Below are 144,179 nucleotides of genomic sequence, written 5' to 3' on the forward strand. Positions count from 1 at the left end.
GCCCAACTTTAGGCAAGATGACCAGGAATTTGGCAGCTGTAAGGTCTCTAGCCTTTGGGTAGTCCATAGGACAGGACTGACCTGGAAACAGAAAACTGCAGCTGACAAATTAGTCTGACGTTTGGGCACAAGCAGATGTAGTTTTTCATGCAAACTCTGAAGTTGGCCAAGAGGAGACAAGGTCATGTCAAGGATGAGGACAATATGGCTGGCAGCAAAGTGCAGTGCTTGTTTGTGAGTCTGGCTCTGCAAAAGGCAAAAAGTCATGAGCAACATATAAGGAATTTGAAGCGGAAAAAAAAACAACCTACAGAAGAAATAGATTGTGTTAAGGACAAATTTTAAAGAAAAAATACTGTAGTGTTGCTGCGGCTGGCAAAGCAAACTCAGATTTAGCACACGTATCTGCAAATTTGCAAGGAATTCCAGGAACTGCGTGATTTTTAATGTGCAATATCCAGTGGAGTGGCAGTACTTCAGACACTGTAGACGATGCTCCAGTTATGGTTCTTTTGCTGTTCTGAGCAGCCGTAGCTGGAAAATCTGGGTGTCACTCAGCCGTGAGCAGGCGAGAGTCATGCAGGGAAGTTCTTCACTGAAAATGCAATAAATCTCTGAACTCCTTGCTTCAGGTTGCTGAGGATAACAACAGTTCATGTGGGTTCAAAGAGACAATTTCATGGAATGAAAACTAGAGGATTCCTAACTACACAGAAACCACATCAGTTTAAGGAGGTCCCTGGAGCTGAAAACAGTTGGAAGCTTGGAGTGTATTAGGAAGAAATATTGTATATGCATGTCTTGTTCTCATCGTATGTTCAGGTACCTGCTCAAAATCCTATTTGAACACATAGTTGTTTGCAACATGTTCCCTGTATTGCTTATCTCTTTCATGCAGCAGCTGATGTCCTAACAGCAGGGGATTTTGCCATCTTTAAGAAAGTTTGTGATAATTTGTCAAATACAATAAAATTCACAACAAAACAGTGGGTTTTCCCACCTGCTGTCGGAATCCTAGAACTCACTGCACTTGGGTACTTATTTCTAAACAAAGGGATATTGCTTAAATGGTGGTTCAAAGTAATGGCAATCAAATTAAAATCTATGCAGGTCTTCAGTTTTTACTTTTAGCTCTCAAAAATATTACTATTATTCACAAGGAAAATTAGGGCAATCACACTCTTGAGTGATCAGATGACATAATTGCAAACAAGAGAGTTACGGTGCAAATAGCTGGTCCCCTCATATTGGTGAAAACTTCAGATGATGCAGTCTAAAAGTGTAATATGTTACAGGAAGTGGTGAGTATCTTCCATGCACTTTTAAAAACAATTTCAGATGTTGAAAGCCTTAGAGTCGAGATGGTAAAAGGAAGGTATTTACATCTGTCAGAAAAGTAAAAGCAAGTTTAATCTAAAAATGGCAAAAATGTCACGGCAAGCAGAGATAATAATAGGACATTATCAGGAGGGAGAACAGCAGCAATTTAATAAACTCAATGCCCTGGTTTTGTGTGTAGTGTATGTGTCTGCTGCATCTTTGAATTCACTCAGTTTATTTCAAAAAATCCAGAACAAAAGATGAATTCTTCTCTCTAGCTAGCACATCAGACAGCTGAATATGCCTCAGTTTTACAAAGACTTTCCAGATGACTTTGAACATTACAGGAAAATGTTTCTGGTGGTCCTGGGGAACGTAAAGCACCCAATTCTGACAATGAGTTATAAACAGAATATATAATTTTGCAGCCATTTAGTCAACTTCCAGCTTGAAATGTTGAAATCTACATGAAGTGATAATGAAAATTTTATTTTACTTCTTTGTCAGACTTCAAACTGAAGTTATAAATTACCAGACATCAAGGTGTTACGTTTCAAAAGTGTGAGTATCTAATTACTGTTTAAAAACTAATCTCAGTATGATATGCTTAAATATAGCTTTAACATATGAACTACTGTAGACTAACATCAAGTGAAATAAGTTGTCCTCCAACACTGCCTCTGATTACCGAGGCTTTCTGAATTTATGTTTGTTGCTTTAATATCAAATTGATCAAAAATTGTAATGCATTTTAAACATTCATAAATATACATAGATTCCGGCTTTTGAATTTTGTTAGGGGTTGCAAGATCCAGTAAACCTGAGGACCCAGAGGCTTTCTCCTGAAGCTGCCGGCTGACTCTGCCTGCCGTGGCTCTGCATCCCCAGGACTTGCCAGCAGTGATTCTGAGCAGGTATTCCCTGTGGTCACACACGTGCGCACACCCCCTCCCCATGTGTGTCCCCAAATAGCTGTCCTTTGACCCTGGGTCTATCCAGCCTCAGTCTTCCACTGCCTGGTCACCTCATATTTTTGACACTGAGGGGCCCCTCAGACCTGCAATCCCTCCCTAGTGACTGGCACTTGGACCTCTTGCCCCGCTCTCCAGCTACTCCGACTTGCAGTTTGCTAGTGAATCAAGCACACATGCGCATACAGGCACACACAGAGGACAGAGAGCACATACATACAGAATATAGGAATAGTTTAATAAGAAAACTGACCGGCTGCCTAGCTAGAGAGACATCCAGACCAGCAGCCTTGTTTACATGTGACCAGCAAACTTTATCTCCTTTACCCCTCTATTTTCTCATGTATTTCTCCCTTGTCCGCTTTGGTCCCTCCCTTTCCCCACCTCTGGTCCTTCGCCTAATCATAACTTTCACAAATTCTCACAGTTCCCTTTAAATACCCTATAATGACTTTTACACCCTCCCTGAATTCTCTTGCCCCTGCATCCAATAGCAAGTCCCATTCCCCTCTAGGCAATAACCCCTCTATTTTGCATGGCTTTCGGAGTGCAGAGATTCTTTGCTTGACTCCTGTTGGCAGTTTCCCACCAGGGACATTGGCTGAATCATTGCCCTGGGGTGGCCTCAGGGAGCAGCTGGGGTGGTGGGCTCCATCTCTGCTTGGTAGGTTGTGGGGGTTTCCACTTATCAGTCATCCTGTAATCCTCGCTGGGCCTTTGGGATTATAGTGTTTAGCCTTTAATCAGATAACCTAACAAATTTACATAAAAGATAATTCTGACTCCTTCTAAGCCTATCTCGACAAACTTACGGCCCAAGTTCAAGTAACATAACTCTGTACATACTGGACTGTGAATGTGCCAGGGAGATCAGTAAGTGTCCTAGGAAGGCTGAATGCCTTGGATGCAATGTCTCTCTTAAATCCCCTGTGGCTTTCAGGCCGTGGAACAGGTCTCAGGATGCAAAGGAAGACCAAAGTTTCAGCTCTACCTACCAAGAAGACATGTGGGGTCAGGGAGGTGAAACCTGCAAAACTGCATGTTTCCGAGTATGAAATGTTTTTTGCTGTTGGCAAAAGCCAACAGTTGCTCCTGTCTTCCCAATTACTATTTCCAGTTTGCTTTTATTATGGATTTGGAGCAACTTTTTGATTAAATTTTCATTGCATTTTGTTTTCACTTCTAGCATTTTAATCAGCTTGCAAATGAAATGTGCAGAATATGAGAAAAAGTAAATCTGCCATTTTTCTTTAGTTTCCCAATGCACACACTTTCCAGAGCTGCTGTAATCTGACATCATTATAATAATGACTTATTGCACAAAAGAAGGAGGAAAGGAAAACAACTATGGGAACATCACGCTCTATTAAAGGAAGTCTTAGTAGTTGTTGAATGAATGAGTATAAAATAGGAAAAGTGGGAATGTTTTATTTTAATGCATTAAGAATGCATATAAGACATGCATTTTTCACTAATACTATGTAAAGTTTCTGGGATGCTGGATCCTTTGGGACACCTAATAGGTGACAACAATTTTAAAAAGTTGCAGAACAAATACCAAATCAGTCCCAGGTTCTGTATATGTATTGACAGATCAGGAATGTTAAGTCATGCATTTTGCTTAGGACCAGTGAATCCACCCTCTTGTGCATTCATGTTTCCATGCCTAAATTCTATTGATGAACTGTCAGGAGCTCTGCAGACCTTCAAATAATTATAAAGCATATGTAAATCATTAAGTGACCAAGGAGTTCCTCCAAACCCCAAGAACTCTGGAATGAGCACACAAGACCGGGCCCTCATTTTGAGTCCCTTTATAGCATATCTCAGAACAGGACAGTGACCAAAGCCACAGACCAGCTGAGGGAAGGCAGAGGTTTGCTTTGATGTCTGTAGAACTGGTGGCTGGAGAAGGCATCTTTGGGAGTTCTCTGTCCCACCGTCATCTAAATTTGTTACTGACTTTGTGCCAGTAACACAGCTACAGCCGGTAACACCTGTGTAACCAGACTCTTGAACACCAGCATGCAGGTTCACAGCAGGTTTCTCTCAGAGGCATTTCCAGGGAAACCACAGATGCCTGGTGTGAGCACCATGTCACCAATAGGGCCAAAGCAAAAAGTGGTCTACAAGAAAGACTCAAAAGCACCCTCAACAAGTTTGCTGATGTCACCAAACTGGGTGGTGTGGTGGACATGTCAGAAAGGAGAGCCATCTTACAGAGACCTGGACAGGCTGGAAGAGTAGGCTAGCAAGAGCTGTATGAAGTTTAATGAAGACAAGTGCAAAGTCCTGCACCTGGGGCAAAACAACCAAAGGGCCCAGTAGAGGCTAGGATCTGTGTGGCTGGGGAGCACCTTGCTGAAAGCAACCTGGAGGTCCTGGTGGACAGCAAGCTGAGCAGGAGCCAGCAGTGCACCGCTGTAGCAGTGAAGGCAAATTGGCTCCTGGACTGCATCTGCAGGGGCTTTATTACTAGCGGGACAGAGATGTAATCATCCCACTTTACTCAGTCCTTGTCAGCCTGCACCAGGAGAACCGTGTTTAGTTCCTGTCCCCACAATTCAAGAGAAACACAGACTGGAGAGAGTCCAAAGGAGAGCCCTGAAGATGATCAGAGGGCTGGAGAACCTGCTTTATGAGAAAAGACTGAAGGATAAGAGAAGGCTCAGGAGGGAACCACATCGCAGTATTCCAGTGCTTAAAGGGCAGCTGCAAAGGGGACAGAGTCTCTCTCTTCACGAGGAGCCATATGGAGAAGACAAGGGGCAACAGGCACAAGTTGTACCAGGGGAGCTTTCATCCCAATAGAAGAAAGAAATTTTTTACAATGAGAAAAATCAACCACTGAAACAACCTCCCCAGGGATGTGGAGTCCCCATCACTGGAGGTTTTCAAGATGTGAATGGACAGGGTGCTAGATAATCTCATATAGGTTCCCTTTCACCACAAAAGGCTGGAGCAGATGATCGTTCATGGTCCTTTCCAGCCTGGGCTGTTCCATGATTCTATGAGTCTATGATCTGTACATATCAGGTAGGGCTGTAAATCCTACAAATAGTTACTGAAGCTATCACCACTGAAACTTGGATGGGTGTGAATCGATTAGTCCTCAAGTGACAACAGTAAGAAATGAACAGAGAAAGCTTAAAAAACTAATTGGAATAAGCTGTAAAGTATAGACAAATGCAGAAATAAAAATTAGATAATGAAAAAGTGAGAAAAAGGTTAATTGTTATCTTAGATTTTGCTAACCAGTATGGTAAACTGCTAGATTGTTGGGAAAGCAGAATTTGTAGTTCTGAGATGACACAAATGACAGGTGGGAGTATAACGAAAATTACCGTCATTCCTGAACACACACGCATGCACACTCATGAGGAATAGCTTCAGCTGATAAAGCAGAGATCAGCATCAGTCAAGGATAATTTAGTCTTTACTGCGACAAATACCATTTTCCTGACTGCAGATACCCACGGTGTTCACAGAAACAGTGGGACTAGCAAGCAGTAACCAAGCAGAATAAAAACCATTATCAATCAGATGATTAACTTCATCACATCATTAGATGATATGGTAGCCTTTCAGAAAAGGAAGAAAGTATGAATAACCTTTTTTCCAAGCAGAGAATTTGAGAAATCTCAATTATATTTTCCAAGCTCACTTTGTGGGGACTGTTAATGTCTTTGATGTCACTCTTCCCATTAGAGCTTCTCTCAAGCTTCAGAAATATTTAATGCATGAATATCACAGAATCTTTTCAGGAAATGTTTTCACTAAATAAATGTGCTTTGACTAAGTTCACAGTCATTTTCTGTTCACTTTCTGTAGGTATACTTATATAACACTTCACTTGAACGTCAGTTCAAAATGTCTACAGAAAACACCTGTTTTAAACTATAAGAGTTTGCTCAGGAAATTTGTTCTAAATCATTCTATTCACCCAATAAAGCAACAGAAACCCCCTGTATTATTTACCATATAGTGCACAGACCTATCTTCACATGGATACTCACACCACTTCATCACTTCACCAGTCCACTCACACCTTGTAAAAGCACTGGGGCAGAAAGTCCTATATTCGTATCCAGCCAGAGGAGGGGAATGACTGTCTCCAAAGGTTACCTCCACTGCTCATGTCCCATACGAGCATCCATGACCAATGATTGCAGCAAGTTGTACACTCTCTCACAGCATGCCTTGGATTTGCAGTCCAAGAATTACTTAGTTGTATTTGACAGAAAGCCTTGATGTATCTAAAGCAGCGTGGTCCACTGGGCAGCCCGAGATGCTGCTGGGTGAGCCAAGAAGGTTGTCCACCAGCAGGGCTTGTCAGGTGTGGATATGGTCCTTGCTGCTGTCAAGATTCAGCCACCACCAGGTATCCATTCTCCACAAAGTCCCTGAAATCCTAGATCATGGTGGGCAAAGGGTAGGTAAGTAAGAAGTTGCCCGCTTCAAGTGCAAATCTACATACAGACAGGCACTCAAAGGCATATTGTGTGGCAGAGAAAGTGATTTTACTAGGAATGTTTTTCCTTTCATATAAAATGGTGCAAATCCACAGTGAAGGTGGAAATATCCATTTGGAGACATTACTGTAAAAGTGGTGAAGATCAGACTTAGCATGATCAAGACTCATCCTAGTGAGAAAACACACTGTAGAGCCATTATCAGACAAAGAGCACCAAATGAGAAGGTGGCTGAGGAATCTGTAACTGCATTTGAGAAAATACCCGTTCCCCGTGGTTTCTACTGAAACTAAACCTAAGCTAGATCCCCTTGTGATGGCCAGTCCTTGCATGGGTGACTCTAGCACAGATTGAGCCAGATGTGCTATTCATACTTCTTCCTCCAGCTGAACTAGCGGTTCAGTTACTTCCCGTTTCACTCCCATGATTTGAAACCAATTTGTAGCAGTTCCAAATGATTATGGCCAATTTCCCAGCTGGCAATTTCAATAATTAACAGAAGTAGCTATTTTATTTACTTCACTCAGGTTTAGATTTTCCATAGGTACTTAAATCTTATTTTGACAGCTGTTTTACACATGCCTGAATTGAAAGAATGAAAGTTGACAGGTGGCAATAGCAGTAATTCCCACAACTCTAAGTAGTTTTGATTAATTGCCTGTGCTTATCGCTCTCTATCCAAGATCACTCATATATCAGAGCTTTCTGACTGTTAGGATGAGTAAACAACTGTTCCCTTCCCCATCTAGTTCATGAGTAGACATCTCTAATTATCTGGAATAGCTAAAGTCATTTTATGGACAAGGACATTGGGTCCTTAGCGAGTTGTATGTACGCTGCCAGTCCCAACACTTAGTGTTTAGTCTTCACCATGGGCAACTCCTAGAAGTAAGATCTTCAGAAAAGGATATTCTGTAATTAAAGTTCTGAGAACAAACTCATTTCCCTCTCCTCCCCTCATCATGGAGGGTACCACTGGTAAAATTAGTCTGTCTTCTGCAATGGCTGCTGTAATTGGAAGCAGGCTGTATGGCCCTTAAGTACCATGCTGAATTAGTTCAGTCCAGCATTAAAAAGCACGTTATTATATGGCAAGCTCAGGAAGAGACAGGAAAACCTACCAAAATTCAGTGGATAACTCTTTGGACCTATTAATTTTAAAACTAGTCTTTTTAGCAAAGAATACAGTTTTCCTCAGCTGTACACTTCATGTCCTCTGTTTCTCAGATTTAATTATCATAAGACTTTGACAAGGTGTTGGGAGACTCTAATGCATTAAGAATTCCTCAATGGAAAGATTTCATAGCTAGAAAACTTTCTACCAGTCAGTAATCCCTATTACGTTCTGAAGGTTCCCGCTGTTTGGTCCAGCATCTGCCTCCGGAAATAACAGTCATCTGGCAATCCATGCAGTCTACCACATGCAGTGGAGATAACTGGTACCCATTTAGAGGGGACTCACAGCTTGTTAACTAAGTTCCCTCTGCAGTCCATTGATTCAGTCCATGCATCTGTAACGCTGATTTTTCTACAATGGGATTAGCAGCTCTCTGGAGATGCTAATTTCTCTCTCTCTTTCCCTTCCCCCATTGAGTAGAGGTAGCCCTAATGACTGGTTTAAACCCCTCTTTTATATAGTTAAGGCTAGACAAGGTACGTATGTACAAAGTTTCACTTTTCTTACTTATCCTTCAAAAAACCTACTTCCATAACCTGAGACCATCCCTTGGCTGTACCACCTTTTACTGCCAATCTTAGACCAAGATGGAAGCTCACTGATACTCCTGCCTTTCCCTAAACCTCTTGGTCTGCAACTCAGCTGTAGTCTAAACGACTGAATTTTTTGTGTCTCTGCAGAGGGATTACATGTGACCAGGGAACCTACACTGCATTCATAGTGAGGGGAGATGTAGTTGGTGCTGTTGGTGGAGTTGGGAGAGAGACTCTTTCCTCAGAAACACGCTCCAAGGATGGTGACAACACATGGTAGCAATTTTGTTAACTGACTAAAACGTTTATTACTGTTTTCACCCTACTAATTGTTTTCAATTTAGCAAAGAGAAACAAACAAAAAGTTGGAGAAAAGAAATCTAGAAAATAGCTGGACTCTTAAAGGTACTTTAATGGCAAAACATCACAAAGATCTGGGGAAATTTTTAAAGAGGTTCAAAAGAGCCATGTGCTATTGCAGTAGATGTAATGCATTTAATTCACATGTCTTTTAACACATTTCTATAGTGCAGAAAGTACATAAAACTCAATGAAAATAGAGACATATCTTCTAGGGAGAAAGAGAGGTGGTTGGATAAGATCTACTACTACAGCTACACCCAGATGAGATACACCCATAAATACCTGTCTGCCAGTGGAGAGCCACTGAAAACGGCTGTCATAGCACAGAATGTAATATCAAACCAACAGACTTTTGGTCTTTAGTATCAGGCAGGCACCAATCCCTGCTGACACCACCATAGTCTCAACCCCACTGTACGGCTGCCTCAGCCTGGCCTCCTCTTCTATTCGAGATGTGGCTGCCCCGTACAGGCAGAGAGGTGTGATTTGTTTTCCTCTCAATCTGTAGGGCTCTCTGCGTACCAGCAAAGGAAAGTTTTGCAACAAAACAGGAGAAAATCCGTTTGAGACGGCACAAATTCATCTATTTGTCTCTGCCATGAAGCAAGTGCAGCAGGTGACACAGTAATTGTCTATTGATGGTCAAACACACAACTGAGGTGAGAGTAAAATCCTTAGAGAAAATTATTTCTCTGGTGGCTGAGACACAAAAGCTCCAGGTTTTATATGTCTGGATTAAAACTGAATGTTTTTCAGGAGCTACTGTGACTGCTGCTGAAAACCCACCTCTAATTTCAGAGAGATGCAATCAGCCTGACATAACTGACACCAAGATGCCTCCCTGCCATGTCCCTGCCCTCCCCTGAAGCCAATTTTAGCCCTGATACCTGAGTGAAATTCTTAATATATGTGGCATAAATACACAGTGCAATGCCCCATCCAGGGAAGGATACAGGAAGCTTGCGCAGCAAGTAATTTCAATAATAAATTCAGTAATAAGTTAGTAAGCCATTGTGTCTGTTTCTCTTCTGAATTTTATGTCTAAAATCTCTTTAGAGATTCAGGAGAACTTCCTGGCTCCTTCCAGGTCACCATTTTATGACTGCTCCAAGGTCTAGTCCTTGCCCATCTTCCTCTCTGACACTTGTCAGCTCTATTCAGTGCTTAGATCTGGTGTCCTCAAAGCTTCATGCACACACAAACCAGCTTCTCCTTCCTACTGAGTCCATTCCTACAGTCAGGTAAAGGTCAGTTTGTGTTTATAAACCTTTACACCTGATTTTAAATATTCACTGGGGTACACATCAAACGGCTTTACTTGAACAAAGGTTGGCAGGAATTGTGCGTTGGCAGCAATGAAAGGGAAAAAATTCCTGTGCTGGAAGTAGAGAGATCCTGCTGACTGCCTTACATACTTCAAAGTTCATACGTGATGTTTTCTGGATCTGGTCCAGCATATAGTAACTTACAATTATCTTTAATTGATAAAAAAATTAGGAAAACTTCAGGGAAGGAATGATGGAACATACCAGCTAGGGACTTAACTCCTGGAAAGCTACAACTCTTTTCACTGAAATTAAGAGGAAAAAGTCAGCCATGGAATGATTAATGGCCCATCAATACTTTACCCAGGGAACTATGAAGAGCAGCAAGATCAATAGTGGGTGTAGCCAACAACTTTCATTTCGGCAATATCTCTTGTTTAGCAAGAAACATCCTAAATTAGTACATTATTACAAAAATAAAGGATTTGACTGTCATGGCGCTAAGACTGCAAATGTAGCTCACAGTGGCTCTACTGGTATAGTTTGAACCTGAGATCAAAGTTTTATATTATTCGTCTTGGCTGACATCAATTCCTTTTTCTTGTATAGAGCGCAACTTTCTGTCTCAAAGAAAATGCATTTAGCGAAGGTAGCTATCTTTGTCAAATTCTACCCATGATCCTCTAAAGAAAGCTTCTTTGTAAAAGTAGTTTTATGAGCTGCTCATGAAATTTTCTTCTCTTCGTTAATGCATGTAGTTAGGCAGCGGGACATGCTCATTGTGTCTTTATCTTTTATCTTCAAGAGATCGTTTCAATATTCTGGTCCTAAAGGCTTTGTGCATGAATGAATTTGAAGGTCTCATCCACTGGCTGAATATCCTAAATTTCTGATGCAAATTTTTTTGCAAGAGCAAAGATGGGAGAAGACGCTCCTCAGAGAGTGATAGCAAGTGGCAGTCAAAATGGAAGGATCAGGGTAATTAGCGCTGCTGGGACAATCTCTGCAGCTATCCTGCTGGTGGCATAGCTGAAAAATGCAGACTTTTTCAGACTCCATCATAGAATCATAGAATTTTTAGGTTGAAAAAAGCCTTTAAGATCATCGAGTCCAACCATTAACTTAGCACTGCCAAGTTCACCAGTAAACCATGTCCCTAAGCACTACATCTACCCATCTTTTAAATACCTCCAGGGATGATGATTCAACCACTTCCCTGGGCAGCCTGTTCCAATGCTTGATAACCCTTTCTATGAATAAATTTTTCTTAATATCCATCTGAAACCTCCCCTGGCACAACTTGGGGCTGCAATTTGTCCTATTGCTTGTTACTTGGGAGAAGAGACTGAATCCCACCTTGCTACAGCCTCCTTTCAGGTAGTTGTAGAGAGCGATAAGGTCTCCCCTGAACTTCCTTTTCTCCAGGCTGAACAACCCCAGTTCCCTCAGCCATTCCTCATAAGACTTGTGCTTGAGACCATTCACCAGCTTTGCTGCTCTTTGGGCACACTCCAGCACCTCACTGTCTTTCTCGTTTTAAGTGGCCCAAAACTGGACACAGTACTCGAGGTGTGGCCTCACCAGTGCTGAGTACAGGGGGAACATTCCTTCCCTAGTCCTGCTGGCCACGCTATTTCTGATACAAGCCAAGATGATATTGGCCTTCTTGGCCACCTGGGCACACTGCTGGCTCATATTCAGCCAGCTGTGGACGACCACCCTAAGGTCTTTTTCCGCTGAGCAGCTCTCCAGCCACTCTTCCCCAAGACTGTAGCACTGCATGGGATTGTTGTGACCCAAGCGCAGGACCCAGCACTTGGTCTTGTTGAACCTTGTACCATTGGCCTTGGCCCATTGTTACAGCCTGTCCAGGTGCCTCTGTAGAGCCTTCTTACCCTCAAACAGATAAACACTCCCACCCAACTTGATGTCATCTGCAAGCTTACTGAGGATGCACTAGATCACCTCGTCCAGATCATTGATAAAGATATTAAACAGAACTGGATGCGATATTGAGCCCTGGGGAACACCACTTGTGGCTGTCCACCAACTGGATTTAACTTCATTCACCACAACCCTTTGGGCCCGGCATTCCAGCCATTTTTTTTACACAGCGAAGCATACGTCCATCAAAGCCATGAGCAGGCAGTTTCTCCAGAAGAATGCTGTGGGAAAACGTGTCAAAGCTTTACCAAAGTCTAGGTAGACGACATCCGCAGGCTTTCCCTCATCCGTCAAGCAGGTCACTGTCATAGAAGGAGATCAGGTTTGCCAAGCAGGACCTGCCTTTCAATAACCCATGCTGGTTGTCCTGTATGTGCTGCATGATGGCACTCAAGAAGATCTGCTCCATAACCTTCCCTGGCACTGAGGTCAGACTGACAGGCCTGTAGTTCCCCCAGATCCTCCTTGTGGCCTTTCTTGTAGATGGTCATCACATTTGCTAACTTCTAGTCAACTGGGACCTCCCTGGTTAGCCATGACTGCATTTATCAAGTGATGGAAAGTGGCTTCGTGAGCACGTCCACCAGCTCCCTCAGTACCCTTGGATTCCATCTGGCCCCATAGACTTGTGTGTGTTTATATGGTGTAGCAGGTCACTACTTCCTCTTGGATTATGGGGGCTTCATTCTGCTCCCTGTCCCTGTTGTCCAGCTCATGGGGCTGGGTACCCAGAGAACAACTGGTCTTGCTATTAAAGACTGAGGCAAAGAAGGCATTAAGCCTTTTCCTCATCCTTTGTCACCATGTTTCCCCCCTCATCCAATAAAGGATGGAGATTCTCATCTTGTGGAAGCTTACTAGGACTAATTAGAAATCAGGTATCCACTCGCACATAAAATTCCAGTTTTCTTGCTTGTTTTTAGCCAAGCTGAAATTTATATGTTTCCATGGAAAGAAAATTAAAAATATTTTTTTATTTGAACTTAGCTTTTGTTTTTATGAACTGAAATCTTACACTTTCAGAAAGCTGGATCAAAACAGTATCATCTTACATTATATAATATTAATCATGATGTAATTAAATAATATGTATAAAGATATTACATAATATATACAGATAAATTAACACCAATGGCCCCCAAACTGTTATTGTATTTTGAAGCAAAGCAGGGCAGTTAAAATACTATGTTTCAAATTTTGACATCTTTTTTTAAATTAAGTTGTTTCAGCAGAAATGCTTCCCCTGTACCAAAACTACATTTTTCTGAAGCATATTTTTCTGAAGCATATTTTTCCATTAGAACTTTTTAAGTGGATGTGCTTATTGTATCGGCAATAGAAGAGCAGGTTGTACTGGAGAAAAGCCTACAAATCACTGATTTCCGTATGTGGGTCCTCTTAACACATCTAATTTGCAAGCAGATGTTTTGAAGACACTTGATGACAGTCAACAGTCTTCCACTTGTTTTTATACTTTCTTAAAGGCGACATTTTACCTGGGATTTGTGAAGTCCCTTTGTTTTGTTGCTGTCAAAAGCAGATTTGGCATTCAAGAGTAAGGTTTTTTTGCATTTAAACAAGTTTGTGGGAGCATTTTGTAATACAACTTTGACACCTATTTTTGTGACAGTCTATTGACTGCATCTAATGTTCAAAGCCTCATGCGTAATCCTCTCAAATGTTGGGGGAAAAAAAAGAAACCAAGTTTCAACTTAGTAGAGCAAAAATATTGCTAAAGGTAAATGCATACTATTGAGAAAACAATTACTTCATTGCATATTTTTATTTCCATCTCCCCCTTCGCAGACTTGCATGCACAGGGAGCAGGAGTGGGCACAGCCCAAATCTGGCTGTGATGGAGCAGAACGTGGGCTGTTGCATGGCAGATGATACGGAAGTGCATGGCACACCAGGAAGGGCTATGGAGAGTGAGAAAGTGGACTGGCTCATCACCTGGGTTACCACAGAAACCTCATATTTTCCACTGACAGTCACATCTGAATCTGTGCCCCAAGATTAAAAGGTTGCATGGACTGCCACCAAACACCTGCTCCCTCAACATTACTCCTTCTGCCACCTTTTTCTTTGAGCCAACATCATCAGGGGAGGACAGAAAAGTACTCCAAACAATGAATTTCAGTAGTCTGGGTGACATGGCAGGTGGACGAGGGATTCTGAGAGAGCTCTCTGAGCAGAGGCCAGACTATAGCAGTTTGCAGTTCTGGCATTTCATAAAAAAAGAATAAAAGATGTTGGCAACACGAGCCCTGAGGCAGTCCAGAGGAATGGACAGACCTGGCAACGGTAAACATGGCAGGTCTGTAAAACTGGTGAAAATAAAGAAGCCTGGAAACAAGCAATGTCTGAAGTACAAGTAAGACAAGATTGAATAGGAGCCCTGAGTATCCTGGTCTGACCTCGCAGCTTGTCCTGCTTGAAGCGGGAGGTTGGACCAGCTGAGGTACCTTCCAGCCTGATTTTTCCTATGAGCCTGTGACACCAAGTGCTAGAAGTTAAAAGGAATGGTCAGTGCTGGGTGAAGATTTGTGCAATGTAGCCTTGTATTTGAGACCTTCTACTCCTGGGGCCATGTCACAATATCAGATTCTAGACCTTCACCTTACATCTGCCACTCACTCATAAGTGACAAATTTAAAAAGGACGCCTGCAGGATTTTGTTACAGAGGCCTAAAAGGAGAAATCACAGTTCCCCACATGGCAGGAAGGAGTTTATGCGAAAGACTTTGCACCAGAAGAGTTTTACTGCAGGGACAAGGGGAACCACTATAAGGGCTCAGGTTGGGAGTCCTGGGCCAGTACCTGTTTGGAAAGACTGTAGTCCCTTAGTATGCATGGAACAGTTTTTCTCCCAGCTCTCCTCCTGCAGCAAGCAAGGCTGGCTGAGGTGCCTGCTTCTCCCCACATCTTCCAGTTTAGCTCTGCTCACAGGTCGAGTCTCAGGAAAGGTGTCTCAGGAAGGTCTTATGCTCTCAGGAAGCACAGGCGCCCTGGCTGACTGGGAGATGGGAAACCTGGCTCCGGGCTTCCTGCCCAAATCATGGAATTGTAGAATAATCTAGGTTGGAAGGGACCTTTAAGATAATCAAGTCCAACCCTCAACCTAACTCTGACAAAACCACCACTAAACCATCTCCATAAGCACTACATCTACCCATCTTTTAAATACTTCCAAGGATGGTGATTCAACCACTTTCCTGGGCAGCCTGTTCCAATGCTTGATAGCCCTTTCTGTGAATAAATTTTTCCTAATGTCTATTCTAAACCTGCCTTGGCGCAACTTGAGTCTGCAACTTGTCCTGTCGCCTGTTAAGTGGGAGAAGAGACCTCCCCCCACCTCACTACAGCCTCCTTTCAGGTAGCTGTAGAGAGTGATAAGGTCTCCCCTCAGCCTCCTTTTCTCCAGGCTGAACAACCCCAGCTTCCTCAGCTGCTCCTCATAAGACTCATTCTCCAGAGCCCTCCCCAGCTTTGTTGCCCTTCTCTTGACTCACTCCAGAATCTCAATGTCTTTCTTGTAGTGAGGGGTCCAAAACTGGACACAGTACTCATGGTGGGGCCTCACCAGTGCTGAGTACAGGGGGACGAAGCTGCGTTCCTAAGAGGCTTTGGCACATGCTCCAGCTGTCTGCTCTGCGGCTCCGCTCCCACCATGGGTCCTCACTGATGCTTGTCACAGATTTCTTGATGTTTTTGCAAATAACTTTGGCATCAAGGAAGGCTTTGTTTCAATTAGTGATTACTTCCTTATTTTTCATCATGTGGATTATTCCGTAAGTACTAAGCTTGCATTGAAATATTATAGACAGTGTGGAAAACAGTATTTTTAAATTAGTATTTGAATATAACGTAGCTAAATCAAGAACAAGATAAAAAATGGACATTTTTCCATTAACAAAATTTGAAATGGAAAATTTTGACTTTTAAAATGCCATTGAGACGTATATTGGTAAAAGAGTAAAAACAATTTTTTGTGAAAAATAAAGTTTTAAAGGAAAACTGTTATAGCCATTTCTTAAATCTCTTTCTCCAACTACAAAGCACATTTTAATTGCTCTGAGCTATTGGAAAAAAACCAACATATGTGTTTATACCTATATATATAACATATATATACATACATATACATAACATATGTGTGCATGTATATATATATATGCGCACATGCATATCAGCTGGAATAAGCGACTAAACACAACTCTCCTCTGGGAATGGGATGAGTGAAACCAAACTTTGTGATAGATACAAGTGATTACCTGAAAAATACAAGCGAAATACTTCTTTTCGTTTATAGCTAAAGGATCACATCACAGGTTTCCTGAAACCTCCTTAAATTGGATTTTGGTGCCTCAGTCCCACGCCCAGACTCAGCAGTGATCAGTCTTCTGTCATCCTGAAATCAATAGTTACTCCTATGAATAGCACGAATGGTCCCATGACAGCTGGAGTCAGGCTGCAGGGGCACTCATCACCATGAAAAACTGAGCAGAAAGAAGAAAGAGAAAGGAGATGGGGAGTGGTTTGTGTGGTCTGCATCTTGCTCTAGTAATTAATTCCTTATGGTCAAATAGATTGTACTATTATTCCTATTTTCTCACATGTCATAATAATGTCAGTTAAACAAAGCATTACTAGGGTAATGTTCGTCTCTCTGTACTATAAAATATGGTCATAAATTCAAAACACAGTACTGGTCCCTGACAATCACAAGAAGTGGGATTCTTGAGTCCAGCTGAGCAGCTGAAAAGATGACATTTTAATATTGATGGTAGAACCAATTTAGAATTGAATGTGGAAATAAACACAGAGCTGCAAATGGAAAATGTAATTAGAACATGCCCTAAGTTAGGAATCAAAGTTGCACATTGTCATAAATAGAGTTCTCTTTCATCGCACAGTTATAAACTCCCACCATCTGTTCCTTGATGGGGATGGGAATGCTCTGCCATTAGCAAGGGAGTTATTCATGGGAGCAAATGGGCTGAAACAGGGTCTGAGGAGAGAAGGAAGGTTTCCACTGGGGTTATGGATTACTAAAAAGAGCTTGCAGAGGACACGTGCGTGTAATGCAAAGAGAAGGGATGAGCACACTTACAAAAGCGCAAACTGAACATTTATCATTTTTCACCTTTAGGGCAAGGATGTGCAAACCAGAAAATTCCCTTTGCAACCGAGAAGACAATTTACAGATTTGAAAAAGAATAAGGAGGAGGAGGCGGGGGGAGCATCTCATGTTTGGGGGAATAACTGGCACAATCCAATGCAGAAATAGGATTTTTCTGAGCTACTTCTGAGTCAGTCAGGCAGGCATCAGACTGGGTTTATGAGTGCAGATAAGATGATGTAGACGTGCAAGGGGTTCTTCCTACTTCGAGACATCCTACAGACCGGGCTGAGGATCTGGCAGGGAACCTTTCTATCATCAGTTACCTGCCGGCATGGAGAGAGCTTGCAGACTGCAGCGTGCTAAGCCTCAGCTGCTCAGTAAATATATGATGTACCTCAGTGAGTGCATTATACAAATAAATTGATATTTGATGTTTTTGCAACAGAACTGTAAAAGCTTATAGAGTGGAACATTATTAACAGCGTAAAAAGCATTTGTTGGTGTGTTTTTCTGTGCTGGATCCAGTAAGCAGATTCAGCCACTGTCCTCATTTCCTCCTCATTGCTTTCTTCTCTAGTGGCAGAGTCAATACCTGCTCCGTGGGACCACAGTTGCCATATGCTCCACAGCCTATCACTTTGTGCCAGCCTGTCCTTTGAGATAACGGCGGGGGGACACCTGGTGCCCCTGGCAGCTTTTTGCTGAGCCTGTGCAAAGGCAGGGACATGTGTGACGGGCGCAAACTGGCAGTTTGCAAATAAATAATGTCTACAGCCGCTAAAAAACCAACATGAGTAACAAGCTGTGCTTTCAATTGCCTCTCTCACTTTCTCAATCACCTCTCCCAGCTCAAGAGGTTTATTTGAAATTGTTGCTATCAGACCCACCGTTTCTGATGCCAGTTCATTCCATGAGCTGGAATTATGCCCCTCCTCATCAAGCTGATTTTCATTCCTTCCTCAGGTTTCTCTTTCCATAGCCTGCTTCTGAACGTCCATCCTGCTTTTGTCATCTCACCCCAAAACTGTCCCACTAAAAGTCAGCTTAAGCATTTAGTTGGGGACTGTACCTAGGATGTTTTTAAATGGCTCCCTCCTCCCCTTACTGTTCACCCTGTATCTTTTATTTTTCTCTTTCAATTCATATGACTTAAGAAGGGTTTTCTATTCATTGCAACATAAAGAAAATGTAAGGTAATTGCAGGGTATAATTTAGCTTGCCTTTTGGCAGTTTTCACTTTATCCCAATGCTTCCTGACCTCTGAGGCCGAAGACCATTTGAGTTAATTTATGGTTACTTTGCTGTGAAGCAGCCTGGAGTGCTCACACAATCAGTTTTGATGTTTTCAGCGCTGGAGGAAATGGCCTCCAGGTGACAATAACCATTTGAACCACTTCTGGTAGAGCTGTATGAGCATGATTGTTAACACCAGCTAGCATCTCGCAGCATTTAATGACTTGGTAAATCAAAGAGAAGTACCATCAGACTGGCACCCTGCAAAAATAGATGGGAAGCAGTACTTTACCTGAATGAAGTGACCACCGTAAAAAGATCTAAAAATCTAAGCAGATAAAATTAAAACTCAAACTACCTTGCAAGATTGGTATTTGCATTTCTGAAGTGTAATGAAAACTGTAAAAAGCACAAAGCAAACTGATATCTTCTGGTAACAGTCCTATATTTCTACCACAGAATTATTTTTCTTCCTCTAATAACATACAGTGAATGCTGGAGGAAGTTACAACAATAAAGAACAGGGAAAGGCATATTCTGCTGATTTAATTGAAAATTATAAAAAAAATAAATTGGTTTTATCAATGTCAATCCAAACATAATAGCTCCTGGAGGAAAAATCCTTTATTTGTCATTTATGAAGAAAGAGAGACACAGGGAAAAAACGTGTATTAAATTAGAGCCAAGAATATTAAAAGCAGGTAGCTGGTCTTCCTCCAAATTAAAAAGTGATGTTAAATAATTTCTATTTTTATTTATAACACTCTCTAAGGAGCTGAATTATTTATGTGCTGTACTACTGCAGAGTATTACTCAGTCATTTTGCACAGATGAAAATAAAACTCATGCTACAGTGTCATCCAAAATCCAAACACTATGACAGCTGTCTAACAGTGACAGTAAATTTTGTGGCATGTTCATGCAATAAAGAACATCTCTGGTAACTACAGCTAGAAAAATATCTGCTCCCATAAGAAAATATTCTCCCAACCTAGAGACCCCTCATCTGTGTTTCTTTTCAATGCTTCTTCAGCCAAGAAGTTTTATGTTTGTGCTGTTTCAGTTGCATTATTATTCCCCAGGTTGTGAATCGTGATAAAACGGTGTTACTCACCCAGCCCTAGGGGATGCAATGAAGGAGCAGAGAGTGCCTGCCACCACCTCTCACCATGGGAGAAAAATCAGTACCTGGAAAAACATCTGTAAATTTACAGCTGTGAGCTTTTAGTACAGCCTGTGGTAGCAAGATGGGGTACAATTCTCTGCTGAGGTATACAGGGCATACCAGCCTCCACTCCAAAGAATCACCCAGAATCTGTAAATAAACCTCCATTCTCAGTATCCCTGGAAGGAATAAAGCAGACACACATGGACCTGGCTGCTGTCCCCTGGCCTCCCAGCAGGACGCACAGGCATTTGAACCTGGGGCTAGCTCCTGTTCTTCTCCCTCCCCTCTCGAAGGGTATTCTTAAGATCATGATAGAAACAGAAGTCCCTTACCTATAACTGTAGCTCTACGAAGTACCTGTTGATGCATATTTTCAGAGAGGTGGATATATTCCCCATGAATTTTCATAGGGACTGGGATGGAGACCACATCTGTGGCAGCACATCTGTGAGTATGCCATGGGGAAATGACCTACCAGGAGCTCCTGGACACTGGCTGGGGGCTGGACCTGGCTCTGCTGGAATACTTGGCACTCACAGCCTCTTCCATTAGCTGAGCAGAAGGCCTTTTCTCAGCATGACAGTTATGAGCCCCATAACTTCTATCCCACTCCCTACTTCTGTCAGTGGTCTAAGTAACGCATCCATCATGGTCTTGTTGAAGGAGTCACCTGAGTTTTTCTTCTGAATGAGGAAAGGACCCAACTGTGGAACTGAGCATTCGTAGTATAGATAACTGCCACCTATGGCACAGTAACACAAGGTGCACTATGCATGGGTCATCGCGTCTTTTGGAATGTTCTGCTGACAACGCCAACCTCTTCTCATCTGCCCAAGGAGTTTCAGACTCATAAGATTTCTTGTTTTGCCAGCCTTGAAGATGTGAAGTTGGGGACAGATTTTGCACACCCTATTTTGGGGCTACTGGGCATCACATCCTGAGATTGCCTTATGGAAAGAAAATTCTTCTGCATAGTTTATTTTTTTACTTTCTGGGATTACTGTGTTCTGCACTACTTTGGAAGAAAGCTGGGTTTGTGCTTCAGAAGGTGCTAACGCCAGTGAAGCTTCACAGGCATGTCTGCACATTTTCCACAGGTCTGAGTTATTTCAATCTGATGTTTTCTCCTTTTAAGCACATATGAACAGAGCCTGAGCAGGCAGCTGCATTGGACTATTTTCCCCTGTTTGCCAGTCTGACTGCACCTTAAGTCATTATTATCTAGTTTAGGATAAAGCTAAAGCAGCAGAGTAACCCACATGGGAGGGAAACAAGGGCCCACCCAGTCACTCAAATCTTTCCTTGCTTAGAGGAGGCATCTTAGCAACATCATGCCCATTAGTGGTGTATTGTGGGGCAGTAACATTCATGTAAGTGCCTCTCAGCTGGCTGGACACGTCCTCTCCTGCTTTGCAGTTCTTTACCCTGCTCTGCAGACAAGTCTGGGAACTGGCTGTGCACATAAGAAAGGTACCTATGAAGAAACTTTTTGGCTAACACATATACTCACCTGAAAGAAACGGTGTGAAAAAATATTCTTTCCACCCTCAGCAGTAAAAGTTAAGGCCCCCCCGCCCCAGTCTCCTAATTTCCTTTGGTTTATCATAGGTATTATCTTGAAAATAAGTGATATATGAAAGCTGCAATGAGGAAAAAAAAAAGCAGTTGATCTTATCCAGACAATGTCAAATTTATTTGAGCCAACATAAAAGCTTTCTTTGAAAGGAGAGCTTGAGTTTGATGACATCAGTCTTACTATATGCTAGATGATGTTTAATTAGATGAAAATTGCAATTTTTTTCTGGTTCATTCAAAATAGAAGAAGACTCAAATAGGTGTCTGTGAATAAATGTTACAGTATCTGTAGAGGTAAATCCTAAAGAGGCTTGAAGTCACTGGATGTAATGGACAAAACCGATCTAGCAGGCAGTTGGACAGGCAGACTTGGCATGGTTCAAATGACATGCTTTGAAATTATTTTTAGCAGCAACATTCTTTGTAGCTATGAAAATGGCAAAATGGATTTGTCAAGGTCTGAGGAAGAGCAGTGCAAGGCAGCATCACAGGCACCCACTCAGTTTCAACCCCAGCAAAAGTCGAGATGGTGCTCTTACCTGAAGTGGCTGAGAGAGGAGATCAGAGGAGAGAGTCTGAGCTGAGCACTGAACCTCTGTGAGTTGTGCCACAAAGTAGGACCAGAGTTTTATTTTGAACAGGCATCTGGAAAAGACTTTTAACTGTGCAAGTAATCACTGAAATCACTGTTACTAATGAGGTTCCTTAGAATGGGTGTGCCACCAGCAGAAGGACCCACCAGCCGTCAAAGAAGGTTGCATCTCCAAATGACACCCTGGGAGGTGACCAGCAGGCCAAGAGGATGGCAGGGGAATAACATCATTGCAGACAGTGGGGAAACCACCATTTCAAGGTGAGCACAAAACTAGTTTTATGATATGGTTGAGAGGAGCCGTATCAGAGGTGCACAGTGAGAACACCTGGTGGCTTTGGGCAAAATTGTCCAGAGTTTGAGGACAGCCTCAACTATAGATCTCCCAATTCATTGCATTTCCAGCTGTCCTCGAAGCCTGAGTTTATTTATCATATCTATTCTGTTACCCACAGAGACTACTGTGTTAACAAGTTTTGATGATCTACTTGGCCAACCCGGGCATGACTCTGACACTTCCTCACTTCCAACTATCGCTTATATTTTGCTCTAGGTGAAATAGTCTAAGCCATGGAGACCAAGCAGCAAAGAGGCAAAGAGACAACGAACAACTCCTATGCCTCAGTTCTTCCCTACTGTCCTCCTTTGCTACTCAGTTATTCAGAGGCAGACTGAATACTGAGCTCTTTCATGTCTGTAATTCAGTAACTTGACATGTTGTAAATGCCTCTAGTTCTCCAAGACCAGACCACAAGAAAATGTCCTTAGAAACGGAAAGAAAATATTCTGACAAATGAAAGGACCTGCACAGTTCAGCAAAGTGTGCAAATGGGCTCAAGGTCTTGAATGTGAAAAAACCTTAATATTCTTTAAGTCAAAAGTACAATTAACATTTGGAATATGCATCTCAAGCAAGGGATAAATGCTTGTAAGAACAGAGCTGCAGTTGTTGACTGCAGGTGAATACTGGAGAATCAGGTGAATGTTCACCTCCAAAAGAACAGAATATGGAGTGAGTGTATGGAAAACAAGAAATATACCTTGGAGTCCAGCAAGTACCAACATAAAGTAAAAAGTGATAAAAATTGAGTTAAATCAGGTCTTGCATGGGAATTTAAATAAAATGTGAGAGCTTTTTGATCATGTAAATGAAAGAAGAAAATCATGGGCTGCTCTGAAGTGAGGTAGGGTTTATGGAAAATCTTGGACTATCCCAAAGCCAAGGAGTTGCTTTGTCCCACTGGGAACTCTCAGGAAGCCAAAGCAGCCACTCCATGAAATGGATTCTTCCAGCTTCATAGCTCCTACGGATGTCTGGTTCACAACTAAGTGTATTTCATTTCAGAAACTGTGTCTGTCTTCAAGCAAAAAATTAAATGTCAGTGTTTTATGTTTCAACCTTATTTGGATCCATACCCTTTCTAAGATGGCATGAAGCAGGTATGAGGGACAACTCATTGAACCATATTCCTGTGGGACAGCTGGCTGGGGAGGTGTCTGCTCTAGACTGGGGGAGATGGTGCCTTTCCTTGGAGCCATGTCCCTCCTGCTCCAGGAGAGATGGTTTCAGAGCAGATTGCAGCATGAAGCTGAGGATCCCCGTCTCATGCAGAGAGGGCAAAAGATTACACTGAGGATCAGGTACAGGAAGGCTTCCCAGGGAAAGAGGACTTGCCTAAGGACCAGAGGGGACCACACTGTTGCCTTTCAGACACTGAGTTAGCTGGAAACAGGGACTGGCCCTTGAGCGTACCTTCGAGGATGGGCAGGGTGAAGTTACATATTAGGTACATATACACACATATATAGAAAAAAATAGAAATAATTTTATTTCTGTCTACCTGGCCTAGCTACTCATTTTTATTTTAAAAGATTCAAATTTTAATTTGAACTTTACTTGTGTTTTTTGAGTTTAAAAGCTTTCACTCTTTTGAGGGGACCTTACTGTATGAGGCAGCCTGGACAATACCATCATGGAGTGCACATGTAGGGTGAGGCACAAATGAATCTGTAATACGCAGTACTGTTGTAGACCTCACTATCTAGGAGATTAAGGGAGCCAAATTTTTGTAGGAAGGGATAATTGCCTTTCAGGAGACCAGCTGGTAGAATTGGGAGACTAAGATTTTGAGCACACTAAGATTTTGAGCACAGAAACCCTTGTTGAGGTTCTGAAGTGACTCTTTTTCCTGTCCCTTCATGGTTTCAGGAACTAGTTGTACCTGAAGCTTGTTTGATTTTTGCAGTTTTACCTGTTGGGCTAATACAAATGCACTGGTACCTCACCCAAATAAGAAAGGCTTTGCTCCGTGCCTCAGAATTATATCTTAGGCAAGACAAAAACACGAGCTTGAATGAAGTGATGTGGCTTTTTTATGCAGTAGCCACACGCGTACAAATGAGATGCTGCCGGTTCGGTTAACCCCGTCTAACACAAGGATGTGGCAGGGATCGTGGGGGAGAGCCGTCCTGGCCAGCAGCCACACTAAGCTCTTTTTCCAGCTCAAGTTTTCATCAGCTCACTGAGTCCACAAAGCTGCTGAAAGACCCTGTTGAAATGACAGGGATTCGATTAAAGCTGTGACATATACCTACTGAAAGGGCTTTTTTTTTTTGATCCGAGTGCTCGGTTGCCCAGCTTTGAGATAAAAGGTTTGTGCTTCCCGAGGACAGATGCAGAACAGCTCTTAGCAGAAGTGAAATCCTGTATGAGCTGAACCTTTGCCTCGAGCCTGCTAATGGGAAGGAAAAAAAGGAAGAAAGGAAGGAGAGGAATGTGCTGAGCCTCTTTGTGTCTGACAAACCCAGCTGGGAGCAGCAAAGCATGAAAGGTGAAGATTAGGCTGGCAGCACAGGCGCTGAGCACCCGGGGAGGAGCACGGTGACTGTGTGCATCACCACCAAACTCTTCCACAGCTCCCCTGGGGTGGTGGCCCCCGCGTTTTGCAATGGTGGCAATGGCAGCACCAACACAGACGAGAGTGCGGAGAGAGAGGCAGCCTGCAACCAGTGGGGGAACAGACGCTTTCTAGAGAATAAAAAAAAGCTAATGGGAAAGAGCACTGACATCATTCCTTGAAAGTATATTATATTTATTACAGTGCTTAACAAGCACAGTCCCATTAATAGAATGAATTTAATTGACTGTTTCACTAAAAAAGAATAATGGACATTAATTGTGAATGTTAAGTGGCAGGGAGTTTATCTGGGGCTTCAAGTAATTCCTAAGAGCTGGGCTCAGGTTTATGTTTGTTTTGGCTTACGTATGGAAATAGGGATCAACTTCAACACTGGCGTATGTCACCGTGCGGCTGAAACGGCACATTATCGCGCATTATCGTACTCCAAGGATTACACAGGTCACAAAACAGAGAATAATTTAGACTCAAGTTAACTCAAACAAAGGGCTTTACACACTTTGACAGGATCAGAAAATTTAATTGGATTAACAGATTATAAACAATCCCTTAGCAATGCTATGCTTCAACTTTTCTGACTGTTTACATAATACAGGAGACGCACCAATTAACAGAGGATGAGTGAGCTTCTCCTCCCAGTTAATGGAGTATGCTGGGGCACAGAAGGGTTGGGAGAATAATTAATTCTGTTTCTACAATGTATTTTAAGATGTCTACCAGAAAACATTGCTAAATAGAATTAGTGATTTTAAAAGGAAAGAGAGCGGTGAAAATGGAGGGAGGGAAAGATCCCAAATGCCTAAATTACACTATGAAAAGTTTAAGAAATCAAGTTCAGAGGGTCTGATCTGATCAACACCTATAAATACTTAAAGGGTGAGTGTCAAGAGGAAGGGGCCAGTCTTTTTTCAGTCGTGCCCAGTGACAGGACAAGAGGAAATGGGCACAAACTCAAACATAGAAAGTTCCATCTAAACATGAGGAGGAACTTTACTTTGAGGGTGGCAGAGCACTGGAACAGGCTGCCCGGAGAGGTGGTGGAGTCTCCATCTCTGGAGACATTCAAAACCCACCTGGACACGTTCCTGTGCAACCTGCTCTAGGTGGACCTGCTTTGGCAGGGGGGTTGGACCAGATGATCTCCAGAGGTCCCTTCCAACCCCATATCATTCCGTGATTCTGAGAGTGCTTTCCTTGCAGTGGCTGGGACTGTGCTGGTGGGGACCTGTGCTGGGTGACTTCCCCAGGCTTCAGGGAGCTGGATATTCACAGCTCTGTGGGACATGCACAGACGAGCCAGCATGAGCATGATTAACGAGATTGTTAGCAAATCTCTATACTAAATTTATTTTCATATAATTGTCATTATTATCTTTATGTGAAATTGGGCAACTGGGCTACTGGGAAACAATTTGGAGGTGTCCTAGGCTTGAGCTGAGCTTTTGATTCAGCCAAGATTCAAAATGAATGTAAGGGATGATCATGCCCTGCCAGTTTTTACACTCAGTAATAAAGGCAGGGAAAGGTCATGTGCTAACAGCCCAAATAGAACACTGGTTATGTTTAACTGTAAGAATTTTGTGTAGTCCTGTGACAGAATTATCAGAGGCTTTTCTGGTGGGTTATGATTGTGTGGAACTTAGTTGAGCTCAACTGTTAGAACAACTTTCAGACAGTTTGCGCCAGACATTTTGAAAGGTCTTATACAAAGCCATAAATAGTTGGAGAACATAACCCAACTATTTTAGCAGTTCTCCTATATATTCTTCTTCTGAAGTAAAATAACTCTTTGCAGCAATTTTAGCAAAATAGAGTCAAGTGCAAGCGATGCAAAATTGATTAGAAGAGGAGGTAACTAGTGATTTGTAAGATTTGGATCTGTAGGATACTTTCTATAACTCTTGGGTCTGATTTACCTGATACCTCTATAGTGTAACTGCTGGAAGTGTTAACTGAGACTGCTTGAAAAGGGCATGTTCTTCATAACATGTCAGTTACCTCTTTTTTTGCTAATTAGCAGTGCGTGTTAACTCTTTTGGGAGTGCACAGCCACGCCACTCTGGGAAAGTGAGCTGATTTCAGTCCTACTTCATATCAAACATTATTCTTCATTTGAACTCTAGCTGAAGAACCCCAGACCAAGTTCTCATTGATGGCAGTTTACAAAGCAAAACAAAACCAAAACAAAACAGTGAAGAACCAATTATATAGACTTGTGGGAAAATTTTTGATCTGGTATTGTTAAAGATGTGATCTTCAAAGATGCTAAGCATGTGCAGCTCCCACCAACATCCTGAAAGCTGCAAGTGATCATTTTGCCACGGGACCATTGGAGCTGGCAAGACTTAACGTGGGCATAGGCCTGCTCTTTCTCGCAGGAAATAGGTCTTTTTCTTTCTAGAGCCTTTCTCACATTGAGACTCTCATTTTCAAGCACTGAGTCATGATTTCACTTACCTACAGATAAATTTCTTGTGAGATTGTATTCCTGTGGTCGAAGCCCTATAGGGTTCACACTTACTAAAAAATCTCTGCAGTAAGTGATCTCATACATTTAGGTAAAGGGAAAAAAAAATAGAAAAATGACAAGGCTAGAAACCTGGATTAGACTATTGCGTTTTGGAAGGGAGAGGAAGGTATTATTCTCATCTCATTCATACTGTTCAACATCTTTGTTGGAGACATGGACAGTGGGACAGAGTGCACCCTCAGCAAGTTTGCTGACGACACCAAGCTCGGTGGCTTGGTCAACACGCTGGAGGGAAGGGATGCCATCCAGAGGGACCTGGACAGGCTTGAGAGATGGGCTCGTGCAAATCGCATGAAGTTCAACCAGGCCAAGTGCAGGGTCCTGCACCTGGGACGTGGCGATCCCAGGCACAAATAGAGGTTGGGCAGAGAATGGCTGGAGAGCAGCCCTGAGGAGAAGGACTTGGGGGTGTTGGTGGATGAGAAGCTCAACATGAGCTGGCAATGTGCACTGGCAGCCCAGAAAGCCAACCACATCCTGGGCTGCATCAAGAGAAGCGTGGCCAGCAGGTCACGGGAGGTGATTCTACCCCTCTACTCTGCGCTCGTGAGACCCCACCTGGAGTACTGTGTCCAGCTTTGGAGTCCTCAACACAGGAAGGACATGGACCTGTTGGAGCGGGTCCAGCGGAGGGCCACAAAGATGATCAGAGGGATGGAGCACCTCTCCTATGAAGACGGGCTGAGAGAGCTGGGGTTGTTCAGCCTGGAGAAGAGAAGGCTCCGGGGAGACCTCATAGCAGCCTTCCAATATCTGAAGGGAGCCTACAGGAGAGCCGGAGAGGGACTCTTTGTCAGGAAATGTAGTGACAGGACAAGGGGTAATGGTTTTAAATTGGAAGAGGGGAGATTTAGATTAGATATTAGGAGGAAATTCTTTACTGTGAGGGTGGCGAAGCAGTGGAACAGGTTGCCCAGGGAAGTTGTGGATGCCCCATCCCTGGAAGTGTTCAAGGCCAGGCTGGATGGGGCTTTGAGCAACCTGCTATAGTGGGAGGTGTCCCTGCCCGTGGCAGGGGGGTTGGAACTCGATGATCTTTAAGGTCCCTTCCAACTCTAACCATTCTGTGATTCTATGATTCTATGATTATTTCTTCCTCTTTTCCTCTCCTGTCTTGTCTCAGCACATCTCTATATTTTGTGTTGCTGAGGAAACTCTGCCCTTTTCCTCAGACAATGGGAAAACACCTCCAGGGCTTTTTTCCCGATCTTTATCCCTTACATCACTCAACCTCTTTTCCCTTTCTCTGGGATGCGCTTTCAGGATTAGGGAAGAAAGGTCATAAATGAGATTGGGATGTGAGAAAAAGAAGTGAAGAAGAACACAAGACTTTCTCTGAGCAGCTAAAAGTGTCCCTCTCCCTTTTCCTGGTCAGGTCCTATGAAAATGGTACCTTTGCCATCTGCTGAGGTGGGAGATGGCCCCCAGCCCCACTGCCTTCATCAGAAGGCAGGAAAAGTGCTAGCTGATCTGAACTAGCAGCATGGACAGACTCATCCTGTCAAAGGCCAAACCCCTGCTATACGCTGTTATCTGCATGTGAGTGAGAGCATGGGTTTAGGCAAATAAACATCTTTTCCCTGATACAGCTTATCCAACTTTGATGAAGTCATAGGATCTTAATTTGAGTAACTAAGTACAAGGATAATTAGCAATCATGCCAGTGATAGTACATTTAATCAAATTAAGTCAAATGTGAGTAATCTGTGGAATTTATTTTTTTTTTGGCTAGCACAGATGAGAATCAATTAGCAGATGATTTTAGACTTCTCTGAAAGAGAAAAACAAATTCTAGAGGCTATTCCTGTTTTACATGTTAAGAAGGCCCCGAGTTTCCATGAGTAATGTTTTACCATGATTCAGAAAACTGATTTCCTCCTTTTGCTGCTCAGTTATGGAAGAAAAGGTTTTGATCTAATTGCTTTCCTACCTTCTTTTTCCCTCCACTCATCCTGTACCTTTTGGGTGGGAGGTCTGCCCTCCACACCAGGGTTAAGAGCAGTAGCACAGCCCGTTGCAGGAAATGGACACTGCTAAGTTTGCAGCCATTTGGTTTCATGGATGTGAAAGTTGCTGCTTGGGTTGCTTTATAGACCTGAGTGAGAATTTTTTGGGCAATGCTACAGATGTTGACTAGTGAAATCCCTGCACATGAACTCCTGTGAGACTCTTCCAAGTAATTTTACTCCATGTATTTTACCACTCCTCTGGCAAAGGGGTACGGGGAATGTAGACACAGAGCTACAGCAGTTGGACACTGACACCAATCGATGTATGATATGAACACCAGGTAGGATCCTTTCCAAATAGGGTTTCAGTTTGCAACAGGACCATGCGATGGTGATCTTCCTCTTCTCAAATGAGACTTTTGTACCTGATTTTTGTGCTGGCCACTTCCCTCTGGGTGTATCGCCCCTGTGCCCTGGGTTTACTGTACTGTGCTGACCCATGGTGCCCACAGGGACCAACAGCCTTGTACTGGGGGCTGCATAGTGTGGTTTGGAGGGGTCTTTGAGAGCAGCACCTGACACTTTCCAGGCCCCACACATGTCAAGAAAGCCTGGTCCCTGGGTGACCAAGCTGACCTTGCACACTAGTCTGCTCTTTCCTGAAGGTTTCCCTTCTGCTTTCTTGATACCTTCCCTTGTCAGACACATCTCGGAGGGACAGGGCTTCCCAAGGCTCTGGGCAGGCTGTGTCTGCTGTCTGCATGCCCGGGATGGCCAGGGTGCCAGGCCGAACTGCTTTGTGCCACTCGAGAGCAGAAGGGACTAAAGACACATTTTTACCCTCCTGTTGACTTCTTGACTCGGATCTCTCTGCCCTGAAGGCCACCCTCCTGCTCCACAGGGATCCTTCATGAGGCACCAGGAAGAAGCTGGGTCTGGGGTGGACTGCCCTGAAGCTGCACCCTGCTTTGAGGCAGAAACAGGACTGGCATCTCCTTCACTTAGAATAACCGGTTGTTTCACGCACGTGCCAAGGCACGCTCCAGGAATCAAACCAAATAACGCGTTAGTTAAATTGAAAGATCCTAGAGCAAGTATGTTAGAGTTTAGTGAGTCCTGTCCATTTATTCCTTTATAATATGAAGATATAATATTATAATATTATGAAGTTAACACATTAAAACAATCCTTTTTAGGCAATGTTTCCAGTAAGAGATTTTTCAGAAAATTCTCCCCACCCAATCCTCGATGAAAACCCATGTGTGCCAATGGTGGTGGCAGCAGGAAAGTGGAGACGTAAGCAAGCTGAGGACAGTGTTCAGTACTGCTCTGATTCAGATATGAAGGACAGCACACTTCTGCATCAGGTCCTCCCTCTGCCTGGTGTGTCCTTGCTGTGCTCAGTTCACCTCGAGGGAGCAGACACTGGCTCAAAGACATTTAGGGCTTTTCCCTTGATTTTTCTTAGAGGGAAACAGAGTCAAATTCTGAATACTGCTTTAAAAGAGATCCACATCTTCAAAAGCAATCCATAAAACATGTAAACAAACATACATTATTTAAAAACATGTTGTCATAATGGCTATGTACAAAGACTGAGAGCCACGAGTCCCAAGCCCCGCATCCTTGCAAAAAGGTCTGTGTGGATGTAACCCTAGGACCTCATTAGCCTCATGGGACTAAGTACAGCTAAGCATCATGCTGTCATAGGCAAATGGCTTTAACACTTTACAGTCCAAAACTCATTTTTTCCCCTTACTTTCATCTGTTTGGTCCAGCCCTGGGAATTTTGCCGCTGAGAGCCAGACTGGTTCATAATGGTTGGATCAGCTCAATTTTCTGGGTGCTCGAGAAAACTGTTAACACATGCACTGAGTCTCAGTCAGTAGACGATGACAATTTTGCATATACTTGGCCTAACGATGGGAAAATGCAGTGTCAGTGATGCTTGTACTAATTAAATCTAGCTCCCTAGAATTAGGCCATATGTGATATTGATTCATTCAGTCACGGGGTTTCCCACTGCGGATGTTATGCTCATGCAGAGAGAGGGGGCTGAGTGGCTCTCAGCCGTGTAGCAGAGCAAAATACACAGCAGACACACACCGCCAAGAGACAGAAAATAGTGAAAAAACACTAGGCAAAGCTCTACAAGCACCACTTACATGATCCTGCTGAAAGGTCCAGAAAGGAGCTTTTTGGGGTGCTGTTTTAAAAAAGCAAAGCTCAAATCTGTTCTGTTTTGCATGCCCGAGGCACCGGAATTTGGGTAACTGGAAAACGAGTAACTATTTCTGTTGCACTTTCTGGATGAGCACTGAGGCTAGTCAGTCACTCAAGAAAGTGAGAGTTGGTCCCTGTTGGGATCTTCTTCTTGGGGGATGATTTCTTGCATGGCCATTGTAGAAGGTGAAGTACAGAACCATTGTCCCCAGCCATAGATGTTTATCGCCCTGCCAGGCACAGGGCATCGTTAGCTCACTTCTCACCATGAAACCATGGTAGTTACAGGCTCTTCGACAACTGAAGCCTGAAGAAAAGCTCAAAGAGGTTTGGATTCGCTCCAGTCCGCACTGCAAAGGTGAGGGAAGATGTTGCAGCAACGTTCCCCCGTGCTCTGCTCCTCCAAGCTAAGCTGAGCCCAGAAGACCCAGATTGCAACAAATGCTGGCCTTAAACCTGTGCTTTTCATCCCATGCCAGGGCAAAAATTGAAAAGTATAATTTTGAAGGATATTAGAATAAATCACTTCAGCATTTGCAGAATCAGGGTACTTTATTTTGACACAATGAATTTGATCTTGTCACCAGGTTCATATGATGTTTTCTACTGTTTCATGGGAATTCCAGCTTAGGCTTGGTGGTTACCTGATTGACTTCTGTGAGCAAGAGTTTGGAACAGATTCAGGGTGGTGTGACCTCCACAGCACACTGTGTAACACGTCCAGAAGGAGGCATGTGTTGTCTGATGGGACATAACCATTTTCTAGAGACCCTGTCCCATGAGAGTAAAGGAGATGGAAAACAAGCCAGGACTCCTCAAACCCTGCAGACTCAAGACAATTCATGACAGTTCACAAAACAATGAGAAGCACTTCAAATCTATGCAAAAATATTTTTTTTCCCAGAAAAACACTGTTTTTTCAAAAACATTATTTTTCCCTTAAATACATTTCTGATCAAAGTTTTCTGCTCCATTCTAATTTTGAATTTAAAAAGTATAACAAGAAGCTTAAGCTTTTGAAGAGATCTTCGTAGACTTACCGGCCTGGACTTTTAAGTAAGGTAGGATAATTTTTCTGACAATAGAATTTCAGCAAAAATCTCTCGCTTTTGTTCAGGTTTATTGAAACTAGCAGAAAACCTGAGGAACTGTTTTGAGATCCACTTCATTGCCATGAAAGATTATCCCAGGCTGCATAACGCATGAGGGACCGCATAACACACTCCAGAGCGTGAACAGCATTCATAGAGAAAAAGGACTCTAAAAACCTACAGGTCATGCATAGCCTGCTCTCCATTACTTGATAAAAGGGTCGTTTGAAAATAACTCTGAGGAGTTTAAATAAATCTGGCTTGCAGGGGTACACACAGGCATGGAGGAGGTTTCAAGAGGGCTTCCTCAAGGGTTTCTGATCCCGTCGCTCGTTGCCGTTATCTCACTAAGTGTGAAAGGTGCTTATGTGACATTCATAGAAATTTCCATTTGGGAAAAAGATGGGTTTGAATGGCCTCTAAGAGGTGAACCGAAGAGACAGTACCTCTCTCTTTGATCCAAAATATGAGCCCCAGGGATGGGTTTGAGCTTGTTACGTTTGTGTACCACCTCCTCAACGCAAAGCCAGTCTCTGCATCTGATTTTAGTTTGCCATCGGCCGTGAGGCAGATGTAGTGCTTGCCGTGGCAAACGGCCTTACATTAATCACGTGAGATGGGACTGTCGGGCAGCCCTGCCTTCCACCCGGCTGATGCTGCAGCTTCCATCCATTTTCCTTTTTTCTTTGAAAGCAAACAATTCAACCTCAGCTTTGAATCTTGACTTTAAATCAAGAGAAATATCTGTCTTTTTCTTAGCCTTTAAAAATATTTTAATCTATTCCTTTCCAACAGCCTGATATAGCTAGAATTACCACTAATGGATTTCAATACATTAAATTTTATGACTTGATGGCTGACACTGTTTATTTCACATAGGCTTTCATTTACGTACGTTCCGTTTGTCTCGATTTCCAAACCTCAAATTTATTAGCAAAGAAGAGCTGGCAGAGCTGATGTAAGGAGCAGTACTTAAAATATATTTGTCAGCCAAAATGAATCTGTGATCTAAAGTGCCTCTCTGTGGGTTTCATTAAAAAAAGCCTTATTGAAAAGCTTTTTTTGCAGTTGTGTGATTACTCTGCTGATATATATGTACACAAACATGTATGTGTACCAAACAAACACTGAGGACTCATCTGTCATGTATAATACATGATTGGCAATAAAATTTACTTTAACCATACATACAGTTTTCCAAAGCTATGGATTATTCCAGTGGCCAGAAAATTATGGGAAATAAAATGGAGACCCACATTTCACTGAAGTTTTTTTGGTTTGCTGTGTCTAGTTTTAGATATCTGTGGCTTTGCAAATGTGCTGCAATCCACAAATTGCCACGGACTTACCTATATTTTAACAGTCATGAAACTGTGGTAACTGTTGGCACCTGAAGCTATCGCATCTCACCAGGCACACAGTAACTCGCCTGAGGTCATGCAGGGTTTTGCAAAAAACCACCAAAACTTATTTTTCCGGTCCTTTCCCGCCCATTTCAACCAATATGCACCCTGTACCTGTCATCTTGCTGGCAGACTGCTGCTGCTTCTGCAGCGCGGCTGCTCCAGCTTCTTCTTCGTGTACCCCACTGATGCCGCTCTTGATGGAGGAACATCTCAGGAGCTGGCAGAGGGAGGTGACTTTTCTAGCAGTCCCATAAAGGCTCCACACGTCTCCCATGGTGATCCTTGGGGGTGTTGGTTCATGTTCTCTCAGTCTCTGTGGGGTTTTATCACCTTTTCCAGGGCCGCAGCACAGAGCAGTGCTCTGGAAGGAGGAGGAGATTAAACATCCCTGAGCAATAGGTACCTGCAGGATAAATTGCCACAGGCCTTGACAATCAGCTGGGAAGGCTTTTCATGGGATGACCCAAAGTGTACAAGGAGATAGAGACTGTCTGGAAATCTGCTAGTGGGGAGGAGAAGTAACCTTTATGGCTGACCACTATTTAAAGACCTTGATCAAGGACAAACCATCAGTGGGGCCTAGTTTTGAGTTAAGTTTTGCTTAGAGTCATAACCAAATCATCACCAGAAAAAGGATTTCAGTGGAAACCAACGTGATAAAATAGAACTGAGATGCCATCTGTCTTTGAATATTTGAGTTTACATAAAAATTACATATTTCAACTTTCTTTAAAATTAAATAAGTTGGTCCCTTCAGTGCTGTATTTTTTTCCCAGTTAACCCTTAAACAGGTCTGACTATAACAACAGAGCAGCTGGTCTCACATTGTTTGCCTGGGTCTCCTTTAATTTTTTCCACAAGTCTTAGAGCTCTTCCTGTCCCTACCGCAGATATCCCCTCTGTTCCTCGCTTTCTGCGACCACCCAGTCCCCTAAGTCCCTGTGGGCCATTCGCCCCCTCCCAGGGACACTGCCTCCAGCGAGGTCCCACCTCACTCTTCCTCTGAATTGTGCACCCAGACTCCAGTAGGTCACTATGTTTTTTGTTCTGGAGCATGTTGGACTAGACAGTAATGAATTCCTTCCATCCGTAAAGCCTGTGGCCAAATACAGTGCTATTTGTAGTGAGAGGAGAATTGTACCTTGTACTGACTTTCAAGTACCTTTGAGTACTTGTTACTTCTCAGGAGACCTGCTCTAGTAGTGGTGAGGAGGTCCCAAACACACCAGTTTACAATGGGTACATGTCCCAGAGAAATCTGCGGCATTACCTTTGTGCATTTATTGTTTAAGTAGATAGAGGCAAATGAAGTTGTGGAAATGAAATTCTTCCCGTTTCCAAAATGTGAACCTCCCAGTAGGGGAACTGCAAGCTCCAGTTAAACTTGGAAGTACAAATACACGGAGCTTGAAAGCAAATTTGATGCAGAAAATAGAACGTTTCTGGGAAGGAGTTATTGAACTTTTTACATTCAAGCACAAAGATGAAGCATTTTTTTTTTCCCCTTAATGTGGGGAAAGAGGCTTTCCACGTCCGGGGGAATGGGCCCTCTCTCTGCTGGGAGCCTGAGGCTGCTCTGTCATCACCAACTGAACTGAAGCTGTGCAGACCCAACATGACACTCTGTGCTTCAGCTTCAGTTAATCAGGACTGCCCTGGCAAGCAAGGTATAAGGCTCTTGAAGTTTTTGTGAGCAACGAATCCTTTCATTTCACCTTTAGGAAGCACGATGTGTGAGTGCAGGACAGGTCCCTGGCTGATGTTCATCTCAGCACTAGCGTGAGCTGCTGGGGGTGTTGCTTTGATGCAGTTCCCAAGGATGAAAAGAACCAACAACCAGAAAGCTTTTCTTCCTGTGAACATAGTTAGGAAGCGCTTTGAAGCTGTTCGATTACTGCCTTAATGTAATTCTGCCTCTTACTAAACACAGTTTGAAATCCCATTGTCTGGTCCTCTAAGAGCTCGGTGACATGTTAAGGGCCACCTCCAGCTCTTTGCTAGCCTGTGAAGGTCATGGGGGTTTAACCAATGCAGCCGAGAGCGGAATGTAAAGCAAAGCATAATATTGGATGGTAGTTTTAGAAATTACACAATTAAGTGAAAATAGGTCAATCAACAAAAACTGTCTGAAATCCCCCAGTTGCAGGTGTTGGAGGATGCAGTGGCTGGTCTGCCCATGCAGGACAGGCTGGGGGATGAAGGGTGGAAGAGCCCTAGATTTTTCACCGTTGTGCCCCAAAGCTGCTGCTGTGGGGACCAGGTAAAGCCAGGCTGATGTAGGCTTGAGCCTGAGCAGAATGACCATGGGGTTGTCCAGTCTTTCTGGCACTCTGGAATTAAGACAGCCGCTCTGTGCACTTAGCTGGAAAATCTTAGGCATAGAAGAAGTCAAAACAGCCTGGTTTTCTGGGAAAAGGATGTGTCCTGGTTTGAAGTAAAACAGAACCAATTTCCTGTTTAGTAATTTTACAGTTTAGCTAGGCCTCTTCTAACTCTCTGAAATTAACGGCATATTGTGGAGAAAACTGCTCGTTCTCAGAATGATAAGACCCATGTTTGTGCTCCGTGCCAAGGAATGGTATGCAGAGAGGCCCTTGCTTATACTTATTGCTATAACAACCAAGGTCAGCCAATTTCGTTATTTGCCCCATTAGAGGGTCAGAAATGGAAAAATGTAGAGGGGTCACATCGGTGGGGAGGAGTGGACAGGACAGGTGACCAAACCTGACCAACTGGGCTATTCCATCCCATCTGCCCCATGCTCAGTATAAAAGCTGAGGGATCAAAGGGTCAACTCTCTTTCTTCGATGGCCGACGTCTGAAGAGGACTCTGTCTGTTCATCTGCCTTTGATCCCGATCCGTGTGTTCCTGACTCCAGAGCTGGAATCCAATTCCCATTCATCGCTGAGTCTCGTCTGGGATTTCCCCAGTGCCTGCCGGTGACGTGACTGTCATCCTGGGAGCCTGATATGGTTTTGTATATATTATATCTATTTCATTATTTTCTTCTTTTTTATTTTAATATTAATTATTCATTAAAGTAGTTTAGTTCATTCTAAACTTCTAAATCTCCTTATCTTTTCCCCTCCTCTCTTTTTTTTTTTGGGGGGTGGGGAGGGCCATCTGTCGGTCTGTTTTGGTAAATCCGGTCGAAACCACGACAGGATGTTAAAAGGAATCCCAATGGCTACGGATAATTTTCTCCCACTTTTGCAGAGAAATGATACCACTGCAGTGTTCACAGGTGCTGGGAGCAGAGGGGTTGATTAAAGGCAAAATAGTAACTGCACATTGGTGATTACAGGCTGCACAACTCCCCCCTTTTCATTGTGTTTTTATACCACTGAGCTCCGCCTTCTCCTACAGGGCTTTGAGTGTGTTCACCAGGTGTTTGCAATTCTTCCTTCACAGTAACACTTAGGCCAAATCCTAAATGCATTCAGCATTTACATATGGGCCCCTTAACATCAGGTAAGGGACTGGCTATCAAAAATATGGAAGGCAGATTGGCAAAGGTGCTGCCAAGTGCCCAAGGTGGCTGAGTTCTGTTAAGCAAGAAAATACCACGTTCTGTTTTTTTCAGATTATTCCTTGCAGCAGGGACCGGTGGAAGCGCTGACACTCAGCGAGCCTGGGGTGCTCCTTTGCATCATCCCTGTCAGCCGGTGGCACAACCGTCTCCTCTGCGGGAGCAAAATGTAGTAAAATATGCTGGTATGTGAGCGGATAGGAATGCGTGGCAAAAAGTGACACACTGAAGGAGCAGGAGAATAAATCTGGGATGCTCTGGGCATTTTCTACTTCACAGGCAGCCTTGGTTTAAACAATGTGAAGGGCATGCCAGCCTAGTTGGGGTGAGGGGATGACTGAGGTCCCCTCAGCCTCCCTGCTAAATCTCTGTTTGGATGGTAAGCTCCTTGGGGAAAAAATAAAACCAAGCCATGGGGGTAAGAAAAGCATTGAGAAAGAAAGGAAGAAATAGAGAAGGCTATTTTGGCAGGGAAGTCAAACTTAAAACTGTGTGAAACAATTTCTAAGAGTCTTGTATGCCATGAGATTTGTTAAGCAATAGCGTTTCTGAGACCCAAGTGGTGTGGAAGTTTAAAGTGTCTTAGGAGGAACCGACAGACTGGCAATTATCCCTGCAGGACCTATGAAACCTCTAAAGCTTTGCAGCACACCTGTGAAGAAGCCCCACCAGGTTAATCCACCTCTGTTGGTTTTACAGAGCATTTCCCCATGCCTGTCTGACAGAACTGATCTACAAACCTTGGCAAATAATTAGGGAAATAAAAAATTGTCATATTCTTCAGCCTGTGAGTAAATCTCCTTTTTTATCTCCCTTATTCATAAAGAAAATGATTTGAGATACTTTCCCGAAAAAGATTATAATGTTTTTTATTCAATAGCTTATTGTTTAAAATTCCTGTTTCCTGCTGCTAGGAAAAAACAGTCTGTCATAATTTTCTATTCAATAACCGCTTCTAGTAAGTGATTGAAACTTAGGCTTTACCCTGGTTTTGTCTGAAATCAGCACACAGCTTTAGAACAGCTGTAGGCTAGTGCTGCCCGGGCAGGATGCTGCCGCTTGGCAGCGGAGGTTGTGCAGTGCTTGCTCTAGAAAGGGGTGCTGTGGGCAGGATCACAGAATCACAGAATGATACGGGGTTGGAAGGGACCTCTGGAGATCATCTAGTCCAAGACCCCTAAGCTCCCCTGTTGCACAGGAGCTTGCCTAGGTGGATTTTGAATGTCTAGAGATCATCTAGTCCAAGCCCCCTAAGCTCCCCTGTTGCACAGGAGCTTGCCTAGGTGGGTTTTGAATGTCTCCAGAGACGGAGACTCCACCACCTCTCTGGGCAGCCTGCTCCAGTGCTCTGCCACCCTTGAAGTAAAGAAGTTCCTGCTCATGTTTAGATGGAACTTTCTATGATTCTCCTTAGTCTTCTCTTCTCCAGACTAAAAAGACCCAAGTCCCTCAGCCTTTCCTCATAAGAGAGATGTTCTAGGCCCCTGATCATCTTTGTAGCCCTCTGCTGTACCCTCTCCAGCAGTTCCCTGTCCTTCTTGAACTGGGGAGCCCAGAACTGGACACAGTACTCCAGATGGGGCCTCACCAGGGCAGAGTAGAGGGGGAGGATAACCTCCCTCGAGCTGCTGGCCACACTCTTCTCAATGCATCCCAGGATGCCGTTGGCTTCCTTGGCCACAAGGGCACGTTGCTGGCTCATGGTCATCCTGTTGCCCAAATGGAGTCCACCATGGAGTCACAATGTCTTGCTGTGACCACTGGTGATCTCGGGGGCAGTTCTGCTCCCACAGGAGTCAACGACATGAGCTCTCGCTGGTTTCTGTGAGGGCAGCAATATAGTGTCGAACAATAAAAGATTCATGGATTATGGTACGGTTTTGTCTGGGGGCCCTACATACCTGTGGGCACGTAGCATGTAGCAGTCTGCTGAGTCACACGTGGATGTTTTATACTGGCTTCGATCCTATATTGAAAATAATTGGAAGTTCACAAAGGTGTTTGAAGCTACTTGTCTCTCTCTTTGTAAATTTTTAAGCATATTTGATAATTTCAGTAGGAAGAGAGCTCTCATGCAACTTTTGGATGTGTACTTCTTGAATAATTAATTGTACCCTGAAGGGGATGACTCAGTCAGCTCACAGGTGATTTGTGTTTGTCTAACGTGGGCTGTTTCTGTTTGTGCAATAGTTATTCTAGGAGAAGTATTACAAAGAGTGCATTTAGAAATAAATTCTAAGACAACAGAATTAAGATAGTCTTGCAACATTACCCACAGTGCCTGAGATGGGAAAGCCCGATATCCACTAATGAACACCACATTTATGTCTACCTTTGGTCTCACAGTTACTGTGAGAGGGGATGTCAACGACCTTCTGCTGCAGAGAGATGCTCTGTGTCCACAGTGGTACGGCCAGAGCTTAGTTAAACATTTCTCCGTAGGAAAGATGTGCAACTGCAGCCTTGTCACCTTCGTGTGGATCTCATACCTCTCTTTATCTCAAAAGATCCAGCAGCTTCTCAACCAGTAGAGAGGCTGGGATCTACACAGTCTGGGTGCTCTACGCACAATGGAACATCTTCAACAGCAACCTGTCCACCACTGCTGCTCCATGCAGTCCAGTGGCGCCAGGGACCAAAGAGGGTTTCTGCTCAAAGCTTAGAGATGGGCATTCAGGCTCACTCTCGGATGACTTCCCATCTTGTAGATAATGCTGTCACCACCATAAGCTTGGGTAATGCAAAGCTTTGTGTTCTGGATGATGAACATGTCCTGTCACCACTAATTGATTCAGAAACATCTCTGTAAACCCCAGGAGAGGGCTTAAAGTCTTAATGCTGCCACACCATCACGACCAAGGACCTTCTGGCTGTTCTCACGAATGGGTCCTGGGGTATCTGAAGAGTTTAGACAGAAACAGTTGCAGTTGTGGAGTCTAAAGCCTTGCACTTTAATGCTTGGATCCTTTTGGGGGTATTCCAGCCCAGGTGTAGTTCAGAAAGGGATTTGGCCAACAAAGGCATTAGGAACACATGAAAAAATTACACAGGACAGTATAAATCATTAACCGTGTGCTCCCCTACACTGTACCACTATTTCCCAGTCCAGTGACAGTGAGATGTAAACACAGGGTCTTAATGGTGGTGACTGTGTAAAATCACTTCCTCAGAGCTATTGAACAGTGAGATTTGACAGAATCACAGGTCTTAGAAATAGGTCTTATAAATGTACGCATGTAAAGTAAAAGGACATATATCTATAAATTCCCTTTGGGCACACGCTCCACTGAGATTTGGAGACTATTGAAATTTGGGATTTTATGTATTTGTGGATGGGAGAGGAGAATATCTGGAAATCTGCAACTAGTAACTAATTTTTCACTATTCAGGAACACTTAATGGAGAAGAGGACATTTTTGGGGGATCAAGGATACTACAGAAAACAGTATCTCACAAGTTTAAACAGCTTCAGATTGCCTTCTCCAAGCTAACACCCATAGGCCAGCTCCCTGAGAGGCTAAAAATAGTTATATTGCATCTTTAAACGATTCCAGTGAAAAACTTTCCTCCACTCAGCCCAGCCTGCAAACGCCCCTCCCTTGCCCCCAGCAATCAGTAATTCTCCCGCAGGGCCGGGGGAAGCCAACCCCAGTGAGCTGCTCCTTGCAAGAGAGCAGCAACCCAGAGCCCACTCACCGGTCCTGCTGTGCTCTGCGCTTAGCAGTGGGGCTGCCACTGAGCAAACTGCCCGCTCCTGGAGCGCTTTGAACATATAAATTGGTTCTTCGGTCCAGAGAAGGTGTGGATGCCCCATCCCTGGAAGTGTTCAAGGCCAGGCTGGATGGGGCTTTGAGCAACCTGCTCTAGTGGGAGGTGTCCCTGTCCGTGGCAGGGGGGTTGGAACCAGATGATCTTTAAGGTCCTTTCCAACTCTAACTGTTCTATGATTCTATAATTCAGTCCTATTGGGGCAATCACTGGAGAGATATATTAATTTTCTTTTCACTATAGAAGTAATTTCTTGTGAACATTAATGGAGATACCTGCCTGCACCAATCCCTTAGATGCTTTGAACCCTCTGCTCAGCCTCAGCAGTGAACATTTTTCTCTTGTTCTTTGCACTGGAGAAGCCTCAGTCTGACCCACAAATAGCTGACGCAAGGAAGGGTGCGCTGTTAGGAGCAGACCACCAGTGTGATGGTGGGAAGAGGGCACTTCCCCACCAGAGGGCCAGGGAAGCCACAGAGCAAGCGGGGAGTTGGAGGAAATCACCAGCCCCTTCCCCAGCGCCTCTGGTGTGACATCTCCACTGTCCAAGCAGCGCAACCCCTGGGAAGGCTGCAATAAAACCCTTCTGCTAGAAACTGGTAATGAGCCCTGCAAGGGGGCAAAGTGTTAATTGGAAACAGACTCTCCTTCACAAGCAGAAGATTTAAAGCCTGCAGATCACAGAGGTAACCAGGCAATTAATTCCTAGCGGGACGAGGGCAGCAGGAGGAACGCGCCGCATAACTCATCGCCGGTACTGGGGGACCGATGCGCAGGTCTGGAGAGCGTGGTACGGTGACGGGGTGGCTGGAGGCAACACTGAGGAGGAAAGTTAGGTAACTGGGGAGCCGGGCTGAGCAGTGATGCGAAGTAAGGGATGCGACAGCCCGACCAGCTTCCTACGGGGCTGTGAGCTGCAGGTAACCTGTCCTGTGGAAAGGTGTCACGTGTGGGACACCAGGGCATCAAGGAGCCCGTGGGGCTCTGCAGCTCCCAGAGCTGCTGGCACCAGCCTCGCAGGGGAGAGGAACGGGGGTCTGGGTGGGGGACCTGCTCTGCACAGCTGTGTAGGTGGGGTGAGCCCCAGGGGACAGGGAACCTCGCAGAGGTTCTGCGCTGCTGCTGACAGGAACCTTAAAGAGCAGCAGCATTTTGTATAAATGTTACATTTGAATCTCTTTGACGTTTTCCCCTCGGTGCTAATTATTCCCAGCAGCTTCTCATCACGCAGCAAATGCCTGGCACCGTGACAGTTATTAAAAACCTGTAAACAGGCTCTGGAGGTAAGTGCCTGGAGTCACCTTGCCAGGTTAGAGACAACCTGTCAAATAAGTAAAAATAAATTGGATCTCAACCCCTGTTGAGCAGCTTCATAGGCAGAGGCTCAGGGAGGATCTTATCGATAAGTATCTGATGGGAGGGTGTAGATGAGACAGAGCCAAAGTCTTCTCAGTGGTGCCCAGTGGCAGGGGAAGAGGAAATGGACACAAACTGAAACAAGGAAAGTCCGATTAAACATAAAAATACCTTTAAATGCTGCGAGGGTGGTCAAACAGTGCCACAGGTTGCCCAAGGAGGTGGTGGGGTCTGCACCCTTGTAGATGTTCAAAAGCTGTCTGGACATAGTCGTGGGCAGCCGGCTGTAGGTGGCCCAGCTTGAGCAGGGGGTTTGGACCGGGTGACCTCCAGAGGCCCCTGAGCCATTCTGTGTGTTTCTGCACAAACAGCGCTGTTCTCTTGAGAAATGGCTCCATGGGCGCTCCCAGAGGGGAGTAAAATGCAAGGGATGGGCTGACGCAGAAGCAGCTAGTACAGCATTGGCTCCAATCCTCCCGGGGACCGAGTGTGAGCAATACTGACTGCAGCCAATGAAATACTCACCTGCAATAAATATTTCAGCCCAGCTAGAGCTGGGCTCCATCTTCTTCCTCGTCTCCTCCCTCCCGTCAGCAGTCATTATTGCTGGTGTTAGGGCAAAAATGAAGTTACCCAGCTGTGAAGCTGCCTCAGACTCCTGCCCATTTTCCTATTCACAAGGGAAGAGAAAAAGGTCAGTTCTTTTCGGGTCTATCCATGCCTGGGCCATCTGCAGAAGCAGGGAAAGAAAAATGAATTCACAGCCGTCATTCTCACTTCTAATGAAATGTGGGACTCAAATAACTCATCTCTCATCATTTATGTATCCTACTATTTTGAAGGCACCAGTATTTCAAGATTTTTTGGGATCCTGAAAGTAGATTAACCAACCAACCAACCGTATTATCAAAAGAATACCATGAAAGAAATGTCTTAATACATAGTAATTTTCTATGTTATAAACATATAAAACAAACAGTCAATAACGATTCCCAGATTTTCTTTTTCACAAGAAATTCTGGAATGTCCCAGAAAAGGGAGCTTCAAGCAGTCAATCAACTTTGCAGTCCCGTTTTAATCTGCCCGTTAGAAGAGTTGTGAATTCCCCTTCTCTTGCTTTGCTTTAACATTCCACCATTTATAATCCCCTTGATTCTTCTTAGAAACATGAGTACTGCTCAGTCTCACTAATGTGTAATTTTGTCTCTAGGTTTCAGACAGTAGCAGCTTTGCTGAGTCTTCTAAAACTAAATTTAACATAGAAGGCTTCACATCTTGTTTTCAGAAACTCTCCGGGATCCTCTGCTTGAAAAAAAAAAATCTTGTATTTTTTAGTTCACGGAATAAAAGGTCACTTTTGTCATGCTGCTGCTAGGGCTGCATATCATTAGTTATGTCTCAAAAGTCAGAGTTTGGGGCGCAGAATTCTTGAGTAAATTACTACTTCAACGCCTTCAAAATATGAAGACGTGAATCAGAAGCCTAATGCTTAATAATAAGAATCCTTGCAGTAAAATCCAGAGATAATGGCAAAAGAGAGAATGTTAAGACAACTACTTTACATTTACAGAAGAAAAAGTCTGAGTAAGCCAGCAACGAACAAGTCAATGGCTCCCAATCTCTAAACAGGACAGAAGCCTGCGAGAGCAGCACAGCGTGGACCCAAAGCTGACTGTCTTTGCCTGACCTATTCTACCTCCCCAGGGCCCAAGGAGATGTGGAAGATCACCAGTTTGAAGCTGGAAGTGATTGGGTTACCCTTGGAGAATTTGATAATGGCATGTATTTTGTGACAGCATCAAGATTCCCAATCACGAGGAGTCCACTGCAAAAGCATTTTTCATTTGCACAAAACTAGAGACTTGAAAATTAACCTAAGCTGGGGAAGCATGTCAGGATAGAATATGAAAATAAATAAATTTTAAAAAAATGTTTAAGCTGCCTTTTAGTACAACTGACCACAGAATACTATTCAGGTGATAAAATTGTGACACAGACAGGTGCTTAAATAATTCTGGACTCAGTTTGCAAAGAGGAAGAAGGCACAAAAGTTCAAAGAAGAGTGCTTTTATTTCACTTTTGGCTCTCACAGTTCTAAACAGTAAACATAATTAACAATTCACCCAGGGTATCGGAGAACATAGTCCTGGCACCAGCAAAGTGTCTACTGTTTAAGGCACTGATAATGGGAAGGAAAAAGAAAAAAAGACATAACATGGGTTGCTCCTATTTAATCAGAGTTTGCATCTATTACGAGTACATGCTTGCTATTCAAACGCTTGAAATCCCACAAACAACATTCACAAACCAACGTTTATACAACTTCAGTCATTACTGAACCAGGAACCAGTGGCTCCCCTACTTCGACCTAAGAGCAAGTATTGCATTACTTTGGAGTGGAATTGATTTTTTAACCTACCCAAAGAAAACAAATGACTTCAGCGGTATGGCTTTAAGACCCTGTATTTGGTTACAATATAAGCAAGTGAAGTTAAATAACAGCATACAAGTTCTATACACTGTCATCTTAAAAGGAGCAGTTTTACAGTATAAAAATCAGTTTAGAACATACTAAAGCCAGTTTTTGTACAAACATCTTTACAAAACTGAATTACTCAAAGGAAAAAAAAAATCAAGAACATTTTAAATATGATTCACTTTTTACAAGTTGTATGCATAAAATTACTTATTTTGATGATATAAATTAGGAATACTACAAACTTTTTAAAGCTGGCATCCATATACTACTGAAATGCACACATCGGAAGTAATGAAGTGTTAGTTCTGCAAAATTCCTTAAAAGTCACATTTATACTTGCCAAACAGATACACAGTGACTTAGGTTTCTAAAGGAGCCACAGTGACCTCCCGTGGCCACCTATGAAATCCCTTTTTTTCAGTTTTGAAGATGACATTCCTCACAAATGCTGATAAATTTAAAAGGTGCAACAGTGGTTCACACTTGCCCCATTCATCCCAGGAAACTACAATATTCCTATCTGAAATGAGTAAAAATGAACAGAGCCTTCACACAATCTAGTTCCTGGGCACAAATGTCACGTCTCCTCTCTGGTTTCTCAGGAACCTGTTCCAGAAGAGTTTAGGAAACTGTTTTCTGGAGGTCAATGAGAGATGATGTTCAATAGAGGTTCAACACATGTTCAGTATTAGGCTCTCAAATACATCACTCCTGAATCACTCCTGAAATGTAAATCAATGGAGTCTGACTCAACGTCCAAACCAGAACACAAAATTGTGCGAGACATTTTACATGTGTGTCAAGTTGATTGGTACAGAAAGCCCAAAAATACTGTAGAAAGAAACCAAGTGTAACAAAGAACCCAAAAGTCAGTTAGGTGCCTTCTTCCACTGCTCTGAAGGAACGTAACAAGCAGGAACAAAACACTGTCTTCTATGTCATGAACACATGAACAACGTGAGAACACCACAAAAATCACAGTAGTGACTGTCTCTCATCTGCAGTACGTTAATCAACACTTAAATTCTTCCACTACTTATAAATCCTCTCTGTCATACCCAACTTTCTTTCCATTAAGCGACTCTTCTGTGTTTGGTGCCAGCCACGTGAAATACACCTTCACTGGATCAATATTCCAATGCTTGTGAAATGATACTGGAATTTGGTGAGAAAGGTAGTCTTTCGGGTAGTCCATTGGCCGTGCCTAAGGTGGAAGGATAAATCAAAACCACTAGTACTCAGTGACGAAGAATAATTTCAGAACAAGAAAGTATCATCATTCAACTGCCTCCCTACCATAACAAAGCAACGTGGCATTGACAAAATATGTAAGATGATAATAAAGGGGTTTTTTTACATCATTCTAGATTTAGATAAACTGGTGCTGCAATCATCATGCTATGAAATACACAGATATTAAGTATACCCTGTTTCTCTGGATGATATAGTCACCATCTATGAAAGCAACTGTTAAACAGTGTAGTTTGTATTGCATCCTTTTTAATATACCACTTCAGTTCAAAGAAAAAATGAATTTAATGTACTAATTATTTAAATGGATTTAAGTAATATTCCCTCACTCCTCCTCTTACTAAGAGTTGCCAGCACTGTCTGTGTGATTACAGGTTCCCAATAAGGCCATAAGCAACCAAAATATATGAAGTTTTATCATGGGGAAAGGTTACCAAACGCAGGAAATATTGTGGTGCTGGAAAACTGCACTGTTATTCTGTATCAGGTGATATCGGAAGAGACAGAATTGCAACGCAGCCACATGATGCGTCTGACTTCTCAACGCACCAAGCACATTTCATTTCCTCTGGCAGTTATTGTTACCTAAAAAAGTCCCACCTGTAGCAGTCCCTGGTAAAATAACTAGATTTTGCCATTGTAAACAGAGGTTTTGTAAAGAGAAATGCATGAAAGCATTCGTTTTTTCTAGATGTAAAACACAAGAAGAAAACTGAGCGATTTGGATAGCGAATCACTGATTTGATGCCTGAGCTGGGAACCAATTTAATGCTGCACACTTCACCGGTATTAATGAATTCTACACGCTGCACTCATCACGCAGTTCCGTATACGCTCCAGTCATAAAATTAGGCAACAGAATTTGACATTAAGAGATTTAAATATGTGTTGCTGTTGTTGTTTTTTTAATTTTGATATTTAAATCACAGAGTACTTATTTTAAATAATTCCACTGGAGAAATCAAGAGGGAGCCTACCTCCCTCAAGACTTTTGAAAAAAAACTAGTGAACATCTAGGTTTCAAAAAACTGAATAATTTAATTTGGATAGAAACAGCTTTTAGATATTTTGCTGTCTGAAAACCAATCAGCATTTTATTGAGCTATACACAAAATTTTGGTGTTTTGATAATTCTAAAAGAATGAGATCTGCTCTAATAACTACAATTTTTATTATATTGCTCTCTAAGAATCATACCGTTTTATAGGTGGTTGACCTTAAGATATAAATTCCCTTAATTTCTTCCTTCTTACATTTTGCAGAATCAATTATTGTAAACTTGGTTGGTCGTCTTTTTTTTTTTTGTGCTAGGATTTGTATTTGGTATTCCTCAAAAGCCAAATGTGTTGGTTTTGACCAGGTTTTATATTTTTAAGACAACAATCCTGGCTGCTACTCAGCATGGGAAGGTTCCTGTTCTCTTCAAGAGTCTTATCATGTCAGAAGCCTCTGGGGCAGGTTACAGAACACGTATCTACTTTAGCTTGTAGCAAAGAGGAAAAACCAGTAAGAACAAGCAAACGCTGCCACATCACAGGCACTCTAAGGATCAAGACATCTTTGCTTCTGTTTCATAATATATACTCAGTACAATGTTGGATTCGTGTACTTCAAGGAACATTGTACATCATAATACTTCCGTCAGGCCTTTAAAAAATAATTTTCTGGTTGAGAGAAAATCCCATTTTGGTTTTCTCATTTTTAAAATACTTGTTGCATAACAGTGGAATCATAGAATAAGCACACTCAATTTTCATTCAGTAGTTTTTTCCCCTCAGGGTTAATTTTTGTTCAAGGTATGTTAAATTGGAATTTTTTATAAGCAGCAGTAAAGACAAATTACAGTTCAAGTGTAATTTTCCGTGTGGAAAATCAAACTGCTAGGATTTCACTTTTACACTGATTCACTACCAAATGCACACCATTAAGGACTACAAGGAAGTACTTTGTTTTGTTGTATAAGGGCTGTTCCTACAAATCTATAAAATGAGTTCTGTTCTTTCCAACTTTCCTTTAATCACTGAATTTCACTGAATTTTAGAGTTGGAAGGGACCATAAAGATCATCTAGTCCAACTCGCCTGCTGAAGCAGGATTGCCCAGAGCATGTGATGTTGGGTTTTTTAATCAGATGTTGGGTTTTTTAAAACACCTGTGGAAGCACGAACTATTCAGTAACTGTTCATTTCATAGGATGCATTACTTGCTTTCTTTCATAGTTATGCTGAAAAGAGTAAGCAATGATACACAAAACAGGAAAGTAAACAAATATGATTTTTTTTTATATGGACAAGGAATTAAAATATTTCATAGTACCTTCTCAGTCTTCCCATTTCTCTAAATAGGAATCAAAAAGAAAATCCTAATATAGGAAAAAATGGATAATTTAAATAGCAAATTTCCCCCCCTCACTGACAGCTGCTTTGACTTACATGGCAATTTACTGATTTTCAAGTAGCCAATTATCTTAATCTCAGTTTATATTCAGATACACAGGTCTTCCGCGTTTTCAAACAAGATTAACACCTGAAAAACTGATATCAAACACTACACTGATTTAAAGGCTGATTTTTATTTTTGTTTAAATGTAGTGTTTGGGAAAAATTGTAAGTGCTTCTTCTCTTTGATGCCACAGGAGGAAGGGAAATTGTTTATTTGGTTTATGAGGCAGCAAATCTCTCTGGGACTCAACACATCGTGTTTTCCACCGTGACACCACAGTTAGATTGTTAAATATTCTGGAAGACAGAAACAAGATTCAAATCTATTCCAACCCACTTCTCCCAAACTGGAGAATATACTCGTAAGAACATTATGTTTTGTGACCCTGTTTTCCCTTGTGCTCACACAGAGCAATTTATCACACTTACACTGTTCTTCAGAATCTACCACAAAAGCAACAGTTTTAGGAATTCTTTTACATTTTATATCTTCACTAATGAGGTATTTCAGAATAGTAAACACTGAATCAATAGAAAAATTGGGTAAGTAGAGAAGACGAATTTACTGAAAAATTTCACATTCAGTGCTCCACTACCTGAAGAAAAAAGTACTGTGGTGGTTTGTTTTTTTTCCTTTTCTTAGAGGACATATCACAAGTACTGAAAGCATGTAGCTCCTAATTCTATTTTTCAAAGTTCCCACCTCTGACAAAAGCATTTTTTATAAAATGTAGTCATAGGGTATCTGAAATGTCTTATAAACTACTAAAGCATTGTAGTAATCCATGTTATTTACTTGATCAAACTGGTTCTGGAGAGAAATAAGGTATAGCAGCAGCATTGTGATTATAGTTATTACACATTGACTGAGTATGCAGTATTTATGAATCCTGTTTTAAGTGTAAACTTAAAAGAATAAAATATATTTTAAATACTAGTAAAAATAACTCTCTGACCTGATGGAAAAGCGGACTATGCGTTATAGGGATTCCTAAGCCACTGAAACACATCCCAAGGACCATATCATCAGGTGCGTCCATGCTGTAACACCGGCATTTACTAGCGAGTAGTTTCTGAACAGCTATTCTGCTGAAAACCATCCTGAATAAAACAAGCAAATGAAACATATAAGACAATAACTACTGGAGAAGCCAAATGACTGTAATTAATAAATAACTGCTAAATTATATAAAACTGCAAGACGAAATGTAGCCCTCCTGTACAACTTCCCTGAAACTTCAAAATTTGAGAAGTCAGTACTGACAAGTAGTGTAAGAGGCATTTTCTGAAGGACAATTACTTTATATAATGAAAATTAATTATACCAATTATGTCAATTTTTTTATTCCAACAATTACTTAGCTAGCCACCATTTTTGCTGCAGCTAATTCATCCTACATTTGCCCAGGAGTTTAAAGGGTTATTCTCCTATATCTAACTCCAATTTATTTCCCAGTTAATTATCATGTAGCAATTAAATGAAAATAACTCTAAACCTGAACTGTCATTCCCTGAATCCTCTGTTATACAGAGTTCTCTCTGCAAGTGAAAAATGCTCCTTGAAGCCACTGCAAGGCTGTTCTGTTCATCCCAACTTCCTTGCTCATCTAAATACCAGGCACAGCCTGGAGCAGTTAGATCGTTATCACTAAAATTAGCCTTCAATAGACCAGAAACATGATGATGTCTTTAATTCAACAGCTGAGGGAACACACTCTTGCCTTTTCTCAGGTTGTATCACCCACCTGGTCTGATCAGAATACAGGGTCCTCTAACTACTACAAGTTGTACTAAGAAGATTCACACTCCAAAATTGCTACATGGCTTCATGAGTTCATTCACTCTATGACAATCCTTCGCTTGACACTGGGACACGGCAAAACTTCTACAGATACTGAATGCTGAGGCAAAAAGAATGACCTGGAAATACTGTCAGAATAAAGTTGTAAAATACTCCATCACTACCACTGAAACGTTGAAGACTGCATGTATCATAAAAAGAAAAAAAAAAAAAAAAAAAGGAGAGCACAATAGGAATTCATATCTCAGTGCTCAGATCAGAGAAGGAATAATAAGCTGGAGCCTTGGAAAAAAAAAAAAGGAAAAAAGAAAAGAAAAAAAAGAAAAAAGAAAAGAAAAAAAAGAAAAAAAAAGAAAAAAGAAAAGAAAAAAAAAGAAAAAAAAAGAAAAAAAAAACACAAACCAAAAAAAAAAGAGATAAGACTTGTGACCAGCATGTGTTGCTACACAGAAGGTGTGATGTGAATTGGTAGTTGATTATCTGGAATGTGATCCTGCGGTTATATAGAGTTCTTTGCTTACAATGAACCTTCTCAAAGGCAGGGTATGGAGCAAAATGGATCATCTGTGTCTCTATCTGCTCAAACCCGAGAATGAAAATAACCCCACTTCCACATCCAGATGACAGAACAGAAACTAAGAGATAAACACTAAAAAGATACAGAAGTATCAGACTGATGTAGATCTCAGTAGGAGTTTAAATAAATTACCCTCCTCCGCCAGTGATATAACTGTATCCTCCAGTTCCCAAGCCGTAACCGTAACGCTCTCCAAGAAATACTGGTTCATTTGGATCATAGCAGCTGAGTAATTTTCGGAGTCTGAAAATACTATAATATGAAAATCCATTTAAAAAATCATTTAGACATCCATTTTAAAACAGAGATTGCTAGTCTAAGTGGCATTCTAGTAAATAGCACAAAAATAATAGGAGAAATTCAGGAATTCTACAAAAAACAGAGCCACAAACTTTTTAAACAGAAATTTATGATGGGTTATTTACTATGAGATATAATTACTGAATTTGTTGAAATGATAAATCAATTAGCTTAAAACATTTTTTCTGAAGAAGCAGGCAAAGTTTCTCAGTAAAACTGAGTCTCACCTCAGAGAAAACACTAAATTATTTTTCCCAAACAATGGTAAGATCGTTGCAAATTATCTTTTCTCTCCAGGAAACACAAACCAAAAAGGCAGATTTAGTTATACAAATATTGCTTTACCTACAATGACAGACTCTTCCAAATTCTTGTGTCACATGATTTAATGTATTGTCTTGAACCACTTATTCTCATGTTCATGACCATGTGATCCTGCTGATTGATCCCTGTGCCTTATTTCCCTTACACCGCAGTGTCAGTTTTCATGTGAATAGGATTTAATTTTCTAACGAAGGCAAGTCCCCAGAGACGGTCCTGAGTGGCTCTGACAGCTGACCCCAGCTTACAGAACCTTTCTTCTGGCACATTTATGCGAGGAATACATCTTAGCACGTGTATTAACATATGACTAAAACCAATCAGCTCACAGAATCACAGAATGATATGGGGTTGGAAGGGACCTCTGGAGATCATCTAGTCCAACCTCCCATGCCAAAGCAGGTCCACCTACAGTAGGTTGCACAGGAACTTGGCCCAGGGAGGTTTTGAATGTCTCCAGAGACGGGGACTCCACCACCTCTCTGGGCAGCCTGTTCCAGTGCTCTGCCACCCTCAAAGTAAAGAAGTTCCTCACATTTAGATGGAACTTCTATGTTCAATTTTATGCCCATTACCTCTTGTCCTGTCACTGGGCACCACTGATATACCTATACCTATAGCTCAGATATACCTACAGTTAATAATCACAATGAGTAATCATATTCAGACTGTATGATTACGTAGTAACACTAATATGCATAGTTTTTATCAAGTTACAAGATTACATTGTTTTTAACATCAGTCAAGGAATGCTGAAGGAAAGTGACCATTTTTTTCCTTAAAGGAATATAAAGCTACACAACTAATACAACAGTTGTATCTCTTCAATACAGAAGAGGAGATGAATATTGCTAAAAATCCTATCAATACGAACAGTGGTCTCTCCTGAAGTATTGCAATATTTACCTTATCAGTGTGTCATCATCCACTATGACTAGCCAAGGAGTTCTGGGAGAGCTATGATTCAAAAACCTTTCCAAAATGGCAAAAGTTTTCCCACAGTGACCTACAGGAGGAGAAATAACAGAATATATACATTTAAATAGAATGAGATTTTGTAATAAACAATTATTCATAAATTAAATAAATATTTTGCTGCACTATGCAAAACATTTTGGAAATGACTGGCAACATATTTGAGATGCAAGTTTAAATCACATCCTTCAGAAAAAAAACTAAAAACCCTTTTCAGAAAAAAACCCTAAAATTAATAAACTCATGGAAGCCATCATATCCACAGCCTTTTTTCTATTCAAACACAAAGTAAAATACTTTAAACCCACATTATTTGTCATTAAATTATCTTCCAATCTTAACATTTATGTTTTGTGCTTAAATCAAGACATACTAGGCACAAGATTGTAATATCTGAATACCGTATGGCAGGGAGTTTATGCTCAGTAACCAGTTGGCACTGTCTGAGGTCTTTTGATGTAAAGCTATGACTTCTGCTACTGTTGGTGATCTTGAGTCAAGATCATCAATAACTCAAGAGTTATTACTCCTACCCAGAGTAATAAGACCAATTTTTGTCTCTTGGAATATATCAGTGTACCGTGCTTTCATACTCTCAGTATTTAGTTTTCTACAAAAAAGAACATTCTACCTACACAGGTGAATTGTACTCTCCATCCACTTCCCCTGTGGCAAAGCATTCTTTTAGCTTAAGCAGCACAAATGTGCTATAGAAATACTGAATTTCTAAATGATACACTATACATGAAATACACATACCACCCATAAAACTTACCATCTTTAGGCAGTTATTTGCGCAAAACTGGTAACAACGGTCAATAGCTCACCTCTGTCCGTATTAGGTATGCCTAAATCTATAGTAGGAATAGAGATGTCTGCGTAATCGCTGTAGTATTCAATAAGGGCAGCTTCTCTTTCCCAAGTCTGCTTTACAACTGGTACTGCAAAAACAATTGTTGACATTAAAACATAAGTAACTTGTTTATAATAAGTACCTGATGAAAACATGTATGCATCTTGTTAACTGACATACTCCTTCGCATGGTAATGAAAATGCTCTATCAAATACAGCATCACGGTTCTAAATGTTCATTCTTTTTTATTTCTTACAATAGCTAGAGAGAAACAATTTCACATTTTTATGAAAGCCAGTCAGGGCATTTTTATTTATATAGTAATAAATTTTCTTTTAAAATATGACTACAGCTTCATTCATATTACATTGAAAACTTGATGTTCGCATTTATGCTAACCAAAGTACGGAACACATTACGTTTACACTTGCTATGGTAGACTTTATAGCACACACCAGCATGAACGCTATCAGAGATCAATCATTCTTCCAGTATTGAAACTGTCACATTTTAAAAACAGCACATCCAACTGTACAGCACGTAAAATATACTGATTTAGAAATAGGCCAAGTGCACGTTTTGAAATATACACGTGTGTTATATATACACATCATATCTGACAGCAACATCATGTTAAAACTCAAAAACACCTGTCTCTGGAGTCACACTCACAAAAGGACATTAATAAATATCATACAACCAATTTTTACCCCATGGAGGTTCTTTTCAAAGAAGGACTGCTTCATGCTTCTCTACAAGGGCAATCCTCTTCTTATTAGTTTGCCATTTGGCATAAACATTTAAAATTGATCATAGAAAATTCTAACAATGATGCTATAAATGTTTAAATTGTATCCAGAAGTGAATAAATTATGGCTAACACAAAAAAAGCCAAACACCTACAGGGTGTTTGGAAGAGAATGATCAGGCTGAAATAATTGATTTTTTTTTTCTATTTTAGAAATTAAATGGTCAGGACTTAGATTAACTACTACTCTGAAACATCATGCATTCTGCTATCATTGTTTGTCTGCTTTATGTTCTTTGACACCATCCAGTAGGTCTCACCATCTCCAGTAACTAGCTCTTTAAATGAAGTATTAATGTAACTTCCCGTTGTTGCTGTATAACTCTGATGCTTGTGAACAACTCATTTTAGCACCTTGTGGGAATCATCCATCACCTAATTTGATGTTTGCTGCCTACCTACTTGCTCACTTCCCTCTAATCTGATCACACAGAAACTTGCAGGATTTATTATTCTTGACTGACCAACAGTCAGTTTAAAAAGGCTAAAATGAACTGAAAGGTGACTGTTAGGATAGAGCAGTAAGAACTCAGTGGAAAGGCTTTAATGTTTGGAAAAAATATAATTCCACTTCTGTAGCATTGTGTAATGGATGAAACTGCTTTTAAACATATTTTAGACACTTAAAACTGCTCTTGAATTTTTGTATTAAAAAATCCAAAGGGAATCATATAAAAAAAGATATGTTCATACAACATGACAGTGGAGTTTTGAAATGCAAAGCTGGGAATTTCACAATACATTAACTCCTATGTACTAAAAAGTTGCATTATATCATAAAACAACTGCAAAATCATGTGTTAATTGACAGAGAATGCCATGTACACTTTTTTTTCCCCGCATAGAATAAAAAAACCAAGCAGACAGGAAATTATTTTTTTATTTTGTGGAAATGTTTTATTTAAAAAGTGTTTCTGAGAAGAAAAAAAATCAGCCAAGGACCTCAACCTCAGTAGGGTGCTTTAACACACAGGCCTATTTGCCATTATAGACTGAGCCTCTCAAGTGTCTTCAGTGGAGTCTTACTTTTTTGCATAAATGAAAAAAAGTTGACTGAAGCAGGGACCTGAGTCTCACCTCAGTTAAGTGGTCAAACAAGGGGGCTACTGGCTAAAGTGTCCTTCTCTTTTCCTTGATTGTTTTTACAGAAGTGTCACCATCCAGACTAATGCCTATTGTAAACTGAATCCCACAACACTTCGTAATTTCTCAAAACTCATATCTTCCAAAGAAAGAAAAAATATTTGAAATTTCTGACTGTTGATGCAAATATTTATCAGTATGTATTAATATTTGTGATCACACTGAAGTTTTAATACTGCACTACAGAGATACTCAGAAAAGGTCAGCTCTAAGTTCTTCATTATATTTTATTTGTGCTACGCCTAGAACCTTGATGCATCTTCGCAGTCCTCAAATTTTCTTATATAACCATATGTGGTATGTGTAAGAAGGAGAGTTGTATCTGAAGTTAAGTTCTGAAGTAAAATTTAGTAAAATTTTGCATATTCAATTCCAATCCTTCATGTCACACTACTGTAGTTTTTGGCATACAATAAAAAACGACTTACCAGGTAAAAGGAGCTCTCTGAAGCTGGCACCCATTAATCTTTCAAAATCTTGAGTAATCTTATCCTCTACTGCATAACACTGGAAGCTGTGAGGAAAGTTCAAGAATTTTCCTCAGTCTTCTACAAGTGTTTCTTGAAGGATGTTTACATTATCCTTTTGAAGCCTTATGTTCTTTTCTGCCTTTCTAAGTTTGGGGTTTTTTTTGGTTTTAATTTTGATGTAAGAAAATAAACATGGATCCAGAAAGGAAAACTCTTCAGTGAACTCCAATTACAGGACAGTCATTTTTTTTTGTCAAAAGCTACTTTAAAGGCAGCCTAATTATTAGGTGACTAAAATACTAGAATAAAAATACTGCACTTCATTAAGTGCAGTAACACTAAGAAAAAAAAAATCCATAAATCTTATTTTGAAGAAAAAACCCAGCAACTAGCAAACAGTCCAAATTTAAAAGTGATAGAACCTACAGCTTTGGATTCATTACCAAAGGAGGACTTGGTCAAGAAAAGAGCTTTCATCTTCATCCTGCCCTCTGACAACAGGTGTGGCAACCCCCCCCCCCCCCCCCAAAATCTGGTACAACTACTAGCCATTACTTCATTTTCAATTTTTTTTTTTTTTATGCCAACAATAATCACTTTAAATTAAGCTTATGAACAAACTAAGCGTAATGGTGACAATATTGCGTACCCAGAGTATTCAAGGGCACACAAATTTCAAGTAAATTTCTGGAAATAAATTGATTAATGAATTTCCTTATTAACAAAATGTCTAGAAGTGAACTAAAATGGACTGGTAGGTGGCATCAAGTAGGTACAGTGTCTTCTGTTAAATCAGTGGATTTGGAATTTTTCCTTCCAAGTTTTCTAAACTTATCTGAGCCTTATTATGTATTAGCTGAAGCTGAGTGTGTCTCTCTTTTCTGTGCCTCTTGAGAAGGAAGTTAATACACACTGGATTATCTCATTGAGCCGCGATAAGGTTTTTTTGGTTGTTTTTAACATAGATACCATAGTCATATCTCATAGTGACTATGATTACTTGTATAACACTACAATTTCAAGATGAAATGTGCTATGATGTTGAACACTTAGGAGACTCTTGATATGGCCCATGTCTTGGACAAAGTACTACTGATGCCCAGGTCTCCACAAGAGACAAAATTTCCCATTCGAAGCATTATAAAACACCTATGTGCATCCAGTTGGATAGGGTTACAATAGATAGAAGCAATATCACAGCATAAGCTCCTTAATCTTTGACCGGAGGGGAGGACAAAAGGAAGGAGGAGGGGAGAGAGCTTTCAGCTTGTTCAAATTTCTAAATCAGCCTCCATACCACTGCATAATTGCCACTGCTTGTACAAGGAATAAAACTGAACCAATTATCCGGGGGAAACACACTGAAGGATATTAATAGCTGCTATATTAATTAATATTGCAACAGCTCCAATTTGCAATAATGTGAGCCAATTTTATGCATATTTTTAATTTAGGTATTCAATTTCAAAATTTTTGTCAATCAATCACTAATGATGAAACATCAAACGACCACAACTTCTCGTCTTAAACATTTCACAGCACTCCTGAAAAACTCTGAATAGCAATTTCTACCTAAAGAATAAGCTGTTTACAATTTTGAAGCTTTCGTGTTTCCCAGTGGATTTTGCAAACATTTAGTCCCAAAGAGCTACAGCGACAGCGTATATCAGCTTGTTTTTTAAATATTAATTTCATACACTATATGGCATCGAACTACTCCCTTGACTAACCATCAACTTACTTCTGTCTCCATGAAATTTCTGACATGTTTTTACAGCAACAAAGACTTCTTCCTTTTTCACCGGCTCTCCCTATATGAACAGAATAAAAAAGAATTTTGTAACTGCAGGCTCTGCCTGTAACATTTTATAGGATATGTATGTCTATGCATACAATAAACCAGAAAATACCTTTTCATTGTATAGCTTATAAAGTAGAATAGCATACCAGTAATACAGTACAAAGTACATTTTTGTCTCTTGGAAAAAAAGGTCACGAGTGGTTTAAAATTCCTGAAATAATATTATTGAAATACTTTTTCCATTGATATAGTATTCTAACATGAACTAAAACACGTATCATTAGGAAAAGAGAATGAGTAGTAGAACTTGTTGAACTAAGAATGATTAACCTGAAAAAGAATGTTATCTTAATTTCTTCGAAATTAATCGCTATGAACACATTGAACTATATCAGACTTGGAAAAAGAAGCTTAAATTCGACACAGTAGAGATCTCTGAATTTTCTCAACTGTAATAAAATAATTTAACTTTTTTTTATTTGATTTTCTTTTTGGCACCTAGATTTTTGCTCTCCTGGGAAGCATGGAAAACTTTTTGGCCTCTATCAACAGTTAATCCATAATATCATACATGATTCTCCAAGAGGTGGAAGAGATGGGTTGTACTGTAATGCACCAAATACTACGTTACAGAATCACAGAATGGTAGGGGTCGGAAGGGACCTTCAGAGATCATCCAGTCCAACCCCCTGCCAAAGCAGGGTCACCCAGAGTAGGCTGGACAGGAATGCATCCAGGCAGGTTTTGAATATCTCTAGAGAAGGAGACTCCACCACCTCTCTGGGCAGCCTGTTCCGGTGCTCTGTCACCCTCAAAGTAAAGAAGTTTTCCCACATGTTGAGATGGAATTTCCTGTGTTCCAGTTACATTTTATCTTTAGCCTCAACAACAAGTTTCAGATTCCCATCTGTGAAAAAAGATTATCTATGCTTCAGTATCGCACAGAAATGTAAGGAGAAATACTTTATAGACCATGGTCTGCTCAAACATTGTGGTAGAAAGACCCGCTAAAGCATATGCAGGATTTGTTTGCCAGGAAATATACAGTGCTATGGAAGGCTGAAAGCATATCCAAAAATAGACAAATGCCAGAACAAATTTTCTTGTTTTTTAACTTGTTGAAAAATATTTTCTTAACGTTTGAGATTTTTAAAGTCAAGTATTATGCATTTTAGTAAGAGTTTTACCGTTACTAAGCAAATGGTGCTTAAAATATGGTACTTACACAAAGTGGCAGAAAATTACTGAATGTTGTTGCACAATGATCAACCTTATTGGAGTTCACATCATCTGTGCAGAACTCAGGCACTGGAGTAAGATGCGGTCCTTCTCCTTTCTGCCAGATGTACAGGGCAATCTATTAAAACAGAAAACATTTACATCAGTAATGAAACTGGACAAAAATTCTCAGGGCATACAAAGAAATCATATTACAGGACAAACTTTAGAGGAAAACTGAAAAATATAGGAAGCTGTACAAGATTTGTCCTTTAGCTGATTAAGTAGCTGCATGCCTTACTTCTTGCTTGCCTTTATAGAGCCCACTTGTAATTTTTTACAATGAAAGAAATTCTATAGACAGACAAGTTTTAAAATTTGTTTCACAGAATCACAATTATTTTCATATATTTAAGCATATCAAAACAACTCATCTTTAACTTTTATAAGAAGTGGCAGAGTGAATATTTACACTTTTTAAAGTAAACAAAAATCCTAATTGTGTTTCTCTTTTTAAATTATTTTGATAATTTGGAATAGCTAGGCCTGTTTCATCCTATATGGTAATTTTCAGATTTTCAAAAATAGACCCATTCTCTGGTGACAATTTAAAATGCTCTAAATCAGTAATGAAACCCTGAGAAGCTGTAAAATACAATGAAGGATAACGTAATAGATATGCTAACCTATAGTAGAACTCTTGTTCATTTTAAATGCAAGGACAAAAAAAAGAAGCCAGCCAAAATTTACAGAGAAAAAGGAAGAAACAAACCAGTGATATCTGGATGTGATAAAACCCCTACCCCTTTGTATTTACATTAAATTAATTATAAAAATAATATTACAATGTGTATTTCATGACACATCAAGAATACTGAGAGAGATGCCCAACATTTCTACTGCAATACTTTTACACTGCTTATAACTTTGCCAGACTAAGTATTCAGGCAGGAGAGTTCTATGCCGGGTGCCTACCTCAGACCACTTAAAAGATTAACTTCAATTCATGTAAAACTGTTCAGAAACTTGTAAGAACAAAATGAAGTTCTTAAAGATCTAAAAGGCAGAAAATACCATCCCAGTAACTATGTGGATCCAGAGATTCCCAGCTGCACTGCCATACGCTCCCAATTCTGAATGTTTGGTCTCTCTTGAGGATAGGCCAAAGATGTGAAAGCATCTTTGCACAAGAGATGTTTGAGCATGTACTCAAGATGTAAGAGACCTGGATTCTAGGTTTGCTTCTGCCTAACTCAGGGAGAAGTTACAGCTTCTAGTTTTGAGGAAAATCAGTCCTGGGTTCTAATTCCTGTTTTCCATGTTACTTACACATATTCCTGCTGACTCTTGCATGGAAAACACATTAAGTGCTTCACTGGAATATGGGACCAGACCCAGCACACACCGAAGGTCAGGAAAATGAGTCTCCTTTTCACTGTTTTTTTATGCCTACTTCGGAACTGTTAGCTTTAAGCAAATAATGTGATTATTAAGCTATTATTAAGAGTGCATAATGTTTCTTTCTCCCCAGTGTTCAGGAAGAACTCAGTGCAAATGAAGAGCATTAAAGTATGGTCAGGACAAGCCCAAGTCATCAAACCAGTTACAGACTTCTAAGTTATAAATGATTATTTTCCTGCCCATCTCATCTAGGTCTCAACATCCTCAGAAAATCCCATCTACCTGCACATAGCCATTTCTGGAACTTAGAAGGAATACAATTGAAATGCCAGTTTGGTACAGGCCCCGTTAGGACTGGGGGCAGGCTTGAGAATACAATCATATTTTTGAAACTTAAGCTCCAGATTTGAAAGATTTTTGATAGGGTACAGTCACATACTACAACACAATCAACTGATGACTTTTTAGCAAGCTGCTGATTGTAATTGGGCTGTCATAGCTACACATGTGCAACATCAACTGCAAAGTAAAAATATTTAGTTTGATTGCACTGAAAAGAGTTTAAATTACTGTATTTTTCCTTGTAATTGAGCAGATGCCGACTGGGAGCTGTGAGTACAAACACAGTCCCTACTGCTGCTCAGCTGATAGTGACTTGCTAAACCCCTGTAACCCAGCTGCAGGTTCTTTCAATACAAGTTTTCTAGTTTGCAAGTTCTAATTTCTCTTAGCCTCACCATCTTTTGAAAACACAGATGATCTTAGCATTACAGATGAGTTCAACAAAGTACTGGAGGGAAAGGCCACTCTATAGGGAAGAAAATGCATAAGCATGAGTGGCAGTTAAGATAAATACTGTTGATAGCACTTGAAATAGAGGAGAAGTATGGAAACAGCACGTAACACACACGCTCGTGGTAAGGAGCAGCCATATAATCACACATACATCTCCAAGGTTATCTTCTTGCCTTGTCACCATATTCATACTCTTGTGGCCATATTCGATGTCACCATATTCATATTCAAGTAGTTCCTGACCCTGCATTGTAGCGGGAAGACTATGTAACAGCAAGGGATGGGATTTCTAACGAGCTTACAGTACATTTTAAGATTGTATTAGTTCAGAATTCAGCTATCAGCGTTAATGTCTATCACATGAACCAATAAAGAAGAAATGCCCCTGCAGCACAAAGAATATTTAACAATTGTAACTTAACATGAATTATTTATGAAAGTTCGTAATGTGCTAAGATTTCCCACTGAAAAATGAGATGTTCAGTTGAAAGCCTTAGAACGGTGTGAAGCTGCCATATTTCATATGGGAGGTTAGAGTGCCATTTTGGGTTATAAAACAATATGACAAACTGTTCTGAAAACAATGGAAATGGATTTACAATAAAAAGACAAAGAATATTCTTAGTCTTAGCCCTAGTTCAATACTAATGTTAGACATACAAAAAAATCCATTATTCACTTCCACTTTTGAATATGCATCAGGCAATATGCTATATATTGTGCAGTTACAAAAAGTCTAAAAACCAATCTACAAATAAGCAGCAGCATGACTAAAACCCTTTATCATATTTGCAAGACAGGCCTTCCAGATGGAAAGTGATATAAATATTATCGATATAAGAAACAGGGACTTGGAAAGTAGTAGGGTGAAAAAAAACTGATGCAGAGCACAATAAAATACCAAGGACTAGAGGCACATGCTATTAGGATCCTATGAAACTAAAACATTTCTTAAAAGATTTATCATCCTTCATAAATTTAAACATTACATACAATCATTAAAGATCACAGATTATATCCTTTGATTTGTTGTCAATCTTGATTCACACAAGAAGGACATAGAGATAAAAATGATTTAAAGAGGAGAAGATGGTGATTTATAAAATAAATGAGGGGGAATGGAGCTGCCTCTAGGGAGACACGAGACTCTGCAGAAAGAGTAACTGCCAGGGCTGAAGTAGGTTATCAATGGTAATAAATTTGAAATGAAACATATGCAAAGAACTGCTAACAGAATAAGAAGTGCATGGAAGTAATTTTGCCAGTCGAGTGATGAATTGTTTTTCATTAAGCAATCTGTGGCACATAAAAGAAATGTCTGATAATGACTTTTTTTTTTTTTTTTTAATGACATTATGTTTAAAGGCCTTGTCCGTACTGAGGTAGACTGGAATACTGGGAATATACGAATGACTTTGAGGTAACTTACAAAAAGAAGATTAACAGTGTGAAGCCCAAGGTCTTGCATTTAGAAAAATTAACGTGAGGAAAGAAACAGCTTGTTGGCTTGTTTCACGCAGCAAAATGAAAGCTGAGACGGGTCCAATTGCTTTTGAGAAATACATCAGTCAAGGAGGGGAAACTATGCCAAAGAATAGTGTTGGCACAAAACCAAATTCATTTAAATATGCTACCAACTTATACTCTATAAATATACTATAGATTTATGTTGGAAATAGGGAGGTTTATAACCATTACGGAACAAAAATCTGGAACAGCAGCAGTAGTTTTAAGTAAGGTGTGGGGTGTGGTGTTTTTTTTTTTCCGGGCCAGAACCACAATTTATAGGAGTGGTTTTTAGGAGTTATAGGAGTGACTTTTAGGAGTTTTAAAAAATTAAAACAAATTCAACATCACTCATAATTTCAGGCCAAAATCAGCAAGCTTATTCCAGATTCATTCTCCCCTTCCACTCTGGTTCAGGAGTTCATTTTGGTGACAGTAAAAAACCCTGGGCTGCACAGTTTGAAGGCAGAAAAAATAAAAAAAGCTTCAGAAAAAGTAGCACTGATAATCATTCGGATCCCCACACTCCTTTCTTCTCACGTTCCTTTTGGTCAACTCGCTTATTCTCTGAAAGACCTAGTGGCTACATTTTAAAACCGTTGCAAACCAGTGACAAAAAAAATTTTCTCGACTTCTGTGCTGCAAGTTGCAGAGTTGGTTGTTCACATAACCATTAGGTTCCTCAGAACATTTAATCCAAACTCCCATCATATTTAGTTCTTAGAGTCTGATTTAGAAAGTGAGGGAGGCTGGCTAGTACCTGAGACACTACTCATGTCAGCTTATGCTTCATGAATTGGAAGCATCTCTCCTTCTTTATAGAGCAAGCTTTAGAAGATCCCTTACTGTAGAAAACCACGTATGTGCTGCTATATGAATGCAATTTTATTAATGAATCCTTCTATGCTGGAAATATAGTTTTAAAGTATTACAATACTAAAGGAACGGAAATAAATTAAACATGCAATTGCAGTCAAATCTTTTAACAGTTTTTTCTTAGATGTTGCTATTTCCATTATCATTCATCACGACTGACATATATAGATTTGACACCATTTTTTTTTCAACACATCACTGCTTACCTCATGCTTTAAATCTATTGTAAAGTCTGACTTGAGTGGTTCACTTTTCAACTTCTTTGCAAGCCTATACAATTAAAGATGAAGAAATTTACTCAGAAAGGAACTTATTTAAAAAAAAAATAAAAAATCAATCACCTGTGTATGCAGCAAAGTGTGGCTGGTATTATTGACCATCTTATAAGTGGGGAAAAAATAATATCACACTTCTGTATTTATTGCCCCAAGAAGCAACTTTTATTTCTTTTTCATATAATTTTTTTTCTCAACTGAGCATACTGTGATGATGTTAATATTAGTTTTCAGCACACAAATTTTGATATATTCTTCCTGCCCGAGAAGAAAGTTCTCATCTGGAGTAGATGGAGAACCTGGCATAACATTTTTAACAGATTAAAAGCAGCAGTGTGTTTGAAGCTCAATATTGATCAGCATCTCAAATAATATTCTCTTTCTGTGTATTCCAAAGCACAGTATTTAGACACATTCAATTTATGTAAATATCAATCCTTGCATCAGCAAGATACATTCAATTTCTGCAATCTGTGAACTTTTCATATCTCATTTAAAAGCTAAACACCTAATCTGAAATAAACATCTAGGTTGTCTCTACAGCATGAGAAACACTTCTAGAGGGTAATGCAGTCACTCTAAGATCCAGGAATAAAACTGCTGCCTGGGGGGGAATACATTTTTAAAACTACAAGAGATGCTATTTAACTAATTGAACAACTAGTACTGGACAACTGTTAACGTTAACTTTTAGATTGGCAGAGTAAAGCAAAATGAATCACATGCACAGCAACAATAAAGAAATCTATTTCTGCACCCTCGCCTACTAACGAATTCTTAAGTGTTTAATTATAATAATTATGCTTGCAATGTGTAGAATAAGGAAGAAATGGAATTTTATCAAAGGAGTATTTTCTGGGCAAGTTTATAGTGGGAGCACAAGCCTATGCAGGCATGCCCAGAGCTAGCTGTACATCACTGTGCCTGGCTGAACGCCTTGCTGTGCACGTTAGATTCTCAAACTAAAGCAGACTTACATCTGTTGGCAGAGATGCAGATAATACAGGTGGCAGCAGCAAAATCTCAGTGAAGGCGCTGAAGCCAAATCCATAAGAGGCCAGACTGCACTGGGTGAGGACATCCCAAACTGCCTTAGCTAAGCTGCAATCAGCAGCTTCAATTCAAAGACAGCTCAAAATTAAAATTTGACTTTGCGTATCTACATGATCTGCAATAAGACCTTCAACTGTACTGCAGGGAACACCTTCATCTTTTATAGTAATCCATACGAAATCATAACTCACTAAGGTAATATTGATTAGCCTCTAGAAAAATTGCATAAATTAAACATTAATTACTATCAACAAACAAGAAGTGATTAAAAATTCAGTTCTTACTTGTTAACAAGTGGAATGCTAAGTGCCCAACCAGCAGCAAAATCTGGAAATTTAAAGACTGTAGGATTTTCAGCAAAGGCATAATGGTGAATTATTGTAGATTCTTCATCATATAATGCTTTACCTAAAAACCACTCCTGTAAAGGAATATAGGAAACAATTTTGTTCATCTACAGCATCCTTTTAGTGAAGATGTCGACTGCATTCATGCTGAATAAAGCAAACCTGAAAACAAAAACAAGGGAAGCGTATTGTTCACAATAATCCAGACAAAAATTGTACTTGGTAAGAAATGAAAATAAAGGCAGTTCTCCGAATTCAAATATACACTGTAATTTCAACTGCAGCATAGGCTCTGGATTCCACCTGTTCAATGAGCACCAAATCCCAGAATCATAGAAGGGCTGAGGTTGGAAGGGGCCTCCTGAGATCATCTAGTCCAATCCCCCTGCTCAAGCAGAGTCAGCCAGAGCAGGATGCCCAGGACTCTGTCCAGCCACGATTTGAATACACTCCACAACCTCTCTGGGAAACCTGTTTCGGTGTTTGACCACCCAATCAGACTACTGACTAGACAAGACACTCAAAAGCATTGGATTTGGGAATTTGATTTATATCCATTTTGAATTTCCATCTGTCTAGATTATTTTACACTAGGGAACTTAAAAAGAAAATACACTTTAAATACCTTGATCTTCAAAAGAGTTAAATGAAGAAGGTCCCATTTGTAAAGTAAAAAATTAACTATTATGATTAGAGTTTTTAATAACTGTGTTTAAGAATCTACTACTGAGTCCTCTGCCTCTGAAAATAATTAACTGACCTAAATACTACTTCTTTAACATTACTGTCAGTGGTCCAATCTTCCTCCTTAGAATGGATATAAAACAAGTATACCCCAAAATTTTTGCAGAATAAGGATTCTGGTGAAGGAAAAAAAGAATATATGTGTGTTATATATATATAATTTAAAAAAAAAACCAAACATATATAAACTCCTTTTCAGGCCTGTAAGCACAAATGATGAATCAGAATTCTGAATCTTTAAAGTGTGAAGTTCTTCGCGTTATGACTGTAACTCAGGCTTTGTTTTTTCCTGACAATTTACAAGTTCATAACTAAAATAGATTCAAAGTCAGGACAATTGTTTTTTCAAAAAAGATTTTCTTTCTCCATTCTCTCTGACATAGTTGCTTTTTCCCCTCCTTTAAAGGGGCAACTATCAATAATAGTGAAAAATTCCTTCGAGGCATTAGCACAGATCACACACTTCACGCGAGGTAAATAATTTACACAGAATTCCAGACAAAAGGGAAAATATTCAAGCAAAAATTTAGTAGACACAGCTGGTCAAAAAACCCCAACTCAGTCTAATCCCAAGAGGATCTTGCTTCTCTGTAGCCATCTTTCTAACTCGAAGCAGATGTTGCTATACAGACTGAGCTAAATTTTATAGCTCCCCAGAGTCAATGAGGAGCCATGAGTGAGATTTGGCCAGAGTACGGCAGTCAGCAAACAGCAGGAGAGAGGTCTGCATGCACCTGGAGATATCTCCAGCTAGGAGACACCTCCAGCCAAAACCAACTGGCCGAGCCTGGCAGGAGTATAGAAGTGTGGCTGCCCCAGAGGATATTCAGCCTGGCAACCTCCCAGCTTCCAGCTAGGACTCAACCTGGCTGCTCAGAAGGCAATAAAAGGACAGTCCCCTGGAGCTACCAGGGATGCTTGTCTTGCTGCACACACCGAGACAAAGCTTCAGGGTGCTGCCTGCTTCAAGAACCCCACCTCTGCAAGGATGGCCAGGATTCATACAAGCAACCATGAGCCAAAGATACAGGATGCCACTTCTGCCAGGAAGCCTGATCGTCTGAGGGACTGATGCAAGCGTATCACATCATGGTATGGACATTCAAGTATACACATGTGAGGTGCTGAGCGCATCTCTCATGAGTTCTGCACATCTCTTCCCTCTACATTCATCAGCTACTCTCAATAAAACCAAACTGAATATATCTTGTACTTGACTAGTGGCTTCTTCAGGTAAAACAAATGCTGACAACTGGTTTGCTCCCATAACCCCCACGTGCTGAGGCTGAGAGGTGCCCAGGAATCTGTTGAGGAAACAGCCAAAGTTAAACTGACACCACCCAATACATGGGGAAGGTAAGGGGGGACATTTTTTTCCACCATTTTTAAACTACCTTCATAGAAGTTGCTACCTGGTACCTACTTAGTCTTTGATTTATACCTTCAATTACAACAGACCCTGTTATCTCCTTCCTTTATTGGAAGGATTCAATAGTCCTCACTGGAAGGATTCAAAAAAGAAAAAAAAATATTGGGAGGTAAAAGAAAATGGGCAAACATATTAATTTTTATGCACAAAGATGATTGCCTTAAAAGAACCAAAATAATTCTTTAGAAGCATTGCTACACACCATTTTTTAACTCTTTTAGGGCCTCCAAGGCTTCAAAATGTTCATAACACAAGCACACTGTTCTGTTTCAGAAATAATTAATAGCAATGTTTTAATATAACAGTACCATGTACAGACAATCATCTTCTGCTAGACTGAAAAAAAATCTTTACTTATCCTAAATTTGCATGCTAATTTTTAAACCAAAACAATCTATAGATTAAAAAAAATAATCTTACTTTCCTTTCTCTATAAAACATGGAAAATTAAACCCATACATATACCCTCCTCAGGCTGTCACATAGTATTATTTCTGGCAATATTAAGCCACAAATCACAGTGAAGGCATTCCAGGTTACAGCCAATACTCCCTAAGCTAATTTAGTCATAACATTGTTTATTTACTACACTGATATGTAGGACAAGTCAATCTGTGCAGGCCGGCTTTACAAGGTGTTAAATTAGTTATATGCAAAGGAACTTAAAAAGTAACTTAAGGAATGATGATAATAAAATTGCATATAGGTAAAAATGTGGATTAAAAAGAAGGAATGTGATTTATTGCATTATGGATAACTACCATCCACAGAATCAGCTAATATATTGTGCTTCAAAAATGGCAAAAATTACCTACCTTTAGTAAGAGCACTCCAAAGTACATAGAACACATTAATAGCTGAAGGAATGTGATGCAACAAAACTCAGTATCAGACCTCAGGGAGGGCAGAGGTGACCTTACCTAACTTGCTAACCAAGTTGGTTCTACCCACTTACTCATGCATCCACTTCCTCACAAATACCAAGACAAACGCGCCGAGTTCATCTGTGTCAAACTTGTGTCTGACACATGGGACAGGAGATTTCAGCTGTCACATCCTCACTGTGTCTTACTGCAGCACCTTATGAGTTCTTCCGATTCTCAAACTATTCTTTAGGCAGATGTTTTATACCCTTTAGGTATCAACAGCTACTAAGTCATTGCTGCCCATCAGCTTGGTTTACTCATTCTGGGTATCTCTGGGGCGGTCACTCAGTATTACATTCATATCAGTCTCAATAATTCTGTTACTAATCTCTATATACCCAGATTGAAAAGCTGCAGATTCATCAACTATTCACATGCCCCTTGTAGACCTTTTATTGTGATTAACGTATACCAGATTTTTATTATGCAGACTGCTGACATTTCAAAATTAATAATGAATGAGCTCATTCTGGTCTAGCTCATCTTAAATTTTTGACTGATGGACTACTACTCTATATAAAGGAATCAATTATGGACTGTTAACTAAGATGACAATTACTATATACAAAAGCAAAGCATATTATTTTCCTTTTAATGCAGGTTGGAACATAATTTCTTATTGTAATAGAATTTACTTGTAATGCAAAGGAGAGATTTAAAACCGGCATAAGGGCAGCATCTAGAAAAAACTGTTTATGCTTCTATTCTGAGAACATCATAGGAGTGTTTCTGAAATGGAAATAAATGAATATTCCAAAGGTCTGAACGTATTCAGTCAGCCATTTTGAAGACAGAGTGTTTAAAAATGTAAGATCTCTGAATTATTATTATTATTACTACCATGGTAGGAAAGACCTATGAGAAAATATGACAAGGCCATGTGCCTGCAAAAGTAGTAAATATGCTAAAGTGAGACCTGAAGCAGAGTTCAATACTCAGTCAAGGTAACAATAAAGAGGCAAAACATATTTCGCACAGGAGATTTTTGGCTTCTTTTATTCCAAGCAAAAGATGGACATCAAGCTGAATTCTTTTCTGTACATTGAGAATTCAAAACATCACCAGCTTTCATATGAGCTGCATAGCCAAATTTACTTTGTACCTTGGTGACTGCATTCTTCTTTTGTTCTGCAAGTCTTTTGGTGGTGTTTCTTTTCCAGCAGGTAAAGAAAACTGTCTTATTACCAAGGCAGTTCCGAAACAGAATGCAAATAAAACACCCTACTATATTAGATCAGAGGCAGTTAGTCAAATTAACATCAGTCATTCTGTCTGACGATAATCAGAACTGATGACAGACAGGAAAACGGGGGAGACGGGCCCACAGAGCAGACTACATCCATCTTTTTACTGATGCTACATCATTTTCAGGCTATCTACAGAAGGAGTCTTTTTTTCTGCTCTATTTTAACAGTTCTTCAACAGCTAGACAGGCACTCATACACTGCTTCATGTTAAATACCTTGCTCACTCTCAGCTTCAGCAACAGAAATCTATCCCCTATTTTAAGCTTATAGCTCCAAACATCTTTTCCAATGTTTGGAGCTATAGCCCTCCAGGTAGCGTTATAAAATTAAGTTCTGGACCACAGAAACTGTCCCATAACTAGAAATCCTAAAATTCTGTATTAATAATTTTTTACTTAAAATGATTCCACGTGCTTCATCTGAAAACCTATTCAAGCACATTCAAAAGAAAGTTAAATATCTAAATTTTTACTTCACCTTAGACCCGTCAAATCTTCCAAGTGTTTCTAGCAGCTTTACAACGTGTACTCTTGTATCTTCTTCACAGAAGAAAATCCATGAGGAGTTCCTACCATAGGTAACAGAGAAGCTAACAAAAGAAATCAACATTTTATTAATAAACTGGCTTATGAACAGAATGATAGATTCAACCCACACTCCCCACATATAAGTACTTTGCAATCAATTACTCATTTACACAGAAATAGAAACTTTTACTACCAACTTCGAATTACATATCAAAGGACTACAGTGAACAGATAAAGACATTGCCTCTGCTGCTATCTATTTATATAGCACTTGTTGTTCCAGAAAGAAGGGAAGTGAATAGAGACACATAAAGAATGTGCACTCAGAAATGCATAAGGTACTACAGATATAACCACCTATGAATTTAGAAGTTTATAGATAGCATTTAAGGTTACCTTCCCCTCTGTAGCTTAACTTTCTTCCAAGAAGCCCCACTGTCGGGCATCTAACACCATTCCAACAATCACGAAAGGGCCTAATGATAGGTTTTCTCACAGCTGTTTGACACTGATCATAATGATCATTCACAACTTAAAAACTCTATTAGCTTTCTCAGTACAGTGAAACTACACAAACTGAAGGGACTTCCCTGCCTTCCTCAAAGCTAACACGAATCTCAGAGCAGGATTCCTGACTCCTTCAGAAAATTCACATTCCTTATTTCTCTGCTTCTCCCAGCTTAATTCTTTCACTATTTAACAAAACAAAGCCTTATTAATTCATGACAACCTAATGGAAAAAAAGCCAGTCTTTACTTGACCAGCTTCCTTTGCATAGCTTTTACACTGATTTAATTGAAGAAATCATCTGAGGAGAGGGATGAGAAGATTAGCACCTGTAAACATCACAGATTTCTTCCTCTACAGCGTTGTTTACTGATAAAATTATAAATGAAAATAAAGTGCAGCGATGAAAGTGAGCAAAAATAAGTAAAAAAGGGTGACAGGATCATTTATGTTTTAGGGAACTGTATTTGCCTAAAAAAACAAACAAACAAACAAAAAAACCCAACCAAAACCCCAAACCCACTATCTGAGAAATACTTATGCTAGAACATGCGATACCTGTGTCTGCAGGTCTGTAGGTTACATGCTAGAAGCACCAGATGGTTGCCAGGTGCTAAACTAGTTCAGTCTTTTTAAATCTGGGACAAACTATCTTCCTATAGAGCCACCTTTCCTCTGTCTCTTGCAATGGTATTTGATTATTCACTGCTTTCTGCTTATGATACTTACTCTGCTAAACTGTAATACCCAGAAAAACTCCCAATTCATTCATCCTTTTAGTTCATAAAAGCGTATACTTGTTGCCTACCCAACACTGAAATCTGGGCAACTCTTTGCCGTTCAGACTGGATCTGTAAACCCTGTCACCAAGACATAAATAATTCAGAAGAGAAACCACAAGGTCATTGAAACAGGAGCTAAGAAGAAAAAACAAAGATAACTGATAGTTGGAACATCATCTCCCAGTTTTTCAATTTATTTTAATTCTCCTTTTGCTTCTTTTCACAGCGTACATATATCTCAAAGATAGCTACTTATACAAGCACTCTTTTCAAGTTTCTACACACACAGAAAGCAATGGAAAGCAGAAGAGAGAAAACCATCCTGTCCGGTAACCAGTCTGACGCAGAAACGCCAAACCAAAAAACCATCCTTTTGAGTAACTCTAATAAATTATGTTAACTAAATTAAACCTCAAGAGGCTATAGAACCTTTGGCATCAGTTTCAAATGCAAGTTTTAAGCAAAGGATAGCCTTCAGTACTGTGGAGCTTTAGGACTTTTTGAAACTGGAATTATTGCTTCCTAACAGTTTGCAACATACTACTGGGTAAATCCTGCATGTCTTCCTTGGAGCCATCTGCATAAGCAAAGAAGGAAGACATTTGAGACTACCTGTCTTCTTTGACCGTATTAAGATGAAAACTGGCCAAACAAGCTTCTAAAAAGATGTCAAAACACTTATTTTTTCACTGTAGAGGCGTACCACCTCTTAGAAACACTATAAGCAATGAAAGACAGAAACTCCCAAAAGGTATTATTGTCTATTTTAAAAAAAAATCTATCCATTTCATTCAGCCAACTAATCTGAAAGGTCAAAAGTTCTGAAATACCTCACACCGTACATTGTGAGAAGTGGGGACCAAATAGGAAAATACACAATTTTAAATGGTTTTTCTTTTGACTAGTTTACTTCCTTAATAATTTTAAAACCCACAACGATTTGAAGAAGGTAGTTGCTCAGTTACATTATATTATTGTTGTTTTTTTATGGCTTTCTCTGATTTAATGAAATTTAACATAAATTGCCTTGGAAAACTAAAAAAGAAGAGTAAGAAAGTTAAAAGACAAGGTTGCAAGTTTCATTCAAAAACTTTTGCTTCTGAAAAAAAGAGGTCTGAGTAATTAATATTTATTCTTCTTAAAATAATTAATAATATTAATTAATATTTTTTCTTCTTAAAATAACTGGCATTCATTACACTTACTCTCTCATTAATGGTAATATTGTCCATGCACCTTCATGCCCATCCATCTGATGAATAAGCAGAACTGTAGGCAATTCCTTTAAGAAAAAGAAAAATATTCCCATTAAACTTGAATTTTATGCACTTTTTTCCCCCTAAATGCCTACTAATCTTAAAAAAAAAAATTACTCTGGAATGACTACTTAGCTCTTCATTGTTTTTTACTGGCAAGTAGCCCTGCAGAATAGATGACTTAGGATGGTACAAAACAAGGTGACCTGCAATTTAGGGGAAAGTGCTTCTTTCAAATCGTAATTTCTTAATTCTATATTAGATATAATACACTTCAAGTGAAATGTTTTGTATGGGCCCCATGTAATTCAATTAAGCAACATATCACACTCATTTCTTTACCATATCATACTCATTTCTTTACCATATCATAAAATCCCATACTGTGAAGACAGTCTTATAAGTAATGTAGAATATTATACAAAGGCTTCCATTGACAACCAAGTTACACAGCGCTTATGTGAAAGTTGTAACACTCTGAGTTCAGCAACACTCCGAGTTCAGCTTTGACCTCTCACATTAACATAATAAAACCTTGTAGGTTTATGCAAAAATCAAAATGAGGAATTAGCATTTTTTCTTACTGAAAAAATTAAAAGAAGTTTCCTACAAAGCAAAATCTTTCTATAACTGTCTTTGCTCTTTTATTACTTGAAATCTCTTTGGTGTGGCAGAGGTAGATGTTTAGCAGACAAGCAATCATTCTGGGGAAGTTCCCAAGAAAACACCCTTTAAACATGGCCCTCTGATAAGCCAAACTGCATAGTTTATTCACTAGTTCATAGATGTAAAAAGTGGGAGATATATATATATCCCACAATATATAGAATCATAGAATTGTCTAGGTTGGAAGGGACCTTTAAGATCATCTAGTCCAACCATCAACCTAACTCTGATAAAAACCATCACTAAACCATGTCTCTAAGCACTACGTCTACCTGTCTTTTGGATACCTCCAGGGACAGTGTCTCAACCACTTCCCTGGGCAGCCCATTCCAATGTTTAATAACCCTTTCAGTGTAAAAATTTTCCCTAAGATCCGATCTGAACCTCCCCTGGCACAACTTGAGGCCATTTCCTCTTGTCCTATTGCCTGTGACTCCACTGATTAACCACCTATTCATTTACAAGTACAATTCTCTATTGCAGCATCATTAGGGTCTCAACCACCTCACAAATCTCTAAATCATTTAGGTTAAGTAATTGCACTAGTAATGAAGCAAAAATCTTCCTGCCAGAAAAGCCTAACTTCCAGAACAGCTTATCTAAACTTCCTCACCATCTGAGTATATCCCATTACAACAACTAACCTTATAAAGCACTTGGTGATATTAATGCAATTCAACACAAATGACTTACTACTAGCAGGTAAATGATCCCACCCTCTACCTAAAAGGTACCGGCTACTGGAGAACCTTTGGAGTGCAAGGGTCTGCTACTGGTAGGGTATAGGCATGCACCAGCTACCAGAAAGACCATGTATGTGTCTGTGCATGTGCTAACAGAGAGGCCAAGGGGTCTAGGGGTCAACTACTGCATATACTTTCTAAAGCTACTGGAAGGATCCATGGTGTGTGCGCAGGAGGCAGGGCTGAGCACTAGCCACTGGAATGGAGCTGCGAGCCACACAGCAAACCTCACACGCTGGCAACTGCAGAGACTGCAAACGCGAGGGCCAGTGACTGCATAGATTGTATGTCAAGGACAAGCTACTGGAAGCATGCATATTGTAGGATTGTATATTTATGTATACGTATTCCACAAACAGGCTTTCATCCGGATCAGCCAGAGGGGTGAAATGTGGTCAGGCCACTGGTGCAGTTTGTTTGTGTGAGCGCTGCGGTTTCTGTGTGTGTTGATCTACGCAGATGACCACGTATATCACAGAATAGTATCACAGAATCACAGAATGGTTTGGGTTGGAAGGGACTTTATAGATCTAGTTCCAACCCCCCTGCCATGGGCAGGGACACCTCCCACTAGAGCAGGTTGCTCAAAGCCCCATCCAGCCTGGCCTTGAACACCTCCGGGGATGGGGCATCCACAACTTCCCTGGGCAACCTGTTCCAGTGCCTCACCACCCTCACAGTAAAGAATTTCTTCCTAATATCTAATCAAAATCTCCCCTCCTTCCGTTTAAAACCATTACCCCTCGTCCTATTGCTACGGTCCCTGATAAAGAGTCTCTCCTGTAGGCCCCCTTTAGGTACTGGAAGGCTGCTATAAGGTCTCCCTGGAGCCTTCTCTTCTCCAGACTTAACAAACTCAGCTCTCTCAGCCTGTCTTTGTAGGAGAGGTGCTCCAGCCCTCTGATCATCTTTGTGGCACATGTCCATGTACTGTGTGTATGCACGCACATGTGCCTACTGGGAACATGTGCTCAGCCCTGCTACCGGCAGGACCTGGGAACAGGGAGCTGCAGCAGATCTGGCAGCTCCTAAGACAAACCATCTTAGCTTCTCAAGGGCTTAATTCCTTTCCACTTACACCATGCATATGCCAAACATTTTTGTTCGATGAATGCATCTCATGAATATAAGCCCATTCCATTAACATAAAATTTACATCTAAACACAAAAATAATTTATTCTCTAAGAAAAGCTGTAAGATAAAGTTCACACTGCTTGCTGACTCTGTCAAGTTTACTTTAAATCCTTTTTAACGGCAGTTAAGCACAGCACCTAGAAATACATAACACCTCCAAACTTCAAACTCTAAAGAAAACATTTCTACCACTCTGAAAAATAACTGCGTCTCTCAGGAGTGCATTAACCCTATCAAAACATAACAATCTGCTGGTTTTAAAAATACTTATGCTGTTGGAAATGACACAAATTGGAAAGAAACAATGCCAAAACTCTGATTTGGATATGCACCTGCATCTAAAACATCAGTGGTTCTGATTTAGGGTTCTAGTTCAAGCCAATCTATCAAATACGTTTGAATTTATTGCAAAACCAAAGAAGTCTAGAGGTTTTTAATGCAAGTGACAAATCTTAGTAACAGTATGATCAACATCTGCTATTTCACTGAAGAGTAACCACTTCATGGTAAAACCATAAAAATATGTTTGCTTATGGGATTGCAGATAGGAAGATAAAAGGGCAAACCTCTGGCTTTACAAGAACATTTGTTTTTACAAGCCTACCAACCCTGCAGTTATGCTGGTATTTGTACGTGGCCATGTATTTCATGTACAATAGGAGCCAGATGGAGATAAAAGTAGTTAATAATAATATATTCAGTGTCTGTATCACACTAAAGGCTGAAATTGTATTAATTTCAGATACAAACAACATTTTCCCATGCAAAAGGTATGAAGTAAATTACATAATATAGGTAGCTGTACCATATACTTGGGTATCTCCTCTTTAACAAAAAAAAACCCCTAAGTCTTTTCCTTTATGCAGATCAAAGGAGTGATGATAAAGAAAAAGCACTCTTTTGAGCTAATCTGACACTTTCACAAGGTATCTTTTCTTTTAGACATCCTCATAAGCCTCTCTTTCTCTACCCAATTTCCTCTAAAACATCAAAATACGTATCTTGCATATACCTTTCCTTCCACTCATCTCCAACAATAGATCAATTCTGATTTAACGAAGGAGATGCTTAAAAAATGCTGTGCAGGTAAAATAGCCTCTCCCAAAAAATACAGGAGGGTATCTGTTGCTTTTCCTTTCTCATTTTAGGTATTTTCACTCTGAACGTAGTGGAACTGGTCTGACCTATTCATTTTATTTATGCTACTTTCAGTACAAAGACAGAAAAAAAGGCAAAAAGTACCTGATGTCAGCTTTGGAGGGCGAAAGGGCATGTGCAGGCTTGCTGATCAGGGGATGGCCAGATAGTCATGATAGTGATAAGTGCCTTACACTCTGTGTATCTAATAAAACTCTCCTACAAATACATCCATACCCTGTACTGTATTCCCTGGTTATTTTATCTTGGAGCTATTGTTTCCAAAGTTACAGAGCACGTATGCTTTCACATGTTAACACTTTACATATGGCACAGTCATCAAATTTAATCTAAATAAAATAATTTAACCACTTCTGAAGACCAAGAAACTACCCTCCCCACTTTCACAATTGAGCTGACTTTGAAAGGGCAAAACCAAAAAAAAGGAATCACTTGTGGTCTGACATATAGTATAAGACAGTTTTATCCCAAATAGCACCTACTGTACCAGCACACTGAGAGCAGTAATACCTGCCACAGATTACAATTGCAAACTCTTCATAAACAGAAAACCTAAGTGTGAATAAAGGGGTTAGATCCACATCTTCAAACCAATTCAAAAGACATTAACACAGCCTCATATGTACCTTTAAAGCATTTAGTATTATTTATGCAAGTTGGAAGTACAAAGATGCTAGTGACACGTTCATTTTCACAGCAAATCATCAACAGAGCTGAAATCAAACTCTGGTTCTTTAATCTAAATATTAAAGGTCCTCTTTCATTAACACCTGAAAAATCTTGGGGGAATAGCATATCCAATGAGGAAAAAGACCACTCAGAATAAAAGAATTCTTAAGAAATAATGAAGAGAATTGCTAACCTGAAACAATTATCTGAAATCTTTCTGTACTACATGCAATTTCATATTAATCTACCAAAACCTATGAGAGAAATGCACAATTTATAGAGAACAAAACAGTACAGTGAAAAAACAAAGGAAATGGCTAAGACTTCGTAGACCGCAAGAGCACAATTGAGCTCTGTAAGCAGCCAGAATGGTAGAGATCATTCCCAGCTAAAATGGGATTTCCAGAGCCACAGCAAGGTCACCACCTCTAAGACCCCCAGCAGACCTGCGCTTGCTATGATTTCCTGCAGAATAGAGTCCACTGAATTTCATGTAATCATACCTAAACCTTGCCCTAAGTGTATGGTTTACTGGCAACTTGATTTTTAGAACATAATTCAACCTGGATGTCGCTCACCACTATTCATTATATGCCCTATGTGACAGAATATTTTAAGTACTACATATAAGCAGATACAGAACTGCAGTGAAATGCAAAACATGACAGTAATATGTTTATTGTGGTATTACTGAATCACCTCATCAGAGCAATTAGCAAACTTGTAACACATTATAGAATAATACAGTAGTGTATACGAATCTGCTCTTATCGAGTCCACTATAATGGCATCTGCAGGTGTCTTGCATATATCTCCGTGCTTTGTAAATTTAATAAATTGGCTCAAGAAACCCAGAATTGAAGAGCAAGAGGGGGGATCCTAAACCCTAAACACTGTTGCTGAATTGCACAGTTCCACAATTAGAAAGGCTTTCCTAGTTTTTGCTCTACAAGCACTTCACAACATTTTCCCTACTCTCTTATCTTCTTTTCGGAAATTAATCCTAAAACCACATTCAGAGCTAGCCTACTTACCCTCTTCTCAGCCCTCTTTGGGAGGTTAAATAAGCCACGCTCTTTCCATCATCCATTGTAGAATCACAGAATGGTTTGGGCTGGAAGGGACTTTTAAAGGTCACCTAGTCCAACCCCCCTGCCATGGGCAGGCACACTTCCCACTAGACCAGGTTGGTCAGAGCCCCCATCCAACTTGTCCTTGAATGTTTCCAGGAATAAGGCACCTACTACCTCTCTGGGCAACCTGTTCCAGTGTCTCACCACTCTCATTGTAAAAAAAGTTTTCCATGTACTTAGTCTGAATCTATCCCCTTTGAGTTCAAAACCATTACCCCTTGTCCTGTCACAACAGACCCTACTAAGAAGTCTGTCCCCATCTTTCTTATAAGCCCCCTTTAATTATTGAAAGGCCACAATATGTTTTTTTTTAAAAAAAAAACATGTTGCTAACAGCATAATATCCAATAAATAGGCATTTTGTCTTTTGCTCCTCAGGAAGCGTAGAGTAATAAAAAATCTACTATTTTTCTGTTAGAGAAAACCTCTACTTCTGTTCTACTCTCAGATGCCTGGTTATCATTTCAAAGAAGCACTGAGTTTTTATAACATATTACGTGCAGTTTCTAAGGGTTCAGTGAAAGGCCACAGCAGTACCCTGCTTTCATAAATCAAGAAGAAGATGCTGTGTGTAAGTCTGTCATCAAAGGATCTTACATTAAAGAAAGGATGGAAGCGCTTACCCAATCATATGGAGGTAATAACTGCAACTTAAGAAAGTGATTTTAAGTGCTCCTGACTATAACTTCAGATTAAGAGGGGAAAAAAACAGGAGAGTTTTAATGAAGAGGAAGCAATTTTATTCCATTTTCCTACTGCACATTATATTGAAATCCTCAGAACACAACTTAGCTGCCAGAAAATATACCTGAATGCATAACCAAATCACTGGCTCCCAAGTGCTTGCACTCTAGATCCAACAACTCACTGCCTGGGAAAATAGCCACAGCAAGTATTTGTAACTGAAGGTACTTTTTACGCAGCTAGCTAGAATATTAATCCGTATGCAATAAACTATTTCATTATCAAAAAGAAAGCTTTCTACTACAATATATTTCTGTCTCAAAAACCTGTAATTATTGATGTAACTTTTTCATGTGGGAAAGGTGCTGGTAGCCACGGATATTGTTATTTTACTGGGTTGCTCTTCAACAACAGTCAGAGTAAATTGCATATTGCAATGTTGCCAATTGCTAGCATGCTGCCCAGAGCTCCCACAATTAGAAAAATCAGTCAAAGGTCCAGTAAGGTTTTTGTGATCCAGAAATAATTCACTTGTGGTCAGTAGTAATCAGTGTTAATTTGCTTTACATCATGTTGAAGTGACACCACAAGATTTTCCTCAACTGCTAGTACAAACAATTGTCCTGCAGCAAACTGAAAAACAGTCATACAAAGAATTTGTAAGCGTGCCTATGTTTTCCACGATCAGGAGCAGAAAATGTGTCGACATCAATACAACTGCCTTCAATCTTGTAAGTGAAAACCTGAATAGATCTTTATTTAGATGACCAGGACGTAACAAGACTCGAGAAACTGCTAAATTAAAAAAAAAAAAAAAATTATTTCAAAATATATGTCTATCAACAAATGAATTATGCCTCCCCAGTTAGTCAAAAAACATAAAATAGTTCTAATTTCATCTACTTTAATCTAGACTGGGCTACACGTCTCAGAGACCAAAATGAAGCCTGTAGTCTTCGATTAGTGCTTGCTGATAGAGTTGTCAAGTCCTGACTTTTCAAACCGAGCAACATAAAAACCTAATTTCATTCCTGCAATTACTGAGATGTGAACAACATTGAGAGGTATTGATCCATTTCAAAATTATTATCATAAATCTTAATACCTAGGGGAAAAAAAAGACATGCTTACTAAATAAAGTTTAAACCTTATTGCAAGATTGAGACCTAGACAAAAAGCAGGTCCTACAGCTTCCTAACACTGCCTCATATATTAAGTTAGTCCATTTTTGAGCATTTTTCCCCCCTCACCGCACTGTCTTGCATCACAGAGTGCACAAATTGTATTTCTTTGGGATGAAACTAAACTAGAATATGTGCTGCAACTGCTAATGGACCCCAGAGAATCAAATCAGAACTAGTCCAAAGTAAAACCCTTTGAAATGTCATGTGACACCAGTGCCAGAAACACTGGTGTTTCTGCTCCTCAGAAACAACTGCATTGCTCTACAAGTTTGCTCCTGTTGCACCAAACTACTTGCTAATGTAGAGATAGTCCAAATATTACTCTAGCTGTGCAAGTGAATATGGCACATCTGCCATACTTTCAGTTAACTGGGATTAAAAAAAATAATAAAATAATTACATGGCTTTTAAGTCAGCCTAATGTTTAGTTTTAGAGGCTGTCTGAATTTTGACAACTGAGACAAGTATTTGAACTTCCTAATTAGAAAGTGTACCTTTGGAGGAAGAAATTTAATCAATATAAGAGTTCTCACTGAGAATTTATTTTATTATTAATAAATTATTTATTATTAATAGTGAGAAATTCTCACTATTTATTTTGCATTTTCTTTTTCCTCCCCTGGAATCCCCTATTTTACCCCTAAATATCCCCTATCTTTCCTGTTTTGTCTTTTTGAGAGGTAATGATCATCAGCATCCCAAAGTAAGTCTTATTTTGTAACAAGACCAAAAAAATGTGGAAAAATCTGGAAAAGATTTGAGCATTTATTATAAAAAAAAGAGAGTGTGTTTATTATAAAAAATGAGACAGTTGCCTAAAATGACAATAAGAAATTGCACTAAAGTGCCATTTATTTCCTTATCACTTGTGTGGATAAAAACTAGTCAGGAATACTGTCTCCACAGCTCACAGTTTGCAAGAATTCTAAATAAAAGCAATAATACAGAAGACAGACATGATATACCAGTACACACCTACTATTCATGAAAGTAAGTATTAATGGTGAGCCATAATAATTATGTTGCCAACTGATCTGAGTAAGATTCTTTATTTAGAATGGCTGCTTAAGACGGATTTTGCTTTTAAGTAAAAGCTCACTTTACATATTAATATTATCAGCCACAATACTAAAGTCCATTCTCCATCAGAACTAGTATATAAAACCACTTCAAACAATGGAACTAAGGTATTTATGCGATTCTATTGGTTCTTTTATTATTAGCAATTTGTCCATTCAGAATCTATAAAGTCTCTTCTAGCATTTGATGGTTTGCAAATTCCATGTGTCGTACACACAAATGGAAAGCAATTTACTTGTCTCCTGCTTTTCTCTCCCTTAAGTCCATGGAAACAATATAAGCTCACCAACCTTCAACTTTTTATTGCAAAATCTACTAAAATTCTCAGTCTTACAGAAAGTTTTAAGTATTTCTATTTCTTAGTAGATTTTTATATTCAGACAGATAAGGCTGGAGCATCTTTCACTAACAGCAAGTTTGAGGCAGTCATCTCCCTATAGGAAAGGTGGAGAGGGACTCCATCAGGGAGTGTAGCAATAGCACAAGGGGTAATAGTTTTAAACTGAAAGAGGGGAGATTTAGATTAGATATTAGGAAGAAACTCTTTAGTGTGAGGGTGGTGAGACACTGGAACAGGCTGCCCAGAGAAGTTGTGGATGCCTCATCCCCGGAGGTGTTCAAGGCCAGGCTGGATGGGGCTTTGAGCAACCTGGTCGATTGGGAGGCGCCCCTGCCTACAGCAGGGGGGTTGGAACTGGATGATCTTTAAGGTCTCTGAACTCTAACCGTTCTATGATTCTATCTCTCAACCTAACTTAATGTGATACATGGCGCAGCAGGTCCCTTCCCCCCAGTAGTCTCTTACCAAGTAAACCTAGAATCCTTTCTTCCTGAACAGGAACAGGAGAACAGAAAGAGGCTTCCCACAAGGCAAGAAATTTGGTAAGTGTTTGTAGATGCTCAGAATAACTTTTTTTTTTGCAAGTACTGATTGCAAGTTGCATTTTGCAAGTACTGATTTTAAGGGTTAATTTTCATTTAGTAATTCTAGTCTCGTGTATAATTGACAGCAGTGAATATGGCACACTATTCAAAGATGACTGAGCAATTTCAACATAGCCGACACCAGTCACCAGTGGAAGAGGAAACTTTAAATCAATCTCTTATTCATTCTTTACTAATAAAGAAGTACCTTAGTGAAATGGTTTCATTCAAATCCTATGATGTATGCAGAGACTGCTGCAGAAAAGGCTGAGAACCACCTTTGCCTAAAGCACTTAAAATTTGCCAATTTCACATCTATGTATTTTATCCTGATATGAGAAGTCATCTCTGCAAGGTGACAGGCCCAATTTTGATGCATACAAAAGCCAATGCCGTTATCACATACTTGACTGGGAAAAGCAGCTATAAATGGTGTATGATGTGTAAGGCAAGGCTGAGAGGAGCCTGTTTGTCACTGCTAAAACTGTTAAAAGATCTCATTAGTGCAGTATTATCCAACTTCTACAAATTCTTTCAAATCTACTGAATATCTATTATGGGAAGATGATCATATTCATCTTCTAACCGTGAAGATTCTGTGATTCTGCGATTCTAGCATTACGCTGTAGGCAAGTTTTACAGTTTCAAGCACAAAATAGTTAACAGGCTAGACATGGATTTTGCTGATAATAAAGCCTAGTAATTGTCCAAAGGATTCTGGTACTTTTGCAGAAAAAGACGCAAAGACATATTGGGAAGACAGAGATCAAACAATTTAAACAAAAAGCCACGAGAACAGCTGGAGGAAAGCAGAGATAAAAGAGAATTCAGTCAAATTTGTGAAGTCCTGCAAGATGACCTTGAAGAGAGAAGATTCAAGACAATTCTGAAACACAGTTTCCAAATTAAATAGTACTTTTGCACACTTTTGCTGAAACACTTTCAAAAGGTTTGATTTTCACAACTTGGAGGCACCTCACCCTTCAACAGATCAGAGTTTAGAAGCATTTCAGAAGATGAGCACCCAAATATTGAGGCCCCAAAATGAGCAACTGCATTTTAAAATGCAAATCCTGAAAGAAAATAAGCATTATGAAGACAAACTGTGTACTCAACAGGAAAGAAAATGACCAAGAACATGCTGATATCAGACAATGTATGTAAGTAGAACAAGTAGTACACCAGAAAACAAATGCACATGTTAATATAGACAAGGAAGGGGAAATATGAATTTTATACACTGAACACTTAAATGCACACACTTAATAGAGACAAGTTTTTTATACTGCAAGCTCTACCCACGCAATAGAAGTGAAATCTTATGGACAGATTTGGAAGATATGTATAAATGTGAAACTGTTGGTTGATGTTACAAATAGAAGTCAGGCAAAACAGAAGGCAAAGGAGGAGAGAAAAAAGGTTGGATAAAAATGAAGGTCCAATTAAATTGTATACAGGAACCTGAAAATGAGGGCAAGTCCAAAATGGTAAATTAATCCAATAATTTGTTTTCTGTCTTTTAAACAAACAAAAGAAAAAAATTAAATTATGCAAGCTGCAAGTATGCAAGTTCAGGAGAAAAATCAGATAGCATGGCAATATTTAGGTGTTCATTCCCTAAATGGAAAATATTGACTAACGGGGGATGAGGGAGACGAAAAGGACAAAGAAATCTTGTTTCCAGAATTTTCTATTCATAAACCAGAGATGATCCAGGGCTTTTAGTAGTTACTGATACTATGATCTGACTCAAGCAATATAGACAGAAGAAAGCATCACAAGAGCAACACGTACTGGGTGATGATACTCAGAATTTCTGGACAAAGATTTGTGTGGTTTCAGGAGGCCACCAATAAAGGCTGGAACTTCTTCCTCCCTCTCTTTTGCTGCAGTACCATGTTCCCTAATGAATTTTTTGAGTCCGTAAGATACCCCTTGTACAGACTTCACCTCTTTAAGAAAGTAAGAGTGCCAGATGTTCCAGGTACCCCATCAGTGTCTTTGCCCTCACCACAGAGAAGTGCAGGACTTGTCATCTCAGCAAGATACCGTCACACGGTTCTACAGCCACTCGTGCCAGATTCATCATTTCGCTGTGGAAAGAGAGTCCTGCTGATCAGTAGAAGACTAGCAAGACCTGGGCAGAGAAGCATGACACACAAGATTAATATCACAGATGATATGACAGTATCTTCCCCAACAGCTCTGGTATAGACTGGCACCTGATCTTTGCTCTACAAAGAGGGAAAAATGATGGAAAGCTAATGGAGAAAGTATGCCGAAGAGCCTTGATTTTCATAAATACAGTCAACAAAACCTGTCCACTGCCCAGTAGGATAAACTCTTACATGCTAAGCAATAAGCATTTTAGGAACTAAGGTGACAAGCACATTTCATGAGACTGCAGGATTTGACATGAATAAAATATATCTGTTCTAATTTAAAAAATGAGGATAATCTTGATATTATGGAAAACCTAGCCATAAGATGAACTCTTGTAGACATGTAGATGGGAGGGGACAGAATGTAACCCAACACTTCAATTAAATAAAATCAGTTAAACCTTGTTAAAACTGAAAGATCTGAAAATGAATTATCTGATCAGTCTCAGCTGGAAGTAGCTTCCATGGCATGGAAAGCCATTATAGGAGGGACAGGAGGAAACAGGGTTTTCAGACTAGAATCTAGAATTTAAGCAAGACACTTAGAAGCTGAAGCAACAGATATATCATGAATTGCCTTCATTTATGGTATTAATTTTGAAGGGGCTCCAGCAAATTAAGTCTAAATATACAGATCAGTTTAAACAACTCTGTTACAGTGAAAGAGAAATCCTTCCACTAGATTTTATAAACACAGCATTATTAACATGCATGTGAACTTTACAGTAAGGGTAAAATGCAGAACATTTCAGACTTACTCCAAGAGTCAGAACCATAGGGAAATTTTAGCTATAGAGCTTGTTGTAGATCTGGAAGAGGAATGTATGCCTGTTCATTTGTGGAATATATCTAACAAGGAATAAAACTGGGCAACTACTACTACAGACCAAGAAAAATCCAGAAAGATTTTCAGACTTGTTTCCATCATAGCCTAATAGCATTTCAAAGCCTCTTTAAGGTGAGATATAGATGTCAGAATTCATCATGGAAATAGTATCAGACAATAACAGAGGAATATTTAAAAGGCTTTTGGACAACAGAACTTAACCTGGCTTCACTCCAGCATCTGAGATCAGATGTGGAAGTAGAGATAGGAAGAACTTCAGAAAACATTAATTCACCCAGAAAGGGAATGCATGTCCCACTGAAAATGAAGAAAAAAAAAAACAACAAGCAGTCTACAAATTCCCTGAAAGTAGTCTCTCGCAGATGGCCAAAATGTGAGCAGGAAGAATTTGGAGACAGATCATTTCAGATAGGAATATGGTGATGGCTTACATTAAAATTCAAGCAAACTACTTACACTTTTTTCCCCTCTCCAACACTTTAACAAAGAAACCTTCCATATTATTGAAATAGTGTAATGTTGCCACCAGTACAGCCTAGGCAATTAAAAAAACCCAGATTTTTAAAGCACATGCCATACTCAACAATTGGCACTTGGCAACAGATAACCGTGGCCATGACTCTAACGACATAATAAAGCTGAGATAGGCACCAAGAGTCTTTTCAACCTGATAGATGCAGCAGCGAGGATACTGAGTTACACTCAATGTGTGTTGGAAGCAGAAAAATAGAATCTTCTGTAAGCACGATCCTGTAACATAACAAAGGGACTGAACTTCCGAGGCACAGGCCAGCTGGGTTTCTGATCATTTTTGTTCCTGCTGCGCTTCAGGAAACAGGATTTTGCAAAATTGTTTTAAATAAACAAGAATACAACTACAGGATGCTCCTAACATCTGTTCCCTATTTTCACGTTAGCCAAACTGGAAATTGAGACACTGGCAAAGAAACAGAATTAAGAAAATTTAATGAAGATGTTAACTGAAGCAAGTATTTACTCAAGCAACATAATATGGAGGTTTTATATGTACAGTTACATACTTTTGACTGTACTTGTTTCTTTTAAACTGATGTTAATAATCACTACAGTAACAGTCCTCAAACTCACCAACAAGCAATATTCCCCTGTATATGTAGGGATAGTTTAAATCTGTGAAACTTAATTTCTATGAGATGATTCAAAATATAGGATTTTGCGCCAAACAAAGTAAACCTAAAACTGCAAATTATAGTTACAACACTTCTATAGAACAGAGGTCATACTTCACATCATCTATTATTCATATGGAAGTATGTGATACTCATTTTCATTTTCCAATACTCCATGGCATCAGTCTTAAAATCTTATTCTTACATTCCTCACCAAAAGGGTTGTCAAGCATTGGAACAGGCTGCCCAGGGAAGCGGTTGAGTTGCCATCCCTGGACATACTTAAAAGATGCATAAAAGTGCTTAGTGACATGGTTTAATGGTGGATTTGGCAGTGTTAGGTTTACAGCTGGACTCTTAAGGGATCTTAAGGGTCTTCTCCAACGTACATGATTCTATGATTGGTTTGTGGCACTTTCTTTTAAACTCCTTAATGAATACTACAAATTTGCTATATTTCTTCTGGTTGATATACACAGGATACCATTCAATCTCTAGGCTTTTCAGGAAAAATAAGTTTTTTGAATGTAATGAATTGGCTAAGGGTGTTGAATATAAGAACCATGAGGAGAAGGGTGGGGAAAATAAAAAGAAAAAAGAAGAGACATTTACTGACTGGACCAGTTTTCATGAAGAAATACACAGATTTTTATCTTCAAAACAATGTCACAATTCCAGGCAATTAAGTAGCATTAACTTCATCTAAACCAGTATTTCAGGCAAAATCTATCACTTCTTAAAAACCGTATTTTACCTGGTTCCTACCTTGCCTTTCTAGCTCCTTTAAAAATTGAAAACCAGAATTACTTTTTTGGCTATTACTAGAAAGTCTTAAACGTAATAGCCAAAAAAGTAATTCTGGTTTTCAATTTTTAAAGGAGCTAGAAAGGCAACGGTCCCAAATATTATCATTTACACTCTGACAGCCTCCTTATCCTTATCTGGTGTTTCTTAGGAAGGCCTAGTTTACAGAGCCTCTTAAACAGTTAAGGAAATTGGTGAAAATCTTAAGGAATTTCTTTCATTGCTATGTTCTAGCCATTGTTTAATGTACTTAAGAGTTTTGGTTAATATTCAATAAGTTGCTATTAAATATGTTTTTAAGCATGAACTCAATAAGATCTACTGGTGACCAGAATTACAGATTAGTTTCACATGAAAACACTGTTTTAAGAAAACAGTGAAAGAAAATAAATGGTCAGATTACTTGTAAAGTTTAATGTACAGTAAATATGAATATGAGTGACTTAATCCATTTTAAAGCAATGCAGACATTCTAGTTTCATTAAATAACACAAATCTAGCAGCTGGCTTCCACTAAACATCATCTGTTTAATGAAAAATGTGAACTTCAAACGTTGATGTGCAGAACTTAAGAGATCTTCTGTCTCTTCTCCATAATTAGTATTATTGCGTCATGCCTCGCAGTGGCCTACAGTGGAATTGCAAGTTGACAAAAACTAGACACGTCAAGTACATGCTGAGTATGCTCATTTTTTTCGTGTACACTGGTGGCCTTCCCTTTTTCTCAGATTTCAGGTATGAGATTTTTGGTGTGATGTATTTCCATCACTGCTTCTCTAATATGCCATGAATGCTGTTTAACAGTTACCTCTTGATACTGGAAAAGCATCACCATTTCAGCATTTCCATGAAAGAATCTCTTTAATTGGACAATAATGTTTTTTTAAAAGCCAGTTCACCTTGCTCAATGCAGAAGTACTCACAGGTACAATTCTATGATTACAAAAAAGATTTTTTCTCTCTGCCATAAAACATGCCTGTATTCCTGTCTCACTGAAACTATTTATACTTCCACTTATTGAACTGTTGATCATTCATATTCTGCAATACCAATTACAGAACTCAACTAAAATCCTTGTTTTTAACAACTGAAGCCATAATCCTCTCTACACACATTGTATCTGAACACTTGTCACAGTCCCAAAGAAGACTCTGAAAGAGCAGAACTCTGTAGAACAAAGGCTGTTCACATGACTGATTTCATTAAGGGATTAAAAATTGCGTTTAGAATGGATTTAATTACAACAGGTTTGTTAAGCTTGGATAAATGAAGCCTAAAACATCCAGGAACCTGATTTAGGCAGTCCAAGGCCAAGATATATAAGATAATTTCAATCAGACTTTTTTTCCCTTACAACAAAGAACTTGGAATTGAAAAATAGGTCAAATAACCTCACGTCAAGGTGTTTCATATCAGGGGATGCATGCCTCTACTTAGTTCTTATTTTTATTAAAGAGGAAGAAAATAAAACATTGTTTATGTACACTTAACTTTCAACGTAAGCCTCTTAAAAAGCTCTTCTCTCTAGGCTAAAGCTTTACACGTAAAATTTCATATTAGAGTGTTAAGTCAAAATCAGACCCATACAACGTGCAGCTCCCAGGCCAGCAGGGCCCACCAGCAGGAGAGAGGGAAAGTGTCCAGTCTGCAGTGGGGCGGCAGAGGAACAAGGGGCAGTCAGGGAAGGTGCTGCACCAGGGAGGGAGCGAATACCCGTGAGGGTAAGAGAGGTGTGGAGGACCATGGCTGTAGGAAGTAGGGAATCCTGTGTCAGGATTTTAACGTCCACATACACTGCTGTTCTACTGCCACAATGCTACAGCTGTACAATGAAATTCTGACAAAATCTACATCATAGCATCTTTATTGGCTCTAAGAATATACTCACCTAAAAATCATTGTTTAAATGGTTACGGTTTTCACTCCGTAAAGAAAGCATCTGACTTTTTCTTAAAGGTACACTACAAGTCTTTCTTGTTACCACTTTTACATCAAATGCCATCCAAACAAAACCAGTTATTATACAAAAAGGTAGATAGTCCAAATTAAAGTTCTTCGGTGATGCATCATGGCATACAGTCGGTAAACACCCACTGAAATATTCTCTTGTAAGCACACAGAAGGCAATTAATAAAAAGAATAAAATGGATCAAAAAAGGCGCAACAGAAAACTGTACTTTTAGTAAATGCAGTACAAACATACATAATAAGGTGCAATCTATATTTTCTAAACATACCTTTCCAAGATCTGCAGCCTGTTTTAAAATATCTCTTTTTAGATCTTCTGCTCTCTTGGAATGAAAAGAATTACTTTGACTCTGGATGATAAATACAATTTCTTTTAATTCTGTGAACCAGAAAATAAGAAGATTTAAAGACAAAATAAGAAGTTTTTAGTTTTGCTCCAAAGCTACTGAGAACCTAGATGTGTGTGGGGATCTATTACATAGCAAGCTATTTCTTTAGTTATACAAACATTTAATGAAAGAAAAAAAAGGCATTATTTAACAGACAAAAAAATCCAAACCAGTTCTTTTAAGGATTAACACATATAAAAAGTATGACATGACTAGATCTGCAGCAACCGAGAAACTTAAGCCCCCAGTTAACAGTAACCACATTTATGAAGTGCCTTTTTCTCCAATACACCAGCACTCCTTATTACCAGAGTTAAAAGGTGTTAGTCACAGATCAGTACCTCCCTTTACTGGGCAATGGATGAACATGAAATGGAAAAGATGCTTCCTCAATAAAGAGTTTAAAACCTTACCCAGAAACAAACATCAGATAAAGAGAGAGATGTGAGAATTATGAGGTACTACTTTTGTCTCATAGGACAGCACTAACACCTCAAATGTGTGATCACAGTGTTTAAAGGCACCACATTTAAGACCTTTCCATAGGAGAGGAGAGTGAGAAATTTAAAGGAAGCAGCTTTGTGAACATTTATGGACAGAAATAAATGATGAAGGCTGATACTATGGAGAAGCTGAAGATAGCCAAATTTTCTTGATGACGGTAGATAGAATAATCTCTCAACACTTTGAAAGCTAAGAAAAACTAGCAGATTTGATCCCTTTAGAACGCAGCAGAGGATGAGAAGGTGCAACAAAGAGGAGAGGACAGATGTCCTCTCCAAAATTCTTTACAAGTTTGACCTACGCTGTATAATCCACTCAAGACCATAACTAAGCAGCAACGTATAAAACGAGGAGACATTATATTGCTATTTCTGTTTGGTTTGCCAGAAAAGGCTGAACTTTATAGATACTATGCAGAAAGCGTGCAGACGAGGAAATCTGGGGCATAAGAACTTAAGAGGTACAATTAAGTGACTGACTAATTACTGCCTAAGGAACAAAAAACAAAGTAATGATGTTCGGTGTTCAAGGAGATAAGGAGATGACTTGTGGGGAAGGTGGGCAGGGATTGAGAACTGCATTTAAATTCTGTCACTCGAGGTGACAGTCCGATCAGGCATATGAGGTTAACAGATTCTAGTTAATTCAAGGAAGAGACAGCACAGAAAAGGCTGATGAGTTGATGTTTACAGATGACATCACTCCAAGACCGTACCAAAAGGAAAGAAATCAAAGATGAAGTCCCATGGGATCTGTACAGAATGTCAAAAAATGTGGAGAGGGAACAAAGTGCACACCCAAAAAAAATACACAGGTAACAAAAAAAGATGTAGGAGTCAAATTTCAGAAAAGCAGAACTTCAAGGCCACCATCATTAGCAACACTACGAAAACTGACAGGGAAATTAAAGATATAAAATCTCTAGGAAAGCTTTCTAAGAAAAGTCACCAAACCTTCAGTGAGATATAGGAGATGTCCAGTTGAAGACAGTTCAGGATGAACGTTCAATAGAGAAAATCCAGAGAGTCACAGCTGACTGAAAGCTGACAGATTTTACTTCAAGAAACATGTGTGTGAAGACAAATAGCCCAAGGACAGAGCACCTTAGAGGAAGGATGTGAAGCTTCTGGTCAGGCAGCAGAGTATTTCAATACTTCTAATCTGCACTTTCACTTCAGTATAAATTCAAGTTTTCCATAATCCAATATTTATTTTTAAAATGTATATTCTTGCATCGTAGATCAAGTCAACCTAAAAGATTCCAGTTGCACATCAAGATCTTGACCTCCAGGTTAAAAATGCTAACTTCACTGATAGAGTAGAATGAGTGATGAACAGTGGAACAAAGATGGAGAATAAATGTCCAGAGACGGAAAGCAGGAGTTTCAAGGAAAAAGAGAAAAACTAAGTACTTGAAGAAGGATCACAAGAAAAACAGTGGCAACAAAAACATTAACCTCAACTATCTTTGCTAAGATTATGAGAAGATTATCATGTCCAAGACCTGACCATCAATTACATTCCTTTGTTCCTCTGAACAGTTACTTGTTAATTTAGACCTATGACAGCTCAGAGCTGCAGTTAAATGTTTTTCTACTTTTCCCCGATACTCTTTTCTCTCAATTTATTAGCTTATTCACCAAGACAAACCCTGAAAATGCCGAACTGTGTGAGGTTTCTGGTGATAAAGTTACAGAGATGGCATAAGCACTGACATAGGTATCAGTTCTGATTTCACATTTTTTCCCCACGCAGCGTTCCCTCACCCTCTGACCCACTCAACAAATGTCTTAAAAACACATGCACGATAAAAATGTCTGATTAGCAGCTATTTGCTATCTAGCAAGAAATTTGCCAGATTTCCTGTGCAAAAATTAAAATTAGTGCAATCATTAAAATTACACTTCAATGAAGCTAGCGAGTCAGAGGGCTAAATCTACATGCACAACACTGAAAATACCCCCAGAGATAAAAAGCAGAAACTATATTGCTTTATATAATTACTGGTTTAGTATCAGTACATTTACAGATATGCAAACATCTGAATTATACTCAGTTTCATTTATGGTACATTTAACAACACCTGTGATATCCCACAATAGAATACCTTCTAGGGGTAATCTAATAACTACTTCGGTGTTAGTGCTTTAATCCAATGGCAATAGTTTCCTCTGCTATAGACACTTTAAAATCGTTCATTAAAAGAAATATTCAGTGTATTAAAATGTTAACAGAAACTATGTATCATTTTAAAGACCTAAATTGTTTCTCAAGTTCAGAAATAACCAACCAAGACAAAGAATGGAATCTTTTGGAAGATTAATATCCAAAAGAGCAATTGAATCATAGAATCATAGAATCATAGAATGGCTAGAGTTGGAAGGGACCTTAAAGATCATCTAGTTCCAACCCCCCTGCCATGGGCAGGGACACCTCTCACTAGACCAGGTTGCTCAAAGCCCCATCCAGCCTGGCCTTGAACACTTCCAGGGATGGGGCATCCACAACTTCCCTGGGCAACCTGTTCCAGTGCCTCACCACCCTCACTGTAAAGAATTTCTTCCTTATATCTAATCTAAATCTCTTCTCTTCCAATTTAAAACCATTGCCCCTTGTCCTGTCACCACTCTTCCTGACAAAGAGTCCCTCTTCAGCTCTTCTGTAGGCTCCCTTCAGGTATTGATAGGCTGTTATAAGGTCTCCCCGGAGCCTTCTCTTCTCCAGGCTGAACAACCCCAGCTCTCTCAGTCTGTCTTCATAGGAGAGGTGCTCCATCCCTCTGATCATCTTCGTGGCCCTCCGCTGGACCCGTTCCAACAGGTCCATGTCCTTTCTGTGTTGAGGACTCCAGAGCTGGACACAGTACTCCAGGAGGGGTCTCACGAGCGCAGAGTAGAGGGGCAGAATCACCTCGCGAGACCTGCTGGCCACACTTGATATACTTTATTTCCCTAAGACATTTCCATATCTGGAAAACAATTTCAACAATCTCAAATGCTCATTGATTGGAAAGATACTGCAAGTTCACAAAAAAAAAAAAAAAAAATTAGGAAACAGGAATGTTGAAACTTCCTGAGTCTTACCGCTACCATGTCTCATTGCAAAACAGAATGGAGCCTTAATTGACTTCCAACAAGCCATTAACAGTAATGTGTGTTTTACTAAGTATACAATGACCCTATGCAAAATACGCTTCCTTCACAATTATCCCTAAATCAGTTCAAAATATGGCAATGGGGAAATACTGCTATTTGTAAAATTGCAGTATAATGACCAGGATGAATAAACTACCTGCTCTTAATTTCCAGGAGTATATTCTGGGGAGGGTTTCCCTCCTTTTCTACTATTGTTCTAGAAATGGACAAGAGTGAAAATGGCTTCTGAGCTTCCTAATTACCTAACAGACAAAAACTAAACGGGTACTTGAACTGACAAACCAGTGACTCTACTGTGTAGATCACAAAATGCAGCTTCCAATTTGGGTTTGGAAAAATTAGGCCACTTGCATATTATGTAGGCCTTCCCCTCCTTTTATGCCAACTCTAAAATCAATCTGAAACTCCAGATCAGGATCTTTTAGTTCTTATATTTTGAGCAGATTACTGTAGCGTAGTATAAAGCTTCCACAGTTAAAAGCAGAGACCAGTCTTTTCTAAGAATAATAATTTCTAAATGTGTTTACATAAAGTTATTGGGATCTTTCTGAATTAAAGGCAGTGTATACATATATATATAGATCCATAGATAGCTAGATATAGAGAGACAATCTGTGTGCGTGCTTATTTATTTATCATATCTGCAATAAGTATTGTCATGAGTGATTTATCTGTTTATGGCCTGCAGCATAAGAACTGAAAGCCATCCTAATTTAACTCTCTCTCAACACAGTTTGAATACTTCTGAAATTTTATTTCCTGAATTTTAGTAACTACTTCCCTTAGCGATGTCCAAAAAAACCCTTTAAATCAGTTCCAAATGCACCACATTTTAGTACACTTGATTACTTCTTGAAATGAGAAAAATAGTATACAGTTGTTCCTCAAACTGTGCACCCTTTCATAGTTTTGTAATACATAAAGTATGTTGCTTACCACTTCAGAACTCAGGATGTATCTTAACACTTACTTAATCAAAGAAAAAAAAAAAAAAAAGGTTAATCGCCTACTCATTTGCTCTGATACTACAGAAAAAAAAAATTACTTAAACCTTGCATGTTGTTCTCACCTTTCCACCCAATCTTCCCTCACTAACTCCTAGAAAGCCTGGACAAAATGCAGAACTAGGCCAGGCAGGATATTAAAAGGATATAACTGTGAAAAATACTTTTGATCCTTTCAGAATATTGCAGGTATTTGCAGATCAGAGGAAGTATAACATCACCATATTTGCAAGAAATAAATCTGAGGAAAAAAAAAGCCTCAAGACTACTTCATTCTTCTCCCTTTTAACACACGTTAAAAAAAAAAAAAAGAAAAAACCTTAACTAAATAAAACCTCACTGCACAGCCAAAAGCTAGTAGATAATCATAGAATCATAGTCTTGAGGTGAGAGTAACATCTCCAGAGAGAATGACTCAACCTACTTTGGATCTCAGTCACCCTCTGGAAGTGCCCCTCTCTTTCCACAGACTACTTAAGGAATCTAGAAAATTCACGCTCCCAAGCTTGATGCTTCCTTGAATTTCCAAACAAGACAAAATCTTTGTACACTAGCCTGAAATAGCCAGTGCCTCTCTTCAAGAAAGGATTTGGTCTTTTCTATCCAAATATTCTAAAAGCAGAAAACATTGTTGGTCAGCGATATGGCCTACTATTTGAGGACAAATAGAGCCGCCAATAGAGTACTTCTACATCCACCTGCAGGGCAAGACTTTTTGCCATGACACGGCACTGATGAGTCAACATTGGTAAGTCGCAACAACTGATCTTTTGGCTGGACTATAACATATCCATGCGTGAAACTCCTGGCACACCAGCCAGCCCAGAAGACTACATCACATTCTGGGCAGGCAAAGCAAACATGAGAACATGAAGTTCAGTGTCCTCGGTATTACACTTGTCTTCTCAGTGACTGGGATATCAAGAGGTTGATACCTGTCTTCAAAGGCTTGGCTAAGGACACTTAAGAAGATGTCTTAAAACTCTGAAAGGAAAACTACAGATGCTAACTTTCTTCCTTGGTACAAAGGTACAGCTTATTTATAAAGGAGAAAGAATTTCCTTGTGTAACAGTTTGAAAAAGAAGAATGAAAAAAAAAATCACAGGAACTAAGAACCATCAAGAACTTCATTCTCTGTTTCAAGTCCTTCCTTGATTTTACCCACAGAAATGGGTTAAAAGAGACTTTAAAAAATAAATATCTTTCTTAAGGCAGAATCTCGTTTAAAAAAAAAGACAGAGAACACCAGAAATGATACATTACATCAGATCAATGGTCCATCTAGTCCAGAGTATTGTCTTAAACACTAGCACCAGGGAAACACTATTTAGGGACACCGTAAGACCTTCACTTTCTTCAGTGCTCCTCATATTCTAACAGCGTCCACAACTACTGTATTAGGAAATGCCAGAAGATACATTGCTGCCTATTAATTTTACCATACATTTATGGACTTGTCTCCTCTTGAAGCTGCTGGTATGGTCTGCTTCCACAATCTCCTGTGGCAGCAAGTTTCTAGATTTTGCTACCTGCTGCATAAAATACTTCTGTTTGCTTTAAAGTGATCTCCTACTGAAACAAATAATAGATGACAGATGGTAGTTACATCACTAATGTACCACTGTAATGTTCCTAAATATGACTTCCCTAAGTAATGCGATTATATTAAAACTTAGGAAAACAGAGCACTGTCAAAAGTGGGGAAAAAAAAAAAAAAAAAAAGTCTGTCAATGCCTCCCCAGGTGCTTTATGAAGTGAGACACAGCAGGTCTGCTGGGAGTGATAAAAGCAGGAACTAGCACCTGGATGTGTTATGAGATTGCACTGAAAGAGATGAAAGTACACAAAGAGAAAACAGACTTTGACACCAGATAAAGGTGGGTGAAGAGATAAACCGAGTAATAAAACTTCTATAGACAAGTCCTGACCTTTCAGTGGTAAAATTGGAGATAAATGAGACAAGGGACTTCATTATTTTCCACAAAAGTGGTTATCTGTGTTAGGGACAGAGCTTGCAACTAAGTCCAAAAAAAGCCAACAAACAAACAAAAAGACCTTCTCAACTCTGCTCAGAGTTCTGTTAGCATCTCCAGTAAAAGCATGCCAAGTCTTGCCGGTATTCATCTTGATGTCAGGGTTTAGAAGAATGAGAAGTACCACAACAGCCCAAGTTGCTTTAAGAACTGAACGACCACAGCATAGCAGAGGCAGCACTAGGTCACAGTGCAGAGACTGCAAGTCCTTATCTAATGCCTGTAAACTTTTTGCTGGCAGAACATCAGTGTTGTTTCCAGAAAGGCAGAAGCATGCAGAATTTTTATTCTCATAATTTATCTCACATGTCCAGTAAAAATGTATTTTACCACTCTTCACGTTTGACATATTTCTTGTTTCCAGATATTACAAAGTTACTACAAATTATTACAAGTAATTTATCATAACCCTAGTTATTACAAGTACCATGAAAGCCTAGCAGAATGGTAAAATGCAGTTTTAAAAATGTCAGATTTTTTCAAAATTTGCTACTAAATATCATGAAATTTGATTTTAAAATACTGGTACTACAAAAAGCAATGCATCAGTTTCATAGTTCAAGTGCACATTTCCAGAAAATAATGACAAGAATTGCAAATACAAAGACCAAGAAACTTCTGTTTGATGAGACTACAAAAGCAAAGAAAAAACATACAAAGTATTTGGGAATCAGCAATTAACTAACAATGCTGTTGAGCCTTTAGGCACTATTCACACAGTTGCTTTTCAAAGCATAACTGTATTTTATTTACACTAAAAAGGCAGCCACAAGTGAAAACAAATACAGACTATATAGTGCTTACCTCTGCTTGTTTTACTAATTGTTCCCCTTTTTTCAGACTTCTAGAAGAAAGGAGAAAAAGCAAAATAAGCATACATGCAAAAACTCAAAATATTTGTGTAGAGAAGCACAGGGAGTCAAAGCATTCAGACGACTGTAAATGCTTACACAGAGGTTTTAAATTAAGAACTAATAAAAGAACTGATGTGAGAAGATTTTCATCTTTGACAACTGAAACAGATATTCTACGTTTGTACACTATTACTTAGACAATACAGTGAAAGAATACAAAGAAAAAAAAAAAAAGAGGGAATGCTTTTCCATGACACTATACCAGAGCTCTGTAAGTTAATACTAACACCGTATTGCTGTTTGTTTGGGTTTTTTAAATATGCATCTCCTAAACACAAAGTTTGGAATATGGAACTCTATAATAAACACACACCTCCTTGGTGTGTAAAAAAAAAACCACCAAAACCAACACATTCTTACTTATTCGATCCACTATCAAGCACCTATTGAAACACAATTCTTAAAGGAAGATTCAAAAGCAATTTATACCAAGACAAGTAAATATTAAAAGGTTGTTGTATTTAAAGTGATTTCCCTGGGATTTACTCTGGTATCACATACATTTGTGATGGAATTTTAATGGAGTGTTGAGGAACAGGCAACAGTGACATTGCTTTTGCATCTTTAACCAGGAAACCAAGACACACACATTAAAATATCTTAGGAGCACATTCAATTACTTCTAAATAACGGAGGCTGGGTGGAAAGGTGTTGTTTAAGAACTGCTGACTGGTAGAGAGACAGGACTTGAGAAATAGCTCTGCGCTTCCTACAAAAATTGTGGGAAGGAAAACAGAGCCTTCATTTATTGCACAATTTCTCCCTGGTAACAGCACTTCAGTGCTTTGGTTTCTCCACACGTAAAATCAAAATCATCTTTACTAATTGCATAAGGATGTTGTAGGAGTTACCTTGGTTCAAATGTTTTATGACCTTCAGATAGAAACGCCATATAAGGCACTCCTCAGTAATAAGCTCATATGTAGTTTTCCTACCCTTGTGACTTAATTCCTATTTATAAACAAATTTTCCCTCCCCCCCTTTCTTTTAATATCATATCCATCTACTCCTTTTAGTGCTACTTGTATCAGAGGATTTCTCCCTCTGTCCAGGTGTGACTTTTATACTGAAATGCATAAGTTCCAACCTCCTTGGTAGCCATCTGTAAAACCTTTTGAAGAATGACTGCGCCGCACCCATGCTTTTGACCATTTTTTGCTGACTGGGTCTAAAGTTTAAAAAAAAGTAAATCTTGTAAGACTAAGTTATTTTGATGACTATACATAGTATTGCCATCTTACCATGTAATACATACCACATTCTAAGTTAACCTATATCATAAATGACATGGGAAGATTCATTTTCTACACAAACAAAAATGTATGTGCTTTGTGGTACACAGTGTGACACACAAGTTTATTTTACAACTAGGGCATTGTTGTACATTGTTGTACATTGTGTACATTGTTGTACATGGTTGTTTTTACAACTCGGGCATTGGAATAAGCTGCCCAGGGAGGTGGTTGACTCACCATCCCTGGATGTGTTTAAGAGACGTTTAGATGTGGTGTTGGGGGATATGGTATAGGGGAGAACTTTGTAGAGTAGGGTAGATGGCTGGACTTGATGATCCCAAGGGTCTCTTCCAACCTAGACAATTCTATGATTCTATGATTCTACCTTTATTAAAACACAAAACAAAATAATTGTTGTCTGTTACATTCCTGTAAAAATAAATAAATATTTTGGCCTGAAGAGTTCTAGGAGGTACGTCTGATTTCATCTAAGGGAAGGATTTGAAACTCTAAAATAGTTGGAAAGCCTTCATAAATTATATCCTATGTAAGAATGACAACATTAAGCAGCTGGATTGAGACAGTAATGGAATTTGACAAACAGCAACTTAGAAGATTCGAAAAGAGAATGACATTACCTACTCTCCTAGAAACACTGCAGCAGGCCAGCAGTTTGCAACAGGGATCTTTTGCATTTATGAAAATTACTGTAGATATAGCAACCATCATCAAAACCAGAAATTATTTAGATATGTGTATCAGACCATACTTTTATTGCATTTGATGTGAGATGACTAGATCTAAATGGCAGTTATAGATTCTAATTCTTGATTCATTCCAGTACTTTGATTTTCCTCCCTTAGATTTCTTTTATACATACACAAATACCTGTTACAAAAATATATATATATAAAAAATGGTATAGAAGTCTGTTAAAGGACATAGATACCTAAAACCCACTATGCTGTTTTATGGTAGGGCTAGCTCTGACCATTAGTTCTTCTAATCTGTTAATTTGAAATTTCATATGCAATCTTTACTTGAGCCATGACTTGGGTAGCAATATGTAATAATGCTAATTTAAGCAGAGAGGCAGCCATTTCCCTCTCAATGTATTACATATTTAACAAAACCAAGAAAAAAGGAAAACCTGTCTCTGAACTAATAAAGGTTACATACTCAAAAAATATTTTCAACAGCAATAGCACTATCAACTTGTAGAGGCTATGCAAAATTGCCAATTTTTTTTTTACTGGAAGTTTCCAGCATCAACTGATGCTGGAAAAAATAAAACAAATTTTATTCTAAATTATAATTTTGTTCCACAACAAAACCCCCAAAAAACTAATTCTCTTAATACAAATGTCAGTATAAGTCAGAAAATCCAGCTAAGAAAGAAATCGAAAGTGCTAAGTGTAAGTTTATTCAAACAATTCTAAGAATCCATAGGATAAATTAAGATCCTGGTAATACTAGAAGAGTATGCAACTTGTGTCCCATTAAAAGTCTTTTATATGCCACACAGAACAGAAAGACATCATATGGCATTTAGTACCACTGAAGTCAATGATGAAAATAATCAATGTCACAGATGTTAGGCTTTCTGCTCAGGTTTCTTCTAGATGATTTTATAATGTCTGTAAAATATTCCTGCTCTGGCAATTAAAATTTATTACCTGCAGCACTGGCAGTTCAGTCTCATCTTCTGCACCTTCAGCATTTACACTTACAGCAAAAGCTGAAAGAAAAAGCAGATTTTTTTTCAAATTATAGGAGCTCATTTTCACACTTGACAAAGTTTTGCAGCAGAAGAAAAAAATTTATGTAGATTTTCACATTAAATGATACTATATTAGTATAATCTTTATGAACATAAGAGTCCATTCTTACAGGATTTATACATTTGCTGCCTGACAATTCTATTCCTGTACATTGCTGAAAAGATCACTCTTTGATGTGAAGCCAATTCATCTTGGCTTCAAGGCAAATAAATCCCATTTAAAAGAAAAAAATCAAATCTGTTCAGTCCAGTAGTTCACTTCACAACAGCATAATGTGGTATCACATAGAGTGGAATGCAGGTCTCCCATCTTTAGGTTAAAGTTTGGGTTACCAAAGCTTCACTTGGAACCACAGAAACTGACAGCAGCTGATGAAAATTTCTGTCAAACTTGAAGATGGCTGTCATACGCCTTGAATGCCATCTTTGAACAAGGGTCAAACTAGTTAATGTAGAAGAGACCTAAATAAACACTTAGAAAAAGAACAGAGAGCCCAAATAGCTAATTTGCATAGACCTAGCATTACCTTAAACCTTTTATACTGACACCACCCTATGCATACATTTTTGGTTTGCATGAGAAAAATAATCATAAAAAGTGGTTCTGGGGTGGTTGCTTGTTCGGGTTTTTTTTGCTCATTGATGCACTGGTCTAATCAATTTGTCTCAGCTTCCTCATTTGTAAAAGTAGTCCCATTTAACATAAGAAAGCTTTGCTAAGATTCCTCATAAGGAGTCTTTTTCTTAAAGGTACTAAAGAGATGCAAATGAAAGTAAATTGCTGTGATTTGAAAGGAACTCAAAATACTATAGCATGGTCAAAACTATGGTTTTCTTAAAAACTGGGGCAGAAAAAAAAATAGATTCTAGTGGAGTGCCTCACCGCAAGTTTAAATTATTTATTGCTTGAAATTGATTTCAAAGTGAATTGCTAGCAACTGCAATTCCCTTGACACGCTTGAAACCTGGAACATAGGAAAGCAAGAAGATGAGACTGTCCAAAGCCTGTGCTGCTCCATCTCTGATTACCTATAGCTGATCTATTAACTGGAGACCAAATTTTGTCAAGTGTCTAGGTGTTGAGTTTCACAATGACATTTCAGGTCCTGACTTAAGTTGAATCTCAAATCACACCACTAGATGCAGACATCCCAAAATTATTAGATCATACAATAGATCATACAATGGTTAGAGTTAGAAGGGACCTTAAAGATCATCGAGTTCCAACCCCCCTGCCAGGGGCAGGAACACCTCCACTAGAACAGGTTGCTCAAAGCCCCATCCAGCCTGGCCTTAAACACTTCCAGGGATGAGGCATCCACAACTTCCCTGGGCAACCTGTTCCAGTGCCTCACCACCCTCACAGTAAAGAATTTCCTCCTAATATCTAATCTAAATCTCCCCTCTTCCAATTTAAAACCATTACCCCTTGTCCTGTCACTACATCTCCTGACAAAGAGTCCCTCTCCAGCTCTCCTGTACGCTCCCTTCAGATATTGGAAGGCTGCTATGAGGTCTCCCCGGAGCCTTCTCTTCTCCAGGCTGAACAACCCCAGCTCTCTCAGCCTGTCTTCATAGGAGAGGTGCTCCATCCCTCTGATCATCTTCGTGGCCCTCCGCTGGACCCGCTCCAACAGGTCCATGTCCTTCCTGTGTTGAGGACTCCAAAGCTGGACACAGTACTCCAGGTGGGGTCTCACGAGCGCAGAGTAGAGGGGTAGAATCACCTCCCGTGACCTGCTGGCCACACTTCTCTTGATGCAGCCCAGGATGCGGTTGGCTTTCTGGGCTGCCAGTGCACATTGCCGGCTCATGTTGAGCTTCTCATCTACCAACACCCCCAAGTCCTTCTCCTCAGGGCTGCTCTCCAGCCATTCTCCACCCAACCTCTATTTGTGCCTGGGATTGCCACGTCCTAGGTGCAGGACTCTGCACTTGGCCTGGTTGAACTTCATGCGGTTTGCACGAGCCCATCTCTCAAGCCTGTCCAGGTCCCTCTGGATGGCATTCCTTCCCTCTAGCATGTCGACCAAGCCACCGAGCTTGGTGTCATCGGCAAACTTGCTGAGGATGCACCCTATCCCACTGTCCATGTCTCCAACAAAGATGTTGAACAGCACTGGTCCCAGTACCGACCCCTGAGGAACTCCACTTGTCGCTGGCCACCAATTGGACATTGAACCATTGACCACAACCCTTTGAGTGCGGCCATTCAGCCAGTTCCTTATCCACCAAGTGGTACACCCATCGAACCCATGACTTTCCAATTTTGAGACCAGGATGTCGTGCAGGACAGTGTCAAACGCTTTGCATAAGTCCAGGTAGATGACATCTGTTGCTCTACCCTTGTCCACCAAGTCTGTGGCAGCACCATAAAAGGCTACCACATTTTGCCCTTGGTGAAGCCATGCTGGCTGTCTCCAATCACCTCCTTATTTTCCATGTGCCTTAGCAGAGATTCCAGGAGGATCTGCTCCATGATCTTGCCAGGCACAGAGGTGAGGCTGACTGGCCTATAGTTCCCTGGGTCTTCCTTTTTTGAATATTAGGGTTATGTTCCCCTTTTTCCAGTCAGCGGGAACTTCACCAGATTGCCACGATTTCTCAAATATGATGGAAAGCAGCTTAGCAACTTCGTCCGCCAGCTCCCTCAGGACCCGTGGGTGGATTTCGTCAGGTCCCATGGACTTATGCACCTTCAGGTTCCTTAAGAGGTCTCGAACCTGATCTTCTCCTACTGTGGGCAGTTCTTCATTTGCAGAGCCCCTGTTTTTGCCTTCTGTGACTTGGGCAGTGTGGTTAGAGCCCTTGCCAGTGAAGACTGAGGCAAAAAAAGTTGTTCAGTAGCTCAGCCTTATCTACCTGGGAGGCCAGGTCTCCCGTTTCCTTCTGGAGAGGGCCCACAACTTCCCTAGTCTTGCCTTTATCCCTGACATATCTGTAGAAGTTTTTTTTATTGTTTTTTATGTCCCTGGCTAGATTTAGTTCTGCCTGGGCCTTCACTTGCCTGATCTGGTTCCTGGGAACCAAATTCTAACTATTCTAACTAGTTAGACCTATTCTAACACAGTTAGACTCATGTTGACCATAGCCATATTTCAATAAGGCGTTTGGCCAGGAAGTAGAAAACAGAGTACAAGTAGGTGTGTTCTCCACAATGTTGTCCTCACATAAATGTTTTGTGCTTCTAGTTCAAAAGTGCACAGAGAATACATCCATCTAACTGTTGCATCCCTTGCTGACAGCACGTCCTGATCATTTTCCTCCTCCTCTTCCAACGTAACAGTACTTAGAGCTCCAGATAAGGAATACTTTCCCCTACCCAAACCAGATCTACATCTTCTATTTGACATGATCCTAACAAGATCATCAACACAAAACACCCTTATTCCAGGAAATGCATTAATTACATAGTATTAACCTGAAGAAGTATAACCTCATAAATTCAGCTTATTTGCAAAACTTAATGCAAGGAGAATTTTCATGACTTTCAGTTTTTAATATGCAGCTGAGGAACAGCACACATGAGACCTGAAACAACTGTGATTGACAAGAGATGCTGCCTCTCTCACTATAACATTCAATAACCCATGCCACGCTGCTTCCAAGACTTATAAAATATTAATGCACATGATACTTGATAGAATTTCATATTATGTCTTTGAAAGCACAGATAAAGCTCTTTGGGTAATTATTTTAACAACCTACTTCATCTTCACCTTATAGAACCACAGAATTGTTGAGGTTGGAAAGGACCCCTCTAAAACATCTAGTTCAACCCTCCTCCAAAGCAGGATGCTCAGGACCGTGTCTAGTCACATTTTGATTTTCTTCTAGGACAGAGACTCCACAAACTCTCAAGTAACCTCTTCCAGTGTTCAATCAGAACAGATTTTGAGTTCCTCACCCTCTTCCATACCCTCCTTTTAACCAGGTCCCTCCCCCAATTCAGAACAGGACCACATTTTCCCTAGTCTCCCTTTTGATGCTGATACACCTGTAGAAACCCTTCTTTTCTTGCCTTTCACAAGTTGAATCCCTCACCAGATTCAACTCCAGGTGGACTCTGGCTTTCCTAACAGCATACCTGCACTTTCAGACAGTGCCTCCATATTACCCTTGGGGTCACCTGACCCTGTTTCCATCTCTTGTGTGCTTCCTTTTATGTCTGAGTTTTGTCAGGAGCTCCTTGTTCATGCATGTGGGCCTCCTGCCACCTGTGCTTCCTTCCTGCACATGGGGATGGACCATTCTTGAGGTTGTAGGAAGTAAACCTTGAAAATCAACCAGCTTTCCTGGACCACCTCCCATACCAACCTTTCTGTATTGTTGAGGACAGTGGTAGACTGAATATGCCTGGCTAAAAATGAATTGTGTTGCAGCTGCCCTGACATACAGTACAACTTTAACACTCACACACATCATTTATTAAACATACATTTACATTACGATGAATGTTAAAGTCTCTCTCTGTAACATTATTCTTAATCCCAGTGATTTCACATACGCAGCCTCCCCTTCCTTTCCAACAAATAAATACATTTAAATGAGTCGGTATCTTTTACATTAAATATTCCAGCAAGACTTTTTCCAGCTAATACATTTTAATGGTAAGACAAGAACTAAGAACTGTTCAGGTTATTTTTAAACTACTGAAGAACCATTCACTGAACAGACTAGAAGACCCCTGAAGACGCCGCAAAAGCCTCAGGAGTCTTCACCCAACAGTAATCAAGCTTTTCACTCAAGCAGACTGTATGAATTTATTTTAGCAGCAAATATGCCATGGACCCTCTATAACCTTATTAGCAAATCTGTTATGCACACATAATTTGATGCACTTGTAGGGTAAATTCAAATCTTCCTAATATATGGCCAAGACTGTTCTGGCTAAGCAACGTATCTCTCAGCCTGGAAATAAATATCCTCTTCTAAGGATTTACTGGGAAAAGGGTGGCACGAGAGGAACATGGTAAATCCAGCTGGCATACGATTTACCAACAAATGGGCCACAGCGTAGGTAAGAAACACAGTGCCTGGGTGCAGATGGACATCTCTAAGATTAATTGATCTACCCACAATTCACTCCCAAGAGGTTTCTGAAAAAGGTGTGCCCAGAAGGCCACCACAGACAGAAAAATTCTAACTACACATGCAGCTCACAGCCAGATCAGTTGTACAACACAGGCAGAAGCTGTAAACTCTCTCTGGCAAGGATATCTTCTTCCTGTGTGTAAAATACACAGGCACAAAGATGGCTGACCCATCTGGGAGCTATCAGATGCTAGTATAACAAAACAGTAACTTTTCATGTCCAAACATCATTATTAATTCAGACAACTGCAACAGATTTCTTACTGCATAGAACTCAAAGACACACATCAATCTCTGGAGCTAGAGGCACCTTTGCTAAATCCAGAGTTTCCTCTAGTCCTTTTGAGTTTTTTGATGCAATGCAAGCACACCCTCAGGTGGACGACTGATTTGCCATAGAGCACAGAAAAAAAATTTATTGCAAGAAGAAACTGGTAGAAGTTTAAACCGTGCAGGCACCACTGCTACAAAAAGGCCAGGGTGATTAACTGTACCATTTCTTGCAAACAAAGCTATCTAAAGCAGAAAAAAAAAAAACAGCAAGGCACTGTCTTAAATGCAACTTGTAATTCCATATTTGTCACTTCATTATTTAAGGCATTGTGTACTTTGAAGTTAACACAGGTAGCTATTCACACCACTGGGCACAAACAGACAGAAGCTGAACATGTCGATTTCCAGTCCTCCCCTCGTTTTGCTAAATGCTCAAAAACTGAGGATAAGTAGCAAAAGGAAAGAAATTTTAGAACTACTTTAAAGCTCTTTATTTTCATAAGTCTGATCTTTACTTCTTTTGAAAGCAGGACTAAAATCCACTGAAAAAGCTAGAGAGCATTTTCGGATCCATTCAAAACCTGGAAATTTAATCAGAGAATGTAATGTAAGCAGCTTCAATTCCTGTTTATTTTTTCTCAAGTGTTCCATTATTTCCATTAAAGTTTTGGTGAGTAAACAGACTTGCTTATAACACTAGAAAGTAAAACTCAATCATTTATTTTCATTGTTCGGCAGTGGAATTGCAGGAACATGTGCCAACAAACTACTAGGAAAACGGATGTTAAAACTGTAGTATTAAAATACAGGACACTGTATAAATATACGTAATGATATAATATGACATTATAAATTAGTAATCCATTCTTCAATGCTACCCTTTTGAGTGCAGACAACTTCAAAACATTTACAATTATACGTCCTTTAAGTGCAAAGGACGTTAAAACCGAGGAGTTAATTCTTTTGCTTTCACAGACAAAATCCATTTGACGCAGAAAGGCAACACTTCTGCTATCTTCCTCTTTTAGGGTCTGATTCAAGGCTGACTGACCCCAGAGTCATTCCAATCACCTCACAGGGCTGGGATTCAATTTAAATGAGCTACAAAAAAGTTGTGATTCTATGAATTATGTATGGTAAAACCATGACTAATAATAACCACTTCAAATAACAAAAGCTGATGATTTTGTTGTAGACAATACATTTAAAATAAAATTTATTTATACTTCTAATTATAATTTAATGAAAGCATTATTTTTGTTTTGGTTGAGGGTTGGTCGAGTTTCCTCCCCCTCCTAAGTTCTCAAAGAACATAAGATTCTGTGGATTGACATGATTCCAGAGAAAATCTGCACTGATGCTGTCAAGGAGAAGGGATCTTCCATAATGAGACAGCCTGGGAGCACTAGCAAGCAAAATAAATTAGTTTCATGTATTTATATGCAAGCTTTTATAAAATTTCATCATTGTTGCTATCCTATCAGCATCAAAGACCCTGGTCTAGCCAGCTAAGAATGAAGACTTACAGATTTAGCAACCCAAAATGGGGAGAGACAGCAGGGGGGAGGAGGAAGAGGAGAGGGTGATGCAAACAAACTTCCAGCATCTGAAGCTTTTCATAAAAAAAAACACAACTCATTTTATTTCTTTATTAAATTTCTTTAAGCTAATGGCACATATGGGAAGAAGGCAGCTGAAATCACCACTGTAATGTCTAAATGACTGCTGTGTACACCAGTATCTTTATAAAAGGCAAGCAAAGAAAAACAGCAGAAGAAAAAGCATCATGACTATCCCTTCTGATTGTCTAGAAGCTAGACCAAACAAAATCACATGAATATCTTTTCCTGTTCTGCAAGCTGGAATTTATGAAATGACTTAACTACCAACGGACAAATTACTTTCTTCTGTGAAATGCAATCCAAATTATTTCTGTTTTCCAAGAGCAAAGCTGATTGTTTTGCAAACTTACTATCCTGGCCATCTCAAAAGCATGGGATATTTATGAAAGAAAGAATTTAAGTATAAAAGGGTATTAAAAAAACTATAAGAAAGCCATGATACTGCAATAAGCTTCAGGTGAACAAATTCTATACAAGCATTAATCAAGACCTACTAAACAAGCAGTAATTGCACAAACAAGTACCCAAGTGTTTCCATTTCTGCCTTCTACCTGCATGCACATACAGATGTACAATAAATATACATACACACATGGGGAAAATTGAGGCTGCTATTCTCTGACTGTCATTACAATCTGTTCGAGGTTACAAGCGCTACAGTACCTTGCTGAAGCACTGGAGCAAAACTACTCACCCCGGAAAGAATAAAATGCAGCTTTAGGAAAAGCAGTAGAGTATTAGGACTCCTCCAAAAACCAAGCTGTGTAGGTGAAAGGAAAAGTGTTTTAAAAGACAAAAATCAAAATATCACAGTTTTACTTCACTGAAAACAGGATTTATTTTTACCAGGCTTCCCCTGCGGGATTTTGATCCACAAGCCATACTAGTGGAAGAGAATCAAATCCAGCGGCTCAGAACAAACTGACAAGCCTATGCTGACAGAGATGGAAACATTCAGGAACAGAAATAATGGGAAACAGAACAGATGTAAACACTTATTTCTGTCTCTTGCACTCACGGCAACAGCTCCTAACTCCAAGAGCCCGTAGCGATCCAACTGATGACATACCACAAACCTTTCTCTTTTAATCTTCTCCCACCTGCCCAGACACATTGAAAACGCCTCTAAAATATAGTAATTTTTTTTTTTTTCCTCTGTGCTGACATTTTAAGCGGGCGGAATTACCTCTCCCCCTCCCCTCAGCACACCCGATCAGTAAGGGGCTATTTCAAACACGGGCAGGGGTAGTTTCGCGGCGGGTTTTGGCTGGTTGTTTCACGGAGATTTTCTGGCCCTGTGAGGAGCGATTTCCGCGTCGAGGGCTGTCCCCGTCCCCGCACCGCCCCGGGGGACAGGGCCGGCCCCCGTCCCCGCACCCTCCTGCCGGGCCCGCGGGGCGGGAAACGGTCGCGGCGCTGGCCGGCACCGGCGCCTCAGAGCCGGGGCGGCTGAGGGGAGCCCGCGGGGGCCCGTCCGCGCTCCCAACAAACTTCGGGGGAAGGGGCACCTCCTGCCTCCCTCACGGGGCGGGACAGCGGGGTGAGGAAGCGGCGGCTCCGGCGTCCGTCCCCCGCCCCAAGCTCTGTCCCGTGCCCTCCTCCCCCTCATCACCTCGGCGGAGGGGCCGAGCGTCCCGGGTCTCCTCCCTTCACCTCGCCATGGCGTCCCGGCCCCGGCCCCCGGCCACTCACCCCGGGTGCGGAGCGGCGGGAGAAGGAAGAAGAGGTGGACGCACGCAGCGAAAAGGAGCCAGCGGCTGCAGCCGGGCTCCCGAGACATCTTGGCAAGGGCCGCCGAGCCGCACGGAGAAGGGGCACGGTGCGCCCGGCTGCCCGCCTCTGCCGCAGGAGCGCGGGCGAGCGGCCTCCGGCTGGTGGCGGTACCGCCGCCGGCCAGCCCGCCCTCCCCTCCGCTCTTTCCCTCCCTCTCTCTCTTCCCTTCCCTCCCCCCCGCCAGGCCCGGCAGGACCGGCCGCCGGCGGCGGGAGGCGGAGCGGGGGCGGCGGCGCCCTCTGGCGGGCGGCAGCGGGAGAGGCGGCGCCCGGCGGCCCCCGCGCCTCCCCGCCGGCCCCGGCCTCCCCGCCGGCCCCTCCCTGCCGGCCGCTCTGAGGGCCCTCAGCTCCCCCGGGGCACCCCTACAACCCCGCTGATGGCTCCAGGCTAGACGTCCAACCCAAAATAATCCTCATGAGCATAGCTCTCCATAACCATTATTGATCATCCAGCATCTGTTGCCAAAAACAATTAATAATGGCTTTGATTCTTCATGCTAAATTATTAACTCTGCAAAAAGTCCTCCAACGAGGTTTCTAGGATGTCCAATTTAGACAAAAGAGGTGTTTTTTGGTTAATAGCTTCATCCTTCTCCTCTCACAAACAAATCTAAATATTGCCAGTCAAATGATATCCATCACCATGACAGGAAGCTGGTCCACAATCACCTAGCTCATCTCTAGAACAACCCTCACAACCTGTTCCCCCAAAACAGCATGTTACACCTCCAGACCCCATCCCCACATCCCATCTCACAACCCATTCCCCCAAAAGAGCATGTTACACCTCCAGACAGCCACTCCATAACTCCAGGAGTGGAGAGACGGGGTGCAGCCCAGAGTTGGGGAATGGACATGAGCAGGGCACAGCCCTGGCACCCGAGACTCCACAGCTACGAACCACTCGCCCAGAGTTGGTCACAGAAATGCAGACCTGGAGCCACACAAAACGGGTTTTAGGGGTAACAGGGAGCACAAAGTAGCTAACGTGTAAAAGGCACCATATAGATAGTAGATTTGGACGTAATGCAGAGATGCAGACCAACAAAGAAAATTCAGATGTATAAAAGTTTATTAGCAAACAAAAAATTACCCCAGGTAGATCCCAGAGCAAGGAAGAAGAAATCACCTACATGAACATCAGATCTGTCCTATTGAAGGACAGGTCCTTCAATAAGGAAAGGTCCTATTTGTCCTATTTGTCCACATGCTGACAACTTGCTGCAATACTCCCCGCACACCCCAGAATGAAACTGCCAACCCTCAGAGCCAGGGGAGCCCCAGAAGGTTGGAGCCTAACACCAGGAAAAGGAGTAGAAACTCAGCAGCGTGCATAACGTTTTCACTGCATTGTCACTTTCTTTTTCCATCACAATTAGATCTGTATTAATAATGATTAGATAATTCACATTTCAACTATAATAACAAGAAATTCTTGGCTTTCCTTACATAAAAGAAGTGCTTCCTCTATGCCCTTAAACTTGATTTTGAGCGTAACACCTGGTGCCCCTAGGTACCTATTCCTTAGATGCCGTGTACACGTAGACATGAATTCCAGACAGGTCTATACGTACACATTTTCCCATCAAATACTGGAGACAATCTGTGCAACATCCATGTCAGCCATAAACTTCCCATATTTGTAATCCAGTAAGGCCAACACCACAGGACCCAACTCGGACCTTTCCTCAAATCTCTGCAGCTTTTAGATCTACTGCATTCTTGTCCTGACAAATCAAGCGCTTACAACAAGGTACCTTAAGTTTGCCAGAGAGGTGATTTTGCAAGATGAATGGAAATATTTTCACAGTGATAAATGTTTACTCTCGCTGCAAGTTCAGGCAAGCAAATCTAGATCGCTGTAACTTAGTAGTAAACTTCACACTTTCCTTTAAAACTATCTCAATAAGAAATATATAAGCCAGACTTCCTTGGGGTATTAGACTTGCTTTATGTATTTGCTATCTATCTCCCTTATATTGCAGGGGGTTGAAGAGAGAGGGAAAATGGGACACAAGTGTGAGCAACCACAGCTTGTTATTCACCTTACAGAACAACTGCTTGCTACTGACATTCTGCTTCACTAAATAAGTTACTGGCCTCAAGAATAATAATTCTGGTGCAAATTAAATAGAAACTTCCACACTGTGTTTTTCTCTCTGATTCTATGTGCATGCTTATTACCATGAAAAAAAAAAGCGTTGTTATCCTTCCATTTCTATACCTATAACAATATAAAAGACGTGAATCCTTCTGCATAACACATATATCTGCATTTGCTTATTTTCCCTTATAAGCTGCAGCAGCATTTCCTGCCCTTTCTCCCATTTCTCTGTTCTCTGCTGGCTTCCGTAAGTATTCACGTCACAAAGATCATGCCCACAACAGCTGGGATAAACATACGACTTTTCACTTTCAAAATGGTTAAGATATAATCATGTTCAAATGTTTCGCCACGCAGCAAGTCAGTAGGGAAAAAAGAAAAAAAAAACACATCCTTTTGCTGAGATGTAATCAATGTTTTGGTTTCTCACAAATATAAGAGAAATTTCATTGTAACCACCTCCCTAGAAATATAGAACTCTACCATAAAAGCTAATGTTCTCCAACTGTTAAGAAAAATAGCACTTAAGTATTTTAAATCTTACATTCTGGGCTGGGAGGAGGAAATAAATCTTTTCCTTGAATTCTACTCTACATACAAACTCAGTTTGTGTTTGTTTGTTTGTTGTTCTAACTACCCCACTGAGAATTTCCATCTCGGGAAGGATGAAAATAATGAACTTTCTGGGAAGGAACACAGAGGTTCAGAGCACCACCAAGCTTCCTTTCCTTCTAGTATTACATATCTCTTACATTCATAAAGAATTCAAATGTAGCACCGTTGTTGTCCCACCTCTCTAGATTAACAAGGGAGGCGGCAAATACAAAGAAATCCTGTCAGATCTATATACATATATACACATAAAGTTATGTATATCAAATTTATTTTGTCCTGGTAGGATATCTTTTACAGATATTAAATACAATTTTATACATTTAAAATTAATTATTCATCACAGGTGAAATTTTTAAATGGAAAAAAAAGCAAAAGACCAGCATTTTTTCCAGCATGAAAAGTAAACCTGGACTTTCTGGAAAAAGAGTAATTAAAATAATAAAGTAAATTACTATGTCCTTCGATACATTTATAATAGCATGTATGATGCAGCAATTTTGCATCCAAATTACCACATTTTAGTTACTAACATTTAGTATTGTATCATAAATTGGGGGATTATGAGGCCTGTAGAATTTCTGAGGTTGTTTTTTCTTACGCATTTGTGGAAGTTTTGCTCATTCACCTCAGTTTAGAAATTTGATGCAAGAGACAAAGCAATGTTTCATCAACTGAAAACTGTCAGTGATTGGAATAGAGACAACTTTTCACCTATGATTTTGGTCCTGAAAACACTTTATGTGCACAAGCACTCAAGAGATCAACAGGACCATTCATATGGTAATCTACCTATCACTATTTTAGACCCAGTGTCACTATTTTAACATTTTTTGTGAATCAAATGGCTACAAGAAAGCAAAGAATCTGGAGTCCCAATGGAGAAATAAGCTTAAGTTATGGCAAGTGTTTATATTTTACCAAGCATAAAGATGAACTTCCACAATTTGCACAAACCCTACTTGTATTCCAACTTTGCCATTTGGCCTAACGTGTTACTCACCCATCCCTTTACATAAACCAAGGAACAGCCAACATTTGCAGCTCAGAACAACATGCTCAGATTGCCATGTCGGAGAAAAAGGGAGCAGTGGGAGAAGTTCGGAGATGGGTGACCACAGTGTCCACCTGAGACTAGCCAGGCTGGCGTGTGCTTCAAGGGTGGTTTGCCCTTGTGCACAGGCAGCCCAGCAGAGATGCAGGATGCTCTGATGGCTCTGTCATCTGCTCCTGTAGGAGAACTGTACTATGGAAGTAGAGAGAAATTATGAATCAGACACAACAGCAATTAGAATCATAGAATCATAGAATGGTTAGAGTTAGAAGGGACCTTAAAGATCATCGAGTTCCAACCCCCCTGCCATGGGCAGGGACACCTCTACTAGAGGAGGTTGCTCAAAGCCCCATCCAGCCTGGCCTTAAATACTTCCAGGGATGGGGCATCCACAACTTCCCTGGGCAACCTGTTCCAGTGCCTCACCACCCTCACAGTAAAGAATTTCCTCCTAATATCTAATCTAAATCTCCCCTCTTCCAATTTAAAACCATTACCCCTTGTCCTGTCACTACACTTCCTGACAAAGAGTCCCTCTCCGGCTCTCCTGTAGGCTCCCTTCAGGTATTGGAAGGCTGCTATGAGGTCTCCCCGGAGCCTTCTCTTCTCCAGGCTGAACAACCCCAGCTCTCTCAGCCTGTCTTCGTAGGAGACGTGCTCCATCCCTCTGATCATCTTCGTGGCCCTCCACTGGACCCATTCCAACAGGCCCATGTCCTTCCTGTGTTGAGGACTCCAAAGCTGGACACAGTACTCCAAGTGGGGTCTCACGAGCGCAGAGTAGAATCACCTCCCGCGACCTGCTGGCCACACTTCTCTTGATGCAGCCCAGGATGCGGTTGGCTTTCTGGGCTGCCAGTGCACATTGCTGGCTCATGTTGAGCTTCTCATCCACCAACACCCCCAAGTCCTTCTCCTCAGGGCTGCTCTCCAGCCATTCTCCGCCCAACCTCTATTTGTGCCTGGGATTGCCACGTCCCAGGTGCAGGACTCTGCACTTGGCCTGGTTGAACTTCATGCGGTTTGCACGAGCCCATCTCTCAAGCCTGTCCAGGTCCCTCTGGATGGCATCCCTTCCCTCCAGCATGTCAACCAAGCCACCGAGCTTGGTGTCGTCAGCAAACTTGCTGAGGTTACACCCTATCCCACTGTCCATGTCTGACAAAGATATTGAACAGCACTGGTCCCAGTACCGACCCCTGAGGAACTCCACTCGTCACTGGCCGCCAATTGGACATTGAACCATTGACCACAACCCTTTGAGTGCGGCCATTCAGCCAGTTCCTTATCCACCAAGTGGTCCACCCATCAAACCCATGACTTTCCAATTGTGAGACCAGGATGTCGTGCGGGACAGTGTCAAACACTTTGCATAAGTCCAGGTAGATGACGTCTGTTGCTCTGCCCTTGTCCACCAAGCCTGTGGCTTCTGACTGAGTTAGAGAACTTGATTGGAACTACTTTGTTATATCAGCCATTTGAAAAATGTTTAAGTAATCCAGGAATGACAGTGTACTCGTATGGTTTCTTGCAATGGATGGGGCGGGAAGGCCTTTTTTGGCAGAGCCAGGCCTATTAATCACGAGTTGAGTTCTGTCCCAGCTCTTCCTCAGGCTGCTGCAGTTTGACCCATCTCTCCTGCTCAGCAAGTTACATAAGCAGGGGCATAACTTCTAGCCTTGAATAATCCTGCGGAACTCAGCAAAACCAATCCAAATGAGTTCAGAATTACACAATTACTTTTTGAATCACAACATGCATCTGGAAACTGAATTTCTCGGCCTTCAGCTACCCAAGGGAGTAAGTAATTCAATGATAGTTCCATTAACATCACAATATCCAGCTAGCACCCTGGGAGTACAGCTACATTTGTCACATGCCAGGCAGCAAGCTTGCGCATGGGAGCTCTGATCGGCTGCATTGCTCAGCTCTTCACTACACTCCCTTGTCCCATTTGGACCACTCTAAATAGCTCTCCCTGGGAGAAATCTGCAGTAATGGGGAAAGCCTTGAGCATTGACTGCAGACATGACTCAGTCAAGTGACACTTGGCCTGGGACTTGCCCCATCTTGTTGAGAAGAATTGATAAATTTGCAGTACCAGAGCACATGCACGCTGTAAGCCTGACAACCAAACCACCAAGGGAGACCAGCTCCAGTCAACTCCTGTGGTTGCCCGTAGTGTAGTCTGAATTGAGTCTCTCTCCCTCGTGGGTTAATATGGGAAGCGCTTGCTCTTCCTTTAAATTTGAGGACCCCATCTTGAGGTAAGTCTTAGGGCATTCAGTCAAAGCTTTATAGAAAACTGGTCTGGGGCTGTAGCAGAGTCCTGGGGACAGAGTTCAACCAAGCAATTTCTCATGATCAAGACCGCCGTTATAAGATTACACACTCTTTAGAAAAGACCAGAAAAAAAAAACAACTGGCCATGAAGTGATCAGTCACAGATTCTTAACAGGCTGTAAAGATGGATCAAAGATGATTCCTTTCCTACGGGGCAAATAATGCCTGCTTAACAGCTCCTCTCTGTCATCTGGCACAGAAACACTGAAAATACCTTATGTAGCATATTTTCTGGAGCTCATGATAGGATTGTCCAAGAGGCAGGGTATATACACCAGGGGGAGGACACAGGTATTTCATCATCTTTGAACCATTACAGAGTAAGCCACAGATGAGAAACAGGAGATCTTTCAGACTGTGGAACTTGACATAGATTCCCAGAGTGCCTTAAAGCAGCTGCTTGGATGCTGCTTCAATCAGTGCTTCAATCTCCCTTATAAACCACACCTTGAAATTTCTGATTAGATCATTCTTGTAGGCATCACTGAAAATCTGTTGCCTCCAGACTGCTAGATTCCAGGTGTGGCTTACCTCCTGAAAGGCTTAATCTCAATGAAATGGTAGGAAGGAAACTTAAAATGGTTATGCTTATTATTCATGTATCATAAAGAATGTAACACATAGCTGCAGCTTTGTCAAGTTCATATTTCTTAAATTGGTGGTTTAAAACACACAGCAACAGTAAATCAACAGGTTTGTGGTAGAGATGCAAACTTGGAATTTGGAATCCTTTGGAAGGTGAACCCAGAATCTAAATTCCCTCCCTCCCTCCCCCCTCCCCTGCTTGAAACCTCCTTTCCCACTTTTTTTCCTCCACTTCAGTCAATAACTTGGCTACCCCTCCTTCCCACAGGATCATAGCTTAGTTGCAGAATCCACTTCTTTCTTGCCATATTGGTTCAAACATTACATTTCACTGACTAGATCTTCTCTACAGCTCTTTATTCTCCCTGCAAAGCCATCATGTTTGCTTTAGTCATTCTGCACTCCTAGATGTTTACCTCCTCTTTGGCTTTGTTCTAGCTACAGTATATCTAATCTCTAAAAAAAACCCTCCTACAGGATTATCCTATCTACCTGAAAATCACTATACCGAGCTATCATATGATAGGAGGAATTCAGACTATCAGAGTCCTGTGGAAAGGACCTTATTATCACTAATAGAGTAGTAATATTTTGTAACATTCAACTATGTGCTATTATAAAGCTTTCACATAATCACGGCATTGTAGAGGTTGAAAGGGACCTTCGAAGATTATCTAGTCCAACCCCCCTGCCAAAGCAGGGTCACCTAGAACAAGCTGGACAGGAACACATCCAGGCAGGTTTTGAGTATCTCCAGAGAAGGAGACTCTACAACCTCTATGGGCAGCCTGTTGCAGTGCTCTGGCACCCTCAAAATAAAGAAGTTTGTCCTCATGTTGAGATGGAATTTCCTGTGTTCGAGCTTGTGTCCATTGCTCCTTGTCCTGTCCCTGGGCACCACTGAGAATAGCCTGGCCACACCCACCCTTTAGATATTTAAGAGCATTGATAAGATCCCCTCTCAGTCTTCTCCAGGCTAAAAAGACCCAAGTCTCTCAGCCTTTCCTTGTAAGAGAGGTGCTCCAGTCCCTTGATCATCTTTGTATCCCTCCGCTGGACTCTTTCCAGTAGTTGCCTGTCCTTCTTGAACTGGGGAGCCCAGAACTGGACACAATACTTCAGATGTGGCCTCACCAGGGCAGAGTAGAGGGGGAGGACGACCTCCCTCAATCTGCTGGCCACGCTCTTTTTAATGCACCCACAAGAGACCACTGGCCTGTTTTTCTTTTCCTATTCTACTTTTGGAAGCTCAGTGTTGACTCCTGTTTTACTTTATGAGATTACTTATAAAATAAAATAATTTTATTATAAATTTATCTAGGTTCAGAGCTGACTGAAATTATTTAAGCCCATATGATATTGACAGGAAGATTCAGTTATGAATTATTTTTAGTACAACATTCCTGAAAATCTATAGTGTAAACCCTTTTCAGAATCAGTATCTGCAGACAAATGGCTGCCAGGTTAGAACTAGAGAAAAAATGCATTATTTTGATTTCTTGCAACCGTCGCATGATGAGAGGAAGATGATTTACACTCCTGTCTTTGTACTGCACAGAGTCAAGAAGAAACAAGGGTAATACTTCTACAGGAAGATGTAGAGTCTTTTCAGTCTCGATTATAAGCCAAGGGCATATTGCCCACTCCTTTGGTCAAATGAACAGCTTGCCTAAAAGAACTGTCAGACTTTATACTCTTTCCTGTTTCATCTCCTGCTGCTTCCATCTGACACAGAATTGCCTCTACCAAGCATATCTGAGCTCTTTATATTTTCCCTGCTGAATTGCAGCTATTTGAAAATACAAAATGTTAGTCCTAAACTACCTGATAGTGTCTTTTTATCAACATACAAAAATATTACCTTGTCAACCAAGAGTCGAAGTATAGATGCACAGCAAGGGATTTAATTGAGCAAAACCATGTAGGAACAGAATGGTTCCATATATCTGAAACAGCTTAGGCCATATTGACTACTTTCCCCTGCTTCTACTCCTGAAATAGGGAGAAATAGTGGTATAAAGAATCACCTAGCCTTCTCCACTGTGTACTAAGTCATAGTAGCAGGGATAAAAACAAGGTGAACTGCTCAAGGAACTATGGAGTGGATAGTCAAATAATGTCCTCTGAACTTGTTTCTAACTTTTCTGCTCTTTGGATGGGCTGTAAATAATGTGATCCCTTGAGTGCTGACTAACCTGCATCAGCTGTTGGGATTACTGCCTCAAGATGTCCCATGTCTCACAAATGGCTTCCGCATACTTTGTTTTACCTTATTACAGCTGCACTGTAAACTATGAACCAACTCAAAAGTTGTTATGACATCCCAATTTGGCAGCAAAAACCCCCAAAGCAATAATAATTTAAAAAGTAATCCTTGGAAGTAGAAGAGACAAGTATTCACAGTAACATCTAGAGATGTTCAAACAGAGTGCAACATCTGAACTAGATTTTAGACCCTGAAAAAATCCATCCTGTAAGATGGTGATGCCAAAGACTTTGGAGTATATCTGGCTTACAACTTTTAATGGCAGTAATCCCAAGATGCTCAGGGGTTTTATACTTAGATATGATTACTCTAAGCAATGGCAGGAATATAAGCTTTAGCTGAAGTAGGTCTCTTGTGAACCAACTCGGGTGTGCACAATAATCATGCCCCTGAACAACTAGGGGCGGGAAATTCCCACTAGCTGGTAGGTTTCTGCATTTTATTTTAATATAACTAGATTAGGCATAGTTTTCTCATTTTGCCACCTGTGTCTCCATAAACCTTTGTAACTATGTTATGTATCATATGTTCTTATCTTAATGACACTTGAGAGAAATCTCTTCTCTAATTGAGATAATAGAAATGCCAATGCCATTGCTATAGGAGTAGCTTTCAAACATGGATACTCTCACAGCATCCCAGCACACAGGTTGTCAAAAAGCTTGCAAATTGCACGGACTGATTAACAGAGGGCCAGTACATTGACGAATCATCTTCTTGTGGTCATCATCAGCCAAGAACATTTTCTGGCATAGAGTAGGAAAACAGGAGTGAGTCCAAAGCCCATAGATTCCCAAAAAGCTTCTGACAATGGTATCATAGTGTTACATTCTGCCCTGATATCTGAAGCTACCTGATACAGAGTGATAAAATACAGCAGTTGCCTTCACACCAAGAACTCCAGACTATACAGGCAGCTGCTGGACTTTGTTACCACTCTTCTGAACAATTCCTGGGGGGCACACCTTCAGCATGTTTGCAGATGACCCCAAGCTCTGGGGGAACAGTCAAAACCCTGGAGGGCAGGGCTGCCCTTCAAAAGGCCCCTGATAAGTGTGTAAAATGGGATGAGAGAAACCTTATGTTGTTCAACAAATACAAATATAGAATTCTGCACCTGGTTCAGAATAATCTCATATAATACCAACAGGCTGGGGACTGACTGGCTAGGAAGCAGCTTTGCTGGAAGAGGCCTGGGAGTCCTGGTGATCAAGCTGTGCGTGAGAAAGCAGCGCCCTTTTGTGATAATGAAGGCCAACTATACAACCGGCTGCACTAGCAATAGCACAGTCAGCAGGACAAAAGAAGTGATTAATACCCTCAATTTGTTACTTGGAGGTAGCACCTGGAGTACTTTGTACAATTTTGGGCCTGCCAGCACAAGAGACTGTCAAACTGAAGCAAATCCACTGGACAACCACTAAGGTGGTTAAGGCTTTGGAATACGTGGCATATCGGGCAGGTCCGAGGTAACAGCTTGTTCGAGATAGATGGAAAAAAAGACTAAAGGGGAATCTAATTGCTGCCAGCAATTGTCTAGGGAGGGAAAGTTAGAGATTCTTCTCAGTTAAGTGCACAGCAAGAGAATAAGCCTTCACAAGTTGCAATAAGGGAAATTCTAAATGAACATAACAAAAAAATCACAGAGATTAGACACTGGGACAAGCTTGCCCAGAGAAGCTGAAGAATCTCCATCCTTGGAGACATGTGGAACTTCCTGGACAGGAGCCTGAGCAACTTCAGACGTAACCCTTCTTTGAGCTGGGCGTCGGACTGGACTACCTCAAGAAGTCTTTCCCAGCCTAAATTACTCTCTTGTTCTGAGACGGTAGTGAGAAGAATTAGAAAATGACATGACACCTACCTGGCACATACCTACAAACAAAATCAATCTATAATTTTGGGTCTGTAAAGTGTCTCCAAGCATAGAAGTTGGTATTTGCTGCCTGTTGAGGGCCCTTACTTTGACAAAACAGTGGTTTAAAATAATTATTTGGCAGAAAGGTCAATCATTATTAAAGGTAAAATGATTCAATTCAGAGCTTGCCAACCATCCTTGCTCATTAATGAAGTCACCTAACAACCATCCCTTGACATGAACAAAACCACAAAACCATCCTCTGTGTAATAAAACCAGTTTGATCATGTCTGAAAAGGACTTCTGAGTTCTGCTCTTCCCTCAAAGGTGGGCATCTGCCTCATCCTGCTGAGCAGGGTAAGGGGAAACGAGGGCTGGGACAGTTAACCAGATGAGGAGCTTATTGCGCAAAACTGATGGTAGGAACCAGAACACTCCTCATTCCAGAAATGTTCAGTTATGAAATGGCCCTTAGGAGCCCTTGCAGCCTGATGTCGCTTCAGAGCAACTCCACTCATTGCAGCCTGTATTAGCCTCAAAGCAGTTTTAGATTACATCCACCAGCAATTGCTCCCTTAGGACTATTTCATTCTGCTTTTGATACAGAAAGCCAGACGGGACTGGATCACAAAACACACAGAATGTCACATGTGTTACAGAACCGTTCAAATACAGCAACATCAAGTGAATGTGACACAGAGGAAATACAGAAGTCAAAAGATGTTCAGGAGATTAATGTCAAAAGCGTTAAGAAAAACATTGCCAAACACCCCAAAACACGCAGTTCTAAACCAAAACCGCTCAGTTAAGACTCTGGAAAAACTGCTTTGTAGACATGCCCAGTATGCTATACTACTTAACAGCAATAACAAATCTTTACATATCTCTACAGAAACCACCACCAATCCTGAGAAAATGCCTGAGATACACAGTAAACCTCAGTAACTAAAACTTTGTGTAGATGGTGTGGAAAATAACTAATTTGTTGAATTTTACCTAAAAAGCTGTAAAGACTTGGCGTACCAAGTCTGGCCAGGATGGAGTTAACTTTCTTCATAGCAACCCAGATGGTGCTATCCTTCATATTCCATACCATATAAAGTTATGCTCAGCAATAAAAGCTGGGTCAGAAGAAGGTGGGAAGGATTGTCTTCCAAAGTGGCTGTTGCTCGGAGGCTCTACGGACATTGCTCTGCTTTGAGAGGTGGTGAGCATCACTTGGGTCTTTCCTCCTCTCTTTACTCACTTACTAAACTGTCTTTATCTCAACCTACAAGTTTTCTTGCTTTTGCTCTTCCTTTATGCACTCTCGTGCTGGGGGAGGGAGTGAGCAAGCAGCTGTGCGGGTGCTCAGCTGTTGGCCGGCGTCAACTCCTAACAGTTGGTAACCACCTTCTCTAAATCAGTAACAATTTTGTCTTTTCATCACCATTATTTGGCAGTGAATTTACTGTAATAGATCGGGGATCTTGGTCTGAATAATAAGTTTGAAAGACAAACTATTACTACACAAACAACCTACTACAGAATGTACAATATTAAAATCATGGGGTGGGATCGGACAGGACTTGGAAGAAACCTCAGAAGGTCATTTCATTCATATCTGCTCACAGCAGGACCCGTGCTGCCTCTCAAAGCATGGAGACACCAGAAATCAAAAGCATCTTTCAGTTGTGCAATGCATTGACTCCCAGTTCCTGGCTGACACTGAGCTCCAAGCCCTGTGGGAGCCGAAAGGTACAGTACCAGCTGAGTAGCCCCTACAGGAAGAAAAGAAAAACACAATCCAGCACATCACCTTTTCAACCACAGTCCCTAGTCCTCCTCTGTCTCCTTCCTCCCAGCTCCAGCCAGAAGGCACAATTAACTGGGTCCAAACCGGGTCCGTTTTGACAGTTGCTTGAAATACCTGTTATTAGAAGCTGCCATGCAAAAGTCTACCTCAGCATTTACTTCTCATGATTAGAATGCTTCTTTCTGATATCCAATTTAAATCCTCCTTTTTTTAATTTTAAGACATTACTTCTCATCATATCCTTTATGGGCTTAGAAAAAGTCCTTAACTAGTTTTCCTGTACTTGAGAAATAGTATCATGTTTCTTTTCAATTTCTTTTCCCACTAAAAAGAATAAAAAAGTAGGATTCTTCTAATGTTAAATCACGTACCCTCACTGCTTCTTGTACTGTATATTTAAAGCTTCTGTCCCATTTTCCAGCTCTGAAACCAGATTATCTGTGGCTCCAAGTTTACTTGTGAGGCTCTAAATGCTTGAAGAATGAAAGATCCTGAAGTTGCAGAACTGCACTGTCATCAGTTCTAGAGCAGAATAAACAGATAGAGCTGGTCAGATTATGCATTACAAATAGATAAACCAAGAAATGTATTTTAATAATCTGTTCTTGAATGTTGTCGTTGGTTCAGATTTTAGCAAACGCATTCCTTCTAAGGCTTAACAGTGCAAATTTCTTCAAGCAGCAGGTTCATACACAGTTTATAGCAGATACTATTCAAACATGATTTATTATTGTTCCTGATAACTGGATGGCAACATTTTCAAAGAACAAGAAATGCCTTAATGCAGATTTCTATTTATGCTAAAATTGCAATATATTTAGGTTGAACAGCCAACATACATGCAAATGTTTGAGGTTTTCTAATCCAAAAAATTCTTTCAGCTTTCATCAGAATGTTTTCCCTTATGTAAGTCAGTCCTAGCACTGATCTACGTAACTCCAACATTGCTCTGCTATGAAACTTTCTGAAACAACTACAAAACTAAATTCTGCACTTTTGCCTCAAATACAGACATAAACTAAAAATTAACGCAAAAACTGTATCCCTTTTTACTGGCTCATTGAGTTCCACAGTAGTAAACACTGTATAACTGGTTAGTCAATTTTCAAAATGCAGTCTCTGACAGTTTAATAAATCTAATGGAAAAATGCTATTAGTTCCCTATTATCTACTATTTGAGTATTTTGCTGTGTACAATAAATTTAACGAGCATCAGGAAAAAAAATTTATACCAGTAGCTCGTCATACACTTTTAAAGCAGTAATATATTAAATTTGAAAGTGGCATACATACAAATGTCTCCTGATCTGGAACAAACTTTGTACTTGCCAGCAAGGAGATCAACATCCAATTAGAAAGACATAAATACATCTTAAAAGTAAACTGTTGCGGTTTAACCCCAGTTAGTGGCTAGGACCATGTAGCCGTTCGCTCACCTCCTTTTCTCTTCCCTAAAAGAGTAGGGAGAAGAGGGAAAAAAGGAAAGAAAAAAATCCAAAACTCGTGGGTTGAGGTAAAGACAGTTTAATAAAATAGTATCAGAAAAGGAAAATAATAATAATGACACAAGTCACTCTCATCGCTCCGTGAGTTGGCACCGTCCCAAGCAGTGATCCTGCATTCCCCTGACCCCTCCCATTTATATACTGAGCATGATGTCTGCGGTACAGAATATTCCATTGTTCTGTCTGTGCTCCTCCTCAGCTTCCAAAGGAAGCTGAAAAGAGACCTTGAAAAGCACAAATTTGCTGGTCTCAAAATTGGAAAGTAATGGATTCAACGGATGGACCATTTGGTGGATAAGGAACTGGCTGGATGGCCGCACTCAAAGGGTTGTGGTCAACGGCTTAATGTCCAATTGGCAGCCAGCGACAAGTGGTGTTCCTCAGGGGTCAGTACTAGGGCCAGTGCTGTTCAACATCTTTGTTGGAGACATGGACAGTGGGATAGAGTGCACCCTCAGCAAGTTTGCCGATGACACCAAGCTCGGTGGCACGGTCGACACACTGGAGGGAAGGGATGCCAGCAATCCCAGGCACAAATAGAGGTTGGGCGGAGAATGGCTGGAGAGCAGCCCTGAGGAGAAGGACTTGGGGGTGTTGGTGGATAAGAAGCTCAACATGAGCCGGCGATGTGCACTGGCAGCCCAGAAAGCCAACCGCATCCTGGGCTGCATCAAGAGAAGTGTGGCCAGCAGGTCTCGCGAGGTGATTCTGCCCCTCTACTCTGCGCTCGTGAGACCCCACTTGGAGTACTGTGTCCAGCTTTGGAGTCCTCAACACAGGAAGGACATGGACCTGTTGGAGCGGGTCCAGCGGAGGGCCACGAAGATGATCAGAGGGATGGAGCACGTCTCCTACGAAGACAGGCTGAGAGAGCTGGGGTTGTTCAGCCTGGAGAAGAGAAGGCTCCGGGGAGACCTCATAGCAGCCTTCCAATACCTGAAGGGAGCCTACAGGAGAGCCGGAGAGGGACTCTTTGTCAGGAAGTGTAGTGACAGGACAAGGGGTAACGGTTTTAAATTGGAAGAGGGGAGATTTAGATTAGATATTAGGAGGAAGTACTTTACTGTGAGGGTGGTGAGACACTGGAACAGGTTGCCCAGAGAAGTTGTGGATGCCCCATCCCTGGAAGTGTTTAAGGCCAGGCTGGATGGGGCTTTGAGCAACCTGCTATAGTAGGAGGTGTCCCTGCCCCTGGCAGGGGGGTTGGAACTCGATGATCTTTAAGGTCCCTTCCAACTCTAACCATTCTGTGATTCTATGATAAACATTACCTAGCAACAAGTAAAACAATATGTATTGCTGATTTGGTATTTCATACCAAATCTGAAACACAACAACCACTAGAAAGAAAATTAACTGTGTCCCAACTGAAACCAGGACACAAACTTAGAGGAGATTTTACGCTTACAAAAACATATAATGGTATTCGCTATGTTAGGCACATCATCGATGCATTTTATACTGAAGTTTTATTACAGACAATAAAACACACAGGTGCTATTCCTGCTTTTGACATTAGTGCACAGGTTCACTACAGGCTGGGGCCCATGAAAGCAGATTGGCTGTAAAGAGTATCTTTCTATTTCAGTCAAGAACTTCACAGAAGGTCTGTACATCAGCACTTGAAATCAAACAACAGTTCCTTAAACTAAGCAACAACAGTTCTTGGTCAAAAATGCATTACCATTTAAAGATGATTACTTAAAATCAAGCTAAAAAAAGAAAAGAGAGAAGGCTACTAGTTCTGCTTTTTGGCTTGCCTAATATAGTTATGCTACAGCAAAAAAAGGAGCTGAGCCAACACTGTAAAACTTAAGCTAGAAGGCATCTACATGGTGGCTTACATGAGGCAATGGTGCCACCCAATGTCCAGAAGTTATACATAAGCTTGTTTTTCTTTCTTGATACAAGCAAAAAAAACCCAAAACCCAAACCCTGTATGTAATGCCTACCTGTATGCAAAGGCTTGGGTGAGACATAAGATTAACATGTGTGGTAATTTTAAAACATGGAAATGTTTCGTATTTCTTTTGTTTCAGCTTGAATTCTCTGTAAAATGGATAGTAGCATAGCTCAGGTAAATTCAGACAAGCTGTTAAAACACATTTACCAGCATTTTCCTAAGTTCGTCATTATTTTAGTTTCTCGCTTTTGGGGCCCACCCAGTTGGGGCATCTCATAGGGATCAGTCTTCAGCATGTTCCAAGCAGTGCATGGACTTTACTATGACATTACTAAAGTCTCTTGCATGACAATCACAGAGCCTTGAATTCAGCCCATGTTCAAAGGACAGTAACTTTTTAGAAAGGCAGCCATCCATAACTGTAAAGAATTCAAACAAATTTATCATATTGGAAAAGTTTACCAGGAGATTGTTAATGACAGTCACTTTTAAAAGCGTGCATCTCACTTTTGCTTTGAATTTTGCTCTCATCCTTCTATTAGAGGAACATCACATGACTATGTCTAAAATTAAAAGAAAAAAAAGCTCTGATAAGCATATACCTCTTTCTTGTATAAGAAATTCTAACTCTATAAGTAAATCTAAACAATGAATTATTTATACCACTTTGCAGAACATGCTTCCTACACTGTAAAACACCCTGTCTGCTCTTTGAAGTCTCTTCAACTACACACAGTAAGTCACACTTATGTTTACACAAGCATCCACATCACAAAAAGCAGTCTTGCGTTAAGATCTATATCCCTGCAGTAAAATGTTCTGATAGTTTTTCATCCTGCCTGCCAGTCCTTTATACAACTATGGGTTTGTGCTGCCTTATTTTCACCATATTAATAACTGAGTCTTATGGTCACCTAACAAATAAACAAGGTCCCTTCATAGGCCCTTAATTTGCAGAATACACATAGTATTTCTTAGTCAAGCATATTCTTTTTTTTTTTTTTTTTCATCAAGAGAATAATTTTAATAGCTTTGCATGTACCACCTTTGAAACATTTCTGGAAAAGGGAGCAAATTGACCTTTTTGAGTAATTAGTCAGCCTGTTGATTTCTAACTTTCAATATTCTATCCAACGGATTTTTGTAGCTTTCATACGAGTACAGTTTGAAGTCCTAAATTCTCAGAATACATTTTATTAACAGATTTTGGTGACGGCATGTTTAAGATAGTCATATATTTATAATAGCTAATTTATTTTAAGTATAGCTATAGACATGCTATAAACACTCAAAGGAAATATTCATAGTACTCCATTTGAGGCAACTGTTGACTTTGTGACAACAAAAGCAGAGAAATGAACACCTATGTTTCTTTTTAGAAAAAATATACATGCATTGGACTTGTGTATGCATAGGCACAGGACCATGCACACACTCTTTTAAAAGATGTTTTATTACATGCTCTTTAAAAGCATGCTTTTTGTAAACCATAGCATATATATATCTACCGAGTTAGTTATCTTTTCATTCTGTTCAGGCCTAACTGCTTAGTCAGTATATTTTCAGTAAGTTAGTGAAAAAGATAAACAAATTAATTTCTTAGTGTCTGTACAAAAATTAGAAAATACTGATATTATATTGGGGTTTTTTCTTTTTTTTTAATTTTTTTTTTTTTACATAAGTCAAAATTTGAACAGTCTTTGAAGAGCTTGAGATATTTTCTAGTCAAAAAATGGCTTGGATTACTGTCAGAAATTCCTAACAAGTACATGTCATATTAATACTGCAAGTGTTATTTTTAAAACATTCTACCAATGTTGAAAGCACAAGGAGTCTGCATAATCCGTGCACATCTAATCAGCACTGAGTCATATAAATGATACATAATGATTTGGCAGCATATTGCCAGATGGTTTGCTATCAGTTCAAGTAGTAATAGCTTCTTTTTCTCCATTCGTCCCCTCCCCAATTTTCATTTATATCCATTTTATTTCTCTACTGAAAAATAACATTCAGTTCCTTTGATTTTATATACACAAACCAGTCAAAACCCACTGATTTATTTTTTTAAAATCCGGACTGCCTCTTTGCTTTGCAATCTTTTTGCTTTTACAAGTGCATTTATTTCATTAATTGCACTTAGGCATCAGAGAGTTTATACAATCTAATTCCATATTTACTTAAGAACTGTTCAACTCTCCACTACTTCCAATTAGTGATGTGCAGCTGGTCACCTACATTAGATTTGTTTTATGCCATAATCCTATTGCCTGATTTTCTTATTCAAAACACTTCTTGTGTCTAAGCAACAGGGGGAAAAAAAAGAAAAAGGTTATGAGGGCATTATAAGCCCATAATCACTCAAGTTAAAGTATTTGAGATTCATGAACACTTACGGTTTAGTACTATTTGAATGTTCCTGAACTCCTTAATTTTGCATCTTCAAGCATTGATGGTACATTTACCTGGCTGTGCTAAGTTTATTAAATACAAAGTAAATAAAGAGTAAATGTTCTTTTTCCTAAAATCCTCACATTTTCAATTATATATTATAAGCACACAGATCTATTATTAGGTGTGAAAATTAAATTAAAAAAAAATCACAGAAAAAGGACATCCTTGTACGTGGATTAAAAAGTTACTTTTGGGTTAAGAATCTCATTCAGAGTGTCAGGAAGATAAAGCATCACCCCTTTGGTTACTCTGGGATTTGGATCCATGCTCTGCTGTGTGTTAAAGTATGCTGACACATGGGCAGAGCCGTGAAGAGTCACATTAGAATTTCCCAAGTGCTGAGGCTTTTATCAGAAAGCATGCAAAAATTTATCAAGTGAAGTTTATTTGCCTTGCCCAAGAGGCTGTGCATTTTGTTTAAAGTGGATATTCTCCACAGTAGGGATGCTCTGAACAATATAGCTCGGATGCCAAACCTTTAGAAAGCCATGCCAACTGGTTGCTATGCTTCATACTGCTTACACTACTGCATTGGTGACATACCCTCTTCATTTTTTCTTTCTTTCTCCAGGATAAGTATGCAGATTGAGGTATTAACAAAGATAAGACTGTAGAACATTATCATTAACACTTCCTATACAGAAGAGACCAAAAAAGGCCAAATGAAAATACTTAGCTCTTTTACAAGCATGTGTTACATTTTTCTTCATATAGTTGAATAAACATTTGGCATTTCATACTATTTTCTTTATTACTATAATCTTTTTCGCTTGATTAGGTGGGAGTGTTGATCTGCTTGAGGGTCGGAAGGCTCTACAGAGGGATCTGGACCAGTTGGATCAATGGGCCAAGGCCAATGGGATGAGGTTTAATAAGGCCAAGTGCCGGGTCCTGCATTTTGGTCACAACGACCCCAGGCAACACTACAGGCTTGGGGCAGAGTGGCTGGAAAGCTGCCCAGCAGGAAAGGACCTGGGGGTGTTGGTGGACAGCCGGCTGAACATGAGCCAGCAGTGTGCCCAGGTGGCCAAGAAAGCCAACGGCATCCTGGCCTGTATCAGGAATAGCGTGGCCAGCAGGAGTAGGGAAGTGATGGTGCCTCTGTACCCGGCACTGGTGAGGCCTCACCTCGAGTACTGTGTTCTGTTCTGGGCCCCTCACTACAGGAAGGACATTTTGCTGCTGGAGCGTGTCCAGAGGAGAGCCACCAAGCTGGTGAGGGGTCTAGAGAACAAGTCATGTGAGGAGAGGCTGAGGGAACTGGGCATGTTTAGTTTGGAGAAGAGGAGGCTGAGGGGGGACCTCATTGCCCTCTACAACTACCTGAAAGGAGGCTGTAGAGAGGTGGGTGTTGGCCTCTTCTCCCAAGTGAGTAATGACAGGACCAGAGGAAATGGTCTAAAGTTGCGGCAAGGGAGGATTAGATTAGATATTAGGAAGAATTACTTTACAGAGAGAGTGGTCAGGCACTGGAACAGCCTGCCCAGGGAGGTGGTGGAGTTGCCATTCCTGCAGGTATTTAAGAAACATGTAGACATGGCATTCCAGGGCATGCTCTAGTGCCTGACATTGTTGGTTTGTGTCTGTTTGTTTGATGGTTTTGGTTTTTTGGTTTTTTTTGTGGTTGGACTCAATGATCTCAAAGGTCCCTTCCAACAATGAAGATTCTGTGATTTACAAAATGTTTATATATATGAAAATAAATATATAGTGGGAACATAGTGGTATGAAAATCAGCATAAAAAAAGAGCTGCAGTACAGAATTGTACAGCAAGGGTGAGACTACTAGAGCTATGTAATGAATTAATTCATACTTGCAGAGAACCATGACTTGATAGGAACATCAGTCTTTGGAACAAGCAATGATCTCAAATGCTCTCTACCCTTTAAAACTTAGCTTGGAACCCAATAACAAATGAACCTTAATCTCATTAGGTTTGCATTAATGGCTTTCTCAGATGATGAGAGGCAGAAATGGTGCAGAAGCTTAGATTGACCAGCATGTCCATCATGCACTATCCTAAGAGCCAACTGCTTGTGGTTACAGAATGCCAGCTGCAGTAAAGCTGGAATAGGCAACCTCCAAATAGACTAGAACAACAGCATGGGCTGAAATCCAGCTCAGCCCACAAATGGAAAGTGACAACATATATAAAGTCCCCAGAGAAATGATACAGAGATGTATTTACTTTTAATGTACTGTTTACATGTTGCCTGCCTATGCTGGGATGGGCTTTACTATTTCAAATAAAATATGAAGATTATGTACAAAGAATGCTGCCTCTACTGTCCCAGCAGACCTCCTGTCCATCTCTGTTTGGGCCCCTGGCAACATAGCAGAAATCTTAAGTCCTCAGTAGATTCCTATGTTATGTTCTGTGATGTCTGGCCTTCCACAGGGACATTAGCCAATCCTCTTTAGTTCACTTAGGTCATGTTCTATAATGGTAATATTTCCTGTATAGACACTAATGTCATTCTACCTCCACACCCCATGACAGTTTACCAACATTAGGATTAGTTTAACAGATGAGATAAATGCTGTTCCCATGTCAAATTCAGTTTCTTAACACCCTTATAATACTCTGGTAGAGGCCAAAACATAGAACACCCAGTACCAAATATGAAAATAATTCTTTAAATGTCTGACCAGCTATGATTTTAAAGCATTGCTTGCACTGATACAAGCCAGATTGCTCTTTTCTCCAGGTTAGAATGTGGACACGTTTAAAGAAGCCCTTAACTGTCACAGGCAATAAGAACACCTACATAGCTGAACTCCCTGCGCATGCTGAGGAATAAAGGAAAATCCACAACAGGTACTTTTTTGTAATCAAATCATCTCCCTATTTACCATAAACTAAACACCTAAGTAGAAAGAATACTTGGGTAGAATGAGAAACACTCATCCTAACTGTGCAAGGCAGCCTCAAGAAGTTGAAAAATACGGGTCAATCATTATATTCTGGTAACAAGCTGCAGTAGTTGGTGCATTGCAAAAACACAAAGGTTGAAATAGAACATCCATGTGTAAAAATCCGATATCCCATTGAACAATGAAAAAGCAGGAACAGCATAACCTTCCTCTTCCCTTCCCAGCAGCATTAAGATCCCAGACTAGGTGACAGGTACCAAGAAGAACATTAACAGAAATTTCGCATCAGGCCAGCACATCCATCCACAAGGTCACCCAGTAAAGGCTGATGTGACAATCAAGGGGAAGGGCAGCACACTGGTTTTTCTCAGTTCATAAACTCACAAGCTTTCCAATACAAGTAAACTCCAGCAGAATGTACTTACAGTGTTTCCCCACTCCCCATACAAGACAGTCAACTGTCCCTATGTAAGCCGTACCATCTCTAGTTCAGAAAGGAGCGATGCTCTCAGTCTCCACATCATTGGAAGAAAGAACCAAGAGTTTTAAGGGCTTTTTTTCCTAGACTATTTAAATAAAGTTTATCAACTCATCTTCAGCTCTTGGTAAATCACAGTTTTAATGATTCCAATTGTGCTGGCTCTATGCAGAGCATCAGTCTGGCCAGACAGATGCAAATCTTCTCACTGTCAGGCCTCACCAGTGTGTTAACCTTAGCCAATCAATGTCCTATCATTTCTTGATGGCTCTTTGATCTTGTATTTGTTGGCTTTCATCAGCGATGGAAAATGGGGTCGTTATTCATAATGGTCAAACTTGCTCCTTCACAGAGCACTGAAGTGGTGGTACCTGGGCTGTGTCCACAGCCACAGGGTTTCCAGCTTACAGAATGCTGGCAACACACTGCACCAGCTACCCTTGCAGAACGGCCCTCACCACTGTTTCGGCTGCCCCAGGCCCAGCTTTAGGGACCATCTCGAGCAAGCATCTTACCACTATTACTGCCCTCAGCAGTTCTTATCTCCCCTCTACTCCTCCCTGACCCTCAACACCACTTGCAGTTCCACACTGGGAACTCACCTCACAGATGATGCAAGTGACTATCAATATGTGCTTCTGCTCCAGGCCAAGTAAGAAAAACTATTCCTATACTGGGATCCCAGTTCACTGAAGCCATAGCTCAACCGCTGCACCGCACAACACTGTACTGCACCATCAGATAGATGGTGCCAGCAGAGTAACTTCCAAATTCACTGCTGAGCTTAACATTTTTCTCCCTTTCAGGACCAGCTGCAAATCTGGGCAAACAGTCAAGTTTTTCTTATTTCTATTCAAGGATAAACAATTTACAGCAAAGGAGAAAAAGCAAAAGGAATGTTTGGTATCTGCTTTTATTGTCTATGGTGACACTTAAACTAGTGGGTATGTTTATCATTTGATACAACAGGATTTTCTAAACAATCACTAAAAATAGAATCATAGAATTGTTGAGGTTGGAAGGGACCTTTCAGATCATCGAGTCCAACCATCAACCTAACACTGACAAAAACCATCACTAAACCATGTCACTAAGCACCAAATCTACCCATGTTTTAACACTCGGCTTCTTGTCAGATAGGGCGAAGGCTGACATACAAATGAACTGGTAATAAAGGGACTGGATTTTCACCTTCAAGCTCTAGAGAAGTATTATCCAGGATGAAAGGACACTCATGAAGGCAGCAGAAGTATTTTGAGCATTTCTGTATCACCCAAGAAAAATCAGGATATTTAGGCACCTAAATACTTTGAAGAAGTCTACCCCCTCATTTAAAATTGGAAGTGCATTACCAGGAATATTTACCATGACAAGTGGGGACAGGAAACCACATCAACATACACACATGCACCTTAAGTGTTTGACCCACCTGTCAGTATATTCTGAAGTTATAAATTACATCTCCAGTTACAGTCACATAACAGTCTCAATGGATTTTTCAGCTATGTGGCTCCTCTGAAACAGGAAAGCATTATTTTAGGAGACCAGTTCCTCCCCGTGTATACTCAGGAGGGGTCAAGATCCAACACAGAACTGAATGTTACTCAACTCTGAACCGAAGTTTTAGTGAAGACAGATTGCTACAGCACAGTATATAGAAAGGGAGTAGGGGCAGAACATCGGCATTTTGCTTCTTCCACAGGGGGACACTCGGGACTCTGAATGCAACCATCTCTCCCTGCCCTTCATAACAGTCAGGACCAGAAGGGCAGCATGCAACAGATGTACCACTGACAACCAAAACCACGATCTGTGTACCTGCCATGCCTCCACATGGAATGCAGGAGGTTAAGGCCTGCCTGTAGCAGGGGATGGGGTTCTGAACAAACAGCTAGAGCTATGCAGCTAAGAGGCAACAGGACATTTATATTATAGTGGATTGTAGCACTGGACATAGAAAGAAAAGCCCTCTTAAAGAAGGAAAGTAATCTGTAGCATAAATATATTTAATGCTATGTTACTTTTTGCTAGCCCTAAGAGCATCTCAACAAAAAGGTGGAGATACCTGTAACAATGCAACAGCCAGCTCTACAGAGAGGTTTCTCAGTGTATTAGAGGCATTGAGGTTTGAGGATAGTCACACATAGCTGCTTATCTTCCATTCTCCCACACGTACAGGCTCAGCAAAACACAAATCCCTCAGAGCAGAGCGGAGTAACACGCTCAGACAGCATAGCACCGCCGCATTTCACCTGTGTCCCGAGTTTCCTCACACAGCCCCTACCACCGCCGCGCTCCCCCCGTGGCTGACAGGCCCTGCGGCTTGCGGGCCGCCCCTCCGCGGCCGCCACAGCCAGAGCCCTTCACCCCCACCTAGACCCTGCCTCGTTCCGCCCCGCCGCCGGCAAACCAGGCGCGTACCGCCATTTGCAGCCCTTCAACGAGGCTTCAGCGCTCACAGCCATTCCCCTCAGCGCTTCTTTTTTATTTTTCAGTTAGAACCCTCCGCCCGCTCCCGGGCAACCCCCAGGCAGGGAAAACTCCCCCGCCCCTCAGGAGCGTCAGACCGAAGGGCAGAGGGGAGGCAGCGAGGAGGAGAGCTGGGGAAGGAAGGTGAGGGGAGCAGGGGACCGCACCGACGAGGCGGCACTAGGGTTCGGTGCCCACCCTACCGAGGAGACGTTTAACCCCCCCGCGGCCGCGAGATGCCACCGGCCCACGCTTCCCTCCTCGGCCCCGCCCCCTCCCGCTTGGCCCCGCCCCTTTCCCGCGTGGCCCCGCCCGCGCCCCTCCGCCTCCCCCGCCCCACCTCCCCGAGTCGGCGGCGTCCGAGGTCGCCATGGGAACGGTCGCGTCACCGTGCCCCGACGTCGCTGATTGGTCGGAATTGTTCGAGAACGTTGCCGAAGGCGGAAGCGGAAGCCGCACGTGGAGCCGGTGAGCGGTTGCCGCAGTTTCTGGAAACTTCGTCCCATTGTCGTATTTAAAGCGGCGGCGCCAGCTCCGCTCCCCTCCTCTCCCGCCTGCGCACGGAGCCGCCGCGGCACAGGGTACCGGGGCCGGCGGCCGTAGCGCCGGGAGCGACCCGGGGCAGGGCGGGGGCCTTCTCCCCCGCTCCCCTCCGGTGGCAGTGGGGCCATGGCCGTGGTGGGCTTTGATCTGGGCTTCCAGAGCTGCTACATCGCTGTTGCGCGTGCCGGCGGCATCGAGACGGTCGCAAACGAGTTCAGCGACCGGTGCACGCCGTGAGTGAGGGGGGCGGCGGCCGGGTCGCTCATAGGCGTGGGAGGGGGAGCCGGCCCACGGCCAGCGGAGGACCCGCGCTGGAAGCTTCCAGGCGGGCGGTGTGTGTGGGTGTGGAGGGGTTGTGTGGGGCCAGTGCAGTCCTGGCCCCATACAGGGCCAGGGAGGCTGCCCGGGGGCGCGGGGGGGGGGGGGGGGGACGACAGGTGGGCGGCTGTGGCGCGGTGCACGGCCGGGCGGCGCTCCGTTCCCTGCTCCGCTGTGTGTGTGTCCCGGGACGCGACCGGAGCGTGTCCCGCCGGCACCGACTGGGAGACGGAGGTTGGCTTGCGGCGGGGGGGCTTCTCGGGCGCTGGTGCGGCAGGCGGGAAAGCCGGAGGTTGCGTGGGGAACCCCCGACGGGGCAGCCGGGCTTAAATGGGGGGGACGGGGACGGATGAGGACAACACACGCTCTTCTCTGGGGTCGGGCAGACTCTTACAACTGTCCCAGAGCGGCTCTCCCTTAGACTGAGGTCAGGTATAGAGAGCCACAGGCTGAAAGCAGGAGTTCGTTGTGAACCGCTATGAGCGGCTGAACGCAGGTAGGTAGGTAGGATGTATTCTGGGTGTGAGCTCTTAATTGTGATCATCATGTTTTAAATGTTGGGAAAAGTCCTGAATTCGAGCCAAGACTTTAGAGTCTTGTAATGCTTTACCGCAAGCTGGAAGAGCGGCACTTTAACAGAAAGACTTTTTGGTATTTTACTTGCAATTGTAGAGAACGGATCCGTGAGAGTCCTCAGCCGCGTTTATTGTCAGTACTGAGTTAATTACCCCGTTGTTCTTTTCAGATCGGTGGTTTCGTTTGGATCCAAAAACAGAGCTATTGGTGTCTCGGCTAAAAATCAGGTAGGTCGTTTCCTGACATTTGTGTGTAACAGTGAATCTGCTGGTGCAAAGTGGTGAAGTACCGGTGGCTGCAGAGAGAGTTGGCTCCCTGTAGTTAAAACCAAACAACTTCATTTTTCCTTGTCAAGCCTTTTATTTTAGAAATGCTGCACTATGCTGCCATGCTTCCTTCAGAGAAATGCAGGATGTTTTTGCTAGAATGTTACTGTTCTCTATTTCATTGAGTGTAATATTTTCCAGTTAAACAGATTCCTTTTCTGATAACTTAAGGTAATCGGGCTTCTTTTCCTAAAGCTTGTATATAGGAGTTTCCTTGCACTTGAATAAAAAAAACTTAAATGCTGTGTATGGTTTCTTGAAATTAGGTGTAAAGGTAGAGTTTTGGCTCTGATTCTTAAAGCTATTTAGATATCTTACTACCTTTGGTTTCACTGAAAGTTAAACGCATGTGTTTTTGAACGTGTAACTAAGTCCTTAGCTTGGTGGGTTATTTTGATTGAGGTGTGCTGAAAGATTGAGTTAAAGTAGTGTTTCCAGTTTCAAAGGAGAGCTTAATTCTGACAAGTCTTAGGACATCTGAGTGTAATGGTTCCATGAATCTGCAGGTATGGTAAGATAGGTTGTTATGTAAGGGGCGATCGCTCCTGTGGTGAAAGGACTGCAGTGGGTTTCCATGGAGAGAGCGCTAAAGGAAGCTTTTTTTTCCCCACTGTAATAGCTCCCCTCTTAATTTTGAACAGCCAATGAACTATCAGTTGGTTATATGTTCACAGGCACACATACACTTTCAGTTACAGGTTAACATTTGGAGTAATAAAGTAAACACATATGTTCATGTCTTTTCCTTAGATTTCATTTTAGCCTTGCTTTTGTTTATTTGACTGTTTCCACTGTTTCAAGTTGGAAACTAGTATGATTCATCAGTGTGCAGAAATAAGTTGTTACTCAAAACAGCAAGTGATCTGAATACTGAGTAGTGTAGAGTGTGTTTCAGTATTGTTAGATTATCCCAGTAAATGCTGTTGAAAATTTGAAGTAAACTGAAAATGAAGTAGACTTCGTATCTTGAATGGCATTTAAAAGCATGTGTTTGCACTAATGAACACCTGTGACTTCAGTTGCCTTCAGGCTAACCTTTATGAGAACTTACTATTGTGCTTGGTTGTCGTAGCAGTTGAAACTAAATACTTTTGCCAGAAGAAAAGGATGTGATACTTAAAATGATAAAATATTTCAGCGTGTTTATTTCTCTTGCTGTAAGTGGTCCAGTTTGGCTGACCACCTGAAGTGTAAATCAGGTTTCTTTTGTAAATGTAGAAGTTTCTTAACATGGACAGCTAAGAGTTATATTTTCAGTGTCCTAGGGTGTAGCAGCTACTTAAATCTAGGAGTAAAATGATCTCTTTCATTTGAATAAGTTTCTTAGTTTACCAAAAAAAAAGCCAAACAAACTAAGAAAACCCCACCAAAACCCCCTACAAAAGAAAACAAACAACAACCAAAAAACCCCACCCAAAAACAAAACAAAAAAATCCAGCATTTGACTGGTGACTTCGACAACGTGATTATGTGTGAGAAAGAGAGCACCTCTGAGCATTATAAGCTAACACTTAAGGAGCTGCTGTTGGAGCAAATTTTCAGAGCATTTGTTTGCTTTCGGTAAGTCTGGTAGCATTGGAGATGAGCAGTATATTAGTTAACAGACCATAATTCTCAGCTTTCTTAGTTGTGACTAAGCAGATATTAAAACATGCTACAGACCTAATGGCATACGATTGCTCTAAAAATATCTTAAGATTGTTCTCTTAAAGAAGTCTCTGAGGTTAATTCTAAATTAGGCTATAAAAGCTACCAGAGTGCTAGTGTTTCTCTGCCCACTGCATGGTAATAATTTTTGCTTCTACGTTCTTCTGCAATACAGCTGTGAATTTCGTAGCATTGAAGTACTGTGAAGTTACGGCTATACAAATAAATGAAACCATGCTGGGAAATGATCTTGGACGCAGGAACCTAAATACTCTATTGCATTCAAGTACTGGAATAGTTCCTGGCAAGATTTTTGTCCTGGACCAACTTGTGCCCTCGCTAATAATTGCTCAGCACTGTTTGGCAATTAGAATAAATCAAAGATGATTCCCAGTAGGCTATTTGGGTGTAACATCCTTCTCTCCACACATACACACAGCTTTCTGAATGTTACTGTTTAATAGTATGGGTATGGCCTGCTTCTTTGTCAGGGAGCTTTTCTGTTGAAGAATTGTCATAGTTACATACTTTTCTAATATAAGATGTAGCTCAAATTCTTCAATTCCCGGATGGAAAATTTTGCATGCAATAAGGAACTGATGGTTCCCTTTGAGGGCAATGAATGCTGGAAGTCTTCCTTGGTGTGCTCGTCATTTGAGTTATTATCATGCAATCTGTTGGTGCCTGCCTAAATCTATTCTGGAGAGAACAACGTGCTTTATAGTTTCTCTGCAACAGAGTAGGATTCATTCTACTCTGAGATACTTGCAGTATCTCTTCCAGGCTGTCCAATTTCTGTTCTGCTTTGCATTCCTGATAAAGAGCGCTTCTCTAGGTCAGTTGGTTCTCTGGGTAGCTCGCACTGTATACTTTAAACTGACATTGTTACCAAAAAAGTCTCATGTTTTCCTTCTTCCACTGTATCCTTCTTTGGTCTGGTGCAAGAATTTTGAGTGGTTGCTAGGTAAAAATGAACAGCGAAATGACTTGGTTTAGAAGTGGCTCATGGGGGAAAAAAGTATTGAAATGTATGTGGAGAGGTATCAGTTTGAAACTTAGTACCTGCAAAAACAGTTGTTTGCCCTTAGTGTAATGGGGTTTAAAGTGAAGAGCTGGAGGTGAGGTGGCTGGGACTGGAGGGCCAGTTTACAAGCATTGCAATTACATCTGAAGCTGGCTCCTATCTTTAATTGTTTGAATTCTGTCTAAATTAGGTGACTAATAGTAGTTGGCACTATAGATGAAGCAATCAGGTGAGCAATAACAGCAAGGTTTTAGAGATACTTGTATGATCCTTATAATACTTAACGTATAATGGTCTGTAAGTATCTATATCTCTGACTCAGAATCTTCTGTAGGAATGAGTAGATATGAAGTAGCAGATAGTAATTACAGGTGTTACAAAAACAGATGTGACAAGTGAGAGAGCAGTTGTCTTAAAACTTGTCTGATGCCTGGGGGCATACAGAGCAGCACCGAACATTGCAGGTTGGTTAAGAGTGGATTTCTAAATATCCTGTATTTCTTTACAGCAAATTACTCATGCCCACAACACAGTATCTAACTTCAAGAGATTCCATGGCCGTGCATTTAATGATCCTTTTGTTCAGAAGGAAAAAGAAAAGTTGAGCTATGATTTGGTTCCTATGAAGAATGGTGGAGTTGGAGTAAAGGTAAATTTGCAGTGTATCTTTTTGGATTTTATAGCTGAATTTAGAAGTTTACTTTTCAGCACCTAGTCATGAAAATACGGGTTTCGTTTAATTACTCTAAAGGTTTTCTTTAACATTTCTGCTAAAGAAGAGCTCTTGTATGAATAGACAGCTTTATCTTTAAATAGTGGATGTTAACTATCAAATTAAGGTTCATTTGCAAGTAATTGCTGAAATGTGAGCTTCCCTGTTGGCAAATTGCACATCCAGCTCAAGCATCCTGGCAGAAAAACTGCTAAGATAATTACAAGGTCATATGGTTTTACTTCAGAGTATTAACCTTTCTGTCCTTCTTATGTGGAATGCATTGCAACAGTCTAATTACATGGTTACAAATTCTTTATAAAGTATTAGGAATTCGTCTTTAGAATAATTGCTATGAATGTGTGACATGTTTGTCTTCAGTGGACTGCTTGGTGTAAGTTACTTGCAACAGATGTTTAATAGCAGTTTGTACCACACTTCAGGTTTGACTCTTGCTTGCATTTCAAGGAGTTTGCTGATACAATGTCAGCTTTTCCTAGACTAAGTACAGTTAATAACACTGTATTTGCTTACAGAAGTATATAAAAATATTGATAATGAAGCCTTGCTGGCATAACGGATGCTGCTGCTTCACTAACGAAGACCCTGTTTTAGGGCTGTGCATGCTGCTTTTCTGCACTTGAACTTTGCCTCAAAACTTCAGTATAGATCAGGCCTAGGTAATGAATAGATTACAGAAGAGGTTAGACATTTGAAAGAATTCTGCCTGGAAGAATAGTCAAGCTTTACAAAAGAAGAGATGATTTTTTTCTTATGCTGTTTGTGACTTGTGAGGTTAACAGGTAAATTCAGACAGAAATCGATGTTTTCCTTTAATTACAATATGTATAGGAGTCTTATTATATAAGAGTCTGTTATTGGGAGAACAATGCTACTTGGTGTTTCTTCTTTGTTGTCAGGCTGTTCAGAGAACAAATTAGTGTTTTTTCTATTTAACTGTATTTAAAAAGTGTTAAGTACTGATTCAGTAAGACTGGGATCTATAGAGAAAAATTTTTCTATTAAAACTGAAATGCTTGATTTTCCCCCAAACTGGACTGATGTGAAAAGGCAAGTGCTTTTTTTCAAGAATCAACTGTTCATTCACTTAATCATTGCTGTTTAGTCTATTACATAGAAAAATGGTGATTCCAGAATAATTTATTGGTAAGGAAGCAACAAAAAAAACTTTTTGCTGAGCTTCATCTTAAGCTTTTAGCTGTTTTATGTGCATAGATGTACTGTTGTTCTGCAGTTCTTCCTTTCAGACACTCTTCACATATTTGAGCAAAAGCAGGTCAGAAGAAAATAGCCAGCAAGTAATTCTGGACTTTTTTTGCTGTTGACAGCAGTTTGAAAATTGATTGTTATTTTTAATTTTTTTTGCATAATTCTTTGTGACCATGTCTAGCTTTAGTTACATTTTAGACTTGTGTCACTTTTTAAAACACTTCCCTAGACATTTCCTTCATCTATAAAGTTGATACGGTTCTTGGTGTTTTAAGTCTGAAAATGGAATTAGTGCTCCTGTAGACACTCAACTGGGAAATTAAATTGTAAAGTAAAGTTCTATAATGAAATAATTAAGCATGTCATGATTGATAGCGTATTAGTCAGCAGTGTATCAAAAAACATTAAATATAAGTAATTTTTCCTCCAGTTAAACTAATGGAATTATTTTACCGATTTTTTTCTATCCAGGTCATGTACATGGATGAGGAGCATATCTTCAGTGTGGAACAGATTTCAGCTATGTTATTGACTAAATTAAAGGAGACTGCAGAGAGTAACCTGAAAAAGCCAGTAACAGACTGTGTTATTTCTGTAAGTAATTGTAGTGCACAGGAACATCATGTCTTTTAACTTCAGCTATTGAGGGCATTTTGTTTCTATTCGTGTAGAGTGAAAGAACACTGCATAAGCAGTTACAAAGGGATTAATCCTAACTAGCTTTAGAGCTTTTGACTTAAAGAAATCCCAGGGCTGCTTTCATATTCCAGACCCCGACCCGCTTCATGAACTTATTTTCTTGGAGATGTCTGAACTTTCAGACCCAGAACATTTCTGGGATCCAGGTATATATCCTTCTGCTGCAGCTTGTTTCCATGACTAAGAACAGTAATTACTCATTAAGGACGCCTTTGTTTATCAAAGTTTGCCCTCTGGCAGCTGAAAACCTGAGTTTCTGTTCTGTTTATGTTCATCCTCTAAGTGAGTTTTTTTTTTTTCAATTTATGACTGCGCAGAAAATGACCTCAGATAAAGAACAGTCATTCCATTGTAAAGCCTGAGTATAAAGTAACATCTGCTTCTGTGTCCTCAATGACTCTTTGAAAAGTCTGTTTCATGTTGCATCTAGGAGTGCTTAGTTCTGTTATGAGAAGAGTTTGTTCTCTAGTGGATACCTGGAAAGTACTGTCTTCTAATGGTGTAGTTTCTTGCCCTGGGGACATTAGAGGTCACTGTCCAATGCTAATGCTAGAGATCGGTAGCAAATTTTCACAACATATTCCTTCAGAATCTCTTGCTGCTTCTTGCCCAAAGTCATTTTGGCCAAAACAGATTCTCTGTTTGTTATCCCTTATTTCTTTGCATCTCTCACATCTGTAGCATTGTTGTACATTTTTTTTCCACCCTCTTTACTTTCTTGGACAGGAATACATTACTTAATCAGAATAAGTTAATTCCATGTTTGTCTCCATAATGCCCAGTTTCATATTTTGCATCAGTAATTAAGGTTCCTAGCATTTTATACAAATAACTCATTTGTTTCTTGCTAGTGTGTGCTCATGTAAACTAACTGATGCTTGTTTAATTCCATCTCAGCTTGATTGAATAGAATATTTGAAGTATCTATTCAGTACTGTAGTTGCATGTTGAAAGACTTGCAGTGAGCAAGTGTATTCCTCAAGCAAGCAATTTTAAATTAATACCTTCAACTAAACAGTGTGATATCTCATTTTCTGGAAATAACTTCCCATTCTCACCTGCTTTCTTCAGGTTCCATCATTTTTTACAGATGCTGAAAGGAGGTCCCTTCTGGATGCAGCTCAGATTGTTGGATTAAATTGTCTTAGATTAATGAATGACATGACAGCAGGTAAGTAGGGTAAAATAGCTGTTTCTGCAAATGAAAGGTGTGAGAGAGGGTGCATTTAGTTACTCTAGTGAGGTTGACTTGAAAAATCAGACATGAGACATAAGTGTTTTAAAAACTTGTTGCTCTTCTCTTGATTTACAGTCTTTCATCTTAATGTCTTCTGTGTGAAGGGGTATAAGAGTTGAAGATTTAGTTACCTCCCTGAGTACTTATTTAGGAGTCACCACACGTGCCTGGACTACTTGTCCATTTAGTATACTGTCCAGATTTCATGGAAGAAACCTTATGATGCACAGTTGAGGGACTTAAGCACTCTTAAACAAAGTTCCTTGATTAAGTGTCAACACTTAATAATTTCCAAGGCTTTTGTCAGCATAACTGTGGTTTTCAAACCCCAAAAGGTGATTAATCTCCTTTGCTAATCTGCTCAGAACTCTGAAAACATTGACAGAACCAAGATTTTATTTGGTCTGTCTTAAAATAAGCGTTCTTACCCTGCCTTCCTATATTTTTCTGTTTGCATTTGAGAAAGCATTTGTTCCATGTTTTTAAATGGCATAATAACTAGCACTTGTTTCCTGGGGGAAGGATTTGAAAGTAGAGGTCTGTACCAGAAGACAATAACTTTTCCGGTCTGACTGCTGCTCTGGCTGCCCACATTAGTTAGATAAGTAGGGAAGAGTTTGCTTTGGAGAATATTCCATGCGAGCATTTTTGGTGCACAGCAGATGGATTCATGCTTTTTGAATTTATTTTTTTTTAAGGAGTAAAGCAGTCTTAAATACGCATTGATGGAGTGGTACCTTATAATGTTTTTCTAGAATCAGTTTCAGATTAGTATCTACATGGTAACTTACAGGATTTCTAGTAAATGTTGTTGTTTCATCAGTATTATGATCTTTGCATTGAATAGTATATATTTGCACTTCATGAGGAGCGAATCTGACTATTGCAAAAGGCATAGGTGCATGTTGCTGTCATCTAGTTCTAGCTTAATTCTTTGTTTATATAGCAAATAGTGCTACAGAGAATGTGTAGTAGTGTGAATTTTTGGGTTGGGCATGGACCCCACAGTAGGTACACTGTTCCATGGGCCTGGATTCTTCTGAGTTACAGGGCGTATACGTCTCTAGGGTGACTGTGGAGAGAGGAGGAGGATGCATGAATATCAAACCTTCAATTCTGTTTTCAAAATCTTTACGAATAAACTTTGTCCCCAGAAGGGTAGATAGCTTTCATTCCCTTAGCAGCACCAGCAATCTTTCTCTACTGTGTTGCACATAGCATTTCTAATTTCCTTTTCCTTACCTTTCAAGGCTAGTGAGTACTATCCAAGTTTTTCTAATATTTTAAATGTAAGAATCTTTAATCACATCTTCGGGGAAGTGGTCCTGCGGTATAGTAGGGCAGAAAAGAAAAATTGTTTGTTTTTTTTAATAAAAGGCAAATTCTGCTGTGGTTTATCAAGTTTTGTTCATGAATTTATTTTTAGCTTAGAAACAAGGGCAATGTGTTCAGTCTGCTCAGAAATACAAACTTTAGGTGAATGAACAGACCAATATGCAATTTCAGTCAAATGTAGATCAATATAACAGATACATTTCTTGAAACAGAGTTTCTGTATTTAATTAACTACCTCTTAGAAACTGCTCATGGGAGTGCTGGTATTAGGCTTTTGTAGACCCCAAACAATCCATACAGATGAGAATGAGTACACCAACTGCAGGGAAACTTTATTAGACATCAGAATCCATAGATTCCAAGTCTCTGAGCAGTGGGAAACTTGACTGTCCTTGTTCCAGATGGTCTGGAACTACCACTTTAGATGTGAGAGAGGGAGTTGATGTCCCTTTCTCCTCAAGTGAGAAGACATCAGTGTGACTATAAGACACTGCTTTTCAGAGTATGTGTTCCAGGCCTTCCTTGCCACCTCCTCTAATGCTCTAATTCTCTTGCCTGATAATCTGTCTAGTATCCTGGCTGTTATCTGCATCTTGGCATTTTTCGTCATACACAAATAGTACATTCTATCTCATGTCACAGTCTTAGCCTTTCCTACGTAACCATGTAGTCAACCAAGACTCTAGGGTTTTAGTTATCTTCAGTTACTGCATCAGCCTCCTGCCTAGTTTTGACACTGCTATCCATCCAGAATGAATGCTGCTGCAAAACTGTGTTCTGTCCTTTGACTTCATTATCTTGTGTTGACGTGTCCCACTGGCTTCTGTTTTGATGCACTTAACAGACTGTCCTTGCCTGATATTCTGTATAGGTGAAGATTCTTCCCTTTTGCAGCCTTCGCTGACCATTTATACCTTTCTCAGACAAAGACTTTGTGCCTGGAAGATACTCCTTGTAGATACAAAAGTGGATTTGGGTTTTGTTGTAAAGATGCTCTTCTTGATTACTATGCAAAACAAAAACAAAACCAAAGTTGTTAATAAACAGACCAAGGTGGAAAACCCCTGAACAGGATTGTTGCTGCTTAGGTTTGCATGCTTAAACACTGACAGAGCATATGCATGACTGAGGAAGGATTTTTTTACTTCTCAGATCCTACAATATAACTAGTGGAATAAAGCTTCCATGTAATTAAGACCTTGCGTAGGTGTATGTCTGGAGTTGCCTTGCTGCTCTTGACCCTATAGCTTAATGTTCATGGGGATGTGGTGGCATGCAATTGGAGACTCACTAGAGATTGCATTGATAATATCTGACACTTGTTTTGCAGTGGCTCTGAACTATGGGATTTATAAACAAGACCTTCCAGCTCCTGAAGAGAAACCACGGATAGTTGTATTTGTTGATATGGGACATTCTGCATTTCAAGTATCAGCTTGTGCATTCAATAAGAGTAAACTAAAGGTAGTGAGATTAAATGAAAATAAAAGAATTTATGAGACATTAGAATCGAATAGCCTCTAAACCTGCT

At 40.5% G+C, this 144,179-nt stretch overlaps 2 protein-coding genes across 4 annotated transcripts in view; one reads left to right on the forward strand and one right to left on the reverse strand.

Annotated features, from left to right (window-relative positions):
* Nucleotides 1-44,562: 44,562 nt before the first annotated feature.
* B3GLCT (beta 3-glucosyltransferase) lies at nucleotides 44,563-108,840 on the reverse strand. Of its 2 annotated transcripts, XM_074146726.1 has the most exons (15): nucleotides 108,621-108,822; nucleotides 99,836-99,897; nucleotides 96,815-96,854; nucleotides 89,194-89,303; nucleotides 72,568-72,644; nucleotides 70,024-70,135; nucleotides 65,138-65,274; nucleotides 63,732-63,795; nucleotides 58,955-59,086; nucleotides 57,670-57,739; nucleotides 53,481-53,594; nucleotides 52,585-52,684; nucleotides 51,190-51,309; nucleotides 49,636-49,780; nucleotides 44,563-46,192 (listed from the first exon to the last, which is right to left on the reverse strand). In XM_074146726.1, exons 1-15 carry the CDS (start codon nucleotides 108,706-108,708, stop codon nucleotides 46,025-46,027), a joined length of 1,539 nt encoding a protein of 512 aa, XP_074002827.1. In that variant the 5' UTR covers nucleotides 108,709-108,822; the 3' UTR covers nucleotides 44,563-46,024. The 2 variants fall into 2 exon arrangements, with proteins under 2 accessions (XP_074002827.1, XP_074002835.1); XM_074146734.1 differs by lacking the exon at nucleotides 89,194-89,303 and having other exon boundaries at nucleotides 108,621-108,840.
* A 24,830-nt stretch (nucleotides 108,841-133,670) lies between these two features.
* Nucleotides 133,671-144,179, forward strand: part of HSPH1 (heat shock protein family H (Hsp110) member 1) — a 22,853-nt gene continuing 12,344 nt past the window's right edge. For both annotated transcript variants that reach the window (XM_074161782.1, XM_074161868.1), the window contains exons 1-6: nucleotides 133,671-133,777; nucleotides 134,608-134,665; nucleotides 137,944-138,084; nucleotides 139,849-139,971; nucleotides 141,148-141,247; nucleotides 143,979-144,112. In XM_074161782.1, the coding sequence (XP_074017883.1) occupies nucleotides 133,671-133,777; nucleotides 134,608-134,665; nucleotides 137,944-138,084; nucleotides 139,849-139,971; nucleotides 141,148-141,247; nucleotides 143,979-144,112 (663 nt within the window). The remainder of the gene's footprint in view (nucleotides 133,778-134,607; nucleotides 134,666-137,943; nucleotides 138,085-139,848; nucleotides 139,972-141,147; nucleotides 141,248-143,978; nucleotides 144,113-144,179) is intronic.

The sequence above is a fragment of the Numenius arquata genome, chromosome 1 (assembly GCF_964106895.1).
Source record: "Numenius arquata chromosome 1, bNumArq3.hap1.1, whole genome shotgun sequence".
Lineage (NCBI taxonomy): Eukaryota > Metazoa > Chordata > Aves > Charadriiformes > Scolopacidae > Numenius > Numenius arquata.

Excerpts from the sequence above, each read along its gene's own strand:
- B3GLCT (XM_074146726.1), bottom strand. The coding sequence starts at position 108,708 with ATGTCTCGGGAGCCCGGCTGCAGCCGCTGGCTCCTTTTCGCTGCGTGC. Across the intron at positions 99,898-108,620 it reads CCCGCCGCTCCGCACCCGGG|CTTTTGCTGTAAGTGTAAAT; the intron begins GTGAGTGGCCGG and ends TTTTTCTTTCAG. Across the intron at positions 72,645-89,193 it reads AGGCTGCAGATCTTGGAAAG|GAATTGCCTACAGTTCTGCT; the intron begins GTATGTTTAGAA and ends TTTTTCTTAAAG.